Source organism: Camponotus vicinus, unplaced genomic scaffold (assembly GCF_025532165.1).
Source record: "Camponotus vicinus isolate PSW18456_S1 unplaced genomic scaffold, iyCamVici1.0 SCAF_9, whole genome shotgun sequence".
NCBI lineage: Eukaryota > Metazoa > Arthropoda > Insecta > Hymenoptera > Formicidae > Camponotus > Camponotus vicinus.
The window spans coordinates 6849064-6952189 of record NW_028141981.1 but is presented as its reverse complement, the minus strand read 5'-3'; the positions used below and the strand labels follow the sequence as shown (position 1 = coordinate 6952189).

At 31.8% G+C, this 103126-nt stretch overlaps 2 protein-coding genes and 5 long non-coding RNA genes across 7 annotated transcripts; 2 read left to right on the top strand and 5 right to left on the bottom strand.

Moving 5' to 3' along the window:
- The first annotated feature begins 19841 nt into the window (after positions 1–19841).
- LOC145976859 (uncharacterized) lies at positions 19842–96951 on the top strand. Its single transcript, XR_014440329.1, has 4 exons — positions 19842–20276; positions 52684–52810; positions 95159–95321; positions 95410–96951. It is a non-coding gene; the product is annotated as an uncharacterized LOC145976859 (long non-coding RNA).
- LOC145976754 (uncharacterized) lies at positions 22856–24060 on the bottom strand. Its single transcript, XR_014440303.1, has 3 exons — positions 24014–24060; positions 23358–23502; positions 22856–22980 (listed from the first exon to the last, which is right to left on the bottom strand). It is a non-coding gene; the product is annotated as an uncharacterized LOC145976754 (long non-coding RNA).
- On the bottom strand, positions 28467–29935 carry LOC145976582 (uncharacterized). The gene is made up of 3 exons (XR_014440273.1): positions 29768–29935; positions 29095–29239; positions 28467–28717 (listed from the first exon to the last, which is right to left on the bottom strand). It is a non-coding gene; the product is annotated as an uncharacterized LOC145976582 (long non-coding RNA).
- Positions 34098–37781, bottom strand: LOC145977345 (uncharacterized). The gene is made up of 5 exons (XM_083109247.1): positions 37704–37781; positions 36317–36525; positions 35497–35719; positions 34837–34981; positions 34098–34459 (listed from the first exon to the last, which is right to left on the bottom strand). The coding sequence occupies exons 2-5, from the start codon at positions 36408–36410 to the stop codon at positions 34436–34438; spliced, it is 486 nt and encodes a 161-aa protein (XP_082965373.1). The 5' UTR covers positions 36411–36525; positions 37704–37781; the 3' UTR covers positions 34098–34435.
- On the bottom strand, positions 39847–41302 carry LOC145977360 (uncharacterized). Its single transcript, XR_014440487.1, has 3 exons — positions 41246–41302; positions 40586–40730; positions 39847–40208 (listed from the first exon to the last, which is right to left on the bottom strand). It is a non-coding gene; the product is annotated as an uncharacterized LOC145977360 (long non-coding RNA).
- LOC145977362 (uncharacterized) lies at positions 41297–43530 on the bottom strand. Its single transcript, XR_014440488.1, has 3 exons — positions 43453–43530; positions 42066–42274; positions 41297–41468 (listed from the first exon to the last, which is right to left on the bottom strand). It is a non-coding gene; the product is annotated as an uncharacterized LOC145977362 (long non-coding RNA).
- Positions 96952–98073: 1122 nt separating the features above from the next.
- Positions 98074–101547, top strand: LOC145977202 (antichymotrypsin-2-like). Its single transcript, XM_083108989.1, has 9 exons — positions 98074–98190; positions 99316–99421; positions 99602–99765; positions 99834–100025; positions 100138–100339; positions 100552–100763; positions 100851–101051; positions 101141–101252; positions 101331–101547. Exons 2-9 carry the CDS (start codon positions 99409–99411, stop codon positions 101486–101488), a joined length of 1254 nt encoding a protein of 417 aa, XP_082965115.1. The 5' UTR covers positions 98074–98190; positions 99316–99408; the 3' UTR covers positions 101489–101547.
- Positions 101548–103126: the final 1579 nt, after the last annotated feature.

Below are 103126 nucleotides of genomic sequence, written 5' to 3'. Positions count from 1 at the left end.
TTCATCGCGTGCAAGTATTTGCATGACTACCGATGGCAGGTGCCGAGTTTCCCCTTCTCCATATTCAATAGAAGAGCGAGACTATATGGAAATAGATAGGTACCTGTTTGGTAATGTGCATTTCGAGGAAGGGTTGATCTTCGCCGCTGATTCGTCACCGGCACAGGTGAACGCGCGATCTACCTGATCATTCACAGGTGATATTTTAGAATAAATAGTACTAGTCTCAAATGATTTCTTACAGATTATTAGATTTTTATTTCAAAATTAATTATATAATAATAAATATGCTTTATAATCGAAGTGTGTGTATTTATAAAACATTAAAAAATATTTAAATATGGATATCAATATATTTTTTAATAATTCGCGCGTATATATGCACATATTGCTTCATTATTTACAGATAGAAATTTGTATGTGTTATTCAAAAAGTGTTAGTAATATTTTAAAGTAAATAATCTTTTTTTATTAAATTTATAAATTACTACTTCGATAAAATTATAATTAATAATCTTTACATAATAAGTTTTATATAAAATTATATTAAATATAAAAATTGAATCTTTGTATTTAATAAATTAAATTGCACGTACACATATATTTATATTAATATACGGATTATATTTTATAATATAAAATTTCAAGCTTTTATTATAATTTTATACATGCAATATTATTTAACCACATTCAAAATATTCGATACATGTCTGTAACATGATATATTTTGACCCTATGACTTTTAAAATTGCTCCAATGACCTACTCGGTATATGTGTAAATCTTTTGCAATCTGTTATTAGATTACCTGCGATGATTGCCATTTTAAACAACTGCAAAAGCTGCTGAAATCTATTAGATTCATCTATTTTTGCGCATTGCGCATTGCATTCTTCAACAAGAGAATATTATATATATATATATTTGATAAAGATATTATTGTAGCACAATCTATCGGTTAAAGAATATTTTTCTTTATTTCGGATATAAGTACTCTAAACGCAATCCATTCAAGAGCATAAGACGAACGACAACACATCTCCCGGTTGAAATGCATCACTCTGTTTATGTCGTTACAGCGATTTCGACTCTTAAAAATTTCGAAAAAAAGAAAACACAACCGACATCCATCTATCTAAAACACGCCGCGCGAGAGACCCTTCTAACTTCCTGTGAGTTTCCTTAAATTCTTCGGCAAGGGTCCACCCTCCAGTAGCAATAAAGACGAGCTATTACAACCAAAATTAGAGGGTTTGATCCCAATCGAGTGTTCGCACACGAGAAAACGGAAAAAATTCCTTTTTTATCCGGCAACATTTTAAACACCCCTTAGCGCACACAGCGAGAGCCTTTGAAAGACCAGGTGTGCCAAGCAAATTTTTTTACTGATTTATGGTATATAGACGCGTCTACAATAAACACGTCACATATCAAGCCTTTCGCAATACAAGATTCTGTCCTGCGAAATTAAATCTATAATGTGTCTAATACATAAAAAGAAAACTACTTAGCATTGTGCCCTGTCACGAGCACCGTCTCAAATTCAATGAATCCTTTCCATTTTTCGACGAGCTAATTTTATTTTGTGTGGCGCGTACTTTTTAAATTCTTCACGTACTCATGAAAACTCAGAACGAACTCTGGTGTGATTGTTCTCGGCACTTCTCGCATGGAGAAGTTTCTGAGAGCTGGGCCGAACTTTACCGGTTTGCTATTTTCGTCGAATCAAAGGTATCGTTTTTTGTCTTTCTGTTTCCCTTTGCCCATGATGGATACGAGAATTTAGAAACATGAAATTTTGAAAGTCGGCGAAATTTAGAAAAAAAATGTGTTAACTAATGGAATAATTTTATTATTTATCAATTGATATTCTTATATCTATCTTATTTCTGCAGTATGTTACTTATTATACAAATTGCGCACGCTCTTCTTCATTAATTACCTTTATATCTTTATAACTCTTGGAAAATTTATAACAATATGTTAACAATCTTTGACTCTTTGTTTAATACATATTTTATAATAGATACACAGTGAAAAAATTGTGCATCCATATGTTAAAATTTTCTTGTGTTACCATGTTTTGATTACTTTAATGTAAAATTAACATATGACTTATATGTTATTATTTTTATAACGTTTTCATGTGTTACATTTATGTCAATTTCATAACTTAACATTTTGTATATATCTCTTAGAAATGGAATATTATTTTGAGTATTTTTAATCATCTTAAACATAATCATCTTAAAGTATTTTTAATCATCTTAAACATAATCATCTTAAACAATCAACATGTCTCAAAGTCAGTTTAATATTCTAAGAAAGTTAAAGTAAATCTTCAAATAATCTTGAATTTTGACATACAAAATAATCAAATTTACTAAAATCAAATATTTCTATTACAAATAATTTAAGTTAAAATAATTACTATTATATGTTAATGATCTACAAGAATTCTTACGAGTTATTGTAACTATTTTTTTTCATGTAATTTTTAATTAATTTGTATGTTATTTTTACATTACACTTAAAGTCACAATAATAAAATAAATGTAAAGTATTGTGTCAATTATTTAACATTTTTAATTTGTCAAGTAACATACGACGAATGAGTTATTTTAACTGAAAATTTAGAGTGGATTTTTTGGGACATGTGAAAAATGTTATAATTAACATTTTATTTTTTACTGTGTACATGTATCTTCGTAGTTCACATATATAATAAATTTTAATATAAATGTCAAATTTTTAGTTACGGGTCCTTTTAAAAGAAATTTGTACTATAAAAGAAATTTGTACTTTAAAAGAAATTTGTACTTTGCACAATAGAATGAATAGAAATGACTTTCACTTTTTTCGACGTTTTTTTAAACCTGACAAAGTTATTACCATCTTTCAATAGTAAATTTACGTAAAACCTTGTACCTTCAGCATCACACTTGTCGCAGTATCATAAAAAGTATAATAAATAAGAAACAATTAAATTCTCATATTTACTAGATTTCTCATACTATAGAAATAAAAAGAAAACAAAAATTAACAAAACTTGACAATTACATCTATAATAATATCAATAAATTCCATAATTAATCTTCCATATATTGATTAATTGTAATTGTTTGCATGATTTTAAAGATACTTGCAATAATCTGAGAAAAAAATTATAATCTAAAATCGTTGCGGGTTGTTACAATAAATATCTTATATACACAGTATAAAAAATAAAATGTTAATTATAACATTTTTCACATGTCCCAGAAAGTCTACTCTAAATTTTAAGTTAAAATAACTCGTTCGTCGTATGTTACTTATTGACAAACTAGAAATGTTAAATAATTGACACAACACTTTACATTTATTTTTGTTATCGTGACTTTAAGTGTAATGTAAAAGTAACATACAAATTAATTAAAAATTACGTGAAAAAATAGTTACAATAACTCGTAAGAAATGTTGAGGACATAAACATATAATAGTAATTATTTTAACTTAAATTATTTGTAATAGAAACATTAGATTTTAGTAAATTTGATTATTTTGGTATGTCAAAGTTCAAGATTATTCGAAGATTCACTTTAACTTTTCTTAGAATGTTAAACTGACTTTGAGACATGTTGATTGTTTAAAATGATTATGTTAAAAATACTCAAAATAATATTCCATTTCTAAGAGACATGTACAAAGTTGACATAAATGTAACACATGAAAACGTTATAAAAATAATAACATATAGGTTGTATGTTAATTTTACATTAAAGTACTAATCAAAATGTAATAAAACAAGATAATTTTAACATATGCACAATTTTTTACTGTAAGTACACATATAATTATGATTTATTAAGTATTACTAAATTATGCATAGCGAAATTGAATCTATTTGCTTGTTTCACGTGTTCACAATTCTTTTTAATTATCTTAAGACTTATTCTCTCCAAGAGTGAAGAAATAAGAAATTTTGAGCTGATGATTTTGCAGAGTCACCAGTCATTCTTAAGCGGGAAACATTCGTTCCCGCACGCGGGGAAAAGTTTATGGGTGAGGAACGATTAATCTGTACGGCGCCACGAGCGTGAAATCGGAAACGCCGCGGCCGGGATGTATCAGGTACGTGTTTTCAACCCGCGGGAAATATAATGAGATCTCGCTTTCGAAACGTTGGTATACATGTGAATAGGGATCAAAGGGAGCCGCGACCCGTGGCCGACTCGTCTCTCCTAGATCATCTCTCGCAATTTTAATAAAGACTCTCTTTCGGACACCTGCGATTTCTCTATTTTCCAGATAATTCATTTCTCGTTTCTACGAAACACATGGTCGATCTTTCCGTATGCCGGAAAATACGTCAGAATGTTCCGCATTTAATGTACAACACGATTTATATGGAAGAACGTTAAAGGCGATCGTTCCGACAATTACAAGGAAATGAGGCTTCTTTTATTTACCTTTTTTCTTTTATCTTAGTTTGATCCCGAGAAATGATAGAAAGATTTTTTCTAAAATTTTAACAAGTTAAAAAAATGAAATTAGGTGGATATTTTCTATTAGTAAAAAGGTTATTTATTAATATTTTTTTCAGCCTCACGTATTGTTATAAGGGGATGAAACTAGTAACTCCTGTTCAATTTTTTATTAGAACTTTTTAATGTTTGTATGAAAAACCCCCCTTAATTTTCGACAAAGAATTATCTCCTAAAATTTTTCGCACTTATTAAGAAACACCCTGTATATGTATAAAAATTCATATATAACAGAGAGAAATATATGTAACAATTTATATATTTCTCTTTTCACAAAATCTATTAAATTATCTTATTAAATATTAAATATTAATATTAAATTATATGTATATATATAAAAATCAATAAACACAGATCTATACAATATAAATCGATAAATTTTGCATGTATGTTTTTACGCAAACATCGAGATAAAAATATAGATCAAAATGGCAAATTTTGATTGTCAAAGAAATAACGATTTAAATATTTATCTGCGTTCTTCCTGGCATCTCGACGCAAAGTATACGATTCATCGCCGCCAAACTGATTCAGAGAGCGACGGATTATCCTCGGCTTTGCGGAAGTTTCGCATTAAAGGAAACGGAACTCTCAATTCTCGACGCGGCCGGTCGTGCAACTCGCGCGATACCGAGAGCGCGTGACGACGACACGAAGACTTTATGGCGAAGAAACGAGCGCGGCAAGAGAGAAAGAGAAAGAGAGAGAGAGAACGAGAGCGATGATAATTTTCTCGGCGTATATTACGCGCGTGCGATTACAAAATGAGCGGGTTCTTCTCGCGCGATAATTAATAGATCAAGGCCTCGGGACGAATTCAGATGAACGCGACGTATAAACGTGGCTGCATCCTTCTTCGTGTATTTTTCTGTTTCTCTCTCGGTATTTTTTTATATCATCGTGCAAAATGGACCGAAAGAACAATGACGTAGTCGTCGTCGCCGACACGAAAGCTTCGACACGCTCGTTTAACACCGCGCTGCGCGAAAAATCGTAACAATAAGAAGGATGCCGCCATGCACAGAAGCTGCAACGCGAGCTCTAAACGCGGCACGCGATGATCTATTTACCATTTTATGATTACAGAAATTATCGCACTCTCGGAATATATATGTGCTTCTCGCGGGGCGCGGAAACGAGACGGATCTAACAAGGGAAGTTCGGCAAGTCGAAAATTCAAAAAAATCTGAAACTTGGCATAATTTTAGAGTAATATATCCTAATAACGAAACCATTTTTTGTTGGTGCTAAAAAACGGGTTTAGGGGTATAACCAACCGCTAGAAAATCGATTTTTGCGTTCCGAAGTCGTTATGAAACAGCGAACAAATAAGTGTAGGCAAGTAGCGTGCGTCTTTATTTTATTTCTCAAGAACTAATTTCCGCAACATAACTGTAATATTCATGGTTGAATTTGGCGTAACACATAAGCTTTAAAATATATATAATTTAAAAATGTTTTCAAAATATAAAAAATATTGAGTGGTGGGGGTATTTTGAAAAATTTTATAATTTTTAAAAAATCCAAGTACGTAATTGTAAAATACATTTAAAGCCATAAAACATTTGTTTGAACATAGAAATCTTTTATATTTCTATTCGTTTCGATGATATTCGCTTCGGAACGCAAAAATCGATTTTCTAGCGGTTGGTTATACCCCTAAACCCGTTTTTTAGCACCAACAAAAAATGGTTTCGTTATTAGGATATATTACTCTAAAATTATGCCAAGTTTCAGATTTTTTTGAATTTTCGACTTGCCGAACTTCCCTTGTAAGTCGACTTGTAAATTTGTAATTAACTCTTTCTAAAATAAGCGCGACGTTGAATTTTCGGCCGGAAATTCCACAGAAATCTCGTATGTTTAATTTAAGATAGCAAAGCTATATAAATAGATGTATCCCATATATGACCTTTATTCTCTGGAAAATAAAATTAATAAATTGATTTTATTCCATATTCTTCACTCGTAATTATTTAAATACAAAAAGATACTGGATAATAATTTAACTAATTTACTTAATATAAATTGCGCACAATTATAATTAATAATTTTTATATTTTTTATTTGTAATCATTGAAACGCATAAAAAGATAATACTGGATAATAATTCACTTAATATAAATTGCGGCTAAAATTAATTAATAAATTTTTATTTTACGAAGTTTTCATCACACTTCAATATACGCCTCTAGAATTTATGTAATTTTCAACGACGCGTAATACTGCTTTCTCGGATATATCTCGTTATCGCTGTAGCTGTTCTATCCAGCTGTTTCTATCTTCAAAACAAGTTCCATCCCGAGGACTGTATAATGAGCAGGGGCGCATTCTTGACATTCGTGATGTTTCGCGAGCGCGAGCGCGAAGTGACCTCTGCCTCGGTCTTCCCCGGTCTCGCGATTTGCCAATTGTCCAACGTCCCTTCCCTCCCTCCCTTCAATTCTCCCGCGATCCCCCTTCCGCGCGTGCGGCCCTTTTATCTGTCGGAATATTCACCGGATTAAGGTAATTGTGCACGCGCGCGCGAGCAACTACTGCGTGGGTGCAACCGCGCGTTTTACGCTTGGCGCGCGCGTAAAGGCGTGAGAGCGATCGGAGGCGACACGCCGAGAGCACTGTTCTTACATAATCTCTCAATTTTGCCCTGATGAACCGAGGAGCGCGCGAATGCACTATATGTTAACCGCTACTTCGCACTGCGTTGTGTCGCGATAAAAAAAAAGAGAGAACGAAATACACGATCGAAGATCGCGAATGCATTATTGACACGCAAAAAAATTTAATCCGTCACGACACGAGACAGATCCAGTTGCGCAAACAATAACTTTGAGGATATATATCAATCGCAAAGTGAAATTAATATTCACACATTTTGAAAGAATTTTATCGTATTTAAACAAGCGTCTTTGCATATGTCAACCAAATTATTTATTTAATTATTTAATAAGAGATTAGCTGAAAGAAATACATTTCACAATAATCTCGTATAATTGCAAAAGAGCAATATTTAATAACTATTATCGTATGAATTGAACGAAAAAAGAAATACTTATATTTAATATTTACTTATATTTTATATTTAATATTTATAAAAATAAAAATAAAAATATTTTACAACATATCGCGCGTACAGAAGCAAATCAGAAACAATGTAGCTGATAGACGGAATACCGGTATTTAACGATGGGATATACTGTTTCGTTGGTGAGATAATAGAGCCGAAGCGGTAGCAACAGTGACGACCTAAGAGGTCGAGGTCTAAGCCGGCGGTGTTGAGTTTCACAGCGATATCAAGCGTAATATAGCACGCGCCTCAATTCAATCCAGCTGCCAGCCACTGTCATAGTTAACGAGTTACATTTTAACGGCCGGAAGGATTAATTTCTATGTCGAAGCGCGTTCCGCGATCGTTATCGAGATTCAGGTGCTGGCGAAGAATATTAAGCGCGCGTCGAAAAAATGCCTTCTCGTTGAGAAATTTATTCAGAAATACGAAATATTATTCTCCGCGATATCAATCGTAAAATAATGGATAATATATTATCTTGATTTAACACTTGTAGGAAATAACCGGAGAATGAAGTTCTCTCTGCTGCTTAAATAAGAAAGTAAAATATTCGGAAAAGATATAAAAAGCATCGAATGCATAGAATATAGAATAATTTTATAGAAATTACCGCGTTTATCTATCAACGTTATAAGATTTAAAAAAGAATATCAAATATATGAATAATAATAATAACATACAGATGCCCTTTTGTACGACAAGTAAAAACATCATAGCCATGTATTATCTCGACGGATACGCGTCTCACAATCGACAACAAAGATGTTAATTAATCGAGGCGTTATTGAAGCAACCCCTTGCCCCTCACCGATCATGTTAACGAGATTCGTGGAAAAAAATGGTAAGTGGCGTTGGAGGAACTGCACACGGTCGCGTGCTTATGCGACTTGTTTGTAAGAGGAGAGGAAAGACTTTGTAATTGTGCGCGCGAGAATTCCGCGATAATGCTAGGCAGTAACGGATTCGCTAAGAAATAAGCGCGCAAGGAGGATATTTAAAGCTCCGAGAGATCGCTAAAAAAAGATTCATAAATTGCCCTGTTTATTTAACTGCTAGTTCCTTAAGAGTTTCCGAGTATTGTATTGTAGTTTTTTGTAATTATTGTTAATTATAAATTTCGACAGCTTGTGTACTTTAATTTGTTTGGAGATTACAAGAATCCCTAAAAGCACCCTTTCGCTAGGGGTCCTCGATGCCCTAAATCCATCACTGACAGATCGCGGTCGGCGAAGGAATCATACGCACAGTGTTACGCAGTTGCGTGGCACGAGGGTATACGCACCACGGCGTGCGGTAAACATCAAAGAGGAGTCGTCCAGTTGAGCCACTTAACTCGAGTTTCCACATTAGCGAGGCAAAAGCGCGGCCGGTGAGGAGGAGGAGGAGGGGGACCACGCATCTTCGCGGAGGACGTTCAACGCGCGAAAGAGACTCGCTCTTTCGCTTTCTGTCTCTCTCTCTCTTCCTCTGCTTGATAATATAACGCGATCGATGTTTGCCGAGCGTTGTAAAGGGACAGATTTCTTATGAATTTCGTTTTACGAGCTCGCAACACGTAGATACGAGCCGCGTAGGTGAAATTATCGTTTTCTGGTATAACCTTTGCAATTAAGAACTTTATATTGCAACAGATTATCCATAAATTATAACGCACTGTACAAAATAAGATATGGCTTAAGATTAAATAATAAACATGACACATTTATATGGAAGGCTTAAATTTAATTAACTGTCAAATACATGATCTCTTTAATGTGCCTTGTAGCATCTTCTAAAAGCATATTTTATTTTTTTTTAGCTCACTGTTGAATTAAACTATTAAAAAATATACAAATAAAAAATAGAGATAAAACGATGATCCAATATTTTAGGAACAAAACAACTATGCAACTGCACATATACACACGACTGTATATATTCTGCAATTTAAGAATAGAAGGAATAAGAAATGTATAGAGGGGAGAGGAATATTATTACATGCTTGAAACAATTATAAATATTTAAAAAAAATCGATAATTACATCGATTCCTTATCTCAAGAGGATCACTAGTCCCTGGACCGTTCTGGGAAATGAAAACTGATATGAAATAACGCAAGCATATGGATGATCCTTAAGCCTCGCGTGCCGCGCTCGCATTAAGTGGAAGATATAAAGCGCACTTGTCGAGATATGAACGATTCCCGGCGATCGCTAACGTTCTGAGTAAAATAATAATCAGATTTTTTTAAGCTCGCCACAAATGTGGCGCCAGTGAAGTTACATTGACGTCTGCTCAAAATAATCCGACCACACGCCGCGATACTACAGAAATCATTTTTCATCAGGCTCTAAACAATACACAGAATAAATAAAATGTGAAAAATTTATATAATATTAATTTAAATCAAAATTTTAATACTATACGCGTATATATTTTTTTTATAAAATTAATAATTATCGAATTAATATGTATATATGTATTTGAATATTACGTACTTTGATAGAACCATTAAGAAAATTACTTAATAAAGAATATATAATGCACATGCAAAAAAATTGCTGTTCAATGAACTGTGCGATGCACATTTCTATGTCGCAAAAAATGTACCCTATTAATAAATCTCAGCATGGATTAAATACACCGTGAAAATTGTGATCGTTTCGCACGCGTCTGTCTCATTCGCGTAAAGAATCGTGAGATACGAACGAAACTGTGCCCCGTTTATTTGTCACGGATTCTCAAGCCGATCGTGATTTTATGCAAATATTGATTTCCCTGACAAAAGCCGAAAAAAGAACTATAATGGACACTTTATTCGTCGCATCTACATATTGAGCACAAAGCGTGACTGGTTGACGGTCATTCCGTGCTTTTTTTTTCTTTTCCGCTGTCCCCTACACGCGCTCCCTTTTTCTAACCACCTCTCTCGCTCGCTCTGTCCGTTTTCCTATTTTCTCTCTCTCTTTCTTTCCGATTTTACCGAGCTGACAGTTGGTTGAGCACATTTGGCCTGTAATTTCCAAAATGTCGAATAAGATAATGCATCGGACGAGTGTTCGAGTCCCCCGATCTCACGAAATCAAAGTTGCGTAGGGCTGCACGCCCATTTCGCTCTACTTTTTCTGTCTTATCGCCTTTTTTCCCTTATCACGATTGTGCGCCACGCAGGCCAGCATTGGCCCTGTTCTTTCATCCATTCGCTTCTCATCGATTTCGCTTGATTAAAACGTAAGGACGTGACAAATGTAATTACTCGGTGCCTTATCGAGTATCCCGTCTTGGTTTTTCAACTTTCATCGGAAACGCACCAGCTGACGGATACTTCACACAGATGGAACTTCGTGGAATGCGATTTTTCTCTCTCTTCGATACTTCTTATAGAGACTATAAAATCGGGGAGTAATTGCGAAGAGGAAAACATTGTAATAGCATAGTTTTTGTCCCTTAGCGTGAGATGCTAGTTGGATCAAAAGGAAAATCGAAAAAAAGACGAGCCGCGAACGAAAAACATGTTTCATTCGAACACCATATTTAGAAATTAAAATTGCGTTTAATGATCGATGCAACAAATAATTTCATGAAAATTAATTATATATATAATCACCGTATATCTTACATTTATAGTGATAAATAAAATCCACATATTTCACGATATTTTAATATATGCGGATGATTGCCATTTAAAATAATTTGAAAAAAAGATAATAATAATAATGACGATTTATGTGAGTTAAAGTTTTCGTCATGCTAGCATAATAATACAACTCACTTAAACGGTAAATGCGCATGCCTATCGTGGATATAATGCGCAGGCACGATCACATTCCTGCACTCCTATGAATGGCAAATGAGGGTACGCGTCGCTGGTTTGCGCCCAGTGCTGTATCTAGGTAGCGGCGTGTCGCCCGGACTCGTGCTCTCGTGCGGACCATCTGAATACAATGCATCGCCCGGGTGTAATGCATTCCTATAATAATGGCATCGCGACTCCGCGACCTCTGCGTAACGAACCTCCCTCGAATGCCGAATGGTATGCGCACCGACGCATCGCACCGCAGGCTGAATGTTATTTTATTAGATGATTAGTTGACGAGATGCGTGGGCGTGCTTTAAGATGCGTAAGCCATGTACGTACGATGGGAACGTGATGGGAAATATCGATGGACGCGAATATCATTCCGAGCGCATTTAAGTGCCCAAGATTACACTTCCAGATTCTTACTCTTCCAATTATAATTTCAATAAAAAAAGAGAAAAAATATTCTTACATTATGCTTGCTGATATTACAAAACAGTTACTCTATGATTTAAATTTTTCAATTAAAATTATAATAACGATACAAACTGATGTTATATTTTTCCTATAGAAAAACGATTAAATTATTTTTAGAAATCGCCCACGATTCCCATCTTTTCGAATAATTTTACGACCCTCGCCCGTGTAGCATGATTAATATCCAAATTAGAAAAAAATAGCTAATCGCCCGTAGCATTTGCTGATTCCGTCGACGACAGTGAGGGTAACTGGCGGTTGCGTCTAGAGGGGTTGTTGGCGAAGAGGGTGGCAAACTTTTGATCATAAAGAGTCGCCTGTCAATTCATCTTTTCTATATATATGTGTTTTTTTTCACGTCAAAATATTGCAATAAATCATCGTTGCAGCTACGAATAAAGTAAGAGAGACGATGGATAAAAAAGAGAAAGAGAGAGAAAGAAAGAGAATAAACGAAAGTCTCGCGATCTACTTTAAGTTAGGAGAGCAATGATTGCATATGTTGACATCTTTCATAAGGAACAATATTAATCATTGCGTTATTAACAAGATGAGAAATGATGGAATGTTTATGCAGACGCGTCGAGATGTTTATGTCGTTTTGAAAAGGTCCACCTCACAAATATGTCATTATTCGAGAAAGTAAAAATAAGTGAATATTGTCTATTAACTGAACATACTTTTTATTTATCGTTTCTTCCTTTCTCTCGATTACTCTCTGTATTATAATATTTTTGTCTAATTTCAACGTTACGTTGATATTAAAAATATATTTAACAAGGAATTTGACTTTAATATATCATTTATCCGTTGAAATTTCAGTTTAACGGTTTTCGATCCTTTTGAATAACCGACATTGTCGTGAGGGAGATATTTATTCGAGATTTTTTCGAGACATATAATTATCCCAGTGGCATACCTGAGTCCCCTACGTTTCGTGAATGACTACAAGATTTTTCTCGAGAATTGTGAATTGCTAGAAGGAAATATACGCGAATATATATTTATTAACCGACGGAATAAAACGCGAGGATAAGAGCGAGAAAACGAGAGGAACTAACCATTCAACGATCGGATCAGCGGTTAAAATTTATGGCTGATTAAGTCCTTCAATTCATATCTAATACAATCGATTTTCGCATGAATAAAAAACTAAACGGAAGATACACAAGGGAGATAAATTGTATTTTGAGAATAATCTATAAAATTTCTAAAAAAATATATACAATACATGAATGTTAAATATAACAAGCGAATTATAAATAAAACAAGGCTAAAATACAGAGTAAGCAAGAATATCGGAAATCAAAAAAACGAAGACGAACAAGAACGAAGAGAACTATACAATAATACATAATAATAAATTATTCTCAAAATAAAATTTAGGCGAATATCTCTTTCCAACAATAGAGAGGAGGTGCTAAACCTAAAGTGACGAGGAAACACTCGCAGCACTGGGAAGAATCGGCATTAAGATGAAAGTTGCGATGGAGAAAAGAGACGCGGGAGAGAGGAGATGAGGAGCAGGGGGCTATTAGCTGGCAGATTAGCAGTTAAAATTGAAATTTGCACGGACAGTTCGATGCGCGGCGGCGGCCGCGTCTGAAGAGGCCGAAGGGGGTGAGCCTGAAAGTGTTCGGGTCCGAAGATTGGAGAACCGAATCTGCCACGCATCGAGTTCGACGAGCAGTCACTTTTCGTCTTCTTCCTTCGTCCTCGGACTTCTTTCTCGCCATTCATTCGTTCACTTATTCTCCTTTCGTCCTGCCTCTCTTTCTCTCCTTCTCTCTTTCTGTCTTTACAGATAGATACAAAATGATCTATATGAGGTCCATATAATACGGAAGGAAGACCAGAAGTGTACTTACGAGACCGAATAAAATATTCTATATTTATCATATTATACTCGTCACGTGATATGCGATATTTATAATTATTATATAAACCTTTATAAAAACAAAATAAAACAATTTGCATAATGTTTAGGTTCATGCCATATACATATAATTCTATTATTTAAAAATATATGTATTTTGGAATTTATATGATTATTTAAAGGAAAAGACTAATTAATATAATTTTGTTACGTATCGTAAAATATTTCGTCATCAAAAAAAAATAACGATCACGATGACGAGAGTAAGGGGATCGTAAATACGACCATTGGGCGCGTCAAGCGATGCGAACGATCGTTTATCTTCGCCTAACACCGCGAATTTGCAAGTTATGCACCGGGTGAGTTTTTATTAACGCGGCGGCACGCCGCCGACTTTTCTCTCTACGGACCGTGACTAAAAGGGACTAACACGATACTCGGTAGTCGATCGTGCAACGAGTTAGCCGTCGTTCTTTATTACTCGCGATGTGCTGCTGGCTGTAATTGCAAGCGAGCACCTCGAAAATTCATCCGGCGGATACGCGGCCTTATGGTACATCTCTCTCTCTCTCACACTTCTCTCTCCTTCTCTCATCAGGACCGGCTGTGCTTTTTTGTTCGCGAGCGTGACGAAAGAAGCTAACGCGAATCGAGTATCGGTATTTGGAAGCCGATCGGGCCGGTGTGAAACGACTTCGCCACCGTTTCTCATTCCGGAATTAATTGCAGATACCTTGGAAATAATGCGATCTTACGTGGGTCGCCCGCGAAGATGGACCATCTCTCTCGTCGTCGTGATAGCGAGGCGAGATTAAAATTCATTTTTTACGCTGCGCTTCCATCATATTCAGCTCTTCGTTCAATAAACGTATGCGTATGTAAAGAACAAATTTAAGACGTCGTCTTGTAACAAAGACGAATTAACGCGACGGCGGCGGCGGCGGCGACAGTAAAGGGCTGAGAAAAATTTTCGTGAAAAGCCGCCGACATGATTTATAATGATATGTCGGTATTGTTCTTCAAACACGTAGCCGGGCTTTCCGTGTTATTCGTAGGCGGTATGAGACTCGTTTACGGCTTTACGGTTGGCCATGCGGGATTCAAACGCCTCGCATTACCATAATATGAACCATTACGATGAACCAGCTGGCCGGCCGATGCGTTTCGCACGACGAGCGAGAGAACGATAAAGAGAGGGACACGTCAGGAAGGGACGGGAGAAAAGGAGAGGGGAGTGAAAGGGTGTTGCTACATTATTTTTTCAGCGGGTAATTAAATGCGCTGCATAAGAAATGGTATTTTAATGACTCGTAAAGCCACCGGTTTTGTGACATTACCGCGCCGCACCGTCAGTAATCTCTCTTTCCTACCTGCAGATTATACGGCTATTAAAAGTGCATCGAATAGCGGGTATAAATTTGACAATTGAAGCGCGCATTCTTGAAATTCGTCCCTACAATCATCGCCGAATTTCTTTTCTTGGAAAATTGATGTATTGCATTTTACAAATCGCGACACACGATCCATGATTTAACGAAACGTTCTATTTTAGAACGAAACATAAAATAATTCAGTTCGTTTTTCGATTTTACACAGACATTCTCTTTATTTATTTCCATGATCTTAACGAATCTTAAATTTTATCTTCAAAAGACATTCCAAGTTTCAACGAGATTTGATTATGCATATTAAGGGGTTATACCTAGTCAGCAATTCGAAAAAAACGTATTTTTGGGGAATTGAAAAAAAAACTGTTAGGTATTTTTATTTCATCGATTCTTTATCATAATATATATCTATCAAAGAAGTTTTCATAATTTTTTCAATTAAAAATATCGAGAAATGTAGGCACAGTAGCTATTTTCCAGAGACATCTTTTTTCGGAGGCGCTTGGTGGTGAACAAGATTGCTCGGAGCTGGATCATTTGAAATAAAAAATTCAAAAGGATTTAGCTTTTGTATGAATTGATCTAGTCGGTGAACGAAGGATTTTACAAAAAATTGATTTTTGACAATGTGACAGATGTTTGACGCAAAAATACGAATTTTTCGTGTTAAAACTTTTCGTTCTTTTGTTAATAAAAAAAAAGGTTTCACCAAAATTAAAATCCCTTCGTTCACTGACTAGATCAATTCATACGAAAGCTAAATCCTTTTGAATTTTTTATTTCAGATAATCCAGCTCCGAGCAATCTTGCTCACCGCCAAGCGCCTCCGAAAAAAGATGTCTCTGGAAAATAGCTACTGTGCCTACATTTCTCGATATTTTTAATTGAAAAAATTATGAAAACTTCTTTGATAGATATATATTATGATAAAGAATTGATGAAATAAAAATACCTGACAGTTTTTTTTAAATTCCCCAAAAATACGTTTTTTTCGACTTGCTGGCTAGGTATAACCCCTTAATGCAATATATATGTATATCTACGATAGTGAGCTAATATGTATACATTCGGCATTTAATATTTAGAGAAATAAATATAAGTAGTTAAAAATTGTTAGTTAACACATATAAAATCGTTCAAATCTTTTGGGGAATCTCGTTTTCCAAATACTAGATATTTTTCACTTGGTAATATTTTCACGTCTGTAATGCTATTCCCTCTCTGGATCGACTCTACAAAGAAAGACGATTGACATTCGAGTGAATTTGTCGTAATACACACGTTTCACACGATTGGAGCATCGTTAACTCCCTAGTCTCCTCTCGTCATTGTCCGATTGCGTCATAATCGCGCACGTGCTCGAGCGATTTTTAGGGGTCCGGCGAAGTTTGTAAAAAAGAATAGTGAAATGCAACACAGTAACGCGTTGTGTTACCTTGTGACGTTATGAAGACTGCTTTCATTCATACGAATTACGAAAACCTGCGAAACGCCATTCGTGCTATGCGTGATTGTTGAAAGACGTGTACGATGTATGTACAGTTCATACAACAATCATAAATATATATAAATATGTATAATCAAACTGCTCATTGAAATTTTAAATGTTTTTTGAAGCAAAAATATTTGTTAGAGATCACAGAAACATGTAAAATGGCTACATAAACATGTAAAATGATAAAAATGATAGCAATATATGATAATAAATATGATAACAAATGCTTGAGATGCTTGAGAACAATGCTATAAATAAAAAAATACATTAAACGTATTAAAATTTCTATGAAAAATCAGCGTTATGTACCAAAAGCAAATCACTATTGTATTTCTTTAGATATTTTGTGATAAACAAAAGAAATAATTTAACGATTAGGACATGAAGAAGTTTATACAGTCAATATTTTCGTTCGTATACATATATACGATTAAAAATATATATTTAGCAGTCGCCTTGTGTTTTATATAAAAATTTAAAGTTTACTACATGGTAGCTATTTTTAATCAATTCAATTTTTCTTTATAAAAGAGAGAAATTGTATATATTAATTTTTTTCAAATAAAATAAAAAATAAAAGACGTAATAAAAAAAATATGTAAATATACATTTAATTATGCAAAATCTTATTCTTTTAAGAAAATGGAAAATAAAATTCTTTAATTAAAATTTTTACATATACAATAATGTATTTTTAAGCATACATTTAAACGTGCGCAATTTTCTAAATAAAGATCTTTTAAGTCCTAAATCATGTCAAATTATTTCTTTCTGCACTTATGTAATAATAAGATCTCGAAGAATGTGCCACAATGTTCTAATTTCTGGCACAACATACAGGAGTGATCATTAGAAATATTTAATCGTATATTATACATATGTGAGCATTAATTATAATAAATCTTTCTGAAAATTTTGATTCTTAGGAAATATTTCCTTTTTCTCGTAATCATAGTACTTGTATTTTTTTTAACAAAATGTAGAAACAATTGTTAAAAAGTTTTAGTAGAATATGTACACGTATTCATAAATATTTTGAAATATGTGAAGTCATTCTAATTCCCTTCCTCTCAATTCCTAAACTGTTTTCTGTATTGTTTTAAAAAATCTTAAAAAGTACTATACAGTATACAGTTATTAATAAACATAAATAAAGTGAGAGGTTATGAAATGAGTAAAGGCAATGAAAAATCAAAATAACGCATATACTAGCATATTATAAGAAACCCAATTACTAAGCATAAATCATTTATTAAATAAATTAGAAAATATTACGTGTGAAAATGGTAAAATATTTCTTCTATTTTTGTTTAATTATTCTGATTTATAAATGCACACATACATACACACATAATCTAAATAATTAAGAAATAAAGAAATCTTTTAAAAACAATATTGAAATTACATTTATATATATATATATTTTATATTTATATAAATTTAATATAAACATTGATATAAATTATTATAAATTATTATTTTAATAATTATAATATAAATTATTAATTTAATAATCGTTAAAAATAATATAAGTTAAATATTTTAAGTATGTACAAAAATAAAATATAGTATATTATATATGCATTACACTGTGCAAGAATGTAAAATGTCCACTACTGTAGAGATATAGAATATATAAAAATAACAATTAATTTTATAAATAATAATTTAAATCTTTCTTTCTTTCTTATTATTTAGAGTTATATCTCCTTTATAGCGCTATATTTTTAATAAATTAAATAAATAATAAATTTCTAACCTTAGATCTGTGCTCCACTGTCGCTGTCGCCGTCTCGGTTTTCTTCCTCCTCTTCTACTCATCCTTGCCTCTTTTTTACAACACTGGTACACTCACAACACTCCCGAAAACACGATTAATTATGGTCACGCGTATATTGACAGAATAATCGCAGAATATTTTGCACTCCCGATGTTAATATTATACGCGACACTTTTATTACAAGAAAACAATGCAGAAACTACGATCGTACGATAATTGCATCCCGTGTCATCTTTCGACTACTGCTTAAAGTAGGGTAAAAAACGCGCGAAATAACTCGATCTAACTTAACCTCACCTACCGCGACAAACAGTTGTCTTGTTACGCTTAATCGCGAGTAATAATCGGTCACGCGGGCTAATAATCACTATTTGTAACAATTGTACTACGCGATAATCACGTTTTATGTATCCGAGCACCTTCGTGCGATCGCGTAATACGAGAATATAATACGAGACACGTAGGACGCGACTTAATCCGTTGAGTCTCGCCGCGCGAATGACAACAAGGTGACCGCGACGTAACCGACGAAGCAGGGCACGTAAACAAAACGCGTTAAAAACGAACACATCATGATGATTATTTCGTCGCCGTCACGAAATATTTAACGTGATAGGATAATGTATACTGAATATTTTGTTTTCTTCAACTTTATTATTAACAGTGAATGTATCGCGCGTAATATTTGTTTTACCTTTCTCTAACCTCCCTTCCTCTCTCTGTCTCTCTCTCTCTCTCTCTCTCTTTTAATCTTGCGTATTACTGCGTATTATCTCACATCGAAAGTGGCTAATGTTTTTAAATCGGCGAAGCTTAAAGCGCGATATGCGATATATTCGAATGTAAGCAATTGTCGCCTGTAAAGAACGTAATAAAACAATCTACGACATTCATACGATACTCACTCGCGAAGACGTTAATTATGATTGCGCGCGCACACTAATAAACAGAATATAATTGCGCGGCACTTTTAATAAAGTAACTTGCCCGTCTTATTCAGATTGAAAACGCGTAGAAATATAAAATTCGCCGAACGATTTAAATAACGAAGAAATGATATAATGTACTGAACGTTTAATAATTAGCTTATTTATTAATTATCTTGCATCGCACTCGTCAATTTGAAAAAGTGTAATTAATTATGTGTAAAAGTGTAGTTAACCGTCCAATTTGAAAATGCGTAGTAATACAAAATCATGATTGAAGTAACGAAAGAAAGAACGAGAGAGATCGCGATATATTTTAATTGGTTATTATAATTAATTTGGAAATCAAGAAACGGAATATATTCGGCATATATTATTTTGACACGTATGTTAAGTATCAACGGCACGGGACAAACTGACACGATATTCGGTATTTGTTTTTTCCAGTACTATAGCTAGGTCACCGTTGTTTACGCGCGGTCGTCTTCGGCGTCATTCACTCGGCAAGATTCACGGCCGTAAGTTATGTTCTAGACATCGTCGAATTACGCTTCGAAACGCGATCGCGTACGGAAGTTACCGGGTAACATTAAACGTTAGTGTTATACAATTATTATAAATAGAGATTATTAGTTCGCGTGTCTGATTATTACTCGCGATTAAACATAAGGCGAGAACCGTTTTTGTCGCGGTACGTGAAGTCAGGTTAGATTGAGTTATTTCGCGTGTTTTATCTCATTTCAAGTAGAAAGGAAAGCGGATGTGATAGGAATTATAAAATCATCATACGATAGTTTTTTTATTATTCTTTCGCAATATAATAAAAGTGCGCGTGCAATTAATATCGGGAGTGCCGTGCAAAGTGTCGCGCGATTATAATTAATCGTGTTTTCGGGAGTGTTGTGCGAATGCTAGTGTTACATACAGGAGCAAGAGCAAAAGGAAAGCATCGAGCAGTCGTAAGGTAATTACTTAATTTTACTAAAAGTGATTCTCTCTCTCTCTCTCTCACTCTCAAATCGTTGCCTCTTTGTTCTTTATACACGAGACAATGATAGATGTATGATTTCTGAAAAATATAAACGATATTCTTGTAGAATGCTAATTGGTCCATTCGGTTAACATTAATCGACTGTCAATATCTTATAAAATTGTCTGCAGATGCTCATGAGTCATCATATATATATTTTTTAATGGAATCGATATTATGTTGAATGTTTTCTATTTTTTTCTGCCACTTGTAGATTCCTTAACGGATATTCTTGTTTGTCTGCAGTTTAATCGAGTATCATACATTGAAATCTATATATAAAAAAACAAAACACATTCCATATTTTTTATTAACAAAAAAAAATAACAAAATTATTCAGCAAAAATAATATAATTTTTATTCTCTTTATTTTAAATCTAAAGCGGGTAATTTTTCTTTAGAAAGATACTAAATAATTTTATCAAAAATAAAAATAATTCTTGAAAATAAAAGTTATCTATTATTATTCAATTATAATTCTTAATCTTTATTATTTGGGAGCATCAAATATTATAATTGTGAAAAAAAACAAATAAGAAAAATACAATAATAACATCAATTTTGACGATAAATTTTAATTTTTAAACTGGAATAAACACAAATGACTATAATGTGATCATAGTATCTAAAATTTAATTTATTCATTTAAAAGAAGTACGTATTTGTTATATTAATTACATTTATTAATTTATTAATATTTTTTAACACGTCTTTATTTTCTTAGACTGCGTTGTTTGTTGCATAGAAATTTGAATATTTAGTCAATAATTATAAATGTGTTTCGCATTTAAAATGCCGAATATTGTTGGATGAATATTATTTCGTGCCGAAAGTTGCAAACTTATATAGAGAGAGAATCTCTTGTTCGTATATATATTATTTATATATTTATTATTTATCATATCTATATAAATATTTTAAAAATTTTATGACACTGTTGATTAAAATACAAACAAATGTTAATTAATACTTTTACATCTATCAAAAACAATATCATAAATGTATATTAATATAATTAGTTATTTCATATTCCATTATAATATATTTGTAATACGATCTATAAATTATATTCTTTAATCTGTAGAGCTAAGAAAAGGGAAATTGTTTTTGTGTATCAACAAATTATGCCGTGGATATGAATAATATTCCTTCTTCTAATATTAATACCTAATTTCAACACTATTTAAAAAAATATAAACATTATTGAATATACAGGTTCAAAAAATTTTTCCGCATGCATCAATTTTAAATTATAATTGCAACAGAATAAAGACTAATATTTTTATATTACAATTAATTGATAAACGAATTATTCTTTATGATTAATCGATAATTAATTCTGATATTAAATTCGGTGATATATATTTTTTGATAGAAAATACACACACATTAATAATTTATCACCATTCCAAATTTGTATTTTGTAAAGTGTGGAATCGTACAATATATTACATACAAAACGATCGTCAATAAAGATACAAGTAACGGTATAATGTAATATATAAACAAATGTCGCTTTTATAATACAAAAAGTTATAAAAAATTAACTTAAAAAAATTATATTTGTTAAATATAAAAGTCTTGCCAACAGTAGGGATATGTATAAATTAATATATATTCATAATATATATTGATTAATACAAAAGAGCAGACATTTATAATACGCATGTTTGTACGAACTATATATTTTTAAATATTGTCAATATTGCTAAATTATATTGTTCGATAAAAACATACATACATTTTAATTATTAATAATTAACTATTTATGTTACAATATCTGTGTTATAGTTTTTTATTTATAATATTATATAATATGATAGATAAAATAACGGTATATAAATATTAATTATTTCTAAATATACAATATTATATACAATATTATAAATATTTTATAGCAATTACTTAATAATAATTATTATATTAAACCGATAATAATAATTATTAAATAAATAAATTAAATAGGATTATTGTGTCTGTAAATAGTTATATAAATAGTTAAATTTATGATATACAATGAATAATTATAAGTACATATATAATTAATTAAATAATTATACTTATATCATTAATTATTTATATCATATTTTATTTAACACATATTAATTATGTCAAATTATTTGCAAATTATATGTTACATATAAATTTGAAAAAAGTTTGTTCTTTGTTAGGTAAAAACAATTTTATTATTTTTTCCAAATTTTTATATTTCGAGAAAAACAAAATTGTAAAAATAATACAATTATTACAAAAATAATTGTATAATAAATCAGAAAAAAATTAATCACTTGATCGTTTGCAGTAATTAATTTTTACTTTCTTGATTTATTAAAATTACATAAAACATTTTTAATTTATTATATCTTTGAATCGCACAATCTGGCAGTTCTCAAAATTTATAAATATGAAAAAATTATCTTAGTTTATGAAATTATGTTATATTATACATTTATTAAAATATATCCTATCTTAAAAACTAATCGTACATAACAACATATGCGCTGTCTAAACGATTTGAAGTTGAGAATAGGGTTAATAACGTACTTAGGTAATCTTATCAATATTATAGATATGTGACTCTTTGCGATAATGTGCAAAATGTTAACTTTCCGAATTAATGTTCATCCTCATCTGACGTCTGCAAAATTAAGGATATTGTTAATATTATTAAAATAATAAATAATTAGAAAATAAAATACCATAAGCAAAACGTTATGTTAATGTTAAAAAGAAAATGTTTCTTGATTTACATTTCATAATTATATAAATTTTTTTAAATCTGTATATGCCAAGTTAGAATATACTTCTAAACTTCAATCATTTATTTCTGAAACATCTTGTATATTTATAATGATACTCATTTGTATGGTTAGATTATTCTTATTTTTATGTTTCAAAAAATAGTGTATCGATTTAAGATAACTTTTCTGTTTAATTTACTTATTGATAGGTTAGGTTAGGTTAGGTATTTTTAGTAGTATATTTTACTACTAGTAGTTAGTATATTTTACTTACATATTCGATTGGATGCATATTCCCTCGTTCTATCCAATAAATTCTGTTGTCTCGATAATGGACAGCTGGCTCATTTTCTCTAGCTTGATTGCGGCGGAACAACCAGTTGTATGAGATTTCTAGGCAACCTCGTATACAATCCGTACTACATTTGTAAACGAAATTCGTAAACAATTAAAAGAACTATTTTTAATAATAAGAAGATTTGTAACAAATTAATCAATACTTGCAACATAACAATTAATAATTAGCAATAAAATAATTATAAAATTCGTGATATTATATTTATTTGAATCTTATTCATAACTTTTATGATAAAATAATAACACAGCATTACATTCGAAAAATTAAAATATTGATTTTAAAATATTATACTTATATTGATTAATATAATACTTATATTGATTTGAATATCCATATATTTATTACATGACAATAATATCTTAAATTCTTATTAATATTATGAATTTAAATCAAAATATTTTTTTTCTTATACTGCATTAATGTATACATATATCCACCCACGCCTCTCTCCCTTCCCATACACACATATTTTACGCTATCATCCATACATATGTATACACAGAGATGCATATACATAATAACATATTTATTACAATTTCGTTAATTTAATTAAGTATAAAAATAAAATTTACCTGCATAGCGTAAAAAACACAAAACAAGCTAGAAATAGGACTAAACCGATATAGAAATACTTTAAAATATAATTATAAATATAAGTGTTAGAATCCTTATCAGTGTCTATGAAATTAGTTGGTATTTCTTTCTTTCCATCATCGGTTTTATACCGCCATATATCTTCGTCATCTTTTCCATTAGTATCTTTTTTATCATTGGTTATGTCTAATGTAATATAAACTAAAAGATAATTCATATTATTAATTTAATGTATAAATTGAGATGACACTATTGTTATTAATTTATCAACGTTGTTTTTTCATCTCACAAAAGAATATAAATTTAATAATATTATTAATAAAATGAAATTCATTATTGGTGCATTAATCTTTTTACAAAAAATAATAGTTATTATTAATTTAGCTTATTAACAGTTAACGTATACATACTCATATATATGTATATACATTATTAGTAAAAGTATATCCATGTGTGTAACAAGCCTATATTATGTACGCGCGCACGTTACTTTTTCTCTATATAGATTTAGAATATATGTACATTTTTATATAGCTATTCTTTAATAAATTGTATTTATTCTTTATATATATATATATATATATATATTTTTGGATATATATTGAAAGGAAGAAAGAAAGAGAAACGTAAAAATCACACAATGATTAAGTTTCATTTTTTAAATAAGTGCTTTCAAATATAAGTATAAACTAAATAAATCTGATTTATATCAAGCAAAGATTGTGCAAATATTTATACAAGGTATTATACACCTTATTATCTTACCTGATACGGTTAAGATAAAGACAATAAAAGCTATTACTGAATATAATGAACTGAATATTCTCCTTCCGATTTTCTTTATTATAGCAACAGACATTGCGGATACTTGTTTAGCGCGTTTCTTCTTAAACTTGAATAAAATTTGAGATTGCAATTTATCGAATCTTTCTTATTCGGTTTTCGTAACCCATATCACGATGTTATATCGATTCCTTAAAAAAGAAAATAAAAAAATAAAGAAAAGAAAAAAACATTTATTTAATACATATTTTTTTTCGTGCTTATCCAATAACACAGATTTTAAGCAAAACAAAAAAAATAAATTTCTTAACCGAAATTACATTAAAAGAGACATTGAATGAATGAAAAGTATAAAAATTAATACAATATATTTTTATATTAATATATAAAAATAATAAAAAAATAGTTGTGATTAAAAATGTTAAAGAAAAAATTCAATTTGGTTTTAAAATACAGTATATGATCATTATAATTTTTTGTACCGTCAAATTCGTTCGAACCGTTAGATACCGTTAATTCGATCGAAGTTTTGAAGATACAGATTCTGTGGACATTCATGCTTTATATATTTTAACACTGTCATATTGTACATATGCAACATATATTCATATACATACTCAAAATATAAATAAGTTTAAAATATTTGTAATCAGATTTGAAATATTTGAAAATTAATAATAATATAATCTTTTCTGCCAAATAGATCTAAAATATTCCGAAAAAACAAAATATTTATGTTTGCTATTGTTATTTATACTTATATTTTTTAAAATCATAGCAACTGTAAGAGTTTTAGAAGGTTACAGTAAAAGAATTTCTACATGCTTCCTTATTACTTTTGATGAAACTTGTATTTTTCTCTAGAATTTCTTGTCAAAAGGATTAAAATCCCGTAATTTTACAAACAAATATTATATTAAGAATTTCTAATTAAGAATTTGTAATATAACGCAAATCAAGACGATAAATGTACCTTTCGTAAATAATTCAGATTTTATTTTCGATCTCGATGAAGAAAGTAAGAAAATATCGCTCAATATGTGTATGTATATGAAATGTATAATGTATATATGTTGCATATATACAATATGATAGTGTTAAAATATATAAAGAACGAGTATCTGTATAACCTGTAACTTCAAAATTTCGACCGTTACATAACGTTCGAACGAATTTGACGGTACGTAATGGTTCGAATAAATTTAACGGTACAAAAAATTATAATGATCACATGCTGGTAATTTTATCCTAACAAAACTTAATATATTATATTATATAATTGTATTATATGAAAGGCTAAGATAAGGTTCGTTGTGTTAAGCAAGATACTAAAATGCTAAATTGGTTTTACAATATGAATATCTTACTTTTAGCAGTATATGATCCAAGTAGTTGCCTTTCTGTTCTCTATACATACACGATACAGCGACAATGATAAACGTATACTTCTGACAAATACAAACAAATTTTGGAAATATATCCTTAAAAGTGTTGATTCATTTGCCTATTCTTATTGGCTGACAATATCACACGAATCTATTTATCTTTAGACGCTCCTAAGTCATCATGTATATTTTTCAGTGAAATCTGCATTATTTTGAATATTTTCTATTTTTTTACATGCAGATTTTTCTTTAAGCAACATTTTTGTTCGACAGCAGGTTACTTGATATAATATATAATATATTATATAAAAAATGAAACACATCTGACATCTTTTACTAACGAGAAAAATAACAAAATTGTTCAACAAAATTTACATGATTTTTATTCTTTTTCATTTACATCTTGGGCGGATAAGTTTTGTTGAGGACACTAAATAATTTTATTAAAAATAAAAATAATTTTTTAAAATAAAATTATTCGCCATTATTTAATTTATTATTTTACTTTAAAATAAAAACGTAATTGTAATATTATTATATAATTTATTATTATAATTTATTAACATTTGTTAACACGTCTTTATTTTTTTAAACTGTGTTCTTGGTTGCATAAAAATTTAAATATTTACTCAATAATTATAAACTATATTTCGCATTTATATATAAAATGCCGAATATTGGATGAATATTATTTCGTGCCGTAAGTTGCAAACTTATATAGCGAGAAAGCCTCTCTTGTTCGCATATATATTATATTTATCATATCTATATAAATATTTTAAAAACTTTATGACACTGTTGATTAAAATACAAACAAATGTTAATTAATACTTTTACATCTATCAAAAACAATATCATAAATGTATATTAATATAATTAGTTATTTCATATTCCATTATAATATATTTGTAATACGATCTATAAATTATATTCTTTAATCTGTAGAGCTAAGAAAAGGGAAATTGTTTTTGTGTATCAACAAATTATGCCGTGGATATGAATAATATTCCTTCTTCTAATATTAATACCTAATTTCAACACTATTTAAAAAAATATAAACATGATTGAATATACAGGTTCAAAAAATTTTTCCGCATGCATCAATTTTAAATTATAATTGCAACAGAATAAAGACTAATATTTTTATATTACAATTAATTGATAAACGAATTATTCTTTATGATTAATCGATAATTAATTCTGATATTAAATTCGGTGATATATATTTTTTGATAGAAAATACACACACATTAATAATTTATCACCATTCCAAATTTGTATTTTGTAAAGTGTGGAATCGTACAATATATTACATACAAAACGATCGTCAATAAAGATACAAGTAACGGTATAATGTAATATATAAACAAATGTCGCTTTTATAATACAAAAAGTTATAAAAAATTAACTTAAAAAAATTATATTTGTTAAATATAAAAGTCTTGCCAACAGTAGGGATATGTATAAATTAATATATATTCATAATACATATTGATTAATACAAAAGAGCAGACATTTATAATACGCATGTTTGTACGAACTATATATTTTTAAATATTGTCAATATTGCTAAATTATATTGTTCGATAAAAACATACATACATTTTAATTATTAATAAGTAACTATTTATGTTACAATATCTGTGTTATAGTTTTTTATTTATAGTATTATATAATATGATAGATAAAATAACGGTATATAAATATTAATTATTTCTAAATATACAATATTATATACAATATTATAAATATTTTATAGCAATTACTTAATAATAATTATTATATTAAACCGATAATAATAATTATTAAATAGATAAATTAAATAGGATTATTGTGTCTGTAAATAGTTATATAAATAGTTAAATTTATGATATACAATGAATAATTATAAGTACATATTTAATTAATTATAATTAATTATATTAAATAATTATAATTATATCATTAATTATTTATATCATATTTTATTTAACACATATTCATTATGTCAAATTATTTGCAAATTATATGTTACATATAAATTTGAAAAAAGTTTGTTCTTTGTTAGGTAAAAACAATTTTATTATTTTTTCCAAATTTTTATATTTCAAGAAAAACAAAATTGTAAAAATAATACAATTATTACAAAAATAATTGTATAATAAATCAGAAAAAAATTAATCACTTGATCGTTTGCAGTAATTAATTTTTACTTTCTTGATTTATTAAAATTACATAAAACATTTTTAATTTATTATATCTTTGAATCGCACAATCTGGCAGTTCTCAAAATTTATAAATATGAAAAAATTATCTTAGTTTATGAAATTATGTTATATTATACATTTATTAAAATATATCCTATCTTAAAAACTAATCGTACATAACAACATATGCGCTGTCTAAACGATTTGAAGTTGAGAATAGGGTTAATAACGTACTTAGGTAATCTTATCAATATTATAGATATGTGACTCTTTGCGATAATGTGCAAAATGTTAACTTTCCGAATTAATGTTCATCCTCATCTGACGTCTGCAAAATTAAGGATATTGTTAATATTATTAAAATAATAAATAATTAGAAAATAAAATACCATAAGCAAAACGTTATGTTAATGTTAAAAAGAAAATGTTTCTTGATTTACATTTCATAATTATATAAATTTTTTTAAATCTGTATATGCCAAGTTAGAATATACTTCTAAACTTCAATCATTTATTTCTGAAACATCTTGTATATTTATAATGATACTCATTTGTATGGTTAGATTATTCTTATTTTTATGTTTCAAAAAATAGTGTATCGATTTAAGATAACTTTTCTGTTTAATTTACTTATTGATAGGTTAGGTTAGGTTAGGTATTTTTAGTAGTATATTTTACTACTAGTAGTTAGTATATTTTACTTACATATTCGATTGGATGCATATTCCCTCGTTCTCTCCAATAAATTCTGTCGTCTCGATAATGGACAGCTGGCTCATTTTCTCTAGCTTGATTGCGGCGGAACAACCAGTTGTATGAGATTTCTAGGCAACCTCGTATACAATCCGTACTACATTTGTAAACGAAATTCGTAAACAATTAAAAGAACTATTTTTAATAATAAGAAGATTTGTAACAAATTAATCAATACTTGCAACATAATATAATTAATAATTAGCAATAAAATAATTATAAAATTCGTGATATTATATTTATTTGAATCTTATTCATAACTTTTATGATAAAATAATAACACAGCATTACATTCGAAAAATCAAAATATTGATTTTAAAATATTATACTTATATTGATTAATATAATACTTATATTGATTTGAATATCCATATATTTATTACATGACAATAATATCTTAAATTCTTATTAATATTATGAATTTAAATCAAAATATTTTTTTTCTTGTACTGCATTACTGTATAGATATGTATGTGACACACTCACTCACCCACCAACGCCCCCTTCCTTCCCACACACACACATATTACACGATCATCCATTCATATGTGTACACAGATATGCGTACATATAATAACACATTTATAATTTTGTTAATTTAATTAAGTATAAAAACAAAATTTACCTCCAACAAAAGTTTAATATTAACATAAGAATAATACAACAAGCTAGAATTAGTATCAAACCGCCATGAAGATGAAAATGAAAATCCGCATTAGGCTTTTTACGGTCTATGAAAACAGTTGGTGTTACTTTTTTTTTTATAACATCGTCTTCATATATCGTCCATATATCTTCGTAATTTTTTCCATTATTATCGTTTTTATCATTGGTTATGTCTAATGTAATATAAACTAAAAGATAATTCATATTATTAATTTAATGTATAAATTGAGATGACACTATTGTTATTAATTTATCAACGTTGTTTTTTCATCTCACAAAAGAATATAAATTTAATAATATTATTAATAAAATGAAATTCATTATTGGTGCATTAATCTTTTTACAAAAAATAATAGTTATTATTAATTTAGCTTATTAACAGTTAACGTATATATACCCATATATATGTATATACATTATTAGTAAAAGTATATCCATGTGTGTAACAAGCCTGTATTATGCGCGCGCGCACGTTACTTTTTCTGTATACAGATTTAGACTATATATTTTATATGTATATTTTTATATAGCTATTCTTTAATAAATTGTATTTATTCTTTATACATATATATATATTTTTGGAAAAATATTGAATGAAGGAAAGAAAGAGAAAAGTAAAAATCACACAATGATTAAGTTTCATTTTTTAAATAAGTTTCGCTTTCAAATATAAGTATAAACTAAATAAATCTGATTTATATCAAGCAAAGATAGTACAAATATTTATACAAGGTATTATACACCTTATTATCTTACCTGATACGGTTGAGATAAAGACAATAAAAACTATTACTGAATATAATGAACTGAATATTCTTCTTCCGATTTTCTTTATTATAGCAACAGACATTGCGGATACTTGTTTAGCGCGTTTCTTCTTAAACTTGAATAAAATTTGAGATTGCAATTTATCGAATCTTTCTTATTCGGTTTTCGTAACCCATATCACGATGTTATATCGATTCCTTAAAAAAGAAAATAAAAAAAAATAAAGAAAAGAAAAAAACATTTATTTAATACATATTTTTTTTCGTGCTTATCCAATAACACAGATTTTAAGCAAAACAAAAAAAATAAATTTCTTAACCGAAATTACATTAAAAGAGACATTGAATGAATGAAAAGTATAAAAATTAATACAATATATTTTTATATTAATATATAAAAATAATAAAAAAATAGTTGTGATTAAAAATGTTAAAGAAAAAATTCAATTTGGTTTTAAAATACAGTATATGATCATTATAATTTTTTGTACCGTCAAATTTGTTCGAACCGTTAGATACCGTTAATTCGATCGAAGTTTTGAAGATACAGATTCTGTGGACATTCATGCTTTATATATTTTAACACTGTCATATTGTACATATGCAACATATATTCATATACATACTCAAAATATAAATAAGTTTAAAATATTTGTAATCAGATTTGAAATATTTGAAAATTAATAATAATATAATCTTTTCTGCCAAATAGATCTAAAATATTCCGAAAAAACAAAATATTTATGTTTGCTATTGTTATTTATACTTATATTTTTTAAAATCATAGCAACTGTAAGAGTTTTAGAAGGTTATAGTAAAAGAATTTCTACATGCTTCCTTATTACTTTTGATGAAACTTGTATTTTTCTCTAGAATTTCTTGTCAAAAGGATTAAAATCCCGTAATTTTACAAACAAATATTATATTAAGAATTTCTAATTAAGAATTTGTAATATAACGCAAATCAAGACGATAAATGTACCTTTCGTAAATAATTCAGATTTTATTTTCGATGAAGAAAGTAAGAAAATATCGCTCAATATGTGTATGTATATGAAATGTATAATGTATATATGTTGCATATATACAATATGATAGTGTTAAAATATATAAAGAACGAGTATCTGTATAACCTGTAACTTCAAAATTTCGACCGTTACATAACGTTCGAACGAATTTGACGGTACGTAATGGTTCGAATAAATTTAACGGTACAAAAAATTATAATGATCACATGCTGGTAATTTTATCCTAACAAAACTTAACATATTATATTATATAATTGTATTATATGAAAGGCTAAGATAAGGTTCGTTGTGTTAAGCAAGATACTAAAATGCTAAATTGGTTTTATAATATGAATATCTTACTTTTAGCAGTATATGATCCAAGTAGTTGCCTTTCTGTTCTCTATACATACACGATACAGCGACAATGATAAACGTATACTTCTGACAAATACAAACAAATTTTGGAAATATATCCTTAAAAGTGTTGATTCATTTGCCTATTCTTATTGGCTGACAATATCACACGAATCTATTTATCTTTAGACGCTCCTAAGTCATCATGTATATTTTTCAGTGAAATCTGCATTATTTTGAATATTTTCTATTTTTTTACATGCAGATTTTTCTTTAAGCAACATTTTTGTTCGACAGCAGGTTACTTGATATAATATATAATATATTATATAAAAAATGAAACACATCTGACATCTTTTACTAACGAGAAAAATAACAAAATTGTTCAACAAAATTTACATGATTTTCATTCTTTTTCATTTACATCTTGAGCGGATAAGTTTTGTTGAGGACACTAAATAATTTTATTAAAAATAAAAATAATTTTTTAAAATAAAATTATTCGCCATTATTTAATTTATTATTTTACTTTAAAATAAATACGTAATTGTAATATTATTATATAATTTATTATTATAATTAATTTATTAACATTTGTTAACACGTCTTTATTTTTTTAAACTGTGTTCTTGGTTGCATAAAAATTTAAATATTTACTCAATAATTATAAACTATATTTCGCATTTATATAAAATGCCGAATATTGGATGAATATTATTTCGTGTCGTAAGTTGCAAACTTATATAGCGAGAAAGCCTCTCTCGTTCGCATATATATTATATTTATCATATCTATATAAATATTTTAAAAACTTTATGACACTGTTGATTACAATACAAACAAATGTTAATTAATGCTTTTACATCTATCAAAAACAATATCATAAATGTATATTAATGTAATTAATTATTTTATATTCCGATATAAAATTATATATTTCTAATACGATCTATAAATTATATTCTTTAATCTGTAGAATTAAGAAAAGGGAAATTGTTTTTGTGTATTAACAAATTATGCGGCGGATATGAATAATATTCCTTTTTCTAATATTAATACCTAATTTCAATACTATTTAAAAAAAATATAAATATTATTGAATATACAGTTTTAAAAAAATCTTTCCGCATGTATCAATTTTAAGTTATAACTGCAACAGAATAAAGACTAATATTTTTATATTACAATTAATTGTTAAACAAATTATTCTTTATGGTTAATCGATAATTAATTCTTATATTAAATTCGGTGATATATATTTTTTGATAGAAAATACACACACATTAATAATTTATCACCATTCCAAATTTGTATTTTGTAAAGTGTGGAATCGTACAATATATTACATACAAAACGATCGTCAATAAAGATACAAGTAACGGTATAATGTAATATATAAACAAATGTCGCTTTTATAATACAAAAAGTTATAAAAAATTAACTTAAAAAAATTATATTTGTTAAATATAAAGGTCTTGCCAACAGTAGGGATATATATAAATTAATATATATTCATAATATATATTGATTAATACAAAACAGCAGACGTTTACAATACGCATGTTTGTGCAAACTATATATTTTTAAATATTGTCAATATTGCTAAATTATATTGTTCGATAAAAACATACATACATTTTAATTATTAATAATTAACTATTTATGTTACAATATCTGTGTTATAGTTTTTTATTTATAATATTATATAATATGATAGATAAAATAACGGTATATAAATATTAATTATTTCTAAATATACAATATTATAAATATTTTATAGCAATTACTTAATAATAATTATTATATTAAACCGATAATAATAATTATTAAATAAATAAATTAAATAGGATTATTATGTCTGTAAATAGTTATATAAATAGTTAAATTTATGATATACAATGAATTATTATAAGTACATATATAATTAATTAAATAATTATAATTATATTATTAATTATTTATATCATATTTTATTTAACACATATTAATTATGTCAAATTATTTGCAAATTATATGTTACATATAAATTTGAAAAAAGTTTGTTGTTTGTTAGGTAAAAACAATTTTATTATTTTTTCCAAATTTTTATATTTCGAGAAAAACAAAATTGTAAAAATAATACAATTATTACAAAAATAATTGTATAATAAATCAGAAAAAAATTAATCACTTGATCGTTTGCAGTAATTAATTTTTACTTTCTTGATTTATTAAAATTACATAAAACATTTTTAATTTATTATATCTTTGAATCGCACAATCTGGCAGTTCTCAAAATTTATAAATATGAAAAAATTATCTTAGTTTATGAAATTATGTTATATTATACATTTATTAAAATATATCCTATCTTAAAAACTAATCGTACATAACAACATATGCGCTGTCTAAACGATTTGAAGTTGAGAATAGGGTTAATAACGTACTTAGGTAATCTTATCAATATTATAGATATGTGACTCTTTGCGATAATGTGCAAAATGTTAACTTTCCGAATTAATGTTCATCCTCATCTGACGTCTGCAAAATTAAGGATATTGTTAATATTATTAAAATAATAAATAATTAGAAAATAAAATACCATAAGCAAAACGTTATGTTAATGTTAAAAAGAAAATGTTTCTTGATTTACATTTCATAATTATATAAATTTTTTTAAATCTGTATATGCCAAGTTAGAATATACTTCTAAACTTCAATCATTTATTTCTGAAACATCTTGTATATTTATAATGATACTCATTTGTATGGTTAGATTATTCTTATTTTTATGTTTCAAAAAATAGTGTATCGATTTAAGATAACTTTTCTGTTTAATTTACTTATTGATAGGTTAGGTTAGGTTAGGTATTTTTAGTAGTATATTTTACTACTAGTAGTTAGTATATTTTACTTACATATTCGATTGGATGTATATTCCCTCGTTCTCTCCAATAAATTCTATCGTCTCGATAATGGATAGTTGGCTCATTTTCTCTAGCTTGATTGCGGCGGAACAACCAGTTGTATGAGATTTCTAGGCAACCTCGTATACAATCCGTACTACATTTGTAAACGAAATTCGTAAACAATTAAAAGAACTATTTTTAATAATAAGAAGATTTGTAACAAATTAATCAATACTTGCAACATAACAATTAATAATTAGCAATAAAATAATTATAAAATTCGTGAGATTATATTTACTTGAATCTTATTCATAACTTTTATGATAAAATAACACAGCATTACATTCGAAAAATTAAAATATTGATTTTGAAATATACTTATATTGATTAATATAATACTTATATTGATTTGAATATCCATATATTTATTACAATATTATTTATGACAATAATATCTTAAATTCTTATTAATATTATGAATTTAAATGAAAATATTTTTTTTCTCATACTGCATTAATGTATACATATATCCACCCACGCCTCTCTCCCTTCCCATACACACATATTTTACGCTATCATCCATACATATGTATACACAGAGATGCATATACATAATAACATATTTATTACAATTTCGTTAATTTAATTAAGTATAAAAATAAAATTTACCTGCATAGCGTAAAAAACACAAAACAAGCTAGAAATAGGACTAAACCGATAAAGAAATAGTTTAAAATATAAATATAAATATAAGCGTTAGAATTCTTATCAGTGTCTGTGAAATTAGTTGGTATTTCTTTCTTTCCATCATCGGTTTTATACCGCCATATATCTTCGTCATCTTTTCCATTAGTATCTTTTTTATCATTGGTTATGTCTAATGTAATATAAACTAAAAGATAATTCATATTATTAATTTAATGTATAAATTGAGATGACACTATTGTTATTAATTTATCAACGTTGTTTTTTCATCTCACAAAAGAATATAAATTTAATAATATTATTAATAAAATGAAATTCATTATTGGTGCATTAATCTTTTTACAAAAAATAATAGTTATTATTAATTTAGCTTATTAACAGTTAACGTATACATACTCATATATATGTATATACATTATTAGTAAAAGTATATCCATGTGTGTAACAAGCCTGTATTATGTACGCGCGCACGTTACTTTTTCTCTATATAGATTTAGAATATATGTACATTTTTATATAGCTATTCTTTAATAAATTGTATTTATTCTTTATATATATATATATATATATATATATATATATATATTTATTCTTTATATATATATATTTTTGGATATATATTGAAAGGAAGAAAGAAAGAGAAACGTAAAAATCACACAATGATTAAGTTTCATTTTTTAAATAAGTGCTTTCAAATATAAGTATAAACTAAATAAATCTGATTTATATCAAGCAAAGATTGTGCAAATATTTATACAAGGTATTATACACCTTATTATCTTACCTGATACGGTTGAGATAAAGACAATAAAAGCTATTACTGAATATAATGAACTGAATATTCTCCTTCCGATTTTCTTTATTATAGCAACAGACATTGCGGATACTTGTTTAGCACGTTTCTTCTTAAACTTGAATAAAATTTGAGATTGCAATTTATCGAATCTTTCTTATTCGGTTTTCGTAACCCATATCACGATGTTATATCGATTCCTTAAAAAAGAAAATAAAAAAAAATAAAGAAAAGAAAAAAACATTTATTTAATACATATTTTTTTTCGTGCTTATCCAATAACACAGATTTTAAGCAAAACAAAAAAAATAAATTTCTTAACCGAAATTACATTAAAAGAGACATTGAATGAATGAAAAGTATAAAAATTAATACAATATATTTTTATATTAATATATAAAAATAATAAAAAAATAGTTGTGATTAAAAATGTTAAAGAAAAAATTCAATTTGGTTTTAAAATACAGTATATGATCATTATAATTTTTTGTACCGTCAAATTCGTTCGAACCGTTAGATACCGTTAATTCGATCGAAGTTTTGAAGATACAGATTCTGTGGACATTCATGCTTTATATATTTTAACACTGTCATATTGTACATATGCAACATATATTCATATACATACTCAAAATATAAATAAGTTTAAAATATTTGTAATCAGATTTGAAATATTTGAAAATTAATAATAATATAATCTTTTCTGCCAAATAGATCTAAAATATTCCGAAAAAACAAAATATTTATGTTTGCTATTGTTATTTATACTTATATTTTTTAAAATCATAGCAACTGTAAGAGTTTTAGAAGGTTACAGTAAAAGAATTTCTACATGCTTCCTTATTACTTTTGATGAAACTTGTATTTTTCTCTAGAATTTCTTGTCAAAAGGATTAAAATCCCGTAATTTTACAAACAAATATTATATTAAGAATTTCTAATTAAGAATTTGTAATATAACGCAAATCAAGACGATAAATGTACCTTTCGTAAATAATTCAGATTTTATTTTCGATCTCGATGAAGAAAGTAAGAAAATATCGCTCAATATGTGTATGTATATGAAATGTATAATGTATATATGTTGCATATATACAATATGATAGTGTTAAAATATATAAAGAACGAGTATCTGTATAACCTGTAACTTCAAAATTTCGACCGTTACATAACGTTCGAACGAATTTGACGGTACGTAATGGTTCGAATAAATTTAACGGTACAAAAAATTATAATGATCACATGCTGGTAATTTTATCCTAACAAAACTTAATATATTATATTATATAATTGTATTATATGAAAGGCTAAGATAAGGTTCGTTGTGTTAAGCAAGATACTAAAATGCTAAATTGGTTTTACAATATGAATATCTTACTTTTAGCAGTATATGATCCAAGTAGTTGCCTTTCTGTTCTCTATACATACACGATACAGCGACAATGATAAACGTATACTTCTGACAAATACAAACAAATTTTGGAAATATATCCTTAAAAGTGTTGATTCATTTGCCTATTCTTATTGGCTGACAATATCACACGAATCTATTTATCTTTAGACGCTCCTAAGTCATCATGTATATTTTTCAGTGAAATCTGCATTATTTTGAATATTTTCTATTTTTTTACATGCAGATTTTTCTTTAAGCAACATTTTTGTTCGACAGCAGGTTACTTGATATAATATATAATATATTATATAAAAAATGAAACACATCTGACATCTTTTACTAACGAGAAAAATAACAAAATTGTTCAACAAAATTTACATGATTTTTATTCTTTTTCATTTACATCTTGGGCGGATAAGTTTTGTTGAGGACACTAAATAATTTTATTAAAAATAAAAATAATTTTTTAAAATAAAATTATTCGCCATTATTTAATTTATTATTTTACTTTAAAATAAAAACGTAATTGTAATATTATTATATAATTTATTATTATAATTTATTAACATTTGTTAACACGTCTTTATTTTTTTAAACTGTGTTCTTGGTTGCATAAAAATTTAAATATTTACTCAATAATTATAAACTATATTTCGCATTTATATATAAAATGCCGAATATTGGATGAATATTATTTCGTGCCGTAAGTTGCAAACTTATATAGCGAGAAAGCCTCTCTTGTTCGCATATATATTATATTTATCATATCTATATAAATATTTTAAAAACTTTATGACACTGTTGATTAAAATACAAACAAATGTTAATTAATACTTTTACATCTATCAAAAACAATATCATAAATGTATATTAATATAATTAGTTATTTCATATTCCATTATAATATATTTGTAATACGATCTATAAATTATATTCTTTAATCTGTAGAGCTAAGAAAAGGGAAATTGTTTTTGTGTATCAACAAATTATGCCGTGGATATGAATAATATTCCTTCTTCTAATATTAATACCTAATTTCAACACTATTTAAAAAAATATAAACATGATTGAATATACAGGTTCAAAAAATTTTTCCGCATGCATCAATTTTAAATTATAATTGCAACAGAATAAAGACTAATATTTTTATATTACAATTAATTGATAAACGAATTATTCTTTATGATTAATCGATAATTAATTCTGATATTAAATTCGGTGATATATATTTTTTGATAGAAAATACACACACATTAATAATTTATCACCATTCCAAATTTGTATTTTGTAAAGTGTGGAATCGTACAATATATTACATACAAAACGATCGTCAATAAAGATACAAGTAACGGTATAATGTAATATATAAACAAATGTCGCTTTTATAATACAAAAAGTTATAAAAAATTAACTTAAAAAAATTATATTTGTTAAATATAAAGGTCTTGCCAACAGTAGGGATATATATAAATTAATATATATTCATAATATATATTGATTAATACAAAACAGCAGACGTTTACAATACGCATGTTTGTGCAAACTATATATTTTTAAATATTGTCAATATTGCTAAATTATATTGTTCGATAAAAACATACATACATTTTAATTATTAATAATTAACTATTTATGTTACAATATCTGTGTTATAGTTTTTTATTTATAATATTATATAATATGATAGATAAAATAACGGTATATAAATATTAATTATTTCTAAATATACAATATTATAAATATTTTATAGCAATTACTTAATAATAATTATTATATTAAACCGATAATAATAATTATTAAATAAATAAATTAAATAGGATTATTATGTCTGTAAATAGTTATATAAATAGTTAAATTTATGATATACAATGAATTATTATAAGTACATATATAATTAATTAAATAATTATAATTATATTATTAATTATTTATATCATATTTTATTTAACACATATTAATTATGTCAAATTATTTGCAAATTATATGTTACATATAAATTTGAAAAAAGTTTGTTGTTTGTTAGGTAAAAACAATTTTATTATTTTTTCCAAATTTTTATATTTCGAGAAAAACAAAATTGTAAAAATAATACAATTATTACAAAAATAATTGTATAATAAATCAGAAAAAAATTAATCACTTGATCGTTTGCAGTAATTAATTTTTACTTTCTTGATTTATTAAAATTACATAAAACATTTTTAATTTATTATATCTTTGAATCGCACAATCTGGCAGTTCTCAAAATTTATAAATATGAAAAAATTATCTTAGTTTATGAAATTATGTTATATTATACATTTATTAAAATATATCCTATCTTAAAAACTAATCGTACATAACAACATATGCGCTGTCTAAACGATTTGAAGTTGAGAATAGGGTTAATAACGTACTTAGGTAATCTTATCAATATTATAGATATGTGACTCTTTGCGATAATGTGCAAAATGTTAACTTTCCGAATTAATGTTCATCCTCATCTGACGTCTGCAAAATTAAGGATATTGTTAATATTATTAAAATAATAAATAATTAGAAAATAAAATACCATAAGCAAAACGTTATGTTAATGTTAAAAAGAAAATGTTTCTTGATTTACATTTCATAATTATATAAATTTTTTTAAATCTGTATATGCCAAGTTAGAATATACTTCTAAACTTCAATCATTTATTTCTGAAACATCTTGTATATTTATAATGATACTCATTTGTATGGTTAGATTATTCTTATTTTTATGTTTCAAAAAATAGTGTATCGATTTAAGATAACTTTTCTGTTTAATTTACTTATTGATAGGTTAGGTTAGGTTAGGTATTTTTAGTAGTATATTTTACTACTAGTAGTTAGTATATTTTACTTACATATTCGATTGGATGTATATTCCCTCGTTCTCTCCAATAAATTCTATCGTCTCGATAATGGATAGTTGGCTCATTTTCTCTAGCTTGATTGCGGCGGAACAACCAGTTGTATGAGATTTCTAGGCAACCTCGTATACAATCCGTACTACATTTGTAAACGAAATTCGTAAACAATTAAAAGAACTATTTTTAATAATAAGAAGATTTGTAACAAATTAATCAATACTTGCAACATAACAATTAATAATTAGCAATAAAATAATTATAAAATTCGTGAGATTATATTTACTTGAATCTTATTCATAACTTTTATGATAAAATAACACAGCATTACATTCGAAAAATTAAAATATTGATTTTGAAATATACTTATATTGATTAATATAATACTTATATTGATTTGAATATCCATATATTTATTACAATATTATTTATGACAATAATATCTTAAATTCTTATTAATATTATGAATTTAAATGAAAATATTTTTTTTCTCATACTGCATTAATGTATACATATATCCACCCACGCCTCTCTCCCTTCCCATACACACATATTTTACGCTATCATCCATACATATGTATACACAGAGATGCATATACATAATAACATATTTATTACAATTTCGTTAATTTAATTAAGTATAAAAATAAAATTTACCTGCATAGCGTAAAAAACACAAAACAAGCTAGAAATAGGATTAAACCGATAAAGAAATAGTTTAAAATATAAATATAAATATAAGCGTTAGAATTCTTATCAGTGTCTGTGAAATTAGTTGGTATTTCTTTCTTTCCATCATCGGTTTTATACCGCCATATATCTTCGTCATCTTTTCCATTAGTATCTTTTTTATCATTGGTTATGTCTAATGTAATATAAACTAAAAGATAATTCATATTATTAATTTAATGTATAAATTGAGATGACACTATTGTTATTAATTTATCAACGTTGTTTTTTCATCTCACAAAAGAATATAAATTTAATAATATTATTAATAAAATGAAATTCATTATTGGTGCATTAATCTTTTTACAAAAAATAATAGTTATTATTAATTTAGCTTATTAACAGTTAACGTATACATACTCATATATATGTATATACATTATTAGTAAAAGTATATCCATGTGTGTAACAAGCCTGTATTATGTACGCGCGCACGTTACTTTTTCTCTATATAGATTTAGAATATATGTACATTTTTATATAGCTATTCTTTAATAAATTGTATTTATTCTTTATATATATATATATATATATATATATATATATATATTTATTCTTTATATATATATATTTTTGGATATATATTGAAAGGAAGAAAGAAAGAGAAACGTAAAAATCACACAATGATTAAGTTTCATTTTTTAAATAAGTGCTTTCAAATATAAGTATAAACTAAATAAATCTGATTTATATCAAGCAAAGATTGTGCAAATATTTATACAAGGTATTATACACCTTATTATCTTACCTGATACGGTTGAGATAAAGACAATAAAAGCTATTACTGAATATAATGAACTGAATATTCTCCTTCCGATTTTCTTTATTATAGCAACAGACATTGCGGATACTTGTTTAGCACGTTTCTTCTTAAACTTGAATAAAATTTGAGATTGCAATTTATCGAATCTTTCTTATTCGGTTTTCGTAACCCATATCACGATGTTATATCGATTCCTTAAAAAAGAAAATAAAAAAAAATAAAGAAAAGAAAAAAACATTTATTTAATACATATTTTTTTTCGTGCTTATCCAATAACACAGATTTTAAGCAAAACAAAAAAAATAAATTTCTTAACCGAAATTACATTAAAAGAGACATTGAATGAATGAAAAGTATAAAAATTAATACAATATATTTTTATATTAATATATAAAAATAATAAAAAAATAGTTGTGATTAAAAATGTTAAAGAAAAAATTCAATTTGGTTTTAAAATACAGTATATGATCATTATAATTTTTTGTACCGTCAAATTCGTTCGAACCGTTAGATACCGTTAATTCGATCGAAGTTTTGAAGATACAGATTCTGTGGACATTCATGCTTTATATATTTTAACACTGTCATATTGTACATATGCAACATATATTCATATACATACTCAAAATATAAATAAGTTTAAAATATTTGTAATCAGATTTGAAATATTTGAAAATTAATAATAATATAATCTTTTCTGCCAAATAGATCTAAAATATTCCGAAAAAACAAAATATTTATGTTTGCTATTGTTATTTATACTTATATTTTTTAAAATCATAGCAACTGTAAGAGTTTTAGAAGGTTACAGTAAAAGAATTTCTACATGCTTCCTTATTACTTTTGATGAAACTTGTATTTTTCTCTAGAATTTCTTGTCAAAAGGATTAAAATCCCGTAATTTTACAAACAAATATTATATTAAGAATTTCTAATTAAGAATTTGTAATATAACGCAAATCAAGACGATAAATGTACCTTTCGTAAATAATTCAGATTTTATTTTCGATCTCGATGAAGAAAGTAAGAAAATATCGCTCAATATGTGTATGTATATGAAATGTATAATGTATATATGTTGCATATATACAATATGATAGTGTTAAAATATATAAAGAACGAGTATCTGTATAACCTGTAACTTCAAAATTTCGACCGTTACATAACGTTCGAACGAATTTGACGGTACGTAATGGTTCGAATAAATTTAACGGTACAAAAAATTATAATGATCACATGCTGGTAATTTTATCCTAACAAAACTTAATATATTATATTATATAATTGTATTATATGAAAGGCTAAGATAAGGTTCGTTGTGTTAAGCAAGATACTAAAATGCTAAATTGGTTTTACAATATGAATATCTTACTTTTAGCAGTATATGATCCAAGTAGTTGCCTTTCTGTTCTCTATACATACACGATACAGCGACAATGATAAACGTATACTTCTGACAAATACAAACAAATTTTGGAAATATATCCTTAAAAGTGTTGATTCATTTGCCTATTCTTATTGGCTGACAATATCACACGAATCTATTTATCTTTAGACGCTCCTAAGTCATCATGTATATTTTTCAGTGAAATCTGCATTATTTTGAATATTTTCTATTTTTTTACATGCAGATTTTTCTTTAAGCAACATTTTTGTTCGACAGCAGGTTACTTGATATAATATATAATATATTATATAAAAAATGAAACACATCTGACATCTTTTACTAACGAGAAAAATAACAAAATTGTTCAACAAAATTTACATGATTTTTATTCTTTTTCATTTACATCTTGGGCGGATAAGTTTTGTTGAGGACACTAAATAATTTTATTAAAAATAAAAATAATTTTTTAAAATAAAATTATTCGCCATTATTTAATTTATTATTTTACTTTAAAATAAAAACGTAATTGTAATATTATTATATAATTTATTATTATAATTTATTAACATTTGTTAACACGTCTTTATTTTTTTAAACTGTGTTCTTGGTTGCATAAAAATTTAAATATTTACTCAATAATTATAAACTATATTTCGCATTTATATATAAAATGCCGAATATTGGATGAATATTATTTCGTGCCGTAAGTTGCAAACTTATATAGCGAGAAAGCCTCTCTCGTTCGCATATATATTATATTTATCATATCTATATAAATATTTTAAAAACTTTATGACACTGTTGATTATAATACAAACAAATGTTAATTAATGCTTTTACATCTATCAAAAAGAATATCATAAATGTATATTAATGTAATTAATTATTTTATATTCCGATATAAAATTATATATTTCTAATACGATCTATAAATTATATTCTTTAATCTGTAGAGCTAAGAAAAGGGAAATTGTTTTTGTGTATTAACAAATTATGCGGCGGATTTGAATAATATTCCGTTTTCTAATATTAATACCTAATTTCAATACTATTTAAAAAAAATATAAACATTATTGAATATACAGGTTCAAAAAATTTTTCCGCATGCATCAATTTTAAATTATAATTGCAACAGAATAAAGACTAATATTTTTATATTACAATTAATTGTTAAACAAATTATTCTTTATGGTTAATCGATAATTAATTCTGATATTAAATTCGGTGATATATATTTTTTGATAGAAAACACACACACATTAATAATTTGTCACCATTGCAAATTTGTATTTTGTAAAGTGTGGAATCGTACAATATATTACATATAAAACGATCGTCAATAAAGATATAAGTAACGGTATAATGTAATATATAAACAAATGTCGCTTTTATAATACAAAAAGTTATAAAAAATTAACTTAAAAAATTATGTTTGTTAAATATAAAAGTCTTGCCAAAAGTAGGGATATGTACAAATTAATATATATTCATAATATATATTAATTAATACAAAACAGCAGACGTTTACAATACGCATGTTTGTGCAAACTATATATTTTTAAATATTGTCAATATTGCTAAATTATATTGTTCGATAAAAACATACATTTTAATTATTAATATTTAACTAGAATCAGACATTTTCATATATAATCGAGAAACTACAAACGTTTTTAAGTTACAATATCTGTGTTATAGTTTCTTATTTATAATATTATATAATATTATAGATAAAATAACGATATATAAATATTAATTATTTCTAAATATTATATATAATATTATAAATATTTTACAGCATTTACTTAATAATAACTAATATATTAAACAGATAACAATAATTATTAAATAGAAGATAAATTAAATAGAATTATTCTGTCTGTAAATTATATAAATAGTAAAATTTACGATATACAATGAATAGTTATATGTACATATATAATTAATTAAATAATTATATAATTAATTAATTATATTATATTTTATTTCACACATATTAATTATGTCATATTATTTGCAAATTTTATGTTACATATAAATTTGAAAAAAGTTTTGTTCTTTGTTAGGTAAAAACGATTTTATTATTATTTTTTCCAAATTTTTATATTTCGAGAAAAACAAAATTGTAATAATAATACATTTATTACAAAAATAATTGTATAATAAATCAGAAAAAAATTAATCACTTGATCGTTTGCAGTAATTAATTTTTACTTTCTTGATTTATTAAAATTACATAAAACGTTCTTAATTTATCATATCTTTAAATCGCACAATCTGGCAGTTCTCAAAATTTATAAATATGAAAAAAATTATCTTAGTTTATGAAATTACATAAAACATTTTTAATTTATTATATCTTTAAATCGCACAATCTGGCAGTTCTCAAAATTTATAAATATGAAAAATATTATCTTAGTTTATGAAATTATATTACATTATACATTTATTAAAATATATCCTATCTTAAAAACTAATCGTACATAACAACATATGTGATGTCTAAACGATTTGAAGTTGAGAATAGAGTTAATAACGTACTTAGGAAATCTTATCATTATTATAGATATGTGACTCTTTGCGATAATGTGCAAAACATCAATGTTAACTTTCCGAATTAAAGTTCAGCCTCATCTGACGACTGCAAAATTAAGGATATTGTTAATATTATTAAAATAATAAAATAACTTGTACATATATGTATGCACATACGTAATTAATAATAAATAAATAAACGAGACAAGTTTAGAAACATATTCTGCTTATCAAATGGATGAAAATAAAAGGAAGTCACGTAAACATAGATTTAGAAACGCTATCTTTTCAAAATATAATTATTTGTACACAGAATAAATTATTAGAAATAACATTCTTCTGCTTATCCATCTATATCGATTTAAAACCTCCAGATTTTTACTTATAAGGATAGGTTTTTGCTAATGCTCTTATTGCTACTCGGAAAGATTTTGTATTATTGCTTTGTGTAAATTCGAAATACTCTAGGAATTTTTAACAATCTTTGATGTAATTGTGAAACGTTGATAGTATATAAACGAACATTTGACGAAAATTTTCAGCATCTTTTTTGACGAAATATTTATTAATATTATTAACGACAAATTCTACAATAAACAAAACATTAATGTTAAAGTTAAAAAGAAAATGTTTCTTGATTTACATTTCATAATTATATAAATTTTTTAAAATCTGTGTATGCCAAGTTAGAATATACTTCTAAATTTCAGTCATTTATTTCTGAAACATCTTGTATATTTATAATGATACTCATTTGTATGGTTAGATTATTCTTATTTTTATGTTTCAAAAAATAGTGTATCGATTTAAGATAACTTTTCTGTTTAATTTATTTATTGTTATTATATTTTACTTACATATTCTTGGATGTATATTCCCTCGTTCTCTCCAATAAATTCTGTCGTCTCGATGTAATGGACAGCTGGTTCATTTTCTCTAGCTTGATTGCGGCGGAACAACCAGTTGTATGAGATTTCTAGGCAACCTCGTATACAATCCGTACTACATTTGTAAACGAAATTCGTAAACAATTAAAAGAACTATTTTTAATAATAAGAAGATTTGTAACAAATTAATCAATACTTGCAACATAACAATTAATAATTAGCAATAAAATAATTATAAAATTCGTGATATTATATTTATTTGAATCTTATTCATAACTTTTATGATAAAATAATAACACAGCATTACATTCGAAAAATTAAAATATTGATTTTAAAATATTATACTTATATTGATTAATATAATACTTATATTGATTTGAATATCCATATATTTATTACATGACAATAATATCTTAAATTCTTATTAATATTATGAATTTAAATCAAAATATTTTTTTTCTTATACTGCATTACTGTATAGATATGTATGTGACACACCCACTCACCCACCAACGCCCCCTTCCTTCCCACACACACACATATTACACGATCATCCATTCATATGTGTACACAGATATGCGTACATATAATAACACATTTATAATTTTGTTAATTTAATTAAGTATAAAAACAAAATTTACCTGCAACAAAAGTTTAATATTAACGCAAGAATAATACAACAAGCTAGAATTAGTATGAAACCGCCATGAAGATGAAGATGAAAATGCTCATTAGGCTTTTTACGGTCTATGAAAACAGTTGGTGTTACTTTTTTTTTTATAACATCGTCTTCATATCTCGTCCATATATCTTCGTAATTTTTTCCATTATTATCGTTTTTATCATTGGTTATGTCTAATGTAATATAAACTAAAAGATAATTCATATTATTAATTTAATGTATAAATTGAGATGACACTATTGTTATTAATTTATCAACGTTGTTTTTTCATCTCACAAAAGAATATAAATTTAATAATATTATTAATAAAATGAAATTCATTATTGGTGCATTAATCTTTTTACAAAAAATAATAGTTATTATTAATTTAGCTTATTAACAGTTAACGTATATATACTCATATATATGTATATACATTATTAGTAAAAGTATATCCATGTGTGTAACAAGCCTGTATTATGCGCGCGCGCACGTTACTTTTTCTGTATACAGATTTAGAATATATATTTTATATGTATATTTTTATATAGCTATTCTTTAATAAATTGTATTTATTCTTTATACATATATATATATATTTTTGAAAAAATATTGAAAGAAGGAAAGAAAGAGAGAAGTAAAAATCACACAATGATTAAGTTTCATTTTTTAAATAAGTGCTTTCAAATATAAGTATAAACTAAATAAATCTGATTTATATCAAGCAAAGATTGTACAAATATTTATACAAGGTATTATACACCTTATTATCTTACCTGATACGGTTGAGATAAAGACAATAAAAGCTATTACTGAATATAATGAACTGAATATTCTGAATATTCTCCTTCCGATTTTCTTTATTATAGCAACAGACATTGCGGATACTTGTTTAGCGCGTTTCTTCTTAAACTTGAATAAAATTTGAGATTGCAATTTATCGAATCTTTCTTATTCGGTTTCCGTAACCCATATCACGATGTTATATCGATTCCTTAAAAAAAAATAAAAAAATAAAAAAAAATAAAGAAAAGAAAAGAAACATTTATTTAATACATATTTCTTTTCGTGCTTATCCAATAACACAGATTTTAAACAAAACTAAAAGAATAAATTTCTTAACCGAAATCACATTAAAAGAGACATTAATGATAGAATGAAAAGTATAAAAATTAATACAATATATTTTTATATTAATATATAAAAATAATAAAAAAAAATAGTTGTGATTAAAAATGTTAAAGAAAAAATTCAATTTGGTTTTAAAATACAGTATGTGATCATTATAATTTTTTGTATCGTCAAATTTGTTCGAACCATTACATTCCGTCAAATTCGTTCGAACCGTTAGATACCGTCAATTCGATCGACGTTTTGAAGATACACACTCTGTGGACGTTCATGCTTTATATATTTTAACACTATCATATTGTACATATGCAACATATAATATTAATTTCTTACTTGTAGCAATATATGATATCCAAGTAGTTCCTTTTCTGTTCTTTATACATATACGATACAACGACAATAATAAACGTATGACTTCTGATAAACAAATTTTGAAAATATAAACGGTATTCTTATAAAGTTGGTTTATTCGTCTATTCTTATTGGCTGTCAATATTGTACGAATCTGTTTATCTTTAGAGGCTCATAAGTCATCTTTTTCTTTTTCAGTGAAATCGGCTATGATTTTCAAAAATATAAATCGAAATTATTTTGAATATTTTCTATCCTTCCATCACTTGTAGACTTTTTCTTAATGACCATTTTTATTCGGCTGTTTAATTGAATATAGTATATTGAAATTTATAAAAGAAATTAAATCTTCTTTTACTCATCTTTTATTCTCTCTAAGAAAAAAGTAACAAAATTATTTAAGAAAAATAGTATAATTTTTTTTAATTCTTTTTTCAATTTCAAATCTTAAGCGGATAAGTTTAGTTGGAATATACTAAATTATTGAAACCAAAAACAATTTTTGAAAATAAAAAAAGCCGTTATTATTATATTAATCTTTAACCCGTATTATTTAGAAATGCATGAGAACATTGTAATTCTAAAACAAGCAAAGAAATAGAATGATTTTAATTTTATCGGTAATTTTTAATTTTTAACCTGGAATAAAAACAAATAACTGTAATATGACCATAATATTTAAAAGTAATTTAATTTATTGATTAATTTCAAAATAAATATATATATTTAGAATATGTAAATATTCATTTGTAATATTAATTGTACACTAATAATAATATTTTAGTATTTTTAACAAGTCCTTATTCTTTTTTAGACTGCATTCTTTGTTGCATAGAAGTTTGAATATTTTTTTAATAATTACAAATTTCGTTTGACAGACTTAATACGCTAAGTGTTATTGAGTGAATTTTATATTTCGCGCTAAATGTTACAAACTAATATAGAGCCTATCCTTCATATATGTATCATAATTTTAACATTTGTATGGATATTTAAAAAACTATACAAGACTGTCGATTATACAGGGTGTTAGAAAAGTCTGGAAACGGTCAAATATCTCGAAAACGAAACGTTTCTGAGAAAAATGTTTTCAACCAAAGTTGTAGGATTTCAAAAGATCTATTTACTGGCGCTATGAGTTTAACCTTGGGTGGCGTCGCCAAGGTCAGAGCAAGGTCACCTAGAATTTTTTAAATGGGATCCCCTATTTTTTATTACTTATTTTTGTAGCTTATCTCGAGAGCTTTCCAAAACACTATAATAAAGTATTTCTTCATTGAGTACTTTTCGAGTTATGAGGCTTGAAATAAGTTCTTAATTTTATATAAACCATAAAATATCTAGTAAAATATTCATTTTTCGATTATCTTACCTTAATACTTTTATGTACAAAATAATGAGAGTAATCAATTGGTGTAAAGAAAACATACAGTTTTTCAGAAAAAATATGGAATTGTTAATTGCAAATTACATATTTTCTTTACACCAATTGATTACTCTCATTATTTTGTACATAAAAGTATTAAGGTAAGATAATCGAAAAATGAATATTTTACTAGATATTTTATGGTTTATATAAAATTAAGAACTTATTTCAAGCCTCATAACTCGAAAAGTACTCAATGAAGAAATACTTTATTATAGTGTTTTGGAAAGCTCTCGAGATAAGCTACAAAAATAAGTAATAAAAAATAGGGGATCCCATTTAAAAAATTCTAGGTGACCTTGCTCTGACCTTGGCGACGCCACCCAAGGTTAAACTCATAGCGCCAGTAAATAGATCTTTTGAAATCCTACAACTTTGGTTGAAAACATTTTTCTCAGAAACGTTTCGTTTTCGAGATATTTGACCGTTTCCAGACTTTTCTAACACCCTGTATATATGTTTTATACGTCCTTATTTGTGTAATGATATTTTTGTAATGGTAATCATTCATAGAGAACCGAGAGAACTATTCAGAGCTATTAGAATATACAATATTTTTTTCTATTTCAGTATCATTGTTTTTCTTTATTAATTAATGCTTATTTATTATAATTATTTATAACTAGCTGCGCTGTAATGTTTGTTATATATAATTACAATTTTAATTTATAATAATAATAAATAATGCATAAGTAATATTATAATATTTATATAATATTTTTCGTTAAAAATTACAATCGTAATCGTTAATTAGATTTATTATTGACAATAATATTCACAAAATAGAAAGAAATGTATATTTCTTGATCTGCATTGCTCTTTATGAGTGATCACCAGTACAACAACATAAAATTAAGGATACATAAAACATGCCGACGCATCGATCAACATTTCCGGGAGAGCCGCTTACTTCGCCGGTGAAATTCAATTGGAAATTGCAAATGAATCCGATCTCCGCTCGCTTCACGGCCGGGCATTAGTCACCCTCTTCCGCTTGACGGTTTCTTTAGGAAGGAATACGGTGACCGTCGTGCACACGTTTGCAGCCAGATGCGTACGAGACCGATGCGCGCAGCGGCTGATCGTTTATGTACGGTCTTCTTTCCCGACGATAAAATTGCGGCAAGTGTGTCCGCTCTTCTCTCGCGGCCTGTGTGGGCCGCGGCCATATATTCATCGCTGCGACTGCCATTAAACGCGTAGCTTGATACGTACGTTGTATGATGCGGCTGCTTCACACAATACAAACTCACAATGTGTCCCCAAATGGAAGAAATTTTAATTTCTAAATATGTCTACTTAACAGTACTTCAATATATCTACATATTTTCTGAAGTCATGCATATTTCATAATATTAAGAATAATGTTATAAATATAATTTCTAAAAGTGTTTGCTATGAGAAAATATTTTAACACGTCAAAAATATTTCTACATAACTTTTGAAATCAGACTTTTTTTATAACAATATACTTAGTTCAAAGATTGCTATAAAATGGCAACATATACACGAGAAGGCGTAGTACGCGTAAATAGCGAATGCTTTAGATGTACTACTATTTTGACGTAAAAATGCAGACGCGTGGTATTGTATTGGTTCTTTGCCGATGATGAAATTGGGCGTATGGAACTTGTAAAGGCAAAGAGACGCGATTTAACTCGACGTTCAAGGAAGACGCGATGACCGCCTTCGTTCCACATTCGGTAAACGTACCAACCCCAAATTACCCTATTCTGTCAGGAGGCAGTCTGCCTACACTCTCTCTGATTCCGTAAAGAACTCGCTGCAGCGCGTCTCTTGAAAACGTGTTTCTAAAATTTCAGTCCGCTTTAGACCATCTATAATTTGCGATAAAATCGAGACAGAATTCTATCTATAATTTTATATGTCATGTAATACAAAAAAATATTCACAATAAAATATATACGTGTGTAAATTATTATATATATATGTAATTCGCGATTCTAGATAAGCTTTTAATTAAGATTTAATGCGATATAATATGTATCTTTCAATTTATTGTAATATTTACTTTTTGGTTTACATGATATATATCGGCAAAATATCAATTTTTTCGTTAGGTTATTTAATTCTGAAATATTCTAAATATTTATTTATATTATTTTAAACTAGATCTTTTATCGTACTTATGAATTCTATTTCTTAATTTAAATTAAAGTATATATTTTGTAGTTATCTTTTTAATTTTGTCAAATTTGTTTTAGGAAAAAATTAAGTTGCGGAAACGATGCTGAAGTAATTAAATTGCGAGGAAGAAGAAGTAGGCGAACATTAACATAAAAAGTAGCAGCGATAAATTCGTATGGACTCTCCAGTATGATTATCTACGACGTAAGTGTCAGATATAATGCGCGATGCGGCCAGGTGAATACACTGCGTGTTATACCTACCTACGCGCGTGCTTACTTGTCTCTCGTAGGAAGCTGCCAACTGATTTCGCCGGGCGATATAGAATATATGCATACGCGTTCACGACATACATACCTATTGTACATGTGTATATATACATATGCGCGAGCGCGAAGCGAGAATTTCTCAGAATGCTCGCTCGCATGCAAACGCAATCGTTCCCTCTTTCCTCTTGTGTCTTATAATACCACTTAATCGAAAGAACTGACCTCACTATTAACAAGAACAAGACGGCCGATATGACATGCATATACAATGTTTCGACGATGCATAAAATGCCAAGTTTTTTTTTTATAATTTACTATCATTTTGAAGATAACACATACACAAATAGTATCTCAATTTTAATAAGAGTAAAATAATTGTAAAGGAACAATTTTTTATATATTTTTTTATTAAAATACAGATGTGTTTCAAGATTTAAAAATGTGTAGTTTTAGTCGACTTGTCATAAATTATTAGAATGATCGTTATTATTAAAAGTTTATTTGATAATTATGAACTTTATGTACATTCAACGACGTAATTGTAAAAAGCCACGATTCGTACCTGAATCTCATTAAGGTTTATATTACATAGAATGCAAAATTTGCGCTTAATTATTTAAATACACGTAACCGGACGAGGGACGAAATGGTAACACGCAATTCCGAGCGGGTAACTCTTTGTGTACTCACCATGCCGCGTGCAGCTTATTAACATCGCTCATGATCCTACCGATAGCAAGAACGTTTTCTTGGAAACCATTCTTCCCTCCTTTCGAATTTTCTCAATTATAACGCACGTACATCCGCGCAGACGTGAAGTAAAGAAATTACTCGAAGAACTAAGAATTATTCTTATTAGAAGAAGCAACATCGGGATGCTCGCTCGTTTCGCACAAATTATTGAAAATCGGCCCTCGAACCGTAATATTCTTTGCTGCAAACGGTATTTTTTTCTTCCTCAAAGAAAATTATCGCATCTCAAATATATACAGGTAGAGAGTGTTCCAGAATTGATCTAGTTATGAATCTATCCAATTTGAATGTTTAATTTAATTTAGTGATTTATTTTCCGTTTATGCGACGATTTCACATTCGCATGAAAGTTCTCGGGAGCAATGCAATCCATTTCGCGTTCGCGTGCAAACGCATTGCGACGTGTTAATGTTTCAATTGGTCTACATGACCGAATACGTGCCCTGTCTCCCGAAGGCGATCATTAATATGCGTAATAAGTTTCGTAGTCGGTACACAAATGCCACCCAGTATGCCTATGATGCAAATAAAAACTGAAAGTCGTTTCCTAACTGTGTCCGCGCGACATTCCAAGCACGGACAAATCGAACGACGATCGGCAGTATTTCTCCTAAGCAAGGAGCGACATGCAATATGTTGCGCATTAGCCTAATCGTGATCTTCGCAATCACAATATGATTGACTTGTATATTAATCTTGAACAGACAAAAGGTTTTTAAGGGAAATGTCAATGTAATTTTTTGTTGGAACTTTTATCAATAATTTCTTTTTAATGCTTTATCGACCATTTCTTTTTAATGCTCTACATAAAATACGATTATTAAAGGATTTATTAAAAATCGAGGAAAGAGAGAAAATAATAAATAAAACGATTGTAAAATTCATAAAGAGATCACGAATTATGAAAACAGACAGAAACACAATCAAACTGTCTCTTTTGATTTTATTATAAATTAAAATTGCTTAAAATCGAAATTATTTCGCAATATTATAAAAGTAAAAGAACTTAAATTATAACATTTGATTTTTTTATTGAAGTGTATTGTACTTTTCTTTTTTGAAATGTATTATATAAAAGAAAAGAATCCATTACTTAAACTCATGAAATGTAGAAATATTGAAAATATCTGAATATAAATTACAACTAAAGAATAAAATATTGAATATAAATTACAACTAAAGAATAAAATAGACTACGGAATCGGAAGCAAACTGCATAGATAGCTATACACAATTATGTTGATTATTACAATTATAGCAATTATTTATTTTTTTCACACCGTCATTATCTGCATGAAAATTAACTGGCAGACCGCAACCTTCCATGCGGAAACGCAATGTGAGTACATGAAACAAGCATCGCAATTATTTACTCTTAGATGAAACGGATTGTATGTTAGAATATTATATACGTCACAAAATCATGTAGAAAACTAGTAAAGATATGGATTTCCATATCAAAGCTATAATTAATAATTAATTCGGAAATAAATTACAACTATAGGAACTAGTATCTTTATAAAAAACTCGGATTAAAATTGTATGTAGAGATGATTTATAAAATTACTGTCTATTGTTTCTTTTTTTTTTAGTTTTTTATGATTTAAATATAAAATATATAATGATACTAAAATAAAATCAAAGCAAAAAGTGAGAATCGAGATGAATATAAATAAGTGAGACTCGTATTGCTTGTGTTTCTACTCGCGAAGTTATCTTGAAAATCGTACAGCTCGAAGAACTTCTGAGAAAGTTTCGGCTGCGATTTACGATCGTATGTATCAAAATGCACGTAATCTAAGAAGAAACTCAACCCGGGCTTTCGCACGTCAATAGTGCACGTAAATAAAAGCCAATTTATTTATTTATTCCGACTCACGTTTATGAATAGATTCCATTGCGAAGAACGAGGGAAGAAACGACCTCTTGGTCGCGCGGAGCACTCTCGTTTTTTCTTTACTGGGGCTTTCTCTGCTTGGGAAAGTCTCACCGAGATCTATTCCTCCTTCTTATATTCTAGGCATATTTTATTTGATTTATATCTAATTTATGCAGTTTTAGCTCGTGTATGCATACACGCCATTAATAATATATTCTATTTCATGGAATATGTGCAAGTATCGTAATTAAATATATATATGTGTTGAAAATAGATTCATTCTTATAAAAGATAATTAGCGGAATTTTCTTGGACGGAAAATAATAGGGTAATGGCTGGCTATTTATGACGTAATTAACATGTAACATGTTTAATTGTTCGTACTTACAGCCTTGTTGCGGTTTACTTTATCTTTCGCAATCTTAGTTATTTCCTGACATAAATTACATAGATGGAGAGTGTGACATTTTTTCCCCCCTATAATATAAATCGACACGAGAAAGCTGGTATTCCTGACGCTTCCTGTTAACCGTTAAAAATAGGATGGATTGCCTTAGCGAGAGAGGTCGATTGCACCGATCGTGCACGAATGCATGATCAATCGCTCGGCCATCGATCGCGCCCAGCAGGTGATGATCACTGCGGCTTTCAACGAATTACGCCTTGAATGCATAATAATATATATTCGCGCTTGGCACGAAGCGAGAGAGTTCATTTCCATTCAGACGCCACGACGACATTTAGGCGAATTTGCATGCACAACGTTTGGTGTTTCAATGATGGCTGAAATAAACGCAATTCATTCCTCGCGATCGTTAAGCGATCGCGATGAATCCTCGTTATTTCGCAATACATCTTCGCGGATAGTGAAATATTTTTTTTATCTGTCGAGATTATGTAATTTAGAAAGACTATAGTAATTTTTTTTTAAATTTGTGTCATAAAATAAAATTATTAAATCACTTTTTACGATATTTTATTGCATTATTTAACTACAAATACATTTGAGACAAATAATACACAAACGTGCGATAAATGTAACCTTTTTTTTATTCACGTCGTATTCGTATTGTGCGACATGTTAACAGCGCAAGCTTTCACCGCCAATTTCGTTGCATGACAATACTTGCTATGATGTTCCGGCTCGTAAAGTAAATAGGCGAAAGGTGGCGGGGGAAACGCGCGCTTCACTCTCTGTCTCGCCTACAATTTACATAACTATGCAAATGATGTAGCAATTAGGCTACCACAAGGTTCGCCGGGCCTACTTTTCTTTTTCAAGGTCTTTCTCTTGAAACGTGCTACGAAATACTCTGTAAAAAATATAACATGTGAATCATTCGAGGTGATAAGTGTTCTCGCATTATAATATTAGCATCATATCATAGATACGAATTTTACATTAAATTATACGTCTCACACACATTTTAATTTAATAATACATATATACTTATTTTATTTTTTCGTTTTTTTTTTATTTTATTTTTACAATATAAACAATTGTTTTTGTATATATCGTGCGTAATCTAGGGTCTTTCGATGCAAGGTAGAGATATGAGGCGGATGAAGAAGAGGATATGGAAGGCTATAGCTAGAGGCGTCGCGATACCGGCGTCGGAAGCCTTCGCGAATAAAACCATATTATTAGACCAGGCTATATGTATGTGTGTGTGTGTGTGTGTGCACCCAGAAAGCGGGGTGCCACCCGCAACCGGCTTCCAGAGACTCCGATTAATCGAGACCCAGATCTCTCTCTTTCTCTCTTTCGACCTCTTCGCTCTTCTCTCTTCTCGAATCTCTATTCCCGAACCATAAACTTCCTAGACGAGAGGGCCTCTCGCGGCTCCGGATCTCTGTTATTAAACGCATATCAATCAGTTGGGAGTCGCGAGAGGAGCGAGGGGAAGAGGTGGGCGCTTTGATGCGCTTTTAAATGCGTCTGACTTGATTTATTGACCGCTTCCTCCGATTTCGAGTGATTTCAGACGGCGACCTTGGATATCGAAGTCGTCTCATTAATTTGTGGGTAATGAAGAGCAAACACTTTCGAAGTGGCGGTCGAAGGTGTACGAGTGCGATCGAGTTTTCGTCAAATGAGTGAGAAGCTATTGACTTTCAAGACTTTTCGAAATAGCTTATTATTTTACTTTCGCCATTTTTCGTTGCTTCGTAATAAGAAAATTCTTTGATTGCTCGTTAATTACTCATGAATTAAGAATTAAGTCATTCTCTCGCCGAGAATTAAGTGACATTCGGCTGTCCGCGATTGTCCAATCCGTTTGTTGTCATCGCGATATCATGCACGTAGATCTTGTCACGAGAATCGGCTGCGTCGTAGTTAACTCGCTCCGCGCGCAATCATTTGCATGAGTAATGGCAATTAAGTGCGGACGCTAATTATGTTTTTCTGGGTGCCCACGTCACCACTCTGTTTTTATTTAAAGCAATTTCTCGGTTACCGGAATATGTCACTCGTCGAGAATCTTAAATACATAGAGTGTTTTCGTGACATGTTAATTTTGTGACTTATGTCGTATGAAATGTATGTTATATTCATGAACAATAATATATACGTACAAATGTATACGTAATATACGTAAAAAATGTATACGCGAAAATGTATACGTAAATCTGATTCGGTGTAAAATGTAGATTGATTTTCGATTTTTTCTTTTCCATGTTATTTACATCTTTAACCAGATGATACGATGCTTATGATGGAGAGTTCGACACGGTACGGACGTGTTATCGTGGAAATAATTATAGTCGGCGTAGCTAGGATCGTGCGAATCGCGATTTGAAAATGCGCATAATTCGTCGAGTGTTACTAAATATTGATGCAACAACGCAACATAGTCACGTTAAAGCCGCGAGAGTAAATGTAATAATGTTGTAATACATCAAATATGCAAACGTATGCAAGAGACATGTAAAATAGATGTTATTGTGATAAAGAGGTTTTTGCCAGAAATATATAAAACTTACATGAGATCGGAATATGCTGCAAGATATATTGCATGTTAAAAAAAAATAAGAAATATATTTTTAAAAAATTAAATAAACAGCAAAACGTAAGAGATAATAACTTATATATCTTATTGTTTCATCAAGATTATAAATGAAGATATTTGAACTCGCTTTTTCTTTTTATTTCTTTGCAACGTTTCAAACTAAGGCACGCCCATTTATCTAGCCCATAATTATCTAGCTTTAATTGTTACACAATTCAAAGACAGAGTCTGAAAAAAGACACCCCCTTTTTTTATCTATTAAAAATGTTATTAATATTCTTGAAAAAAATATCTTTATTTAAGAATAAAAACTATTTAATATTAGCATATCAATGATTAATTATTATATATTTTTTAATGAATACACATTAATAATTAATTAATATATTATAATCAATAAAAAAATTACTTTTTAACTTACATACTAGTAACTAGAAAACTATACAGGAAAGGATAACAGGAAACTATAAGAAGAATGTTAAGTCCAATATCTGGTGAGAGTAGTAGATTGGTGAGAGGCCGGAACGTGCGTTTGGTGTTCCAACAGGAATAGAGAAAGGCGCGTCGTGTGGCAGGGATCCTTATCAGATTCGATCCAGCTTCCTGATAGTTAATTAACAAGTTCATTATGCATCCGTGCCCTCCGCGGGCCGAGGGCCGCATCTTTTCAGGGCACCGTGGAGGCCGTGGGGCCCCAAGTGAGGCATTACGGAGATCCTCGGCAGATAGCGACGGCCCGGTGGGTGGCGCTATTTTATTGCATCACGATTCACGACGGGATCGCGGCGACGGGGGCCCGGCGCGCTGCACTTTCAGAACTTTCAGAAGCGCTCGTGAATCTCGGACGGGAAGGAGAGGAAAGAGGGAGTCCAGGAGTCCAGCCGGGCACGCCGTCCATCACGAGCGACCTGAATATTATTCACGATGCACGATTTACATTGTCGGTGCCCTCCGCGATTCGAATGAACCGTTATCCTGTCCGTATTGATTTTTTTGTATCGCGCCTGATAGTTATCATAAGTGGAAAATATAGTTGCGAGCATGATGCGGATGAACGTTTATTGTTTTATTTTAGAAAATGACATTTTGTGCCAGTAACAATGTAAACTTTTCATATCTAATTCGCACGATGATGAAATAGATTATCGGATTAATGTGAAAGACGAAATAAAGATTAGATTCGACCCGTTACTGCTTCATGCAATTTGTCGATCACTGTAAAAAAATCTCATCGAGATATTAAGATTTATTTTATATATCTTACAGTAGGGCGTGTAACATGGCTATTAACGCTCTGTTTATGCATATCTAATAATGCTTAGTTGACGGTAATTATTTTGCGTTAAGAACGCGTTAAAATGCAGTCAGACTTGAATCTTTTAAGGCACCGCAAACGTCTTGCTTAATTCTTTTTTGGCCTGTGTTCGGCAGCCTCCTAAAATATCTCTCTCTTTCTCACTCTCGGTTCTATTTAATTTCCTGGAAAACGCCACAGTGGTTTCTGGGGGCAGCGGGGCATCAATCACCCCACCTGACATGGAAGCTGTAATTTGGCTAACCCGGTTTGAAGCTCTTTCTTCGCTCATTTTACCGGTGGCCTTCGCACCCTGCTAGTAAAGCACCTCCGAAATTTGACCGAATTGTTATCGTTTATGATCCATTACTCAAAGGCGTGCATAACTATGTGACTGAAATGGAGCATATAAAAAGCACTGTATTATAAAATTATTCTTGCAAAGCCTATATTGCAATCGAAGAACAACCTGCTAATAAATTTAAATTTAATAAACATTTCTTATAATCTTTGATAAAAAAAAAGGCATATATGGATTATCATATTTAATAGCTCTAAAGTCGATTAAAATACTCGATGAAAAATTTTTAAAAAATATTATATTTTGATCGCGATAATGAACGCGCGCGCACGAGTTATAAATATGGATGCAATCTTGAAAGGTTCAGCACACAAAAGCGATACCGAAAGACTCTCGACGAGCAAGTCGGTGCAAATTTGTCGAGAGATTCCCAGTCGAGGAAGCGGCATAACCAAGACCGAGTGATTATAGGGGTGGCGCTAGAGATCTTGGGATGATTTACATCCTGGCGAGTCGGCCTAGTCTAGTTCTAACTCTCTCAGCCTAAATATCTGCGGTGAGACGAGAGCGGCTAGACGCGAGCCGTCCCTCCTGGCAACATTCAAATGTTTCCCGCCATTCATAAATTCGTCAGTATACGCACGCTAAATTACCCACCCGGCCGAAAGAGCCGCGTCTTCTCACGAATCCCTGCCAGGCTTCACTCATTTCAAGACAAAAGAGATTCTAAAAATGGCCTTGGATCGACGTCATATGGGTGGTCCTGATGAATTATCTACAAATCGTGTAAAATCGAGACATTACATCGTCTTTAAAAAAGTAATATTTATACATCATTTGAATTGACAGCATCAGTTTACATATTTTTTTTTACTTATAGCTTACTCTTACGTTAACATAATATCATGTAAAGTTATATTGAAGTTAGCTTTCCTTACCCATCGCGTAGATTTCTTTTTGTTTAAAGATTTGAAATTTCTACAACTGTATCTTAAATATACGATAGTGAAAAGTATATATTTTATCGAAAATGCGACAGAAATATTCCATGAATGACGCAAAGTCGCACGCTGATCCTCTAAGAAAACGATCGTATCACGATGACTTACGTGGCTCGTAAAAGCTGCTGGTGGTTTCAGAAACATCTGGACGAGGCAAGGGATGTTTTTTAGGTCTCGCGAGCGAAGTGTAACTGCTCACAATGAAAACCGTTCCAGTCACGTAAACATCGTCCAGAACGGCGCGGAATACAATGCTTTGGAGTGTTAACGAGATTCAGGTGAAATCCGACCGGTGGAAACCAGATTCGACGAAATGGACGAAAATGATACGATCCGCGATCGCGATTATGTGTAAAGTTAAAGTAATCTTTCAATAATTTTATATAAAAAGTTAAATTCTATTTTCCCCACATGGCTTATAATTTATCCTTAATTTTGCCAAATATTGTCCCAGAGAAAATAAAATTTCTATATGATTTTTTTCTTTTATAATTTAATGTCTCTTATTGATTCGAACCTTTAATCTTGTTCATTTTTTAAAGCATAAATGGGCATATTTTCGAGTAGAAACTTTTAACAATAATCAAAAGGAATTAATAAAATAATAATATGTTTTACAATTTTAGTAGAATCGATAATCCTGACGCGGTTTTCAGCAAAGTTCTCGTTCCATCGTATGGGGAACGAGCTATTGTTTGCGAAGTAAAGCGCGCGAGATGATCTCGGCCGCAATGATTGCGATCCTGTCCAACAGAACATAATATCGTGAATCCACACGAGATACACTAGTTATTATCGATCCGCGAAAGCTGGTTAAAATCGTACTCTTCGTGTCGAGATAACGCATCGTTCATTACTTGACGACAGTTATGTTTAAGCGAGATAAACACAAGTTATACATACATGACATGTAAGAAAATCGACGCAGTTCAGATTTATTCAATTTAATTTTGATATATAATAAAATGTTTATTTTTTAAAAATAAATTTATTTATGTTTATGTTTAAATGTTTATTATATAATAAAATGTTTATTTTTTATATGAATGTTTATTTCACATTAAATAATGATAAAATAGCAATAATTGTCGACAAAAATAATTTTAATAATCTTTGTCAATCATAAATTGTTGACCGTTTATCTTCTCGCGTGCTTTTTTAATTCACTATATAATTTCTTCCCTATGTAAGTGCTACTTATATCTTTGACGGCATCTATCACAAAGTATGATTCACACGATTAAGTAGTTTCAAGTACTGGAATACAAAAGCGAGTCTGTAGCCGATCGAATTTACATTTAATAAAACCTATGTCTGTAACAATAAGATAGAAGCCAATTTAAAAAATTTACCATAAATATATACAAATTTTCTGTAATTGTCTTATCTATTTTAGATGAGGCTAATTCAGGAGACTGAGAACTAAGAATAGGAAGCAGGCGTAAACCATACACACCTATAATTTGAAACAGGCAATTCGCACTCTGTTGTGTATTCGTAGAGAGTTTATCTTGAATTTATCGCAAATGTAGAATACGTGTAAACTCTGAATATATACATACATATTCAAAATATTTAATATTACCTAGACAAAATACCTAGGAACAATCAACATGAATTTTGAATTCAGAAATCAGACGGTAACAGGGATGAAAATAATATTTAGCAATTTTGCCGCATCAAAAGGATGCAAGACGGAGGAGATGAGGTTATTTTGTATCATTAGCATACCGAGGAGAAGATTTCGCGCGAAAATACGAGGGCGAGTCTCATCATCGATATAGAATCGCGCGATCGTTTCTCTATAGACCATGATGCTACACAAGAGAGTCTGGTGTTTCGCGGTCATCGTCCACCCGGTTGTGCGCACATCTCGTTGTAATACTCGGTTCGACCGCCGAGTAATGCAATAATAGGCGTATACTAATGATACGGGGGAGGAAGGGGGAGGCAGTCCGCGCGGGGCGGCCCGGCGAGGAGGATTCAGTCACGTAGTTGCATTAAACTTAATATAAATAATAGCAGTTTGTGTGTGGAGTCCGGGTGAGAGACGGGGGTATATATACTATACCCACCTATCTCCATCTACCCATCCGCCGCCACTCTCTCTCGACCGGGGCCATAATACACCGGGGCCTCTGCGTCCCTGGACTCGCCTCCACTTAATAAGCAGGATCGTCCTGAATCACCACCGCGGCAGCCGGGGCTCACCTCGGCATCTCACGGGGTCGTTACCGTTGCGCCTCTTCTCGGTGAAATGCTCTCTCGAAGATCGAATTATTGGTTCTCGACGCACGAATATATAATTCATGGAACTCGCGAGCGTCGGTTATGTGCGATTTATATATTTGTATACATATATGTTGGCATATATATTTGTACGTGTTGAGAACAAGACTGTAGATGGCAATTTGTTGGTACTTAAATGAACTAAAAATAAAATTTTTTTTAGTGTGTCATTTATAGAATGTACAATTTTTTTGTAAATTGGAATTTTACATATTTAGATATATATACAAAAGAAATACGATACATTAAAGTTTCTTAAAATAAGTAAATTTTTATCTGTAAAAAAAACTTTTTAAATATATAATATTTTTAATTACTTAGAAAGAAAAAAATTAATTTTATTTTCCAAATATTACAATTTTAAGAACTTTATATTAATGTAACTTGTATTAATTTATAAGGTAATTTTTTAATTTAAAACTTAAAGATAAAACTTATATAGATTTATATATAACTTTATATAGATTTAAACTTATATAGATTTATATATAACTTTATATAGATTTAAACTTTACATAGATTTCTCATATAGATTGCATATAAAATATTGTAAAATTAATCTAAAAGTTTTGAATTTAAATTTAAATTTAAATATATTTCTTAATACATTTATTTTATTGCGATTTTTCTTATTTAAAAAATAAGCATACTCTCGAAATATTCATATTCTTTACGTAATTCTTTAAATATAGATTCTAGTATCTAAAAGTCACGTCTTTTCCACAGTCCCATTAAGAAGAAGAACGCAGCAATATATTATCAAGACTTGAAATATTACATCAGCGGACGAATCACTATTCGATCTAAAACATACTGGCATCGATAATAATGCAGAAACGACTCGCAACTCTCTCGTATAATAAATAAATCGGGATTATCTCGGTCGTTAGAATCGATCGTTAGGTCGATCCGTCGATCGTGATCCTGAACTATAAATCTCGAGTCTCGGAAGAAGCGCGCGTTTTCAGAGTTGAAGAAATAATAAGAGCATGACCATCGTTTCCCCTTTTACCCTCACGAGCGTCGGGTCGGTAAGCAGGACCGTTAACGTTATTAAATTATCATATCTGCAATTCAATGTACCGCCGCTGCTTGCCGCGATTGCATGTTCTTACCTCGCGTTCGTCAGTTGTAAAATTCTAGCTAGCATTAGTAATGCCGTGGGTAATAGCAGCACCTTACAGTGTGACGTGACTAGGAAACACAGTATCCGTCAATTTTATGCTTTTTACGTTGCTGAAATATTACGTCTTGTTACAACTATTGCTAACAGAAAGGATCTTTGAAAAGACTTTAATTTATTTTAAATATTGTATTTAACATTATTTTTTTTTCAAATAATACGCATGGGGAAAGCTACGGCTTAAAATAATTTTCTTTATTCTCTACAAGAGGTTATAAGATTATTGATACTGTTTATTAATACTGTTTACTAATTCAAATTATTTTGAATATATAGCTATTTAGCACACATAATTATTGCAATGAAATATTTACATAAATTTTGCGAATGTAATGACATAAATAAAAAATGTTACGATATGCTGCCTATAGAATTCGCGTTAATTGCGATAGGGGGAAGTTTTTCCGCGAGGGTAAAGGAGAAGAGAACATCGATAGACGAGAAGAAGAACCCATCAAAAGGAACAGTAACGATGAACATATCGACGATCGTCAATTGACGAGAAATTGACCGTTCCGTTATTCGTAGAATTAGATGTGTACCTGGACTACTTTAGTTCCTCCTGCCTTTGCAGTTATGAAAGCACGTTATACTGTGCGTTTCGATTCGATTCTTAATTTTAAAACAGATCGAAGTCGATGAAGCGCCAATTATATAATATTTTATTACAAGATATTATTATAAAATATAATTTAATACAAAATATAATATTATATTATTATAAAATGCTTCCAAATTTCTTTTAACTAGACTGAAAAAGAATAACATTTTGTTTCAATATGTATCATTCAGATTTTTTGATACTTATCAAATGTTTAATGTGCACTTAATATGAAATTTTGATTACACACATACATCTCACATTTGTTTTTAATTTTTTCGTCTCATATTTATTCTTAGTTTTTTCTTTGCACTATGCAACGATGCTACGTTTACCAATGCGAATATTGAATTCCGCGAAACTGATCCGTTGCGCTAATCCATGGCAATTATCAATTTGATGATAGTATAAGAATGCTCGCTCTTGACACTGTGTTCCAAGAATCAAACATTGCTCAGTATTGTCGTAGTTTGCCAATGCACGTCTTAGCTTAATAATAACCAGTTCTCTCCCACATGCGTTTCTGAGGCCACCGGACTACCTCGGGGCGCTCCCCTTCTGCCGCCGACTTTTATCGTTCTCTCTCGACGGCTGTCTTAAAAAATACAGGCCGAGAGGATGATTTGTATACGTCGCGGGAGCGCGCGTAGCGACTCTCGTGTCTATATAAGTATAGACCGAGGAATGATTTGTACAGGACAGCACCGCAGGCTCAACAATTTCCCAAATATCTACGAGGATACGCGTGTAGGAACTTTTAGGATGCGGGATACCCTCGCAGGAGTGCCCCGTCTCTAAGGACGACCATTGCCGGTCGGCCGGCTCGTCATAATTGCCGGACGCCGCGTTTAAGATAACACGATAATTATGACGAGACAACGATATAGGAGCTAAACCTAATCCGGACCGGCCTTTCCTCCCAGAAATTTGTTTGGGGAAACCATTTTTCACGGCTCGGACAGTAATAACAGCGCCGATCCCAATGGCGGACCATGATTATATCGCCCCTGCCGCGGTTCCTTCAGTCCTTGGCGAGGTATATTAATTCATTCTCAGTGGAATCGCGTATTCATCCGCGTTCTCGTTCTCTAACCGAGAAAGGATCCGTGATCCCCTTGCGAGGAGAAATTGGCGCCCGAGTCCAATCATTCTTTTTGTCGGGCGCGATCATTTTCTCGCAAATGTATTAGTGATATACATTAAATAAGGGGAGAAAATATACATAAAACGCGAAAGAAACGTCTGGGAAATGCTTCAACTGCGCGTATGTATACCTGTACGCGCGCTTATATCATGATAAAAAATAAGTGAAACAAAAGGCCAGCGATACGGCCGATGACAACGAACGCGCTACATTCTGTATCCCGTAGATAAGCATCGCATATATAAAACGTCGCCTCGCCTCCCGCACCCTCTTCTTGAACTTTCCGCTCTTACGAGCGGTTAGATATCGACAATATAAAGACCGATCGTAAACTACTAGCCATTTTTATCACGATGATACAGGACGCTCGGCTGTACCTTCCTTTTTCGCGTATGCTACTGTTATCGCGTCCTTTGAACCTGCATCAATTTAAACATTAGATATTCTTTTTATTTCTTAGAAGAAAGAAAACTATGAACGTATATATTATTTTAAATTAAACAAAAGTAATATTACATAATGTTGGTGAATTGAAAATCGGCTCTTCGTTTTCCAATTTTAATTTCTCAACAGTTTTAATAATAATTAATAATTAATAATAATTAATAATTCCCTGCATTTAACAAATGTAATTTTAAACGCGCGTTTCCACGAGAAATGAAAATTCATGTCTAATTGTGCGTCTATCACTAAAGCAAATAGTAAGTTGGAACGATGCGTATCGTATCAGCTGATAAGCAAAAGCATAGCGTATGCAACGCTACGCGCATATTACTCAAGTATCTGATATGGTTCGCGATAATGAAAGATAAGGATTAATCGTTCCGCCAGAACTCGGTGCGTTCGAGAATGAATACTCGCAACTAATGCGTCTATGATTAACGTGAGAGGCGGTGAATCGTAGTATCGCCGCGCGATGCTTGTTCCGCCGATTACTATCGTTTTTAATTACAACGCTACGCGCTCAACGATTGTTCTCACATTAATACCGCGGCTCCTCGCGACGTTACGAATCACGGCTGGATCTCCTCCACCGTCATTTGTTCCCTTTATTCCTCCTCGCCTCGATATCGATATAATTAAGTTACGTACATCGTCTCTTCGCGGTGGTTATTCGTTCCCGCCTCGATTTTTCTCTGTTTCCGTCTCGGGCGGGCGATAAGCTCACGTAGACGAACGCGGTCCAAGTTAATGAATCGGAAGGAATAACGGCAATCAGCGAAATATAAATGAAGAATGGCGGACTGATCTTTGGCTCGCACGTCACGCACGCAATGTGCCACGCCGAATCACGACGAGGGGTGGATGGGGTAGGTAGGTGAGAAGGAGAGCTTAATCACGCAGGGATATCGCGGAGGGAGGATCGAACACGCATCGTGACTCGAGCGAAGTCGAGGGTAGAAATCTCTGTCTTCTCCAGTATTCAATTATATTCTGCCAGAAGATACGAAATTAATTAATCTATGCAATAGAATTATACAACGATCTCGCACAAGGATAAATTGCACTTGGGAATTTATTCAGGGTTGACTGTGTTGACTGTTTTCACATCAAGTTGGCAATTGCCGAATTTAGATGCGATTTCTGCCCTTAATTATATAACGTCACGAGAGATGATTCCAGAACGGCGCGAAGGGGAGCGAGTCGTTCTTAGCCAGGCGAATGGCGCCGATTAATAAAAGCGGAGAAGCTCGGTGTGGAACTACGAAGGATTTTCCAGTCACGTTCACTACGGCCGGGAGTTAATTTACGAAATAAATAATATCTTCTTCTTCGCGCCGCTCGCCGGGGGTTGGAGGGGGAGGGAAAGAGTCGGGAGCGGGTAGAAGACGAAGGAGAGTGCAGGGGGTGGGGTCGTGCGCAGAACGTCGGAGGAGATATGGCGAAGGTCGAGGGACCAGGGGAGAGACTCATAAAGCTGCCTACGTGTCGAGCGTAATGAGAACCGGTGATTTTTCTTTCCGCGCTCGCGAATGTAAAAGAAAAATGAAAGCGCGCTCTTTTTTCTCCTGGCGAGGAGGTTGAAGAGAATGGGTGCCGCAGGTGGCGTCGTCACCATTGTGTGTAACCAGAAATCTTCCCCCGTTTCTGATATCACGCGTCGCTGGCCGCTGGATCAGTGACCGATCCCGAAAATCAACGCGATTTTATATATAAAAAAAATTCGATCAGGAGGTGGAAAAGTATCAACTTTATGAATGCCATCGTCCATTTAGATAATGAAAGTTTAAATTTACTTTTGCATACTGTTTACTGCAAAAAGCAAGTCATTTATCAAGAAATAATCCATGCATACTATTCTTATTATATTCTTCTTTTTCATTCGCGATGCAATAAACTGGCTTAATTAAAAAAGGTCCTGAAGAATGTTATGCCGGGCGATGTATCGTGTATCGTGCGCCACTTCGAACGAATTCCGAAGAGGCTTTATACCCGCGGCCTCCCCGGCTACCTAATACCCGGGGCATATACACAGGCATCATTTTTATAGCGGCAATTTCATTTGAGCCTCGACTCATGCAGTGGTTTCTGATGAGCGAACTAAAGCAACCCTCTTCCTCTGCCGCCGACCCTTTCTCTCCTTTTCTTTTTCCTCCCACCCCCTCCGCGACGCCATCTTTTCATTAAAACGGTTCATCTGTGAGCCGCGTCGAGGCGCTGCCCTTCTCCTCCGGATCCTTCGACGGTGAAGAGAAGGCGATGAAGAGAGAAAAAGGGATGAGAAGGAGTAGGAAGGGAACGATGAGGAGGGAAGGGCAAAAGAAACGGCGGAAGAAGAGGAAGCCGATCCGTGGTAAAGACCGGAGGGGGAGGAGAACGTGGCTTCGCTAAGTTTTCCTTCGTTTCATATCTCAACTCGCTCTCCCCTTTCGTCTCTCGGCCCTCTTTCTCTCTCATTCTCTCTTTTACCTCTAGACCAGACCGACTAGGCGTGCTCTGATTAATGCCCCCGCTAATAACATCTTTTCCCCGGGGAAAACCAACCCCCACTATCGACCAGGTCGGGCAGACTTATGCGGAATTAAAAACACATCTCGCAAGCTACGGCGAGTTATTGCGGCGGGCATTGTCTCCGATCTTCCGCGTCGGTGAACTGTTTTTCGAAGATGCCCTCCGCCAGTGCTCCGAGTCACGGTCGTCGCGAGATAAAGGCACGCTGGTCATTTATAAGATTCATAGCCGCGACTTATAATTTTACAAAAAACACCGAGACACATAAATGATATAAACCCGCGGCAAAATAATATCGCATCTAAAAATTTATTAAATTTATTACATATCATTTTCTTTCCAAGTATGCATTTGATTATTTCTCTATAAATTTTACATTTTCCTTGATGTTAAAATGTATAGTTTCTTCAATTAATATATTAAATTTAATAATCATTTTATAATTTGCTTATATATACATGCATTGATATATAAAATTATGTTTTATCTTCTTTTAAACAATGATAATTTATATTAAACTGAAGATCAAATGGGAAATTATTGACAGTTTATCAAAAATCCATTTTTCCGCCTCCATTAAAAATCATTGCGACTATGATTCCGACACTTTCCGCGCACTGATGCGTCAAACAAAATCATCGTGTAAAAGCGCGACAATTTGTAAATCTCGTTTTTCATCGAGAAGACACCAATCTCTCGCGCCGTAGACAAACGCGGTTTCACCTCCGCGTTTTGTTCGTTCTGCGGTATCGTGTAGCCGCACACAATGCCGGTTTCTCTTCCAGTGCAATTGCTTCTCTTTTTCGTTTATTTCTTTTTTTTTCCTCTCCTCGGTCAAAGAATCCGCCTCTCTTTCCGCGGAAAACACGCGGAATTCCCCGCAAAGTGCGGGCGCAAAGAGGCGCGCGCCGCGGGAGAGAACTGTCAGACTGTCGTCACCTCCGCGCCGGTCTGTCGTTGATTAATGACGGTAATATTCTGCCGTATACGGTGACCCGACTGACACGAGAGAGATCCTCACCGTCTGTTGTATATAAACGGTACTACCGTTGCAACGCGCGACGCTGCGCAGCTTCCTTGCCTGCTTTTACGGCATCAACTACGGCCCTCGACAAGAAACACCGTCACCCGTCGTAGGATTAGCGCAGATCTTGGCTTTCCGTGAAATCATTCTTCGCAAGGCGTGTGTCTACATATACATTGCCATTTATCAAAAATAACTTACGTCGATTTCATACTGCAAATCGAATTATCAAGTATATTTATTGAGATTATTTGACGTTATTCAATATACCATTTTGAATTTAATAATGATTATTATGATAATCATGATGAATATTTTCTGTTAATTAAGTATTCTCAAATATCCTCAGACTTTAATCGTTTCGAATTAAAAATTGCCAGAATAGTTAAAAGACTACATTTTTATCAAAAGCAGAGATCTTCATCTCACATTTTTGATTATTCAAATTTATCGTCTTCCTTCGAACACGTGTATGTCACACGAGCAATTAATGCACGTTCATTCAATTTGAATAATTTACTTCTTTCTTATCATCGTAACCTTTTCCAAGGAACGACACATTCATGCGCGAGAGCACTAGTTCAATCAAACCGAAAAAGTGAGGCTGAGTAAGACGATGGAATCTCGCGCTAATAAGCGATGCAATGATGTCACTTGGCTGGAACGAGACGGAAGAAGAGACGAGGGGATTTCGCAGAGATCTCGTTACTCAGCTGGTTACTGGAAGGTGATGCTCAGAACTGTTCTCACGTTGTTAACCAATCCGGTCGTTCTACCTTCGTCGACGATCTCTAACAACAAAGTCCACGAAAGCGTTTTTGCATCGCGTCTAAGATCGCGTACCGCCGCTATTTTCTTGCAGCGATTGGATATGCACCGGTATCCATTTCACACCAAAGAATTACGTGCATTCTTTGAGTTTATTTATTTCTCCCTCTTTTATACATTGTGTGATGATAAGTTTACGGATCTATATTAAATACTTGCATGAATAAATATTTAACACTTTATGATAAACAACTCTTGAAAGATATAACGATCTGCAAAGAAGTTTTTTTACAAATATTTCTTCTGTTACAGAACAAAATGCATGCCAATGTGTACAAATATTATACGATATATAATAAAATTATAATAAACTTATTATAATAATTAAGTAAATAATGGAAAACGACGCAAAAAACATTCAAACTTTATACGAAAAAATATTCGGAACTCATTGAAAGCGTGTCTCATAAACAACAGAATCAACTGTACTTAACAAATGGTACGTCAAGCAAGTAAAAAGGGGCATAAGGTGAAGGCTCTCTTCCCGAGAAAGATGATGATTTCGAGAGAGCGTGTTCAAGCAGGCGTGACAGCTCGTTAGCTATATTTGATTGGATCTCGATCTATTAGGTATCGGCATCAATATCATACTTAGCACTTAGATAATATATATATATATATATATATATATATATATATATATATATTTCTACCTTACTTACTCTTTCCTCATTTCTTTTTTTCCCTGAGAGGAAGTGTAGAACATCTAGATCATTTCGTATCTTTATCACAAAATAATGATAATAAGCTAGCTAGGAAATGAGCAGATTCAAGTGGAGTCGAAGAAAAATAAAGAAAAGACGAGAGAAAATCTATTTGCGTAGAAATAAATTCTAACAAGTATCATTTACAGCTATTAAAAAATTTACAGAGTTTGTATTAATATCGTATTTTTCGATGACAGGTTTTGGACCTAATCGCAAGTAATTTATTCACAAAATAATTCATTGTCAAAAATAAATTTATTAAATTCATTGTCAAAAATATTAAATAGATACAGATACATGTTTATTTCTCAATGAAATTTCGAAATCTTTCAAAATAATATTTTCGCGTGTGTGTACGGGATTTTACTAAATAAATAAATTTCTCCCCATGTGTGTGCTTTTGAAAAGAAATCATAACTGCGCTTCAGAAAGACTCTCAATAATCGTTAAGGATGACTCGCGAGATGCGTCCGAGAAAAACGCGTAACTGGAAGGATCAATTAGCAATCATCGGCGTGGACAGGATAATTTCGTTACCGTTACCAATCGCCCGTAAATTCGATTTCGCATTAAAGCTCGTTACGCGATCGCGATTCGATTAGATTAATGGATAATACACTGCCTAACGATCCAAGGGAAAGATGAGGAAGAAAGCGCAATCTAGTTCGAAGTCCCTCGAATTGTAGTGTGGTTCGTTGTACTCGCATTATCTTTGCCTCGCGCTAAACCGTTTAATACGAATATTTGCAGGTGGATAGAGCCCGCGAACAATGTTGGAAATATCATTATTGTCTATATGGTTCATCCGAGCCAGGTAAATCATCGATCATCGATTCGATCAGTTCAGCGCAATTCGCTATATCCCCTTTCGGCGAACAGTGCAATTATTATAAATATATAGAATATAACATGTTCAAATAAAGAACAAAGAATAATAGCTCTCGATGCAATTTTTCCTCGCAGTATTATTCTTAATTCGCTTTTCCAGTAAATTTAAGAACTGTATCGTAAAGTGAGATAGATACGATGATCTCTTGTAATTCCATGATTATTTTCCGAAGAGAGAATCGAAACGTATTATAACGCGTATTATAACAATATCGCGTGTAATTATTTTCATCATCTTAACGTAACGGTTTGCTCGCCGAGGAGAGTAAGCGCACCTCGTAGTCAGCGATGGAATCCCAACAGCGACGATCCACCGGTTAACTCCATGGAATATTATATATGTAGACAGCCCGGAGAAGAGAGAGGTAGAACTGACGCGATCTCTATTAACCCCGTGTCGCAAGCCATCTCGTTCGCGGCTTGTCCGCGGGGTTCACAGGAAGGCTGATAGGGTTCAATCCTGGCGTGCGGCTACCGGTCGCTACCGAGGGGGACCTCGACAGAGAGGCGTCATTACGCGCACGTGTAATCCATTCGATCCTCGTTACTACGACGTCTCCCGCTACGTTAACACTTGCGGAGATCAAGCGGTCGCTCGAGAGACGCTGATGATTGCGAATAAATTCGCAATCCAATTCGACGTTTCGACGCGTGAATGAGATACGCCCGTCCTTCTAGAGAGAAACGGTTAGACCGCCAACGAACTGTCCGTCATTATCTAGTTTTGTTCCTGAAGAATATGTCGGCGACCGCACATCGCGAAATGCTCAACAGTTGTCGGATAAATTTATGATGTTGCAAGCTGTAAGTTTGTGCTATTATTTAAAACTAATTTGGAATCATGCTAATGTAAAAACAACAGTTCTGAAGTGAAATCACTAATGTTTTAAAAAAACTGAAATAGACATTATATATAAATTTTTATTTTATATATAAACAAGTGAAGATCACATAAATAAATATAGAAGAAAATTGCTTAATGCTTACAATAAATTGCCCTCTTTTTATTATTATATATTAAAGGACACTCAGGAAGGGAGGAGGGAAATTTCAGCACTTTATAATGCTGAAATAATAAGATATTTTTTTGAAAATATATTTTGTTATAATTAAACAAAAATATCATATAAACTAGTAGTATACAAAACTATATCATAATTTTCTCATAAAGTCTAATTTTCCTGTACCTGTGAAAATTATCACATAAGTGAAACAATTTTTTAATCGTCGCAATAAAAGCTATTATATATTAATTATTAGCTTTTTCGAGATTTCAGCTTTTGACGATGTTGCTAAATTACAAAAAAGAAATCTTTTACATACTAAAATATTCTTCAACTATCTTACTATAATTTATAATTACAGACTTAACATAAACACATATGTACGTGTCTTTACGCGGAAAATCGTGCCGAGTAGCAGTTGATACGCAAAGTAGCAGTGGAAGGTATTAAGATTCCATCGGCTCTCTCGGAGAAATCCGTGTGGCGGAAAGGCCACGTCTCGATCACGGTGAGCGACTCTCCTTCGCCGGCAGGCCCTCGGGGAAACGCGACTTCCGAGGTAGAGGCGTAATCCGGTACATAAAACAACAAGGAGCTCCTAACGTTGAACTTTGCCCGCGGGAATGGGCTGTCAGTGCGGGTGCTCGGCCAGGCAGGCGAGTAGGCGTACACGCGTGCACTCTTGCACACACGCACGGATACGCATGATTATCGCTCGACCGAGAGCGGCGAGAAGAATTCTTTTTCGGAGCCTGCGGAATTCGCGACGTGTTCCGACAAGGCGGAGAGAGCTAAAGGGCGAAACAAAATGGAAGGATTTAATTATTTAGGATTGTGTGCGCGTTGGAGATTTAAAAGCGTGAATGGAGATTCCTCCGCAAGAAACACGGGTCAGAGACACCGTTCCTCTGTTTGGGATTAATCATCTTAAAAATGGCAACGCGGTTATCGAATCGTTAGATTTAATTCATGACTGGTATTCTCTTTTTTAATCGAGAGTGCTCTTATTATAATTCCCATATCACTCGTTGCATGAACGACGGCTGTTACTTGGCGATAGGACGTTTGCACGTATGTGGGGAGGATATATCATTGCGTGATAAAACCGTCGCGAATAGATACATGAATCGAGTCTCAGTGCAATATTTGCGTGCCGCATTATCGGACGCTCATCCGCCGCGTATAAATAATGCCTGGCGCGATATGCGGTCTCGCCGAGCCGGAGGAATAAAGTGCATTACAATTGCAATACTATTGCCGCTCGCCCTGATGTCCGATAAGCCGTGCAGCAGGCTTCGCATAATCTCGTCGGAGATTATTAACACTCATGGGTCATACAAGTGCGGGAAATGTAAGTAATGCCTATTGTAATTGAATGTACCATCGCTCTACTAGGATAAGATAAGTAGATCTAGGTGTGTGTGATTTTAATAATTTTATTATTCATTCAGTAAAAGATCGTTATCGAGGTGTTACTCCGACTTGTTGCTTCTTTAGTCAAATATGCATCTCGCAAATCGCTAAATTCGCGCCTCTCTCCTGCCATATCCACATACAAACAGCGAGCCGCTTCCCGCAGAAGCGGGCAAAAGTTGTGCGAGATCGGAGGGAACGATAAATCGCTCTTACCAATAAAGTTCGTTACCTCCGGGAACACGCACGCCCCGTGTAACGAAGGAGAAACGTCAAATTAAGTGAATTACGCGCATAATTACGATGCGTGCGTTTATCGCTCATCGACAAACATTCGTAATACGGGATTGCCGGTAACCATACGGTGAGACTCGCACGAACTCGCGGCATTTGCCCGCGATTATGGCGGGATAGACGAAAAGAAAGATGCGGACTCTCGATGCAGCTGTGTGCGAAATTTCCACGCGTAAACTCGCAACCCAATTCGCGTCCGAGTCAGGATTTAAGATCATACTTGATAGTTGAAAGTGAAATATGCATTACATGCGTTTTCACTTTTGAAAAGTCTCTAAAAGTCTAAATAAAAAATACATAAAAATATATGTAATTATAGTACTTATGTATAGTAATATGAAAAATTAAAAATATGCAATATATAATTAATTTAATATAGTAATGTATGCTACATGTATTTTTTTAATATACTACGCGGTGATTTATACAGTTAAGCAATTTACGGATTTTTATATCATCAATCTTATGAAAAATCTCGAAAACTGCGATAGGGAATTAATACCATTTAAAATTAGAGCATGCAAGAGAGATTTATTAATCTCAATTATGCAAAAAATATAATATGTTACAATTTGTTTGACATATACGTCGAATAGCTGGAGATCAAAGTATTCCAAATTACTGACGATCGAGGCGCTATGCTATTTAAGCGTCAAGTAAGACACGTTGATCCCGTTTCCACTTATAAACCCGCACGTTTCGCGATTTTTTTTTCATGCGATCGCGACTCGCGCACGCCCGCTGGCCGATCAACATCTACGGTGTATGCAAAGTGTTTCGTGTTTGCCATAACAAGCATCTCATTGACCTGTCCGTTGCACACGCGATACTGCTATTGTGTGGCGCGGCGTAAAACCAGTTTACTCGCTGGGTGGTACAAGAATCCGAGATGGTTACGGTTTTCCTAGCTTGTACATCTATCGCGCCCGATATCAGGACCGCGCCCTATTTTACGGCAAAAAGAACAGATAATTTGCTCTAGATAACAGATGCTGCTTCACGCGAATATTATATATTCTATTTTAATATCCCAAATAATACTTAACAATAAATTTTCTTTTAAGACCGTATTGTTCTCGTGAAAAATACAAATTTGTCTTTTTCACGAAAATAAATATAGTCTTAGAACATAATTTTTTCATATAATATTACCAATAAGAAAATATATTCAGAAAATCAACCGTTTCCTCTCTAATGATGCAATAGATTCTTACAGACTTTACTTCCAAAAATTCATAAATCTTTTCAGCGACTCGTTGAGATAAGAAAGGTACAAATAATTTTCAAAATTACTGAATATCTAGATACGATCCACCTAGAAGAAAAAAAGGAGCAAATAATTTTATTATAATTATTATAATGAAATAAAGGTCCGTTAGATAAAATCAATAAAAAATTAGTTAAAAGGCTACAAGGACCAACGCAATGGTGGAAATATGCAAAAAATAATAAAACGGTTATTACAATAAAATAACCATATGAAAATGTTTATTTAATTTGAACATGACAAACGCCGCGTTTCAATCCAATTCGGATCCTTTTCAATGTCGACTAACAAAGAGAATAATAAACATTAAGATAAAATTAAAATTAACGGTCATAGGAGAAATGTAAATAAGTTTCGGAACAACGCAAAGTCAAAAAAAGTCAAAAAATCGGAAGCAAATATATGTACAATAACGGAAAATTTAAACCGTCAATCACAAAAAAGGAAAGAACGCATCGCATTAACGTATCGCCACAGAAAACCCGAAAGCTCGTACCGCATACCACCAGTATACCGTTAAAAACGAGATGAAACATTGAAAAGGATCCGAATTGGATTGAAACGCGGCGTTTGTCATGTTCAAATTAAATAAACATTTTCATATGGTTATTTTATTGTAATAACCGTTTTATTATTTTTTGCATATTTCCACCATTGCGTTAGTCCTTGTAGCCTTTTAACTAATTTTATTATATTCTTTCTATATTAAAGAAAGAAAAAGCCTTTCTGTGCGGAAAAGTAATGCCGAAAATTGCATCCGCAAAACTTAAATCGACAAAATCTTGGCGCGGATTGGATCGACAAAAGGTATCGCGATCCATTCCTCTTGAACCCGATCGAAGGTGCGCGCGTACCGGTCGTGCGATCGCGGCGTGTCCGTAAGTCGCGGGTGCGAGGATCTCGATCCGGTGTCCCGATAGGATCTCTCGGGCCCCGGCCAATTACACCCGCCAGCTCGCGGAGAGATCTAGCTGGCCGACCGACCGGCCTGTTCCAGGCGCGCTCGAGTTAACGTCGAGCCTTTACGTGTTCCTGCATACGTTTCGCCCCATCGTCACGATATCCTCCTCTTCGCTATACATCGTCACGAGGATCTTATCTACGCGTCACGCGTTACGTTACGTTAGCCGTTTTATGTGTGCGTGTGCGTGTGCGTGTGCGGGGCCGGACGACCGTTTATTCCTGCCGTGAAACGGTAAGCACCTCGTTGACTGTAATAGCGATTTTAGATCCGCTCGAGCGTGACCTTCCTATGCGCGATCGCTCGATTCATTTCGCGAATACGGAGTTTATATTACAATCCTCGATTTTAATTTTATCGGGTAGATTATACGTAATCGATCACGTTTACGATCAACGTTTCGCGATGTAATGGTGTTTTCTGTTTAGGAAGAATGTTAGAGGGTATACAATGTAATAAAAGTAGCATAAACGCTCGTCGTCAATTAGAGATGCTTAAGAATATTCTTACGCTAGGACTTACAATTGCGTGCTCCGTTTTTAATTAAAATCAGCGCGTTCACGGCTTTGCGAACGAATTAACGATACGAGACCTCTGTGTCTCTCTTATCTATCCGCAATAATAAAATTATGTTACTTCGCAACGAACTGGTTCGCAAACATTATATTCGCGATTGTAGCCTATTGTTCTAAGTGCGTTATAAATATTAATGTCGCTACGTATAACAATTACACACTTAGTTGTCGGAATAAAATAATTACGTGGAGTACTTCCGCGTTTTGTGTTTACTTTGTGCATTTTCCGTGCCGATAACACTGCGAATGAAGATATATAATAAAGATGCAATTTTTATGCATCACTTGGCGGGGGATTAGGATGCTTTCGCGCTACTTAGGCTTACGGTATCAAGGCAAAGAATACAAAGCGAAACTCGCGCTTCCTGCCAATACTGATGATCTCACGATTATCTATGCCTTCTTTCTTTCTGGACGATATTTTCGCAGGATCTTGTTTTTTTTCTCAACCCGATAAAGAGCGTTCTATGTTAAATTGAAAATTTTATGGCATTTTGGGCGACCGTATAATTTAAGTAGGATATCAAAGTGTTATCGAAATCTTTAGAATATTTTCAGAAAAAGTGGATAATTTATTACACAAGAATAAATTATAATAGATTAAAGCCTAAAGAGTAATCAACATTTTTATTATTGTTTTACAGATATATGTATAAAAGATAATATATATAATAACCTGCAATTATAATATATAACACACATATATACACGCATATACATGTATCAAAAGCATCCTCGATGAATTAAGTAATTTTAGAGCGAAGTTGTGTTAGATGCTAATTATACAGGATATGACATATGATGCATAAGCTTGCAAGACGGACTCGCGTGCGCCACGAAAACTGCAACGCATCCTGCCTATGTTAATGATCGCGTAGAGCGCATTTCCCCTCGGTTCCCTCGGTCTTAACCTTTCCGTTCTGGGCCTCATCGTTTCACCTCGATCGTAGAGGCAGCAGAAACTCGCGGCAACATATGGAGCATCGCCGGGTTAGCGTGCGCGATAGCAATGTATCATGAAAAAGGGGGAGGACGGCGCAGCCACGTCGGAGGGATACCCGTGTGGCGTCTGGTCCGATGGGACCCGACTTCCTATCGGACCCAGAATCGACTCGCGTAATTGGCCGCCTAAGAACGTACGATATTGCACCATGCAAATGCTGCACAGCGGGAGAAAAATAAAGCATCGTGAAGGGACCCGCGTACGGGCCCCTCGAAACAACGTCCCAGCCGCGGGAGAAAGAAGAATGCCCTGTTTCGAGAAGCTGCATAAGAATTTATCGCATGAACATTCAGTGGAAATTGAAACTATAAGAGCGAAAATATATAAATTTAAATACACATGAATTTCTCCGAGTCGAAATTTTTCACCTATTTTTGATCTCAATTTTTAATCTAACATCTATTTTGATACTTTAGGCAGTCAGATTATTCTCTTTTAAAATTTAATTTATAGTTTTATAGAAAGCTCTTTTAAACCTTAAGTGAAAAACTTTACTGCCTATTTGAGATGGAAAATAGTAATTCACATCAATTAAACTTATTAAATTAATACATAAATTAAACTTATTAAAAATGCTCCAAAATTTTAAAAGTTGAAAATAGGAGCAAGATTTCGGTTTATTAATGTATTTTGGATGATTCTTTACATTTTCGTGAGAATTAAATTTTCTATGAATACAAAACTAGTTCTACAAAATGAATACAATATTAAATATAAACATATAAAGTTTATAAAAATAAAAAAACTATTATTCAGATCTTGTCTGATATTAAATATTAAATAAATATTATCAAAGCCTAACATTGTGTGAAAAATGAATAGTTTAATTAACTTTCTGAAAGTAGCACAAGATCTCAATTATTTTCCCTCACAGCTCAACACGAAATGATTTCGCAGCTTAGTTCGTTTCATGAAAATAAATGGGTTAACTGATTGTGTTACATAATACCATGCGAGTCCGTCGTGCGTCGCGTCCTAGCATAATCGCGTCCGCCACATTTCCTGCAACCGGCAGCAGCGGCTCGACATGAAGCCGTCATTTTTATAATCGTGAAATTTAACGAAGCCAAGCGTAGCACACGGCCTATTAGCGGCTCGTAACTGACGCGGTGAAGAAAATAGGCGACGTTAACGCGCCGTGACAGAATAATTCGTGGTGTAAACGTCAGGCGGAGCCTCATTAAAAATCTCCGAGAGAACCGAGAGAGTCTGCGAACCGCGATTCATCCTCCATGTATTCGTACACACAGAAATATATATACATACATGCACGTTGTGTATGACACCGAGCAAAGGACCGTTCCGCTCACGAGAGTTTCTCTTAATTGGTCGCTTTTTATCGCGTTCGGCTACAAATTGTTCGCGTTGTAGGTATGCGGCTCACCCCGTCGTATTGTCGCGGCTTTCAGCTCGACGGGCCGAAGCACGTGGATCGAAGTACGCTCATGATGAACGAGGGGAAATCGCTGGTCGACGAGCTTGTACTTTTCCTCCCGCCTTAAGTCGGCTCTAACTGATATTTCCGAGAAAAAAATTCTAAAAGCGTGCTATGAAACTCTCTCTGGTATCGCAAGCCTGGTAGCGATTGTGCGAAAATTGTTTACGCGCGTCGCGAAAACTTTCTAGAGCTACTTTAACTGAAAGAAATGGGATAATCGTTGCAGGATAATCCGAAAATATCAATATTAATTTTCTCACATTTATGGATTCTAGATAGATTAAATTGATATAAAATCTACTTTTAGTCTCAAATTGAGCAGTAAATGAACAGTTTTTTATTCAAAGATTTAGAAAAAAGCTTTCCGACAAAATTATAAATTAAATAGTTTCAAAAGAGGATAATTTGATTAATATCTAGAGATAAAATATCTACTTAAAATATCAAAGATGTTATTGAAAATTGAGATCGAAAGGGAGGAGAAAAATTTTGACATTAATATAAAATATATCGCATGATTGTCGTTATTTTTAGCGGTAAAAGGAATTATTCGAGAGTCTTGTTTTGTGTCATGCATGGAATAAAATATATATTAAATATAATTATCTGACTTATTATTTCTTAATTAATAATAATTCTGTGGTATTCTTAGTTAGACGGATTTCACGCCCACGCAAATTTATTAATATATAATATAAATCTGTAGAATTTTTCTAGACAAGAAGACAAAAAGTTCTCATACGAAACTGCAATTCGCGAATAGGTTGCACCTTCAAAATTGCATTATTGGTCACTGCTCCTCTATCCGTTTGCCTTCTGATTCGTTCGCCGAGGTGACGATCCGAGGATCGAGTCCAAGAATCACCCGAAAACCAGCGAATTGTTCGTGCGACAATTTCGCCGATCGCGCGGGGCTGCATTATTCCGCGCGCTTTTTCCGCGGTTGCGATTTACTAAAGCAAGATCGGATTCCGCGAATGGATTGGACCGCATTCCGTTCGCACTTGGGTTCCTGGGCACGTTGCTTCTTCTGCGAGCCGAAGAACACACCGGATTCGCGAGGAGAACCTTTTCTTCCACCCGCTCGAACGCGCGTGTAGCTAGGCATGGATCGCGGATCGATCAATCATGAAAGTTATGATTCGAAGTGCTCTATAAATCTTCATAGGAGATACCGATGGGTATCGTAAAACAAATAGCAGGTCAACAAAGATCATGCGTGACTCGTGAACAACGATGTATTTAATTCTGTTGAGACGACGAATCGATGCAATTATGATTGCATATTACAAAATTATATAAATAAGATATTTGTTATTCTTATTAAATGAAAAAAAGATTGAAATATACATATACTAAATAAATTAATCAGAGAAGCCAGAGTGTTAACAATGCGATATAAATATATTCCAAAACTTTTAATACTTTTACAAGTAACAAATGCATTTTGAACTAACTGCCATTAAAGGCTACGTCTCAAAAGAGAAAAAGAGAGGATGGGAACATTGCATAGCGCGCATAAATATGTGAATGCAATTCAAGGAGGCAACGAAGCACTCAAAGACGTCCACCGGCAGAACAGCAGCTGCGTTCCCGCCAACTCGCCCCCAGTGGTTCGCATAATCGCCTTTGCAGAGGGAAGAAAAAACGTTTCAAGAATTATTTTCTCGATTCTTTTTTGAGAATTGTATTTTCCAAAACACAATTTTTATACGAGATAAGGTATTCGTCCATTTTTACTTCTATATTGAAGTTGTAAAGATATCTCAAGTTTTTTTCTTAATTAATGCTATCTTTGAATTTGTATTATTTAATTGAAAATATAGAGCAAGAAAGCATTTCAAATAATGGGAATTTTATTTCAGATATATTTAACTTGCGTGAAAAAATTCCCCATTGCAAATATACAAAAAAATATCCTTATTAGTTGTTTAATCACAGATGAATAGCATTATGCAAAATGTATTTTGGGAAATCTCTTCTCACATTATTTGAGAATAAATTCTTGCTATATCTTCAATTAAACAATATAAATTGATGAAGAAAAAAGATTGAGATGTCTTAATAATTTCTTTACGATCATTGCATAGAAATAAAAATTGGCGAATAAAATGTACAGAGGTCGAATGCAATTTTAAATTTCTCCCTCATCATACAAATTATACTTTTAATAGTAAGAAAGGATACAAAGCGATCCGGCAAGTTCAAATGGCGAAAGCGAGCGGTGAGCGTCACTGCCGAAGGACAGTTTCTTGCGCATTGGGCGCGCCCGTAAAAACAATCGTATCAACTCAACTCACTCATGGCTGGCCGGTCGGTCCAGGTTGATGCCGGCCAGTCGAGGGAGTGCGGCTGCAACAAGCCGCTTACATCCCGAGACGTGGCGAGGTGCAGCGGCAGTTATAAGCCCGCTCACGGTTGCCGACGACTTGGTCGTCATCGTCGTCGTCGTCGTCAGATTCGTCGCTATGCTCGGTATTTTCCAGCAAGACTCCTCGATTCAGTCCCTGTAGAAATGGCCGTATCGGGACGCAGCGCGTGCGTTTTGCGATCCTCGCGGCCGTTACCTTTCCGCTCTATCAAGTCGGCGCGCTGTCAAAGGCCTCTCCTCCTCCTGCAGCGCTGAAACGCTGAGCTAATTTTCACCCGCCGCCGGCTGATCCCGCTTGTTCTCGGCGATTCGTCGCGCGGGACGATTAACTGGTGCATGACGGAGGTCATTTGCGATTTGCCGCTCGTAAAAGTGCAATCTGGGCGTCACGATAAAGAAAACAGGAGCGATAAAGACAATTATTAATGACAAGTTTTGATAATTCTGAATTGCATTAAACGACACGAGACAAATTTTTATTGGCCGATTAGGGTTTCATCACCTAAGTTCTTACAATTTGTTCTTTACACTAAAGCAAATACATTATTTTTGTTAAATATGACTATATTCCCGTGCGAAATCGTCGTGAAAAGTTTGCGTATACGAGTTCGAATGAGTCGCTCTCGATTCTTCCTTCGATCATTGAATCCTCGACTTCTCGAACGGCATCGAGAGTATGAATACGTATCAGGTGCACGGCGTTGTACGCCCATACGTGACCACGCATGGGTTGCGTTTTTGCTCCTCGAGAATGCCGGGACGACGGTTCGTTTGAATCATCCTGGGTATCTCGATGGCAAGCAGTCCGTCGCGATTGTTATCGGCCGCCATCGACCTGAAACAAGCTGATTTCGTATGAGACGCGGCACAACCATCTGATCACCGCGGAATTTGCAGCTCAATTATAGCGACCGTCATTGCGCCATCATCGTCATTTGATGCCTGCAAGAGAACAGGAGCATCGTCTTTGAATCGATAAAGAATCACTGCATTTTCTAACTCGTCATAATCATTACATACAGCTTATAACGAAATACATCAGAAAATAAGATTCTTATTAGAAAACTCAGATGTGATATCTGAGAAGTGTGTGAATAGTTGTATTTTGAACAAGTGATGATTCATCGATCGATTCTACATCATTTACAAAATAATAAAATACTATATGTATCGCCTTCTCACAAGTGACATTCGCTACCGAAACGTCGGCCGGCTAAGATGCCCGCGGATTCTGCTCGGGGTGGCGACTTGATTTATCCTTGCGCAGGGAATGCAGATACTTCATAAATTATATACATTGGACGTCGGATGTCGGACGTGCATGCGTTTCAGTCGACGAGACGTCAGCAGGCACGCCAAGCATGACGGCAACCGGATGCCACCCTCCTCTCTTCTGTTGATTCGCTTTGGTCTCCTCTCTTTCTTTCTCAAGCTCAAGTATCTTGTTCGCTGGATGACAACGTTAGACATCCGAGTTGATATGCCAGTCCTCGAACGATAAGAATGACGCGCCGCAAAAATGTTCGCGCGTGCTCTCGTGGTCCTGATTGTAGGCATTTATCTGCTTATATCATTTGATTTAATTTCCTTTTCTTTCTTCAGCTATTTCTCTGTAATAGGGAGCAGTTAATTGCAGGAGCGCGAGATGCATTCAGATATGGTGGACGTTGACTAGTCTGGTAAAAAACACGGCGGCGAGTACGCGCAATCGCTATCTTTAATAATCCGCGAACGCTCGCCATATTCTATTGGGTTCGTCCTCTTTTTATCATAAACAAGAGACGACTATGAGGTTAAACGAGTTGTCCCTTCTGTCCGCCGGAGACTGCTGCATAATTTTACGATCTGCCACCAAGGATCTTACTTATCCTGTTGGAGATATTGCATTTATATGCGAACGTGCATGCGTATATTTTTCTTCATTTTTCAGATAATAATGCACACGAACTCAATTTGTTACAACTTGACCGATCTCTAGATATACATTTTAAACATATGATGTGCATTGGTCACGAAATGCGAAGAACTGTTTCATAAGTACTTGTTATCGGAAATAACATTAAATTAACCCGATTAGTGTTAACTTGAAATTTTAATTTTAAATATTTAATTCTTAATATCATTGCGGATAAATTTTAGATTAATATTTAAAAATATTTACAGTAACATTTTTATAATATTTGGAAATACATGTATATATATTATTAAAGATATAACATTTTTTGAATAATTATAAAACATGTTATGTGATGACATTTTTACAAGATGTATATAAAATCAAAATTTCAAAAAGTTGATTTAAACGTAAAATATTTGTCAAGTTTCGAATTTGAATATCTAAAGTATCTGAAATTTTGCTATTATAGTCTTGAATTTTTGGATTATGCAGCAAAATTAAAGGTGATATCGATCGCGTTTGGTAGGTAAGTGTAGGAAGAGGTGCGGCTGATAGTCGAGCCATACGTCATCCTTGACACAGGATGCCGCTCCTGCGATTCCCGTCGTCCTTCTTGCGCGAGGAGAGCGATCGGTCCTTCTTGCCCGCTATTCTCCCCGGACACGTCCTTTAACTTGTACGAGCGACATCGGCGCGACGCTTCGATCGCTACTTAAACAGCGTTCGTCTCTCATCGATATGTATGGACCGACACGCTACTGGAATTTTAGTTGGTCTCTCACCTACCGACATGTATCCCGTACACGACGGGCAAATAAATAGGTCGATGTCGTGACGCGGAAAAAAAGATGAAAGAGAGAGAGAGAGAGAGAGAGAGAGAGAGAGAGAGAGAGAGAGAGAGAGATGCATCACAGGAGCACTCTGAATTTGTATGGCGTTCGATCTCGGGATCCTTTGTATTGTCCGCGCGTGGCTAGCAAGAAATCCTTCCTGAGATCCCGCGAATATATTGAAAGGACATGAGCGAATGTTTCTCCAACGAGTCGCTGAAATTTATTTATTAGCGCAAAAATTTATGCGCTACCTATTTTCAAAATACCTGGATACGAAGTGGTGAGATTGCTGTTTTAGGAAACTCGCCATATCACGCAATACTTCGTCCTGCATATGATTTCTAGCTCGTATTAGATGGTGTAAATCACTGAGATAGATTTTTCCATTCGTGTATTTCATTACATTCTCGCGTAATCACTGGCAACGATTGACTTTACTCCAGAAATAAGCGCATTGCTGACATCAATTACATCATACTTAACAGACGGAGATGCATTTAACGAACTGCGTGCATCCTCGTGATTGCGAGAATATTTACATCGATACAAAAAGAGAAGAAAGCAAACGATTAATTTAACACTGATTCGATTGATAGAAATTTGAGCATGCTTTGTAATTTATAATGCCATTATGACTAACTCAAGAATTATACATCGCATCGCGCGCGATTAATTAGAAAGCTACAGTTCCTTGATACAAATTACCAAATGTACGATGCCGCAAAGTGCTTTCGAAGCGGATATGACGTGTGATAACATGAGGGGCACCACAAGGCATTTGCGACTTCATAATCGCGGATCAAACTATCTATCATTGTCAGTGCGCTCCTGGCAAAAAGTCGCGTTGTATAGTTTCGCTGTGTAAACGACTTACCGACATGTATCACCGAGTCGGACAAAACAATTATAAATTATTTAATATGTCTTGTAGCTTGTGCGGAGGAGAGGGGGCGGCTCTTTCTAATTGTAAAGCGAAGGGTCTCGCGTCGTTTTTTCGCCTAGTTGATTCCCGCCGCATCAGGAGCCTGCTTGCGTAAATCTATCTTTTTCTTTATCTTGCGTTCATGTCTTCTCTCTCTTCCTCTTTCTTATTATGTTTTCATTTAGTTGTTTTAGTCTTAACGAATTACGATGTCCGAGAGAGAGAATGTCGTTGACCCCCGAGATAATGCTTCGATCGAGCGATACACGGGTAATTTAACTTCCAAGCGGATGCGCATGATAGTTATCGATCGTATTAAAGGGATGATACTGAAAATAGATGCAAATGCGATGTTGATAGAAACAACGATATAATTCATAAAAATAATTTTTTGTCCAATGTCCCCTGTATCAATCGAATTATTATTCAAGACTCTGAATATATGTAGTGATGCGAATCGGAGATGACCATCGGTTAGACTGAGGCCTAGAGGATAGAGTGATTTACGATCTATCTAGATTCTCTTCTCGCTGGATTGCTTAAAAGGTACTTAGAAGTCACGCAATCGCTTGAGTTGGTTAAAGCAATTGAGCTAGGTTGGGCAATCATCAGGGAGCCATACCATAGGAGTAATTAGCTGTCGATCGTTTCCACAAACGCTAACGCGAACAGCTCCGCCGACTCTAATTGATAAATTAACGTAATTTCGACGGCATCCTGTCGTTTATCTTCATTATGATCAACTTATGCGCCCGTTAAATTGCCTTAATAGAAATATAGGCCTATTTATTGCATTTTAATATTCTATCGTTATATTAACTTGATCATCAGATCAGTATCTTTTAAGATAGAAACTGGCGTTGAATAATTGTAACGTGACTAACTACGTTAATGTAACACGCATCAATTACAATATTACAATATTTCAATTACAATATTACAATATTTCAATTACAATATTACAATTTGTTAAATTAGCATTTGCGACATATTAAAAAAATCTCTAATTCATTATATTCATCTACGTTAATGTATGAAGAGAAGATGCGCGAAGATTCGGGAGATTCGAGTCCATCCCGTTTGCTCGGATCGCAACTACGTAGTTGCACGCACTTGTCCCATGGAATGTAGAAGTCGCGACGAGATCCAGAACCGTGGGAAGCAAAAAGTAGCTTGAGAACCCGTACGAGCCACGATACCATAGGTCGTTGTATATACGGAGCTATTCCGACTCTAAGGAGGTGTCGTTCTACCCCTACCACGAAACCACCTACGGACCGGTCAGTTTATCATCGATTTCGTATTTATCCCGGTATCCCGCCTTCTTCTCCGGTCGGCTCGTTTCGATGACATGTTATCCGCCGTCTCGCAGCGACAGTCGCGAACGCATCGCGGACTGAAACATCTTTCACCCGATGCATCACATATAAGTCTCAACTGTATTTACTATTGTATATCATATCATATGAAGCTGATTAACTTGCTGTTTAGAATGGAAAATGTTTTACATGTAAGAAAAGAATAATAAATTTATTTAAAAATTTTTTTAATATAAAAATTCAGAGATACATAAAACTTTGTGGCAATTATGCATGTAAAAGTATATTTATATAAAATATGCGATCTATGAGATGGAAATTCATGAGCGTAGGAAATATTATATTTAACGCATGGAACAAGGAATTGATGCGATTGACCCATAACGTTAAATTGCACGGTGATAGTTCATTATTGCAGTCACGGGTTGCATTATGTGACGATCCAATCCATCGCTACATGCTTACCGTAGTCGCAAACGCGCTGGACCAAGACGATGAGATAAGCGGGAGAAGGGTCGAAGTAGTGGGAGAGGAAAACAGCGCGGCAGCAGCAGTAGGGAGATGCAGCGAGATGTTTCTGGACCAATGAAGAGGCTGCGCCACCGTAACCGTATGCAAACTGCATCACCGCCTCCATCTCGAGTGCTCATCAAGTATGCAAAGTCTTTGCTATGCGCTCCGCCCATCGGGACGAGTAGTAGGACACAGATTTCTATGTGCACTCGAACGAGTATGTGTGTGCTCTGGTACATACATACACATACACGTGGGTACGATTATGTCCGCTATACGTGTAGTCGACTTGCAAAAGCTCGCAACTTGTTCTCAAGCAAGATTCATTCGAATTTCAATAGTATCTACCAAAATATAATGATTCTCCAAAATACACAAACCGATTTGGATAACATTTACTTAATTTTAAACATTGCGATAAGTGAAAAAAATGATTCCATTTACGACTAATCTATTGGTAGAAATATTTCTTACATTTTCATTCTTTTCGTTTTTAAAAATGTACAGTTCTTACAGCAATTTTTTCAATTGTTATAAAGAGTAAATAGAGATACACAATGTATATGTTATTGAAGTCGCTTATAGGGGGAGAATGGAAAGGAAGAAGAATTAAGAAAGCCAGATCCACACATACTCATGCACACACAATCGAAAAAATCCAAGGTATTGCGCGCAACCGATATATCTCGTTCGTACGATATATCTATCGCTACCACCCAGAGCGTCCAACTGTAACACGCATTTAGGGAAACTTAATGGCAAAAAGCGGCACAAAACCACTTCGAATCATACATCGATCCGCATGCTCGCCTTATCCCGCATGTATATATACAGCAGGTAGGCGCGGTGGTCGTGTAAAGGGTCTCGTAAAGGTAAGGACGGGTTGAAAATCCATTATTAACCCGCGGCGATCCGCTATTAAAACCGCAGAAGCGACGTCCTCCGATCTTTGCGTGACGATTCGCGTCCTTTCCTTCCGGAAACGGAGGTCGTTAGGGAAGCGCGACGGGGGTAAAATCCGCGATATTACACCGACGATGACCGCGGTGAGGGTTGGCTGTAAAAACAATAATCCTGCTTTAAAATCGGAGCGACGACGAGCGCCAGGCTACAAAACGCCCCCCTGTCATATATCGTCCAAGTAATAATTACTCAGCCGCACACCCGGTTGTGCACGAATACACGCTCCACTCTCAAACCATTTCCGCGACGCGTCGTCGTGCTGCTTATACGACAAGTCGATCGTAAAGTCCGGGGAAGCTGGGAATTTTTTTTCCCTGGCCACAGGATTTTGCTATCGACGTGCGCAGAACGCAATCGTAAAAAAATACCGCGGTAAACTAACATTAATGTGGGAAGCATCCACCCGGTTGATCGTTATACGTCACGATAACTGTTAGATTCAAGTTTAACTATTCGTGTGGCGGGCACTTTTATTTTGTACATAGCAAAGCAGAAATTGCATATTTGAAGTTATTTGATATAGTAATAAGAAACTTCAAATACTATAAAAATAATGCTTGCTTTACACAATTATATATTTTAATAAAAAATAATATAGAAAAGAAAATAATCATTTTCTGTAGTTATTTTTAAATTCGATTTCGTCTTCTAAACTGCTACATTATGTCACAATTTTGAAAAATTTGATATTAAAATTATAAAAAGACTTACTTTTTAACATGTATTTTATTATGTTACAGTTATATGATATATATGAAGGAAATTGTGTTGCAATCAAAGTTAAATATGTTGTTAGGCCTTTCGATTATGATTGATAAGATATTCACAATATTAAATATAAAATCTATTGCAAAAAAGTTGCGAATTAGATCAGAGACTCTAACAAATAATTTTCAATTATGTTTATTCAAACTTAAAGATTTCTTAAAGCTAACTATGAATCTGATGACAAATTCAAAATGATGGAATTAATATGATATAGGTATGACTAATAAAAATGTTCGAATTTTTATAAAAATTTATGTACTTATAAAATTTTAATGCATTTTGAATTTGACAGAATCGTATTCAAAACAAAAAATTATAGTAAATGTCTTAATTCTTTCTCTTGTATAAACATTATTTTGTTTAACTTTATTATACACCAGTAAAGAATAGATAAAAAGTGTACAACTTTCTTATTTTTATAAATCTTCTTTGTGGACCGAATCTTTATTATTGATTTCGAAATTCCAAACTTGTAAAGAAACACAAGTAAATAAGTAACAACGGCCAATGAGAAAGGACGAGATGATCAACAATCCTTATAAACAATTTTAAAACTAGGCAGAAAATACTTGTGCGTGGGAGGAAGAGGAATATTTTCACGAGAGAAAGACCGAGAGTTTATGATGGTCGGTCGCCCATTATCGGTGTTATACGGACTATAGAGGTGGCTGGTCACTAGCCCTCTCGCAGATATCAACCACCCTCCAGATCTGGCCTTTTATCTTCACTTTTTCATGCGCGGCATACACATACGTACATCGACGAATGTAGGAGTGCGCGCGTACGCATATAATCGTAATACATGGATAATGTGCAAAAATACGAGCGTTACTTGTGATCGAATAAAACTCGCAGTTATAGCAAGTTATTATAGCGAAGATCAGAAATATTCGAGATGTAATTTTTAACCAAAAGATACAAAAATTTTATTTTTTTAAATATTTAAGAAAGAGAGAAAGAGAAAGAAAGAGAATTATATAAATTAGACACAATTATAATATAGATAAGGAAGATTTTTAAACAACATATGTTAAATATTCGAAGACTTACATGTGGATGTAATAATGTCTGCTCCAAATCAAAAACCGCATCTCTTTGGAATAAAATGAGAACGAAAAGATTGAACGGATCCTCGCAAGCAAAGGCTGGCATTATGCCCGCTCGTTAGAAGCTCGGAAGAGATCGGTGTCGTGATTCCGCCGATCGAGTAGATTAATGGTCATCGCTGTCACTTAAGTACTGAAAATCGAGATTTATCTTAGTAAGCGATATCTAATTGTTTAAGCCGACGTATGCGAGAATTCGAATTTAAATCGCGACATGATTTAACGGTGCATAAATATGCTAAATTCTATAGATGCTTTCATTTATGGATTCTATGAGCGATTTTATCAATTTTTCTATTTATTAAAAGTTTTTTAAAATGCAATTTTTTTAATTATCTCTCTCTCTCTCCTCTCTCTCGGCCTTCTAAATTTATTTTATTATTTTCGTAAATAAATTTCAAAATTTATACATGTATATTTTTTATTTCTAAAGTTAAACTCTTTCTTTCTCTCTATTTTTATAGATTTGTTATTAATAAAATAATATGTATTTCGTAAAGTAAACGCATTCTCTTGCTCTTCGGCATTAATGAGCAAGAAGCGAAAGAAATTGCAAATGATGCAATATGGGAGAATTTCGAAAAGGTATCTTATTCTTACTTCCTGATGCCCTCTTCGAGCGACAGGCGATAGGCGACGTGCCATTTTCGATACAGGTGCGAATCGTCGCTGCGCTTGTCGCCTTTAATGACTTGCCGCCGTATACTCGGTGGGGACAAATGCATAATACGGCAACTGTCGCCTGTGATGTGCGTGCATGCGTGCGTGCGTGCGTGCGTGCACGCATGCATGCATGGAGATGAACGGATAGACCTCCGGCGGACGATAAAGCGAGACGGTGGCATTTCTACGACGAGACCGCCAGCGTGTGGGGGCGTCCTTTGATCCTCGCCGCCGCTACGACCTGATGATGCGCTCGCGGACGTGATTCTTAGTCGCAGGAGCACAAACATGGCTTCGGAATTTGCAAGACTTTAATGCGAATTAACGCGCGATATCGATATTTATTACAAATTTTAAATATGGGCCGTGTTTCTTCTAGTTATTGTAATATTTAAAATTAAGAGTTTAATCGATTCTTTTTTTCAGAAGCGAGAATTAAAGTTATAATTGAAAAAGATAAAATTTGCGAAATTATTTAATATATTTTATAGAAGGACAATTTTTAATAATGAATGTTTGATATTATTGATATAGTTAAACACATGTTGCATTACAAAAATTTATTATAATAAGTAATTTTTATCGTGAAAGATAATTAAGATTTTAGATAACTGTTTTCTTTAAATTATTACGAGTTCAGATATCGACTTATCAAAATTATTAGAGAGATTTAAAAACAACATATTGTATATCAAAAATTTTGATATTTATAGAAACAAGTCATATATACACAAAATATAAAAATACAAATAACATATAAATCTCACTTGTATTACGTCTCGCGCGAAACATAAATACGTACACACGAATTTATTGATCATGCCATGCGTGCGTAACTACGTAAATAACTCTATTACGTACAACAATGTCAGCCCGATAACTTCAATCCGATAAGATCGCGATATCTCATCCGGATGTTTATTTCAAAGGCGAAATTACGAGTCTGGAGCAACGCCAGGCGCCGTAAATTTCTCGAAGCGAGAAAAATGGTGTAAATTCTCTATACCCTTTACCCATGTCTTCGTTCGTTTAACGTTTCGTTGACAAGCTGTCTGCCAAGAAATACAATAACGGAGAACTAGACACACGTCAATTTGAATACATAAATACATCCATGAAATTAAAATAATTATTATATAACAATTTTACACAACATTATAATGTTTATACATGTAACATGTTATATATATAACATATATTTTACGTCTCTTCACAAGAGACACAAAGGATCCTTCTTTTTATATGAAACAATTATTTCACGATCGTAAAAAAAAACAACATATTTCATGGAAAATACTCGAGCTTAAACCTATTTGTAAGATTCGGCGAGTAACATGATAAAGGAAAGGACTGGGAATGATTTTAGATCATCGTGAAATATACGTGTCAACGCAAATTATACTTTATTGTTGCACTAATAGCCATGAAAAGCGAGTAAAATGCACTTTTTCATCGCTGATCTCATGATATCCATTTTACGAAGCTATAACTAAGGCATAGCTCCACATGGTTGACTTGTCTTTATACACGCCTCAGTGGCGTTTCCTTTATCCTGCAAAATGCGGAAGTCGCTGGAATTCCTCTCCAACGGCTAACAACGATTCTTCTCTGTCGTAAAGAGTAACAATTACAGGCGGGCGAGCGAAAAGTGACAAAGTCGCAAAAAGACATGGTTCGCGCCGTGCCACGTCAATACGAATATTTTCTTGTTCAGCAATATCCGCTACATCTTCTCAATAATGTAAATTTTTTTTTCAATTTTTCACATTTCAAGATATTTTATTTTTAAACAAAATCCTGCATTGAAACTATGGATTGAATCGATTGGATTTCTAGCCTGTAGAAAGTCGTTCCTCGGAATTTATTAATTTTTACATTACTTATATATGTATTTTTTCGAGTGAAATAAATTTCTTTTTATTTAAAAGAAATTATGTAGAAAAATCAAGCATCTCGTTGCTTTCTTTCCAAGACGAGACTTCTTTCCCGACACTAGTACAAGCGAGTGCCTGGCGCGAGGCAATGTTAGAAAGCAGTCAGGGGTGCGAGCAGTGGTCGGGGGTTGTTCTCGAGGCGGGTGGGGTGTTGTACACCTCCGCGATCCATATTTTACAATATGGCCGGGGGGTGGCAGGCAGGGGTGGCCTATAGGCGGCACGCTGATGTACGCAGGTCTGCCAACGATTGGTCGATAGCAACGCGACGATTCTCTCCGTAAAAGCTCCTTGCGTCCCGCTTTCCCTTCCGCGACCTGCTTGTCACGCACACGAGCGCAAATTTATGCGCGTCGTATGCGTGTGCGCGATCGTATGCAGATCCACGGCGAACCCCACCAAGCCGTCGGTTTCATCCCTCCACGAGAAACCCTTCTCGCTGTCGTAGCCTATCGCCCTTCGTCTTCGCTTACGCGAGCATCCCTCGAACTCCTCGAGGGTGGATCTTTTTACATCACCTTCTTCGCGTTTCTAAAAAATGGCGAATCGCATTACGAGTTTGGAACAGCAAGAGTGAAAATGCTAGTATAAATACTGTATTTTTGATATTTACTTATAATATTGTTTACATAGATGAACGATTAGATTTGCCTGTTATCATTTAATTTGTAATTGATGGTGATGCTATCCTTTTCAATTAAAAAGTAGTAATAGCCAAGTGTTGAAACACACTCGGATACAAAATACGTTATCTGAGAAATTAAAACTGATGGTATAAGATGTATGAAGTTTCATACGTTATATAATACGGACGATTTAACAATTTCAATTTAAAGCTACCTTGAAAGATAAACGACCGGATTCCGACAGCTATCACGCCTGCTAAGCCAAGTACGTATTTCGTTGCAGTTTTCAGTTGCCGATAAAGTTATCGCAGATGCTTTAATGCACTCAGAACCCAAATCTGAGATTGTTTTACTTCTTCCACACATTCTAATATATTAATTATTACTAAATATTCCTTGGCTTCTGACGATTATTTTGTACAAAAATATTTTGTCTCATCTTATGCAACCAGCAAAAGAATATCCTTGTATCTAAATCGTTCAAATTCGACCTCTCGGAAGCGTAAATAGCTGTAATCCCCTTCAACGTAAATTTTTAATCATTCACAATCTACGCAGACGATCGCAGTACACACGCGAACAGAGGATGGGAGGGCGAGCAACGAAAAGTTTTCCGCCTCTCTCGTCGGAGCATAGCGGGAGGGAGAGGGAAGAAAGGGGAGAGTCGACTACACTTGCCCCGAGAAACAACGAGAATGGCAAACAAAGGACCTCAGGCTAGGTACATTATGTTCTCTCGAACTCATAAGAAAACGGGACTTCGAAATAGTAATGATATTATGTTTGCGCCGCTTTTCTCCCGGCGAAAGGAAGCCGTGGACCAGGAGAGAAAGGAGGTAGGAGAGATGAGAGAAAGAGGACCGGCCGCGTTGGAGGAAGAGAAGAGGTTGCAGGGGTTGAAGGGAGGAACCGCGTAGGCAGCCAGGACGATCGCAGGACGAGGAGGGTGCGGAATCCTTCGACGTCACGGGAGGCTGAGGCGTAATATCCCGAGTAAAACTTTTCACTCAACGCGAGAATAGGAGGGGTGGAATCGGGTGGAAGCGAACGACGTACGGTTGAGGACAAGGGGCGGCGAGGGAGAGGATGAAGGAACGACTAAGTACGAAGAATGTAATGTCCTCCTACCGCCGGTCCGCTATACCTTTCACCGGATTTCACTTGGACATGTCCGATGGAATAATAAGGATAAGGACGCCGCGGAAAGAAAGACCGGACACAAGATGCGCGGACTTTAGAGATACTAAAAATAGGAAAAGGGACCTGAATGGAAAAGTAAAATCATATCGATGATATTAGTTGATTGAATTTATAAATAAATGTGTCCCATTAGTTCTCGCTATGCAATATATATAATTTTAGTCATATTTAATCTGGCTTTCTTGGCCGAAATTTTTGAAATTGTATCGTAAATATTTAGCGAATTTTTTACACTCTTTTGTATGTAAAAATAATTGCAAGTCATTAAGAAATATGCAGATATATATATTTATTCAATGTGGAATCAATAAACGTAAGTGAACTCTCCTCGCTAACTGAAATACTCGTCGCGATAGTGATTCTTTGCGACGATTACTCTTCGATGGCGGGGAAAACGCGGACCGATAAAAAAGCGAAAAGAAACTCGAGTGATCTTGCGTGTCGATGGTGGGAGTCTCGTGGTGACCGTTCCATAAAGGACACCGTGAGAATTGGAACTGCTTATGTGCCACGGCGACAACGGGTCGAGGAGCTCACTCTCGACTAGGCTAACCGCGAGAAAAACTCACCTTCATTATGCCATAGATATCGTAATATAATGGTTAAAATCGCCATAAATGGCCGCGGCCTGTACGAGTGTCGCACACACGAGTCGACGCGAAAACGTTGTTTCAAGAACTAGCGACTAATTGAGATTATCGAACGCTGATTGCTAATGACACGTGTACGTGAGTGCAACATTTGAATTTTCAGATTTTCGCATCTGATTAAATGTATATGTAATTATAAAAAATGATTTGTATTGTGTAACTCGAGAGAATGCATCGAGAGAGATAGAATGACGATATAGGCGATATGTTAATGAAATGCAAACGATAAATGCTCGATCGTCGCTAGTATGATACATTTCGCAAGTGTGAAAATGACAGCCATCATTTCATTGCACTAACTGTTCCACATTAATGTGGGAGAGCTATGCCAGCAGCATGATCAATTATGTTCGATTTAAAGTCATCGTTATTGGACCCGTGAGAATTACGTTACTATACGCATTAAGGATGTATTTCCTTATGAAATTTTTCGAAAGATATTTCTTTCGAAAGAATATTCTCATGTATAATTAATATATTTCGACAATAAAAGACAATAAAAAATTCTTGATGCACTATTTTGAAAAATACAATTTTTTTTAATTGTTATTTATCATTGATTAGATTATAATTAGATTATAATTGATTAGATTATAATGAAAGTAGATGTAACAAAATATAATAAACTCATAATATGCATTTTAAATATAGGAATCAATTTTCTAGTTTATTTAAATAAGATGAAATATTTGTGCATATACGTTAAAATTAAACTGTTTAGATATTCCAGATTCAAATTAGATACGCTTGTAGATTTCAATGATTTCCTTTACAGATCGTGAAATAATGCGCACAATTTAGTGCATTGAATTATAATTAGATTTTATGTGATATTTTAAAGTGTGAAATATAATAAAAAAATTAACTTGACAAATTGACTACATCACACTAAAATTTATTTAAAGAATTATTTATTTAGAAATTCCCTCCTATTGTATAATCAGCTAGCTTCTGAAAGCTTCTAATAAATTGACACATGATTATATTTCAATTATAATAACTTTAATTATAATAATTTTAATATAATAATTTTAATTATAATAATTTTAATAACCGTTTATGCTAATTATAGAGTTTACATATTGTTCCATCTCCATATGTTTGTGAAAAAAATCTTGACAAATATTTTTCGCGCGCGCACTTTCTCATATGATTCGCAAATTTTCTATGATCCAAGTGACTATAAATGCATAACAATGCAAGATTGCTGAGCATATGCGCGCTGTAGCTTCGCTAATGGCGAACGTACCGCGCTCAAGCGACCGAGCGGCGAGTAAGCCATTGCGAAGCGTGAAATGTTCAATCGTAAGTAAATTACAGGGCCTGAGGTTATTGAATAACATGGTACATAAACGTAATGAATAATTACCGGGCAATTATGCCGATGCGTGTAACCTAACGCTATCCCCGGTACAACATACATAAACGCGAACGAGCGTGCGGGTTCGAAGAACATTTTTCCGTGTTAGTCAACACACAAAACATGACCTGACACCGGGTACTAATAGTCAGGAACAAGGAGTCTGGAAATTGGCAAGGGAGTCGTGCTTCTTTACTCGAGTGCCGACTGTAAAGAGCTGCTTACAACGCTGGTGAATCTGACGAGGCAAGTTTTCAGTCGATCACAATCGTATCAATACAGCTAATTATATTCAAGTAACATGAAATCTTGACGTAAATTCTTTGGAAATATTTTCTTTCTTTTTATACATCTTTTTATACAGTTCTTGCGATCATAGGGTAACAAAAATATTATTTCATTATACATATTAATAATGTTTTATGTAGAGAATTATAGTTATTTTATTGTAATCTTCAGAGGAAGAATGTAGTTGTGCACGAAATCATATGGCAAAACTATCAATCTCTATATTTTTTCTTTCGTTGAATAATAATTTAATATATCCAAAAGACTCTTACTTTCTTCTTCGTATATTTGGTTATATTTTAATTGATATTTTTTACTGAGTTGTTTGAATTTTTTTATATAATTTGAATAAAGTCAATTTTTTTGGATACTTTAATCATTTATAATTTTTGATGAAATTACATAATTTTTTGAAATCCAACGATTAAATTATACCTTACTTATTTTTAATAGAATAAAACGATCATATCAGGTTTTCGAGAAAGAAAATATATACAAAAATTTTATTGCAATTCTTATATGTTTAATATTTATTTTAAGTATTTTAGAGAGAGACATAAAAAATTATTTTATTAAATTTTAAATAAAAGTTGCCAATATGATCTATTGAGTCAATACTGAAATGTGCAATCCTTAAAAGAGTCATCATTTAACTAAAAAACTGATAAAACTCTCAAACTGTTAAAAATAAAATTTAAATTTCCCGAAATATTAAATGTCAGATATACGGATGATAAAGTGTAAAATTCAAAGAGTAAGAATAACACAAAACTTTAGGAATTCTATTTCTTTTTTTTCCTTTGTATTATCTCAATTCCAATAACCGCTATACAACACCACAAACAACACTACTTAACAACTACTGTAGAGACACAAGCAAACACGTATAAATACATATCAGTTCTGTTCCGTCATCGCTGGTATAAACATATTCTAAATCATAGCAGTAGAAAGAGTGCAGGAAATCTCGTAGGAAAATTTTTCTCCAAAATTGGAAATCATCACTGTTGAAATTAATTCAAGACCATCTATAAAGTCATGTGAGATTAGCTTGATTTTCGAATCTAATGTTCTTCTTCTGACATTTTTTTCTCATTTTTTCAATTTCTTTTAACGGTTGACACGAAAACAACGCAGCTAGCATTTAATCGAAGTAAAAGAAGATGATTTTTGATTAAAATTAAATTAAATCAGTTTTACGTTTCTGAATTTTGAAGATTTCTACAAGTATTTTGCAGCTACTCTCATAACGGACTTTACTAATATAACAAGAAAAAAAACAGAAAAAGCTATCATATATAGTTGTCACAATGCGCATAACAGGTAATAATAAAAAATGTCAAATGTTTCTTATAAAAATGATGTACATATAATTACATACGTACATAGTTAAATTTCGCTAGTTTTGTCATAAATTATTAATATAATTTAAAATAAGTATATTGGTACATATAATCTAAAATAGTTCCTTTTTAATTTTATACTCAAATGAATTCCTTACAGCGTTATTTATGATCATTATCACCATTATCGGTACATTAATAATGTGTTCTAAAGGCATATTATCCATGGAAAATACATACTATTCATCAAGTACTTTTAGAAATGTATCTGCAGCTTTTATAACATATCTAAAGTTCAAACATACACCTAATGAAACTTTTCCGGTATGTAATTAATTTATTTTTATTTTCTATAAGTTTTAAGTTTCCTTTTAATTTATGTTTTGTCACAGAAACCAACAAGCGAGGCAGATTTATTTACATTATTGTCCTTACTTCTTCAAGACGTCCCTCAAGACGACAACAATTTCAGACTAACGGAACAGAATATGTATTTGGATTATCTTTTGGGAATTGTATATAAAGTATCTCCTACTGCTCCTTACAAATATAAAACTCTAATTCAATTGTTAAAAAAAAGAAATGTAAGATAAAGGACAAACTATATTATATAAATGTGTGTGTGTGTGTGTGTGTGTATATATACACGTATGGTGTAAAATTCTTCTGAATAATAACATATTTATACATGTTTAGGATATTAAAAATGACTTGCATGTAACAAATGCAATATATGTTTCAAATAAGATTAAATTATCATCTCATTTTTTATCATTGTTCAACAATAAAATTCCGATTTCAAACATTGATTTTCAAAATAACATTCATGTTGCGGAAACTATCAATTTATGGGCCCAAAAGGCAACAAATAATAAGATACTAGACGTAATTTTTCCAGGTATATTTTACAATATTTTACAACATTTTAATAATTAAGTATACAAAGATTAGAGATAGAGAGAGAGAGAGAGAGAGAGAGAGAGAGAGAGAGAGAGAGAGGGAGAGAGAGTTTCTGCAAAACTTTAATAAAATATTCATATTCATATAACTTCAATATTCATATAACTTCAATAAAATATTCAACTTCAATAAAATATTTCATTTGAATAGATGATATCGAAAAAGATACAACATTTGTGTTGGTAACTGGTGCTTATTTCAATAATAGATTGCTAAATGCACTCGAAGGAAATACAGAGAAACGCAGATTTTACGTTTCTCAAACAGAATCATATTACGTTCCAATGATTAAATTTAAGAAGTCGCTATATAAGTGTGCTTATATACGAGATTGGCATACGATATTTATTGAAATTCCATTGGTAAACAATTTATAAAAAAATTACAATTAATAATTATTTATAAGGAAACTTTCAAGAATAAAATTAAATCAAAACATAATCTTATAGAGTAAGAACATTACAATGATAACATTTTTGCCAACTAGAAAGATAAAATTGGAGGATCTGGAAAAAAGGTTTGATTTTTTAATATTCCAAAATTATAGAAATAAGCTCAAAAAGATTGGCGAATATACTTACATCTGGCAATTATATTTACCTAAGTTTAAGTTTGAAATTACTCATAGTTTACAACATGGCATACGTAAAGTGAGTATTTAACGAATTAATTAAATTATAATTATGGAAAAGATAATTCAGATAAATTCTAAGAAGCTGAAATTAATAACTATTTGTAGGAGAATCAGAATCAAATAATAGAGATTGTACAATCGAGTGTTCCTCTAAAGGTGAACGAAATCATTCAAAAGGTTTCTATAGAATTTAACGAAAACAGTTCCATTACAACAGGTAATTTATCCATCTATGAATAATAAAAGACTCTAAATGAATATTATAAGCATTACAACAAAATATTATTAACTGTAGTTGCCGAAAAAAAATCAGAAAAAATGGCATCTCGTCCAAAGGATTTCATCATAGATCGTTCATTCATGTTTGTTATCGAAATAAATGGAATAGTATTGTATGCGGGAAGCGTGCGAAAACCAGATATTTTTCAAGAAAGAGAAAGAGATGAGTTATAAATTCTATTTTATTCTTATGTTTTGTTAAAAATTTATATATATATATATTATGCAATGTGTTTAAAATGTACAATTTTTAAAATATTACTATTATTATTATATATGAAAAATTTAAGTATTTATAAATAACTTGCATTTATGAAAATATATATGTTTTAATCTCATCTTGATCGATTATTATGTATATATTATAATGCATGTAAATGTGAATTGTTTATCTATATTGGATATCTTTAAGCAATAAACGAATCGATCAAAATAAGATTAAAACATATTTTCAAAATGTAAATTATATATGTATATATATAATTTTATATATATACATATTATATTATTTTATGTATACATTATGTATTATATTGTATGTATTATGTATTATATTATTTTATGTATATATATATATATATATATATATATATATATATATATATATATAATCTACATTTTGAAAATGTTTTAATTTCATTTTGATCAATTCGTTTATTGCTTAAAAATTTACTTTATTTACGTTTATTGCCAAACAATTTACTTACATGCATTATAATATACATAACATATATATACATAATAATCGATAAAGATGAGATTGAAACATATATATTTTCAACATATATATTTTCATAAATGTCAATTATTTATAAATACCTAAATTTTTCATATATAATAATAATATTTTAAAAATTTTACACTTATAATTTTATATACATATATACATAAAAAATATAGTACATATATAAATATAAAATTATATATATATATATATATATATATATATATATATATATATATATATATGATCTATATTTTGATAAAAAAAATATATATATATATGTATATATATATGTAATCACATTACATATTTTAAGTAAGTAATAATATTTTAATTAAATAAAAAATAAAGCAACATTATATGTAGATAAGAATTTAGTGTATAATCTGTAATTAAAACAAGAAATAATTTCGTAAATAATTTATTTAATTCAAAAGAAATATTTAAAAATAGTGATATTTATATATGTATTTTCCTTTAAAAAAAATAATTCTTGAATTGTTTTGTCATTTTTTCACATCCCTCCTTAATATACAAAGCATTCTTTGTTCCTAAACATTTTATTTTGCTAATTTTATTAGTAATCCATAATTATATTAAATGAAAAAATATGCGAAGAGAAAGAGAAAAGCAGAAAATATTTTTATCATTGTTAAGTATACATCACATTTAATTTTGTCCAGTTTTTTTTTCAATGCTTTTATCGATAGAATACTATCGTGCAAATAATCGAAAAAACAAAACGAGCGTTATTTGTAAGTTTATTTATGGATTTTAAAATTAACGTTGATAAATACGCTTGTATTCGTACATTATGAAAGCAGCGAGAGGTCGCGATACTGTGTTTGTAGTAGGAAACCAAGATGAAGGCACGCAGCTGCCGTGTACGTCGAGAGATGCACATGCCTCAGAGATGCGACCCTTCGATTTTAATTGCGGCCGACCGGTGATCGTGAGGGGAAGAGAGCAGACGTCTGTCCATCTCCTCCGACGCATTCTCGGCAACGGGATTCGACTCGGGAAGTTTGTCTCACCTCGCTTGTCTTCCTCTCCTCGGTCACCTTGACAATTTCACCGAGATTCTCTCT

Bases quoted from the DNA above. Each gene is read 5' to 3' on its own strand.
- LOC145977345 (XM_083109247.1), bottom strand. From the start codon at position 36,410: ATGTCTGTTGCTATAATAAAGAAAATCGGAAGGAGAATATTCAGTTCA. The intron at 34,982-35,496 runs GTAAATTTTATT...TTACAAATGTAG, and splicing joins GTGTTTTTTACGCTATGCAG to TACGGATTGTATACGAGGTT. The intron at 34,460-34,836 runs GTAAGTAAAATA...TTAATTTTGCAG, and splicing joins ATATACATCCAATCGAATAT to ACGTCAGATGAGGATGAACA.
- LOC145977202 (XM_083108989.1), top strand. The intron at 99,766-99,833 runs GTATGTAATTAA...GTTTTGTCACAG, and splicing joins CACCTAATGAAACTTTTCCG to AAACCAACAAGCGAGGCAGA. The intron at 100,340-100,551 runs GTATATTTTACA...TCATTTGAATAG, and splicing joins ACTAGACGTAATTTTTCCAG to ATGATATCGAAAAAGATACA.